Source organism: Amia ocellicauda, chromosome 4 (genome assembly GCF_036373705.1).
Source record: "Amia ocellicauda isolate fAmiCal2 chromosome 4, fAmiCal2.hap1, whole genome shotgun sequence".
Lineage (NCBI taxonomy): Eukaryota > Metazoa > Chordata > Actinopteri > Amiiformes > Amiidae > Amia > Amia ocellicauda.
This window is the reverse complement of record NC_089853.1, coordinates 10,015,798-10,124,924: the sequence shown is the minus strand read 5'-3', so window position 1 is coordinate 10,124,924 and position 109,127 is coordinate 10,015,798. Positions and strand designations below refer to the sequence as shown.

The 109,127-nt window shown below is 38.5% G+C and overlaps 2 protein-coding genes across 3 annotated transcripts; both read left to right on the top strand.

Moving 5' to 3' along the window:
* Positions 1-6,378: 6,378 nt before the first annotated feature.
* On the top strand, positions 6,379-42,903 carry ush1c (Usher syndrome 1C). 2 transcript variants are annotated; one of them, XM_066700955.1, is made up of 21 exons: positions 6,379-6,462; positions 10,023-10,090; positions 11,471-11,614; positions 12,259-12,397; positions 19,957-20,065; positions 20,747-20,771; positions 21,136-21,193; positions 21,642-21,745; positions 22,409-22,493; positions 22,581-22,640; positions 22,767-22,823; positions 23,329-23,471; positions 24,296-24,361; positions 25,339-25,469; positions 26,025-26,107; positions 37,028-37,069; positions 37,540-37,593; positions 38,518-38,617; positions 39,614-39,723; positions 40,179-40,234; positions 41,832-42,903. In XM_066700955.1, the coding sequence occupies exons 1-21, from the start codon at positions 6,427-6,429 to the stop codon at positions 41,842-41,844; spliced, it is 1,683 nt and encodes a 560-aa protein (XP_066557052.1). In that variant the 5' UTR covers positions 6,379-6,426; the 3' UTR covers positions 41,845-42,903. The 2 variants fall into 2 exon arrangements, with proteins under 2 accessions (XP_066557052.1, XP_066557050.1); XM_066700953.1 differs by having other exon boundaries at positions 26,022-26,107.
* A 1,311-nt stretch (positions 42,904-44,214) lies between these two features.
* abcc8 (ATP-binding cassette, sub-family C (CFTR/MRP), member 8) lies at positions 44,215-107,223 on the top strand. Its single transcript, XM_066700952.1, has 40 exons — positions 44,215-44,588; positions 47,717-47,879; positions 48,750-48,891; positions 50,867-50,988; positions 53,406-53,572; positions 57,672-57,914; positions 60,080-60,268; positions 64,273-64,437; positions 64,798-64,953; positions 72,587-72,721; positions 73,590-73,752; positions 74,056-74,096; positions 74,419-74,564; positions 78,551-78,659; positions 79,646-79,756; positions 81,042-81,117; positions 81,198-81,303; positions 84,555-84,587; positions 86,605-86,643; positions 87,119-87,217; positions 89,219-89,303; positions 90,954-91,034; positions 91,897-92,034; positions 92,285-92,410; positions 92,688-92,787; positions 95,196-95,443; positions 97,690-97,856; positions 98,673-98,742; positions 99,004-99,161; positions 99,278-99,370; positions 99,990-100,092; positions 101,115-101,228; positions 101,876-101,996; positions 102,173-102,303; positions 102,740-102,818; positions 103,232-103,340; positions 104,023-104,126; positions 104,484-104,617; positions 105,658-105,720; positions 106,962-107,223. The coding sequence occupies exons 1-40, from the start codon at positions 44,565-44,567 to the stop codon at positions 107,097-107,099; spliced, it is 4,791 nt and encodes a 1,596-aa protein (XP_066557049.1). The 5' UTR covers positions 44,215-44,564; the 3' UTR covers positions 107,100-107,223.
* Positions 107,224-109,127: the final 1,904 nt, after the last annotated feature.

Below are 109,127 nucleotides of genomic sequence, written 5' to 3'. Positions count from 1 at the left end.
AAAGACTGTCGGAGACATTAAAACCAAGCAAAAGCACAGAAACAAACGTTAATTTGTCACCATAGGTAGTATCTTATAGATTTAGCATTTCCTTTGCAATTATACTGGTACAATGCATTCTGGGTATGGACCTCTGTGGTTAACAGTAAAGCGAATTGAAGATACGCATGTTATGTATGTGCCCATGGCCCAGATTAAATCATTAATTTTACCCACCTTCTAACTACAAACTAACAAACATGTACATCATAGTGGTTACATTTATGATTAGGAGAGAGTAGCATTGTGCCACAGCTGAGTACAGTTTTGTAGTTTTCTTTGAGTGGGTGGGTCAAATGTTTCATTTAAAAAACATTTTGTACACTGATTACTGGGCCTCAGTTCAAATATTCAGCTTTTGCTTACAAATAAGGGCGCAGTAATCAGAGGTTATTCAATTTGACCAGTCAAATAAATGGATCTAAATGGATCTCAGCTGTAGAATACAGAAACAAAGACACAAATACCTGTATCATAAAATTGGGCTGAATTGTATCGTCACACTCTTGGACCAGAGTATAGGTGCACTTTCCCGGAAAAAAATAGTACAGGCCGTCAAATGTCTCATAATTATATTGCCCCCATGTCCGGCAGATCATTTCCCGTTCGTAACCTGTGTTTGGAACTGAAACAGTAGAGTAACAGCATTAAAATTCAAGACAAATATGAAACCCCCCTCCCAAAAAAATCAGTTCTTCTTGAACTTTAATGTCCATGTCTTGTAACCTGTTTGACACCGGACCCCGGCTGCTTTGTACTGGCTGCAGTTGCATGAGTCTGGATGCACACATTCACCTCCATTGAGACAAGGGACTGTGCAGGGTTCTGTAAGGAATGTGCAGAATGTGAGTCATTATAGGCATTGTAATCAATCCATCAATTGCATGGATTGCCAGGGAATCCATTTTATATGCCTATAATACACAGCAGATGATTTACAATCATCCTGTCATATAAGAGATTGCAAAAAGACAATTGCATAATAATTAGTTTTCCTGTGCGTGTGACCAAAATAGAGGCCCCTCTTTGATATCCCCCCTCACTACTCTTACTCCCATTTACTGATATTCTTTAAGTCATAGATACCCATGGGTGCAGTAAGGCTTGAGTAGTTACAGCCATCCCCCAGGCTGACAGTAGGCCCTTATCAGAAGACTGCAGCATATGGTGAGTGGTGAACAAACTGAATCATCTCACAGTCTTTCACTCCCCTATAGAGAGGCAGCTCTTTACATCAGACCCCTTGACCAGCTGTTTGTGTCTTTGAATATCTTAGATCACCATTCTCACATCATACTTCCAGCCTATGCTGTATCAGTAAGACAGCCTAAGAAAATATTTTGGTATCAAAATAATTAAATAAATTAAAAGTAAACTTTGTAAATAATTTAGAGATGACTGTATAAGACCAGGCTATACTATAGCAATGTTCGGCAAATTAATTACAAAAATAGTGATTAATATTAGTGTCACCAGTAGCATTGCTGCTGCATATGAACCCCGTTTCCCAGATTGTAATCCACGTGAATTTCAATAATTTATTTGACCAAACCTACTGCAGCCCGGCGAGAGGTGAATGTTCCTTGATGGATGAATGACTAGGTTTTCTCACTGCTTACAATTCGTTGTATTCATTATAACCCCAAATCTCCCCCCAAACATACCTAATGCTCTGTGCATTAACAGCTTCGATGCTTCGTCTAAATGTGCAGGTGTTGCAGCAGATAATGGGGCAGCAGTTACAAGTGATTCCTGCAGCAAATTGTGTATACAAAGATAATTTTTACTGCAATTCCAGTTGAAATATTAATTTATAATAAAATCAAAAATGCATTATTTTTGATTTTTGATTCCATCGACAACCTGAATTCAGACTAATAACATATACTTGATCTTGGTTCAAATGGGTTAACCGCTGCAGTTTTAAAATTGGTTTCTTATCCAATTAAATCCTGTTGAAGTGAATTATACCCAGTTTTCAAAATAACATGAAAAAATCAGGATTTGAAGCAGAAAGCATTTTTCACATTTAGTTGCATTATATTGAATTGACCATAGTTATGATGAATGCAAGGATACAATCTGAAAAAATGCATCCTTTTAAGAAACCAAAGATAAGCTCTTGTAACTGAACCTGATAACATTTAATTAATTATGTTAAAGCATCTGCTACTTAATCAAACCTTCAGCAGCTAGAAAATCAAGCTGTGCTCTCAAGTAACAGATTAATAAAGAAGCTGATTAAAAATGAGGAATTGAAACGCTTCTCTATCTAGGCTTTACTTTATCAGAAATGTCTGTCTTGGTTTTTTTTTTTGCTTCTGTAATGAAGGGTCAATCCTTGCTTTACCCAGCTTCTACGGCATGCAGATCTTTTTTTACTTAAGAAATGCATATATTTCTGAAGAAAATCTGTTTTAATAGTAAGGAAATAGCACATTGTTCAATAGGTCTGTATAAATCAAGTACCTGTATATGCAACTCACACTGTAATACAAAAAAGTCTGAATGTTCATCTTTGTCAGCTTGTAAAAAAATATACTCTATTATTGTTTTTGTGTCTTATTTGTTTTTATGGAAATTTGTTAACGGAAAAATCAAATGGTACTGTTTTTGCATTGAAGAAAAAGCATTTTAAGTCTGGCTCAGAGTCTTTGCTACAGCTTTAAAATTGAACACAGTAACAAGGTATAAAACAATTTCTGATGTACTCACTACCAAGGAGCCCTTATTTCCCATTCTAAACTCATTTCTACCTGGGAAGTGTACGGGCAGCATAGCAATCCCTGTTCTCAACTTCATTACTTGAACCGCAATAGAGTTGCTTTCAACCATAAAAAAGCTATCAACAAAACTAAGTGTGAGGAGATATCTTAAAGCAAATGCAGATTGGACATTAATTTACAATGATACATGCTAGTAAGGAATTGATTTTGTTACATTTAACTTGTAGCAGCTTTGTGGTTCATCTCATAAGATGAGGATTTGCATTTTAGCTCACCTTGGCAATATACATATTGCTTATACAACAGTGTTTTCAATCTCAAATTATGACAGTGGGATACTACATATAAACCTCATATTCATCCACAAAGTCCTTTGCTTACTGGGGTTTTACAAAGCTAAGCATTTCTTCATTACCCTACCAATCGTGGGGATGGATCGAGGGTTTATATCTCTGAGTGCAGGAGAGATTTATTTTTATAGCAGCAGTGTTAATATAGTAATGTGTATGTAGTATAAGTATACACGTAAGTAAAGTATATATCAGTATAATAAAGTTAGTACTTTTAGTCCAAACACAGAACAATTAAATCCATAAAAGTCGTGTGTAAATTGTACAGTACAGCATGTGATTAGGGTAGAACTATAGAATTGACTATTAGAGTAAACTATAGAATGTATTAGATTTCTGTGTTCTAGAAATGTGTGTTTTTGGTTTTGATTCTTGGCTTTTTTACTTTTTTTTTACATCGTACCCCAATTAAATTCTGACACCTTCACAATGGAGGTGCATAGGTATTAAGCAAAGCCCTTAATTATAAGAATCAAAAAGGACCAAAAGATGTCCAGGGGAAGAGATGACCAACATAGGTTTAGACGACTGATTTCAAGTAGATACTTGATCAAAATAAATCTGTTCAACCCATTTACATTCAGAGCCATAAACCATTTTGAATTTGTTTCTCTTAAAATGTTAAATGTTCCACTAGATGAGTTTATTGTAAATTAAAATGAAACAAATCTGGATAAAGAAAAAATAACAGTGGTTTAAAATATTCATGATATTTGTTCAAATGATTTCGCATGTACATTTCAGACGTTTTCCTTTTAAGTGTATAATTTTAAATATGACAGACACTGGAGTGTGTGTTGATATGGGTTATTTTAATTGTTTCTCTTTCATACATTAACCCCAGTTAACGTGATTCCCTGTACTTGTACTTAATGCATTTAACATAGTCTTTTAAGGAAGGTTACAAATCAGTAGTTCTGCGCTCCTACCTGTTCTCCTTGGGAACTAGTATCCCGTTTCTGCAGTATTATACTGCCGCTTTTGCTATCAGGGGAGAAAAGAGAGAGAACAAGGCAAGGTTTGTTCTTTACAGGGAATCTGTACTTTCATTGGTCAGGCGTAGCACATACTACACTAGAAACAAAGAAATGCACCTGAAATAATATGGGAATAAAAGCATAATCCACACCGATATAGTGCACGTTTTTCTATGTTTTAAGGTTGCTTATTTTTTCAAAATCGAAACCTAAGTGACAAAAGTAATTTTAGCGTGTGTAGAAAGCACAACAAACTCAATTCCAAATTTGGAGTGTGATGTATTAACTTTTAAATCCTTACATAATTAAACACGTTTATATACCCTGTAGACTTAAATATATATGTGTTTAAATAAATATTTAACATCAAATCACATAAAATACAATATCATATATAGAAAATCATATAGGTTATACTGACAATTCCAACAACCATAATTATAAATTATAAAAGGTTGCGTAGAGGATTTTAGTACACAAACTATACGTAATATAGTTGATAGTGCGTTTTTTCTTTATATTTTTTTATGCAGTAATTTCTTAATTAGCCTACTGAAATATTGTATATTTACTTACTTCCCAAGATCATCCCTGTCTGTTAAGATCACACTATCTACACTCCACGAAATAAGTGCTGGAAGAAAAAAATAATAATAATAAAAAAAAAATAAGTTAGTTGTAATATTATTATTATTATTATTATTATTATTATTATTATTATTATTATTATTATTTAAACATCACAAATAATATTTTCACACTTTATTAGACATTTATCAATGGAAATATTATATATACATATACATATTAATTAAATTAACCATTTTACACCAATAATGAAAGGAAAAATAAAGAGTAGTGTAAATCAGCTTACCTTGAAATATTAGAAAACAATAAAATAATAAAAAATACACATTTCGTTTAATGGTGAAACCTAATTTAGAATCCATCCGTGATTCATATGTCCAAGGTGTTAATGGAATCAAATTCTCCTGAAAGCCCGAAAAAAATGTTTAGCTACAACAAAGACACATTCTTCTGTAATTGTGTCCAAGTCCGTTTTTACAGATGAACTCGCACTTCTGCTCCAGACCTGAGCGCATCCCTGCTCCTGCTTAAAGAATGACGACTGGGGCTCATTAGCATAATATATTCACACAGGTAGCAGTGGCGCATGTAAATGAGTTCACTGCTTTTATGTACACACCTCTGCAACTGTGTGTGTGTGTGTGTGTGTGTGTGTGTGTGTGTGTGTGTGTGTGTGTGTGTGTGTGTGTGCAGTGCACAGATTGAAAGACAAACTACGCAATTACTTTAACATTTTGTAAATATAATATATATATATGGAAAAACTAGTAAACTTTAAGGAGATTATCTTAAAAGTTATTCCAGCTCCACTGTCTCTAGATGAATTGTAGTCTCTTCCCTGTTATACAGCAGTGGGACACTCACTATGATTATATTTGAGGGATTTGCCAGTTCTAAACAGAATTCACATTTTCTCATTGTCAGATGTAAAATTAATAATAAGAAGAATATATAGATTAAAAACAAGCAAAAACGCAATCTGGTATTTTTCAGTAAAGCTTTTTGGAAAGATCTCTCTGTTAAAACTGAAGGCCTGTACCTTGTATAATTTCCATACATAGCATTACATTTCCAGACATTGTAACGGTACCTGTAGAATGACACACACCTGCCGGCCAGGTGATCCTCTCGCCCTCTAGTGGAGATGGTATCTTCCCTGTATCAAAGAGGAGGTTTTTATGGTTTACAAGATTCATTTATTTAATTCTTCATCAACTGAGCTGAAACCTATCAGAATACTTCTAGTAGCAATGTTTAAATATTCTGCTTGATATAATAGCATTTTCAAATAATAATAATAATAATAATATACACATTTTTTCACCCTCCTGTATCTATGAAGTTTATTGGCCTACTTAAATTATTATTATTATTATTATTATTATTATTATTATTATTAAAAATATATAGTCTTATTAAATAGTATATTATTGTATTTTGTATAGTAATACACATACTACTGTTGGTAGTAGTAGTGATGGCGGTAGTGTTACTGGTACAGTAGGGGTAGGGATAATAGTAGTGCTGTTTATATAAGCAAACATTGAGTTTTAGTATTCAAATCGCATGTAGTTCGTTACATGTGCACCGATAATTGAATGGAAGCAGGACAGGGGCACTATGGCAGTCCGAGGTGCGCAGGTGCACACGGCCGCTGAGCCCCTTCACTCCCGCGTCACAGCGCCGCGTCACCGCGCCGCGTCACAGCGCCGCACACAGCGGGACGGGCCCCGGTACTGCGCCGCCATGGAGAGGAAAGTCGCTCGGGAATTTAGGCACAAGGTAAGAAAGTCAGGACAAAGATTAAAGTAATGTCAGATACTTAAAACAAGCCTTAGAAACAGCATGATGTACTCTGAACCCTATTCATTATGCAGTGTATTGGGGGGGGGGGGGGGGTGATTTATTTTCAGAATTAGCATCACAAACTGAGTTGCGGCTCCGTTGTAATAACACATTAACAACAGGCTACACAGCTGCATGCGTGTATTTGCCTGTATCTTCTGTTCGTTTATCGCTAACATGCTTTTCAGTATTTCTCTGAAATGGTAGTGGTGTTATTACAGGTTGAGCTTGTTGAGAAATAAACATGTAGGGAGCATTTTTGTATGGATAAGTGTAACCTCCTGTATTTGTAAAGCCACACCTGACACGCTGTCAGAGTAACTGAAGAGGCGCAGATGTTCCCATGTCAGTGGTGTCTGCACACACTCAGTCTGTTCCAGCTGGTTCCTATTATAAATGAAAATTAATCTAGAAAACACTAATTATGATGATACACCTACATTGAAGTAAATATAGTAAACTTTAGTCAAAAGGAGCAGTACGAAGACGGATTATGTCCATGTCCATAACCTGTATAATGGGTCGTTATTCTGTACCACTACCACGCTACCAAGCTGAATAATTATTTCATGAATACGTATGAATAATAACTTTCTATCCTCATGCAAAACTTCCAAAACTTTTTCTAAAATGTCTATACTTGCCAGACTAAGCTGCTGTTCATTCATTTTATGTATGTCACATAATGTTAAAATGTCATACAGTGGATATGGCTCCACCAAGACCAAGCCTGACGCGCTTTATCCTCAACCTCCAATTTGGATCTCATAAAACAGTGTCCGCCAGCAGGCAATTGAAAGCCCCATGGAGGAGCTTCAGTGAACCAGAAACAATGTTGGCTGATTTACTGTTGATTTAAATGAGAGTGGCACAAGTAGGGGGGACACTGCATAATGAGGAGCACTAGCTCCGAACAACAACGCTCTGTTGGCCATCCTTTGTGTCTTGTTTCATTATATTTGAACTACTGGTTCACAAGCAAACATATATCTGTGAATTTTATTTATATTTATAGTCACAAAATGCTTCAAACAGAATCCTAAAATAACTAAAACAAAAAACACTTAGAGAGACATTGAAATATTTTTCTCACGTTTGTGCCCAGTTGAAGCTGCTACATACCAAAACATGGAGCTGAATTAATTAAGAAATGTAATACAGTTGTACTTTAACGTCAGTCAGAGCTCTTACATGACCGTATTTGAATTGAATACATTTTGTTTGATCCCTATTTGCATGGGTGTATTTTTCTTAACGCTTCTATATAACCAATTTAATCGGTTTAAAGTATCAAAGTCTATCTTTCAGGTGCTATAAATTATGCAATATTGGTAGTTGGGAGGTATTTATGAGTTGCTAACCTGTTAAAACCTTTGCTCTTATATTACAGAGCTGGGGGAAGGTATGTTTGTTAATCTTCAATATAGAGGTCTCAGTCTTTGCAAATTGACTGTTGATTTATTATGACCTTTTGCAGCTCTTCTGGCAAGAGGAACAACTGTGCGGTCATAAACTTGTCAGTGGCAGTGTTATATTTATTGACTTTATCTTTTGTAAAATGTGTTCAGTGAAGCCTGAGCCACTGTGATCTGTATGTTTCTCATCTAATAGCAATCTTTTGTTAAGATCGTTTAAATGATTTAAATTACATTTTCGACACGTTAATCCCCCTGCAATATACCGTTGCTTACTTATGATGCCACTGAAATTGGTCTGAGGTATAAAGTATTCATTACAAAAAGAAAATTATCGGGAACATGCAACCGGACCATTTCAATCATTTAAATTATTTAACAGTTTAAAATATCAGAAAATATCAGAAAATAAAACTTTAAAATAAATCTAAAATGTTATCACACTTTCACACATCTCAGATACACATTTCATAATAATTGCTGTGATCCATATGCTAGAATGACTCCTTCCCAAAGACCATGTGTTAAATCTTGTATGTGCTATACATGGCTGTACAGCATGATGTATCACCACTAATGTTGCCGGGACTTCTCAGCCAGCATCTGAGTCATTTTTATTGTCACACCCTGACAGTTTTTCACATTGTGAGGTGAAAGTCCAAGGTCCTCTCTCTCAAGATGGCACATATCGTTGGTTCAGGGGTGTGTTGTTAGGATTGATGTATGTTTCAGTTGGAATTTCTCCACCAACACCGCGTGACATGAGACAGACACTGCTGCCTCAAAGCCTCCCTGAGTGCAAGATAACAGCATTGGACTTTTTAACTTCCGTGTTTTAATCCCGTCAGGGTGTGTTGACAGGATGGTGATGTAGTAGTATATAGTCATGATACTTGGTTTCAGTAACACATTGTTAGAACCCTGTAGTTTTCACTTCCCTGTTACTTGCTTTGTAAATCCAATGCAGTTTTTCTTTAAAACTGTTAGAAAAGACTACCTAGAATACATAATAAGATTCCTCAAAGCCATGTTTATGATTCGGATTACTCATGCAGACAATATTGAGATGAGTTGCTGATGTGAAATATTATTCTTCTGCAAAAATAGTCTATACATGTTAGTTATCAATATATGAGTGGAAATTGTAGTTTTTCTTCTGCAAGGAAATAATAAACCAACTGTATTTAAGACATTTAATAGTGACAGAGGTCATACTAGGAACTATTTAGGTCTTCTAGAACAATCAATGCACACATATAAGAATGCTTTAGATGCTGTAGCCTATTGACATGGCAGCATTTAAACATTAATGATTTAACGAGGAAGCTATACAACTTTTAATAGTGAAGTTTTATGACCAAGGAAAATGAACATCTTACATTACATAACATATCAGCTTACATTTCCCGATCGCCTTGAATTCATTTAGTTTAATTTTATTTTGTGTATAAAGAACAAAAGCCACTGCAGTAATACTAGAGAGCAATGTTTACTCTCTCTCACACATAATGACATTTACATATGTTTTATTGAAATAGTTTTTATTTTTGCGTTTATCTAAAAAGGTAGTGTTCCTTGCAGGAGGACTGGGTTCTTCATGCTTACCGTCCAAGGGAGGCTGTTGTCAAAGTGTTGTAAAGTGACACTGCTCTAATTGAACCTCCCATCATCGGGGACGGAAGTGACTATTAGTACTGTGTGTGATGAAGGTCGCAGGCTGAGCAGAGAAAGCGATCTGCCCCAGGAACCAGCCATAGACAATAATACCCTCTGGAAAAATAGCACTGCTCCTGAACCACTGATCACTTTACACAAGCAATTACACTGATTCTGGATGGGAGGAATGTGCTACATTAATGATTGGCCAAAAAGGTTTCTTAAAACATTTGTGCAGCAGTTCAGTCATTACCAGGTAAGGTAATATGCATAGAGGATCATATTTATGGTTATATAAATCCCTTCATTGGGTGTATGAACCTTGTTTTGTTTTAAAATCAATGTGTATGCCTTCTGTAGAGTTTATGTAATTGTCATTTTTGCATTGAGAGGGAAATATCATGTAAAGGTGGCTTTGTTTTGTAGGTGGAATTGCTGATTGAGAATGAAGCTGAGAAGGATTACCTCTACGATGTGTTGCGAATGTACCACGAGTAAGTTCTTCTTCCTGATATTTTACCAAAGTGTTTTTGAATATAAATTACTGTATATACTTTATTGCTCTTAGGCATCTTTACATTTAATCTAATGTTTTGGGTATTTTTGTTATTTATATGCTCTCTCACGTGATGTAATCGCTGCTATATATATTATGTGTCCCTCTGTAGATCTGTAACTTTGATCGTGTTTATACTGATAGCATTTAAGAATTGAAGAATAGTGTTACCAGTGTGGAAAATGTACTGTTACTGTTACCCATGTGAAAATGCCTTTAAGTTCTGCTATAAATTAGTACACTGATATTACTGGTTAATGTAGTGTTTAAAATAAAAATAAATTTTCCACAAATTATAATTTTAGAAATGTAAAAAATAAAATAGAAATAAAGGTGGTTTAACTTTGTTTATAATGAAGATGCAGTTGAATTGGCAGAACTAATAACATTTCAGGTTTGACAAAGCACAAATTAACTGTATACAGTTTCTTCTCCATGAAGAAGTGACAGCAAATACGCTGTGTCATTGATAACACAATGTTTGACTGTGAGAAACTGATGTAAAATAGGATTTCTATTCCAGAAGGAGATGGAAAAATCATCAGTGAGAGATATTGTTTCCATTGAGTTGCATAATAATAGACAGTGAACGCAGTGAAATGTAGATGTTGCTGAAGTTTCCATGTAATCTTTGTGTGGAGGAACAGTTTTGTTTCCCCACTGGCTATGTATCCAGTTCTCTTTCACTCTACTCTGCCCAATTGAAACCTCTATTCAAAAGAGCGCTTGCTTTTGCTTGCGAGTCAGGAATGAAATAGCTATTGTTAATAATTTAAAGACTTCGCCGGGTTACTAAATTCATAAACAGCTGTCATACAATGCCCAGACAGTTTTTTTTAATTTCTTTTTTATAAAGTATACTTTACTAGAATGCTCAAGGAAATTGCTGGTACTTTTCTGATCAGCGGCTGTGGAGAACTATTAAGTGAACCATAACATGCTTCATAGAGTTCAAACTGAATAAAAAAGAGCAGCTCTACATCTTGATTAATGTATTGCATTGACTTCTAACCTGATTCAAGCTCAGATGTCATGTTTTAGTCCTCTCCCAAAAAATATCAAATGTAATAGTGTTCCCAATAATTTAGTACTTAAATCTACCATTTTAAATGCAAACAATCACACAAATTTGTTATTTCACTTGTTGTTAAAGTGCTTTGGACACATAATAAGAAGTTGAATTTGTAAAAAAAAAAAAAAATATATATATATATATATATATATATATATATATATATATATATATATATTGGAAATTGAAGGCTGCATTCACATTAGGCTCAGGCTGTTCCCCATCCTTTTATCTTCTCTTTCCCAGGTCCATGGACCTTCCTGTCCTGGTCGGTGACCTAAAGCTGGTTGTCAATGAGCCGAATCGCCTGCCTCTCTTTGACTCCATTCGGCCGCTCATCCCCCTCAAACACCAGGTGGAGTATGATCAGCTCACCCCTAAGCGGTCGAGGTGAGTCCTCCACAGGCCCTGTACAAGGCACTGCTGTAAAAGGAATAGGCCAAGTGAGGCAAGAATGCAAAAAAGAGTTCGATACATAATCCCCTTTTAGTTTACTTGCTGTTTTTCACGTTCATTGAGCCATGTATAAAGATGATGGCGCATGTATGGCGCAGTCTCTGTGGCTTCGTGTTGGAGGCTCAGAGAGACACTGGCATGCCTGGCCCGTGGGAATCTTTGTGTGGGGAGAGATACTGAATGTAGGTGACTTGAAAAAGATGAGATGATCTCTGTTTTGTGCATTTTTACTAAATGTACTTCACTGCCATGGAATTCAGAGTCATGGCCGATAGCATGCCCAACTGAAAGGCAGCTCACTGTGGGCAGTAATAGGGAAGGTCAAAAGCCAAATCAAATAATGCACCATGGTAATAGAGAGATTCATCGTGAAATATTACAAATAAAATGAGTTCAAAGAGTACAGTCTTAAACACTGTGAAATGCAAAATTCTTTATGCTTTTTTATTAAATTATTATTATGGTTCTTGGTTTTGAAGGTACTTGGTTCTTGTTTCATTACATACAAGGATGTAAGGCTATATTTTAACAAAATGGACAACATTTTCATATTGTTCTGTTCCCTTTTGGATTCCTAGGAAGCTGAAAGAAGTCCGTTTAGACAGAAACCATCCAGAAGGCCTGGGACTAAGTGTGCGCGGTGGGCTGGAATTTGGCTGTGGGCTCTTCATCTCTCAGATAGTAAAGGATGGACAAGCGGACAATGTGGGACTGCAGGTAAGAATGCCAGCTTGGACTGCAGTGATGTAAGTGACCAATACGTGCTCCCTTACAGAGCTTCCAAAACATTGGTTCATACAGGGTTCATTTGCTTGACTTGTGATTTGGATTGTGGGAAAAACCTAGTTTTTTTCCAGGTGTATTTAAAAGGCCATGTTTTCCTTCCATTTGCTTCATGGTTTCTATCTAGACTACAGACTCCACATACCATGCATTTTTCTTGCTATTATTTTTGTACTTCAGCTGGGCAAACGCCAACCAAAAATTAAAAAAAGGGAGTTAGCATTGTACAGAGGATTATCTTGTATTTGCTGACTGTGAGTGCTGGTGATAAAATGCATGCTTTCTTACACTAGAACCACCGAGATTTCACAACCACCGCACCCGCATAATGTGTGGCTCCTTTATAGAACAGCTGTGTGACGAAAATGAAAAACAAAGAGTTGGATAAAACTTAATAGTTTTACATACAAACATCACACACAGCAATTTCAGCACAGAAACACTGCATTTATATTGTTTTGCTTATTTGTTCAAAACAAGCACATATACATAAACAAAAAATAAAAAAAACTTTAAACTGTAAACTGGTGTAGAAACTCAATTATAAATACAATTATAAAACAGTTATAAAAATAACATAAAACTAAAATGAAACATTTTATGCTATGTGAAAGCACTTGGCTCTGTCTAGTACAGCTGTGCACATCAATGTAGAAAATTATGAATGCAACCCCGGTTATTTGAAAAAGGAAGCACTGCCCAAGGGGGAGGGGGTTTCTGCACACTGCCGTAGGAACCTGATTGAAAATGTCACTCTATCAAAGCTGCCATTGGGCCCTGCACACGTCACTCAGAACAGGTCCCTTCCCACTTCCTGTTCTATAAAACGTGACGTCAGCGCAGGTTCGTCCTCTTTTGCTGGGAGCCAGGACTTCCGCGCGACCTTGCAACCCTTGGGCAGTGCTTCCTTTTTCAGATAACCGGGGTTGCATACACAACCTATCGTTATCTTTCAAGTCGGAAGCACTGCCCAAGGGGGAGGGGTTACTGTATAACAAAACCTTTGCAAGGGAGGAGGCAGTGAGCTGATAAGGGAGCCTGCCCCGAGGTGTACCGCTAGGGGACATCGTCAACACAACTCCAGACAGTAACCTCAGGGGCCCCGTGCGGGCGCACCTGGGCCACCCAGGAGCTAGAATAAGCATATACAAAGCGGGGCTACAGAGGTTAACTCTGCTTACAGTAGCAAGGCTGGCTGCTCTACTAGTGCAGGTAGAAGCGAGGCCGTAATCTACTTGCACAATATTTGGTGTCGGCAATCAAGCAACTTACCCGCTGAAACACAGCATAATACACAGTTGGTTAGTCAACAGACTAGCCGAGCTGAAAACAACACTATGTATAGTGTGGCAGCAGGAACATTCATGCTGCCTCCACGCAGCACAATCCCGAATCCGGGATCTGATCTTGATCTTGATCTCAATTGTGTTGTACTAAACGGATCAGGGTTCAATCTGAGCTCAGATCCGAGCTCAAAAATGATCCCGCTGTTGAGGTGTAGTTTGTGTGCGATTAGGTTTTTATTTATTTACATTATTGTAAAACATAATGTAAAAGCTCGTATTTCTCCAGCACCCCATTGCAAACTGAAGACGAAAGGTGACCGAGCCTACATAGCAGCTTTGGCTGTGCAGCACTTTGATGTTTTAGATGTTCAAATAGCCGCACCAGAGACTGACGAGCCGGTTTATGTCAATAGGAAACTCCTTAGTTACCGCCCGCACTGCTTAATAATCAGATCAAGATATCAGCAGAGCCGGATCTTGATCTGCTTCGTACAATGCTTTTTCATGATCCTGTTTCTGATCCTGTTAGTACAACCAGCCCCTGGAGGCCCAATTCAGAGAGAGACGGCCTAGAATCAGTTTTGTGTGCCTCTGAACCTGCTCCCTCGAGTGAGAACAACCCAGCCAGTCATCTAGGTAGTTGAGGATGCGGACACCCTGGCAATGCAAGGGGGCTAACACAACGTCCATGCAATTGGAAAAAGTGCATGGGGCTAGCGACAGGCCGAAGGGGAGAACGGCAAACTCGAACGCTCAGCCCTCGAAGTCGAAGCGGAGAAACTTCCTGTGCGCCTGCGCAACGGGGATGTGAAAGTATGCATCTTTCAGATCCACCGTGGTGAACCAGTGGCTGGGCTTGATGGCATGGGACATGGTGTGCAGGTTGAGCATCTTGAAGAGCAACACCTTGAGGTGGCGGTTCAGATGCCTCAGATCCAAGATGGGGTGGAAAACGCCATCTTCCTTGGGTACTAGGAAGTATGGTGAATATAAGAGTCTTGGGTGCGGAGTTGCCAATTTGAGAGTTGCTGGGGAGTGTAAGGGTGGGCCAGAGGTTGCTGGAACGCCTCAGGGAAAGGGCTCGGTTGGTGGGGGAGGTGGGGTCGGGCCATAAGCTGCCGGGGGCCAGGGCGGCGAGTCTGAGGGGGCCTGGGGTGCAATGGGGTAAACCCGGGCCACCTGCAGGGACTGCTCTCTCTCTTGGAGGGTGCGTGAGAGCATCTCCTTCACAGAGGGGCTGAAAGTGAAGCCCGGTGGAAATGGGGGCGTCCAACTACAAGAAACGTCTGACCTCTGTGATTGCCAACAAGGGTTTTGCCACCAAGTACTAAGTCGAAGGGGTCAAATACTTATTTCCCTCATTAACATGCAAATCAATTTATAACTTTTTTGAAATGCGTTTTTCTGGATTTTGTTGTTATTCTGTCTCTCACTGTTAAAATACACCTACCATTAAAATTATAGACTGATCATTTCTTTGTCAGCGGGCAAACGTACAAAATCAGCAGGGGATCAAATACTTTTTTCCCTCACTGTAAAGCAATACGCAAACATGTATCTGCAATTAATCCAATTTTTATTTTAGTTTTAAATCATTTTATCGTGTGGAATTGACGTTGTTTTGGCTTAATCTGAATAAATTTTCGTTGTTTCTTCTCAGATCGGAATAAATATTTTTTGATTATTATTGTGTGTTTTGAATAAAAGCAGTATATTAAACTCTCTACATGTACAGTACTCTGAATTCAAACTAGTTTTGACACTTCTGACCCACAGCAGTGCTGTGTGGGGAATGGGTTCAGCCGTGTGGTGCAGCATCTCTGCACTGGAATCCCTGTGTAAACAGACTGACTCGGGCAAAAATAATCAAAAATTGTCCGGCGCGCCTCTTATTTTCACGCTCATAACTGCCAAGTCCCAACCGATTTGCTTTAAAGAACTACAGATATGTAATATAGACAAGCACTTGAATATATAATGTAAGTGTCGGCTATGTGCGGATTAATTTACCTTTTTAAACATGATGTAAATTGAATAAATGTGTTTTTTATTTATTTATATTGGGCCGTTTCAATAGCACATTCAGACCCATATTGGTGAAACCCTCTACTTTAAATTGATATGCAAATTTTATTTGTTAAATCATACTTCTAGTAAAATTGGAGACCTGAAATGCTCGATTCTGAGTCATTTCGAAGTCGAAAAACTTTGATCAAATTCTCCATGAAATCAGGCAGATTTTGACTCAAACATATCTTTGCTTCACAACCACATATCACCAGTGAAAAATCACATATCAACCGACATTGCTTGTCAGTCACAGATGTATTTTGGTGGAGCTCTGTAATTGAAACGGGTGAGGATTCACAACTTTTGATTTGTGCGCCTGCTAGAAATATGCGTCTTCATTTAAAATCAACTGTTTCCACCACTGATGTAGGAGTTTCTACGTGAATACAAGCTATGGCATTATGAGCTCCCCCCTCCCCGGACGTGTGTATGCACTTTTATATTTTGGAGGTGAGGTTGAAATATGTCCACATGACAAACGATAAGCAGTTTAGCTGTTTAGCAGGAAAACAAACTGAATACCTGTGATTTTGATGAGTACAAAGTGACGCTCTTGCCTCAGTCCAGAACGTGTACAGAGACGCAGAACCGGGAATCTGCAAGCAATCAACTCACTGACTAATGGGAACACGGGCTCTATATAGGACATCCTATATTAATACGTAACATCCTATTGGCTAATAACCTGGAAGGCCTGATACTAGGTTCCACACAATAACAAGCACTGGGTGCAATAAACATCCATAATATTACATACAATAAAATTAGATCATGATAATATGTTTAATTACAGTTATTCTTGCAGTCCGTTCAAAAGCGTCTGGTGGTCCGGATTTGGCCCACGGTCTGCCTATTGACTACCTCTGGCCTGCTGCATAAACTGCGGGTCCAGCGGTTAAAGAAAATGTAAGAAGTATTTATAATGTATACATTTTGATGAGTTTACAGCTGAAATACCATATAGGTTTTTAATTCAAATATTTAGTAACATATAACAGATATGTGGGAGAAAATCACATTTACAGAGATATTTACTTTTGAATTGCAAAAGACTATGGCAGTTCTAGTGTTAAGGACTGCTGTGAAATGTAATGATGTAGTTTCATGCTAGACAGGGTAATCTTTCATCCATTTTGCTGTTTAAACAGCATGATCATTACACAGGTGCACCTTGTGCTGGGGTCAATAAAAGGCCACCGTAAAATATACAGTTTTTTCACGTAACACAATGCCACAGGTGTCTATAGTTTTGGGGGAGTGTGCGATTTGCATGCTCACTGAAGGATTGTCCACCAGAGCTGTTGCCAAAATTGAATTTTAATTTCACCACCATAATTTGGCAGTACGTCCAACTGGCCTCACAACCGCAGTCCACATGTAACCATGCCAACCCAAGATCTCCACATCTGGCTTCTTCACCTGCAGGATCATCTGAGACCAGACAACGGACACCTGGTGAAACTGTGGGTTTGCACAACTGAAAAGTTTCGGCACAAACATCTCTGGTGGACATTCCTGTAATCAGCACGCCAATTGTATGCTCCCTCAAACCTTGAAACTTGAAATCCATAGATAAGGGCCAATTATTTAAATTATATGAACTGTAACTCAGTCAAATCTTTGAAATTGTATGTTGCGTTTGTATTGTTGTTCAGTGTATTTACCACAGGGATTGTGATTTGCTGCCCCCTGTAGGCTATATCAATCCAACAGTCCCATTGCTCTCTGATCACTTCCAGAAGTTAAAGAAAGTATTTTGACATTCAAAACTCATCATTAAATCCTTTTGAAATAGTTCCTATTAAATAAATGGACAAGATTTACCAGACCACCTCATACCACCTCATACTCCCTGTATTTCAGCATATTTTTCCAGAAACTGATTTCCCCCTTTAAGGTCAATTTGCATTTGTCTGGCGATGTAAGCTACTCTGAAAAAGTCTCACCTGACTAAAAGCCACGGGTGAAATGAGGGAATAAATCTCCAGTATTACAGCACGCCAGACTCCTCGCAGTTAGAAAATATGACACTGCAGGTAGACGTCTTGTGAAAGAGAAGCCAATATGAATCGAGGCATGTCTGTTTTTCATAGGAGATGGAAACTGATAAAATAAATCAGTGGCCCCATGTGGCAGTTGCAGGAGAAAGAGGAGTGCTGTATTATTGGGTCTGTCTGGTATGTGGAGACAGGGATTACCTCTGATCGTCGTCTAAGCAGTCGGCCTGCCCAGCTCTGAATTCAGCTCAGTACCCTGGGTGGATAGGCTGCCCATTGTCTTGGAAAATGCTGTCTCATGTCAGAGCCGAACTGTTGCTGAAATTTCATCCATGGGGATATTTCAGGAGTATTAGTTCGCCGAATCTCTTAAGTTTCGTAATCTTTTAAAACTCCAGTTAATTAGGGGGCAAGGTTGTGCAATGCTGCCTGTTTTCTAAGAATATACATTTTTGTTGATATTTGCTGACATTTTTCTCTATTTCACAGAAGAAATTTGGTTTATGTAACAAGCAGAATTTATGTTGATGTAAATAGATTTTAATCTGTTAATCTTTGTATTGTGACTGATACTGCAAACTGTACAGGAATAGTAAAGACTGACATTGTTATAAGAATGCACCTGCTGATCTGAATAGAGATGGTGAAAGAATTTCAAAGCATATCCAGTAGGTGGAGTAAAACCCCACGAGTTGCTGGATCTGATCTGACTAACAGTATCACTTTAAGGAATTTTGTAATCTCCTACAAAAACTGGTATTTTGCCTTCATGATGCCATTGCTTATTGGTATTGCTTCTGTACCAATAACTCACTGTGCAAAACTGTGTTCATATGATTTATTATTTGCTTTGCCCCATTCTGTTTAAGAAATGTAGAGATTAAAAAATACCAACAAGACTCAAAGCATAATACAGAATTTATATCTTAACATTAAATGCATTTTGAGAGTATTGAGAGCATTTTCATTGGAAGACACATTTACCATGGTCTGGTCTTCTTCCTAGTAGTCATTTTATATATATATATTCAGTATCAAAGAAATCAGCTGAATTTGTATTATTATTGATTTATTAAGGATTACTAGCATTTTAATATTTGATCTGAGGAAACAGAGTAATGGTAAAGTTGTCAAAATATGCCCTCTCTTCTTGAGTGAAAGACTGTGGATATATTTTACATAAATTGTAATGCAGCATTAGGAGTAATCATTCATACTACAGTAACATTCTGTAGATTACTTCCTGACAAATAGATTTTTATATAGTGTGAGAATTATATTATTGAACAGAAATACATATATATATATATATAACATGGAAAAGAGAAGCTGTAGATTGAAGCAAGTGGAAACATCTTGGCGAGGTCTTCATCCAGTAGTGGATTGATTTAGGCTCATGGTGATGATACATATACACACACCTACTGTGTATATAGTCTTAAAAAAATAAACAAAAGTATGTTTTTATCATCATCAGTTTAAATTGTTGCCACAAACTGGCATGCCATGTTTTCATTCTCTACAGATTTCTGAAGAATAAGTGAATCACTGCACTTTTCTAATTAAAACTGAAGCCCCAAATAATAGGAAGCTTACAATGTGCAATCAAAGTCTGTGGGTGATGGAAAGGTAAGAGGCAGAGAATAATTGGGTTGCAGGGCTGAATCTTAAACACCTTTGCACTCTTTATTCTGTATTCCGCCCAGACTCCAGACTCTGTAACCCCAGACTCTAGAACATTTTACCTCGAGGTATCAGAGAGGCACCTTCCCTAGAGATGTTTAAAAACAGACTGAAAACATATTTATTCATGATTTATTTTTAAGGTTGTTTATGGTTGATCTGACATTATTTATATATTTATTTACTTAATCTTATCTATAACTGATAGTTTTTTTTATTTTATTTATTTTACATGTCTTCCATTTTTTTCCCGATGTATTTATGTATTTAAATTTGTAATTATTTGTTATTATTTACCTTTGTTGTTGTTATTTTATTTGTAAAGTGCTTTGGGCTGCACACTTTCTATGAATAGTACTCATTTATTTATTCACTTATTTTTATTATTGGTCTCTACAATATGCTATATTGAAAAAAAATATTGATTTAACAAATGAGTTCTGTGTGCTAATTTCAGGTTGGAGATGAGATAGTGAGGATTAATGGCTACTCCATCTCTTCATGCATTCACGAGGAAGTGATCAACCTCATTCGAACTAAGAAGACCGTCTCCCTGAAAGTGAGGCGTAAGTTAAACACCACATTCATCTTTTTCATCCTTAATGCACTTTGAATACACCAATGTAACTAGTCTCACACACTTTGAAATTACAATATCCTTGTGTTTGACTACTGAGAATCTGGTGAAGGTTCATGGGCCAGACACTCATCTACTTAAGTGGATGTTTATCTGTCATTTTATATAACTTGTGACTTTTATATATATTATATAACTTTCTTGGTTGAGTTATTCTGATAATTGTCACATTGTATTTTATATATTTAATTTACAATGCATTACATAGCATCACTCATTTTAATATTAATCAGTTGATTGTTATATTAACAGTAAGAGATAATTCATGATCAATATACTATTATTATTATAAATATAAATTATACTCTATTAGCATTTGCCTATTTGTCATTATACTTGCTCGATACTGTAATTATCACTGCAGGGTACATCATTAATCAAATACATTTAGAACTGAAACAACTGCATACGGCTGTACTGCATGAAACACAAAACTAAATTAAATAACTGGCTTTGCAACACATCTTTATTATACTGACAATTATAAGCTTATATATTTTTCATCTCATCAGTTTTAATTATCCCTTCTGTGTGATTAAATGCATTCAGTATATTGTCTGAACATTTTTAGATAATTTTTTTAACTTGTATTATTATGTTTTCTATGCAGATGTTGGCATGATTCCAGTCAAAAGGTATATATTATATAGTACTTTTAATAACTGAAAGCCATGTTTTTAAAATTCCTTTTATAATATTGACTTAAATGACTAAAAAACATTCAGATATTTTGATGGGTAACATTTGTGTTACATAAATATTATATGTGTAAAATATATTATTGTGATTTTAATGCCAAAATGTTTTCCTATTACTTGATTATTACAGCTTCTAATGTAATAATTTCTGAGAAACAAGAGGTCAGGCAATGAGCAGATGATCATTAGATATTGATAATAGCAATTGGAGTCAAATCATCTGGTTGCAGTAGTTATTACAACTAGGACTTTCTGTGCTCAAATAATAAAGTTGACCAAATGCTTTTTTCCCCCTAAACAGCTCATCTGATGAACCTCTGAAATGGCAGTTTGTTGACCAGTTTGTTTCTGAGTCTGGGGTAAGACCTTTGACACACAAAGCCTTAAGACATATAGAACAACTATATTTTTCTGTATTAAATTAAAAAAGCTTAACTCAAATAGTATTTATTAAATTGTTATTAATTTAAATAATGTAGCCAAAGAAAAATATACCATTGTATTCTGTATTCTAAATTGTCATACAAAAACTAGAACTGCTGTAGATTACAAAAGTAAATAATGAATCTATCACATGTCACTTGGGGCTTTGATCAGCATTAGTGGTAAATAGGTTTCAGATTTTAGACTGACAACAGTTGTCAACTTGACAGTTTGTGATTACATTGCTATTGATCAGAAGAAACTAAGTCCCCCGCTTCCAATCTTTTCATTTGAAAATGTTTTTCTTATAACAATTACACCCAGCAAACTGATATGGCATGCTTATAGTTGGTATTTGAGGTTTCATTTAAATGCACATCACAGGAAAAGAAAAGCAGTGTGGCTGGATTAGCATCAATCGGAGGGAAGGAAGTCAAAGAGAAGAAAGTGTTTCTCAGTCTGGTTGGCACAAAGGGAATGGGTATCAGGTATGTGACTTAGACAAGTGAACGGTAAGATACAAAGTTATGACTGATTGGAATTTCAGCTTTCTCTGAATGGTCTGAGCCCCTATATCACTATCACTCCCATTACCACTGTTGTTGGGGCACTGTCATTGATAAACAATCAAGCAGTTGTCTCCAACGCTGACGATGGTCTGTCTCTGCGAAGTCCATTCCTGTCCACTCTTTTAAGTCATCAGTCCATGTGGGTTGATCATGTTTAGTCTGGCCATAATGTATAGCAATAGGGAGTGTCCCTGCAGCCCAGTTACCACCCATAATTTAGTGGGATACAAGGATTGTGAAGCAGTGAGTTTGTGAGTTCATTCAACCATTTAATTTCTTAAAATTATTTGACAGGCAGTTAGGACAGCCTTACTGATATTTTGTCATCTATTTCCTTCACTTTCACAGTGCATGATTTTAATGCACAATGTATGTTGTTTTCATGAGCATAATCATGTTTGTGAATGTAAAATAAATTTTTAAAACACATTTTTAAGATAGGTTGTTGATGCACTATTTGTGGTTTAATGATTTTGTTTTGATCATAGATACCAGGGGGTTAATTAAAAAATAAAATTCTTGAGGGTGTGTTTGCATCAGTTGTAGAAGCACTCCTGTTGATTTTTGATTCTTCTACATTAGCATTTCAAGCGGCCCAACACAGAAGCCGGGGATATACATCAGCAATGTGAAGCCAGGGTCGGTGTCTGCAGAAGTGGGGCTGCAGGTAATTATTATACGTTGATGTTACAAGATAGTCTTTCATGTTTTCTTAGTGTGCAATATAAGTTGAAATGTTTTGCATGTGTTGTAGGTGGGCGATCAGATCATCGAAGTGAATGGTGTAGACTTTGGAAATCTGGATCACAAAGAGGTGAGCTATTTTAGACTGAGAGATTTTTACAATGACAGAATGCATTGACAGAGTTTATTAAAATATTTACCTAAAAGTGCAATGTATATATTTATACATACATATGTATACATATATTTTTTTTAGGCAGTGAGAGTCCTCAAAAGCAGCCGGAGCTTGACCATTACAATTCTTACTGGCGCAGTGAGTACATTCTTATAACTGTTATCTTTAAAACAGTCTCATGATTCGCATCTCCGTCTATAGCATGTATAGCAGGCATTCGCTCTTCTTGCATCCCTCATTTTCTCTTCAGTCTTTTGTTACAACTACCTACATCTCCCAAGAAGGATTCTGTCACCTGTGTAAAGAATTGTTTTAGAGGAAAAAAAAGTTCCTGAAGGAGCGGTCAGAATGAAAATATATACATTTTTTAAAATGACCTCACTGAAGCGTTTACAGGGACACAAGACAACACCACAATATGATTAAGACATGTGCTCTAGTACATCCTAGTGTGGCTCTGTTCCATTGCCATCATCTGTCTCTCCCATCCCAATCCTGCCTGGCCACCCCCTCAGTATCTCATCTCACCCTCACCAGGAGGCAGGTTTCTCCCACAGAATGTTCTTCAATTGAAGCAATGCAAAATCTGCCCAAGGACAGAAACATGCCTCTGAGGTGTGGGGTATTGTGTCAATGTCCCCAGGGCAGGGAGCTGTTCATGACGGATGAGGAGCGGCTGGCCGTGGCTTCACGCAGGGAGCTGGATCGCCAGGAGCTGATGCACCAGAAGAGAGTGGCGCTGGAGACCAATAAGATCCTCAAGGAGCAGCAGGAGAAGGAAAGGCTGTAAGTCTCCTACTTGGAAAAACTGTGAAAAAAAAAGGTCTCAAGACTTTCATTAGTATATAATCTGTATATCACATTGTGTCCTTTTGACTAGTATCAGTTCAAAGTCTAGACAGCATTTTTTCTTTTTCCTGCTGCTTGATAAAAATACATTTTTCTGCAAGTCCACCTTCCCCCCCCCTCCAAAAAAAACATAAAGAAAAAGAAAGACCCTGGTAACTAATGTGGCTCTGTTACTTACATATTGGATACATGAACAAACATTATAAAAGCTTTCTTGTGACATTAATCAAACGAAGGCCATTAAGGGGAGTTATTTTGGGTTAATGGTCTTCAATGAAGAACAGCAGCATATGTTGTTTGGTACTGTCCCAGCTTGTGGATGATGGAACAATTTAAAATGATTCATCTCTAAGGCGATGGCAATGCTTTTGTATGTACATTCACGAATCATTTCATCAACCATCTGTGCAAGACTTCAGAGATTACAGTACGAGTGAAAGTGTTGTCTGTATACAGTGTTGCTTTTGAGTGATGAAAATGATTGCCAGTCTTACACAGTGTTCTTAAAAGCTTTTGCCAGCCTTGTCTTTCATTAAACAGCTGATGACTTGTCATTGTTTAGTAGGACAGGTTCAATTGCTTGGAATAGATTAAAGATCATTATGAACCCTGTTTTTAAATGAATGAATTTAAGGTGTGTTGGTTTAAACAAACACAGAAAACGTCTGTTGTTCGTATTCAGATTAAGAAAATAACGAAAAAACATATTTTTCTGTTATTCTATATTAGTTAAAGTGCATTTTCAATTATTGTTTCTCCAGGAGAAAGATGGAGATCTCACAGAAGACAGTGGAGGAGGAGGAACGCTATCGGAAGGAAATGGAAAAGTCAGTCTCCACTAATGAACTTATCCATACTGATCCCCTAACATAAGAAAAGCTACTGTTTGTTGTTTGTTTTAAATGTATATTGATATCCCAGCTGTAGAGTACCAGTAAACACTGCTTCTATATGTAAACATTTTCAGAAAAGGGTAAGGAACGCGTTGAATTGTCTTGCTTTGATTTATTTATATCAATGACGCAAAGGCCTGGTTTAATAACCGAGATTCAGATGCTGAAATGTTTTTTGTGTTTGTTTGTTTTTTCTCCACCGTATTATTGTAAGGGCCCGTCATTTGTGATTGACATATTCTGATGTCATTTGCACAAAGGTTCTGGTTTTTCTAGGTTCTCGGATTTGGTAATGTGGGGAACCTGACACATATGTCTAGTCCCTGTCAGAACAGAAAATCCCAGACCTCTCTTACTCCAAACATAAAAACATCTCCGTCTCGGAAAGGCTCCCCATGCGACAGGAATTGAACCGAGACTGACACCTCATCATGAAATCGTAGAGGTGTCATGGCCATGGCATGATACTACCGGAGAGGGAGAGGAGAAAATAAAACAATGATGATGCAGCAGCCAAAACGGCAGGTGGAGACTCGAGATGATCCTACAGCAGGATGCAGGATTTAGCTCATAGGGACCTAGGCTTATGACCAGCTTTCTGTTTAATCATATATATTGAAGGACAACCTTTAGGTGCAAAGGGGTGGATGTGAAAGTGGCATTAATCCTCTCCCTAAGAATACCACTTTCTTTTTCCAGCAGAAGAATTAAGCACCTAATGACTTTTTTTCTCTTGTTTGCTTCTAACTTATTAACACCTGGCTTCACTGTGAGCATGCAAACCCAACCGTGTTTTTTTTTTTTTCCTGTGGGAGAGACTATTGGCTCACAGTAGTAATTTCAGATCAGAGGAAAATAGAATTGAATGCACATGAGATTAAATAGGCATGGTTTTGTACTTGCTTCGGCAGGATAGAAGAAGCAGAGAGGAAACACCACAAGGAATGGCAAGAGGACTGGGCACCCCGGGAGCAGCCTAAGACCCCGGTGTCTGCCCCTCCAGAGATGAACACCCCTCCTCTGCCCAAACCCAAGAGCTCAGGTGAGGCCCAGCTGTAAATGGACAGAGAAAAAAGAGATTAAACAAAAACATGAATAACCCAGCAGTGTATCACCATATTACTGGTGTTGCAAATGGTGCTTTCCCCACTCATTCACTGCCTGCAGTATTTCCTGTTGAGCGAATGAAGATGTGACGATCCCTAGAGGAACAGTCTGCCTGCTGCAAGACTATCAATTTGCAGTGTCGACTTCTTGAGTAGACACACAATGCCTATGGATTAGATGCTGTTCCCAATTCCAATAACAAGTGTATTTTGGCCCAGCGTCCTACTGCAGGTTATTTCTAACCATCTAGAGACTGGGAAAGTATTCTGTTTCAATAAGCCTGTTACTTTCCTATTAGTTTTTTTTTTATCCCCCATTATAAAGTATTATATGTGAAAGCATTTCCTTGAGGATTAATCATAAATTATTTGTGTTCACCGGTGTTGTCTCTGGTGGTTCCCTCATCCCCTTTTCAGTGTCTATCTGATCGCTGATTTCCTTTTCTTATTTCATCACCTCCTTTCCTCCTAACTTTTCTCCTCTTTAGCAGATAGTGATGCTCCTGTTTGGCAGCATGACATGGCGGAGGATGACGAGGGGCAGGCAGGGAATGACTCTGAGAGCGAGCAGCAGGTTTGCACTTGGTCAGCCTGAAACAATCATTGTGCTGGCACTGGATTTATTTTGACAACCAAATCTCAATTTAGTAGCTGGGAGAACAGTACATCACTTCCTTTTAGTAAACTCTTTTCCTTTCCATTTTGGGTTTTGGGTTGGGACCTTATGTTTTGCTTTTTGTTCTGTCTAAAGAAGGTAAAAAATGAATCAGTTGGTTCCACGCAAAACGTAGTTTGATGTATGGGCACTGAGATGTTATTTTCTCATGCAGTTTTGGCCAGTAAGCAATGTGTATCTTTTAGATCTTGTTTTCTTTTTAATTAATCAATCTTTAACGTTAAACACTGCCTTCATCACAATTGGGCAGTGTTTCCCAGCAATTTCAAGCCTAACACACACTGACCTAACAGTAACTATTTTGCGGTACGCCAAACCATCCCACTTGCCAAGCTTACATTCAGTGAGAACCCCAAACTTGTCCTAATACAGGTGAGGTGTGTAATTCTAGTAAATATGATTTATTTATTTAGTTTCATTGTTTTTCTCTTGTGTGGCTTTTCCAAAATTCCATGACACACCCATGATGATATTTGACATTGGTGAGTTGTAATTAGGGGCAAACTTTAAACACCAACGTTGGTTTAATTCAGGAACTTTTTAATTTAAATAAATTATGTTTATTCTTTCATTCTAAGTAATTCTAAATAATTGTCTTCATATGTGTCTTTTCAATTGACTTTTTTGTAGGCATTTTGTATTGAAAAATCTGCAATGAAGCAAATCCTATTGATTTTAAATTGAATTCCCACAGGAATGGAGTCGCGGACATTTGTTTGAGGACAACTTCAGTATTCTGTTATTTAACCTTTTCTACTGGGAGCTCATTCTTGTGGCTCGTCTTTGGACTGGCAGGCTGGTGCCGTTTTTATTAAGCCTCCGTGCTTCATGTAGCACAATGCATTTGAGTTAAAACACATTCATTTTATGTTCCTATAGCTTTCGGCTGGTTTTATCGCTATGAAGGGAAATTGCCTACTCTTCGCAAGGTACATTGTGTGTAATCTTTTTGCTGTGCAATTGTTTTGTTTTTCTTGTGTGATCTAATATACCATATATCAAGACTCAAGACAATTAGACTCCGTTTACATCTCTGCACACTTATGTCATGTTTATATATTTCAAATAGAGATGGAACAAATTCTTGGGCAATTCTTAAGTGATGTACGTTAAATTAGCCAAAAGAAAAGCAGGGAAATGGTAGATGTTGATTGTGGCATCTATTTAATTTAAAAGCTATTGTTGGATAACTGTCGTTTAAAGTGCATTTTTAATGGTGTGAAGTTGTTTGCTACTTTGAGCTGCATGGCATTAGAAGTAAAAGGTCTAGTTAGTGGTTTTGCTAGGTGCTGTAATTATACCATGTTGACATCTCAGAAAGGAAAGAAAGAAAAGGCGAAAAAGAAGTCCTCTAAGATTGACAGCCCTCAGGAACAAAGGAAGAATAAGAAGGAACTCGAGTTTGAACTGAAATTAGCCAAGGAAAAAGAAGAGATGCTAGAACGAGAAAAGCAACTGAAAATCAGTAGGCTTGTACAAGAGGTATGATTTTTCCCTGTGTGTCATATTATTTGTAAATGCTATGGCATAGGTTTTATAATATTCTTATACAATACCTTATCAGAAAAGTATATTTAAAGAAACTTAGGTATCAGTTATACATAGGCCAGATATTTCTGTTGATATATACTTGATTTATTGTTATTGTCCTGAGACAAAATACATTTCTACTAGCACAGGAAGTAGCTTCTAACAGTTTCTACCAACTGCGCACATGAGATATATTTCAATTAAACAAATCAATCCACACACTGTACTTTGCAAATCTCATTACTCTTTATTGTCACAGATACCGATCTGATATTTCCAAAATACAGAGAACAGAATTATTTATTTTCTAAACGCACAGTATAAATTCACAGAATCCACAATTTAGATATGACGTGACATACACGTACAGTATCACGGAAACAAAACAGGGTAGACCCACTTTTGCCTGCAGTAACAGGTCTTTGGTTTAAAAGCCAAAGAGTCCTAGAGTGTCTTGTTGCCTTTGTGGAGGTCTGTATTGTGCCCTTGGTTTTATAAGCAGTAATGTGATTCAGGTGTCGGAGACGGAGAGGGAGGACCTGGAGGAGTCGGAAAAGGTTCAGCACTGGGTAGAAAGGCTTTGTCAGACTCGATTAGAGCAGATATCCTCAGCAGAGAATGAATCCCCAGAGGTAATTTTGCCCTGTTCTCATGAAGGGGCTGTGTGTGCTCTGACGTTTTGTGTGCGGTGTATAGAAACTGTGCTCTTTCTAAACTCTGGCGCCTGCATTGTATTGCATGTGGTCTGATTTTAGAGCAGCAGACAGCTATAGGAAACAAATACTGCTCAGCATTGCATTTTTATTCTGTTCCCCCCATCAGCCAAAGTACTTTTGCAATCTTTTTTCTATTCCTTTTTCCTTTCTCAGAGGACTGATGGAAATCCACAGTTGTTGTCACCGGTGCGATGGGGTTCACTGCTCTGTGTGGACTGTTACTTTGCATGGTTGGTTGTGCGACTGACTCAGTGTGTGGAGGCGGTGCAGGGGGCTAACTCACTGTCCTTATAGGTGTCGTCAGGCAGAGCCCCCTCCACAGGGCCGTCTGTGCGTCGCTTCCCCGGAGGCCTGCAGCTGACCACCACCGACCTGGATGACATTAATCTAGATGACGTGGATCAGAGTCTAAAGCAGACCATAAAAAGAATGGCGCCGCCCCCCCCCTCTCCACAACCCAACCACCCCCCCTCCCCTCGGCCCCCCCCACCCCCTTCCCCCCGGGTGCCTCCACCCTCGCCATCCCCCCGACCGTCCCACTCCCTCGTCCACCTGCCACCCTCCCCTCCACTCCCCAGATTGCAGCATCCCTTGGCCCCACGCGGGCGGGGCCCCCCGCCCCCTCTTCCTCAGGCCCCCTCCAGACCCCTTCCTGCCCAATCCTCCTGGCCCCCCTCCACTCCCCAGCCTCACCCACATCCTCCCACCCAACCGCCACCGCCTCCACCACCCCCCCCTCCGCCCCCTCCCATGCAACACATTGGCGCCACTCGCCCGGATGACAGGTTCGGGGGACACAACTATCGGCCCTCGAGCCCAGTAGATTCAGGTAACGACTGGGAGGTGAATAACTACAGAGCGAGAGCTGCTTACAATACGGTCAACCCTACAAACAGCGAGCCGTCCTACCCTCCCAGCCCCAAGGTAGCTCAGCATGACACACAAATGACATTTGTAGCTTTTACTTCTAATTAACAACCTTGTTGCTTTACGTAAAGCGAAATTAAAACCCTAACTGTTTTTCCTCATTTATTAACCAATCATATTCATTTCAAGTTGGTACAGTGTGACAGTATGTTCCATTTAATTAAAAGTGCACTGTGCACAGAACCTAAAGTTTTTGAATATTATGTTTTTCAAAAGGGCTTTTTAAAAACACTTTTGATAAGAATTATTGACCTCTAAATATTTTCTGTATTGTTATTATTCCTGCTTCTTTTTTGTGTATTTTGTTTAGCAGTATTTTTATAGCTTGAGTGGGTTGAATAATTTAATATGAGGATTTCATAGTTTAATCCAATTATATAAACCTATGGAGGGTTGCATGGGTATGGTTTGAGTGTGCACTATAGTGTGGTTCAATTAGAAAGCCCCTTCAAACTCTGCCTGCTTAGTACTTTTGCCTGACACATGTATTGTTTAATAATCAAATCATGCTTCTACATTACGACACTGTAGCTGAATTCGTGAGATGCTTTCTCTTGTTCACATTCACAGTTTGTTTTCTGTGCAGTAGTCTGAATTGCAGTTTTGTCTTTACTGTGGTTCAGGTGATGAGAAATACATCTCATGCCAGCAGAATCTCATCATCAATGAATCCATTGGTATGTTAGTATATTTTATCTGACTGCATACTCATATTGCTTTTGTAGTAATATATTGACAGAATCTGTTAATTGTCACAATATGTCACATCATTAATACAAGACGTCTGCAGTTGGTAATGAGGTGACTTAGTATAGGATATGTAATTTTTACTGCATCTGCATTTTTCTGAATAGAAAGTACTGAAATTGCAAAATCCTTCCATACGTAGGCCCTGATTTCAGCTCCTTTAAAGCTGTCATCAAGGTGTGTTTGTTTGTTTTTGGTTCTGGTTCTGATGTATTCTGTCATTGTTTTAATGCTGGTTCGCTCCATAGCAATTAGCACCCAGCCCGCCCAGTCAGCGCCGCCCAGTTGGGCCACTGACCTCCAAACCAGTCATGCTTCCTCCCTCCCAGGCCGCTCACAGACCCACCCTCCGCTCCGAGGCCCTGGTAAGACATCGGCCTCCCTCGCTTTCACCTCCGTCTGTCTCCCTGTGCCTGCCGTGCACTTTCCACTTGCACTCACTCTCCGAAGCGAAGGGTATTAATTTCACTGCTGCGAGAGTGAATCTCTAAAGGTTTGTCCCAGAACTGACTCCAGAGCCAAGCCAGTTCTCTGCGATGTGAACATGTATTAAGTGAAGTTCCAAGAATTATGTTTGTAAATGCCTTCTTTTAATTAAAAAAGCGGTAGCGACAGAAACATTTCAGCAGACATTTTAACCATAGTGGTTTCTTGTGTTATTCCTGATACTCTTCCATTGTGGTCAGTTGAATAAGAGGAAGATCTTTGGTTTTTAGGTTTGTTACCTGTTTGTTTTTCTTTGTTTGGTTCCATGCAATGTTTCAATAAGTGGTTTAGTCTATGTAGTTGTCTTTCCAAAGAAGCATCAGATACTGTTGTTTAAATGGAAGAACTTTACCAGTGAGCCCCCAATACATTTAGATCTCCTATTGGTTATTATATCTAATCTCAGAGTTATTTGATTATAAGCAAATAATATTTTTCTTGTCATTGTATTATCTAATATAATTAAATCAGTGCTTTTTACTCTGTCTGATATATTGCAAAACTAAATAATAATGGGAAACCTGAAGGTAAACAGAGACATTACAGACAATTTGCATAATTAAAAACCCCCCAATGGACATTTGTTTCAATGTTCTGTAACGTGTTGGTCATCAGCAGGTCAATTCATATTTGTTTTTTAAACTTTACCATCCTAAAACTCTTGCAAAAGCACAAGGCTATGAATCACTGTTATTTGTTTTATTTAAAACTGGTACCAAAAATAAACCACTTTGACATTTTTAGGATCTGTACAGTGGACAAATCTTGATCTTTTGGGACTTTCTCTCCAGGTTTGAGTGGCAGTGAAGGAATCTTGTAGCTCTGGTGTTTGTTTGGATTCCTACCTCTGTTTACCAGCTGAAAAATGTATAGAGCAAATCATTTTTCCTGTCCTTGCGTTTTTGTGAATTTGTGGCAAGAAATATGCTTTCAGGCGGTTTTGTGGATAGTGTGCTGTAATACTTTACATTACTTGGCATCTCTCCTTCTTCCTTGAAGTGTCTGACTCAAATTCCAATACCTTATAAATTCTAGCAAACATTTGCACATGATTTCTATGTGGCTTAATGATATATTATAAGTAAATGCATTTCCAACTGGGTAAAATTAGTGGTTATTAACTTAATTCAGCTTCAAAAGCCCTATACTGTGCTGAATTGGAGTGGGACAAAAAAGCACATAACAGCTGCCATTTGATGCAGTTGACAGTTTTCCAAATAGCATCAGAATCCCATGTGGCTTTTTTTTTTTTAACTCTACTCCAGTTACCGCATTTAAAATATTAAATTCTTGCCTGAAACTGACAAGATCAAATGTACAGTTGCTGAAACCTTATCTGTCAGAGTGCCACATATTTTTAGATCATATCAGAATTTGTGTTACATTTCGGTTGGTTCTGAGTAATGTAGTCAGTAGATAAGCTATATTTCTCACTGGGATTAAGTTTAGGGTTGGGCTTTGCCAATTTTAGGCTTCTCTTTAGGTTTGTGTTTCTACTTTGTTAAATAAGACGCACAGAGTTGTGGGTTGACTGTATCTTCAGATAGTTGTGTTGTCTAGGGTTGGGGTTTGGGGTAATGTTTGAGCTAATATTGGCTCCTGTTGGTGTGATACAGTGGTCTGTAGTGTCAATATTTCTGTTTGGCTTTGCAAAGCAGTATCATTGTTCAGATTAATTATTCAGTTGTTAGGCAAAATTATTCTTGTCCTTTTTTATGTTTGTTTATATTTTATATAAAAAGGAAATTCATAAATCATGTACATAATCAATTTTACTAAACTATTTTACTATATGATCTCCAAAAAGACATGCATCATGCTGGGTTTTCTATGCTCCAAAGTTTTACCCTGTATTACAGCCCTACAACAAGAGAACAAACCCACACATTTGATTAAGGCTGGTTTCTTGTAATCCTGAGTAAAATGCAGTGGATAAACACTGATAGGAAATTAAAAGGCTGCCTGGCACATTTTCAGTAATTGTATTAAAGTCTTGCCTGTCACTCGAAACCTTTAAATCTAAAAGAGGGAACGGACAAGCTGCAATTGTTTTGTATAGCAGTAAAGGTGAGGTAATTGAGTTCACGGATGAACAAATAGTTTGAATTTGTGTAGCTACTGAAATAAATGGCAGCCCACAGCACATTAAGCTATGCAATCATAAATCATCTGAAACACAATTACAGAGAAGCTCAGCTATATGAATACATTGTATCAAACACCTATATTTTGTATTCATTGCTCACTATATAAACAACAGAGTTTAATTAGTGCTGAAAGCCAGAAGAAAAACAAACATTTGGCCTGCGTAAAATAGTCAATGCATTTCTGACAGTTCAGTCAGAATTGTAAATGTTTCTACCATATATATGCAAAATCACTACAGATTCATTATGATGAGAAACACGTGTTACCTAATTGGAGCACACATTTGGCACAACAGTGGCTATTCAAGTCATTAAACTGGAGTGCATTTCTCAATACATTACTTTCATTGCATTTTTCATAATTAACAGAGGATGGATTGCTCACTAAGGACAAAGACAATATTGAATCAGGCTGAAACAGTTAGTGTATGTATACATCTCCATATTTAATGTCACCAAAGGCTTTAAAACATTAATTTATTACCAATGAGATGCATATTTATACTAATATATTAGGGAATGCCATCTTCTTTTAGCTTTTAATGTAACAAGGTTGTTTTTTTGGTTGCTTTTCTCAGATGATCTTTTCAGTGAGAATTTGTTTTATTTCTGTAGAGGGGTAAGGGGCAGTAGAGCAAAAGGGTCTGTAGTCACAGTTTTGTAAAATGTTTGAAGGGAATCCTATGAGCTGATGCACAATGCCAATCTCACCGCAAGGCACCCTGAGTCATTACTGATGTAGTCTAGGGCAAGCTATAATAATTACATCATAAAGATTTGGTTATGTAGGAAATAGTTTGCAATGCAATGGCAATGATAAGTTGAAATGATGGATACACTTGGAAATAGGTCTTATAGATACATTTAGGTTTATTATTTCGAGTCATTTAGCTAAATAATCCTAACATTGTCAAGTTCTTTTAAGAAAAAGGTTGCAATTATTAGTGGGTGTTTTTCTTATCATCCATAATGCAATGAAATCAAATCATACTGGAAGACCACTACACACCATCCTGTTTACACAACATAATTACAGCCAAAAGATGTGTGTCTGGCAAAGGGTTGTGGTGCCTAGCAACATACTTTGTGGTATTTTTATGTGTTGAACTGTTTAAGATCTTTATGTAATATATAAAATTATATGTTGCCAATGAAGGCTTCTTGGATAGCGCAGAAGCTGTTTAGATAAATGCAAATGATTAAGCAGAGGAGCACTAAATGCTGTCTATGCTGACTTGTCGGCATAATAAACTAGTGCAAATAGTACAGTTAATTTTCTTGCTTCATTGATGCCTTTAGAAAATGGATAGCGGAATGTCTACAGTAGTGCCTTTCAGTGTTTCAGTATGTTTTTGCTACAGTGCAGGATACCACATATTGTGTTAATGAAGAAGCAATCTGCTTTTGTGCAGAGTCCATTAGAGAAAAAAAAACATTTAGTTTTCTGAAAGGGGAGATCATGGTACAATTTAAAATGATAGTCCAGCTTATCTGAAGAATCTCTGTGACCCTGCTGTTGAGAAAAGCCTGTGTTGGAAATGAGCCCAGGCTAGAGTGCAGAATAAGCCCCTTAATTCAGCTATTGGAGTGTGACGAACAATAATTGAAAATCTTTTAAATTGAACTAGCAGGCAAGGATTTGTTACATAACAGATCAGGGGTGGCCAACCCTGGTCCTGGAGAGACACAGGGTCTACAGGTTTTTGGTTTATACAGATCATTAACTGCTTAATTGAGCCAATCCTGGGACTTTAATGCAAAATGTCCCTGTGTTCAATGTGTCTTGTGATTTAGAGAGACCTGTAGAATTGTGGCTCTCCAGGAACAGGGTTTGCCACCCTGTAATATAGGGTTGTAGTTTCAGCTGCAGAAGAATATTATAGAATATTAAGACTTGAATCGTAGAGTGTCCCCAATTTGAGGGACATCATTTGTTACTTTCACCTCAGCTTTTGACCTCAGCACATGCAGAATACTAATTTTAGAAAAGTTTAGAAACATTTAGCACACGTTTAGAAAACACGTTTAGACTTACTATTTAATTTTTAAATAATTCAGAATTTAATTAAACTTTAAAAGGGCAGTGTCTTATAGTCAAAGCCAGGAGAGTCATTTTCAAATTTACTTTTGTGGAGAAAGGGATTTTACTCTTTCATGATACATTATAAAAACCTTATTGGCTTTAACTAAACAGTCTAAGCACTGAATGGCTGATTATCACAGTATGTAGTATAGCAATTGGACAATTAGCGCTTGTTGTTGTTTTATCCAAGTAATGATTGCACATTAGATATGGCTGATAAGCTTCCATAAAGTCTGTAAAGGTTAATTTGCTCAAGGTAAACAATCAAGTGTCCTCCTGTGTTCTCCATCAGATCTCCAACCTGCTACATTAACATCAACAGAGACTTGATTCAAACCCAGAATGGGACAAAGTTTAAACAGCTATATTTGTAGATGTGGTTCTGCTTGGTTTAAGATGTCTCTTTTGAGAAAAACATTGGAAATGTAATTTACAAACAAGCTGAACCAGGTGCAATAACATCAGAATGTATGCATTCGGTTATGAAAAATTGATTCATTTTATCTGCCATCCACATAAGTGATATGAAGTCAATAATAATCCTTTATGAAAAGACAAATATTTCTTCTCAAAAGCCATCTGCAGATGCATGGGATTTGAGCTGAAACCTGTTTGTCTGAAAATGTTGTTTTTTGCAGTAATAATATGAAAATGATATTGTTGATTTTCTATCACTATTGTAAATGGATTGTGTGTATTGCCTTCATTTGGGATGCTGTTGTGACTTCATTTAGAGTGTGAGAGCTTCTGATTGAATTGTTCAAAATACATTTGTGTTAGTAAGAGTTAGTAAAGTCCATATTGACCCAAAATCCCTCAAGACCACCTAATTTGTTTGATAGTTATTGATATTATTGAAGTCCTTGTGATGAAGATAGATTTTGATGCACTGTAATATTATTTTTATGTCGTTTTATTGGAAGGTGATCTAACAATAAATGCAGTTTTCAGCACAATATCTCGTTTAACCTCTTTCTGTATCTGGCATATGTAATATAATTTATGCAAGCCTAATATTTCAAATCTGATCTTATTTTTCAGCCCCAAGAGATGTTAAAAAGGATGGTGGTATATAACACCTCTTTCAGATCCAACAGAAAACAAGTAATTAATCACACCCATATCCCCAAACTGGCATGTCTTCACTCTTAATTTACACCTGGTGTTATCTCCTTTTTTCTGTTCTTTAGCATCATCACATATTTTACTTCATATGTGTTGTTGCCATATGGTCTGTTTTCTTTTTGCTAGCATGGCTTGCAGTTTGCTTTAACAATGTTGCTGCAGAAAGCTGGTGTGATGTATTTTTTCCCCCTCATCTTGATCTTGACCTTTCTTCCATTGACCTTGGTTCAGAGTGACGTTGGTCTGTTTATTGAATTATTTATTTATCTGCGTGATTCCTCCATGCCCGAATCTAGAGACTATAAATAAAACACATTTGCTGCGGCTATAGCTGGGTTTAATATCTTTGTATTCAGGTCGTAATTTAGTAGACCTTCTTACCTTTTTAAAATTATGTATTATGTTAATAAATAATACATTCTGTATTAGTAAGTAACACATTTTGTATTGCACACAATAAATCATCATGGTACAATTACATTTGAAGTCACCTTAAATTAGTAATTTTTTTTGGCCATTCAACTTTTATTACATTCTCATAAAGCAAGAATTGAATGCTATGAATTATTTTACAGTAGAGGCTCTAGGTGGAATATTTAATGTACTGAATCTTCCTTAAAATGTTCGTCAAGGTTTTACAGAATTGGTTGTCAAAATAAATTTGTGCCAGTGTTACGTCCCAATTGATTCGCTACTTTTTTTGTTGCTGCTTGTTTTCCTGTCTTTAACGGCAGTTTATGAATATACACTCCAAAGTGTTTATATTCCTGAGGGAAATACCTGGCCATTCATCTCCAGCAGGATTCAAAGGATTCTTCCATCGACCTGTGTGGACCAAGCCAGGTTAACATACTGAATAAAAAGACTAACAGTAATTGGTGAAATGTTCTGACTCCATCCGAACTCCTGATCACACTGTTCTATTATATACGTAAACTAATAAGAATGTGTTAGTGTTAAATCCAGGTTCTTCAGGCTTATATAACTACTGACTTATTGCTACCTCGTATGAAGTGTGTTTTTTTTTTTCTTGTTTTATTAATCTTTGTTTTTTCAGGTCTTTCAAAAATATGTAGAAGACTTTGACCCATATTCCATGGTATGCAAATAAATATTTTCACTCCTACTGTTTTTCTTTTTCTTGTTTTATGTATATAAACCACTAGGCATCTTACATATGCTCATATATCTATAAAGTGTTAAAACAATAAGGAATACAGGATGAGTAAGACTCATCACGTGTATCAGTTTCAAATTTGACATTATTTCTGTAAATAAATCCATTGGTAGCACCCTGTCTCTGCCATGTCCAGCGTTTCTAATTCCCTGCCGTTGTAATATGAATTATGTCAAATCTGACCTTTAGAATCGCATGCAAGGGATTCTATTAATCAATAGCTACACTCTCCCCACTGTTTCCTCTGAGGACCACATGCTGCACATTAGCACCCAGCATTATTTATTGAAACTCTCAGCATACCTTGTCCATCTATCTTCTCAGTGTTTAAGATGCATCTAACTTTCTCTCAGTCTTAATTTCATTCTTGCCCTTCTGCACTTGTTTTTCAGTTTACTGCTGACCAGATAGCTGGAAGGGATGTGAGGCTTCTGAGAATTAAAAAGGTAAATTATTTGGTTTATTTATGTTTTCTTTTATATATTATCTTTGCCAAAAAAAAAAAACTAAGAGTATATATACTCCTCTATATAACAGATGTGCATGTTACACAGAGAACGTCCTTCCTGTTTTTGCTAGAATAGGCACTTTTGCTTATATGAGTGTTCAACAATATACACCATATAACCAACATAATTGTAACAACTTTAAATAAAAAAAAGACATGATAATGTTGTATTAAATATGATAAATGCCTCTTCATCTCCCAGTCTGTTTAATTGTGTGACCCAGTGTGTTATTGTTGTTAAAAATATTGGATTTGACATGCAATCTTGTTATTGCTCTCAGGGCTAGGATTAAGGGGAAACTTTGTTTGTGAGGGGCCTAGGTAATTTAATTCTGCATCCACAATGACGTAGATAACTCTGTGCTTATTAGAATTTAGTGGAGATTGGCGACATGTTCAGTACTGAGGTGAGAAGAGAGTCAAATGTCAAAGTGTTTGATAGGAGCTGTGAATGGGTCAGAGTATAGTAAAGTTGTGTCTTGGTCCCCGTTTGACAGTAGCTGTAACTTCCAATTCAAGGTAATAGACAATAATTTAGGTAATAACGAAAATGACATGTAAACTAATCAATACAAATAGGAAACCAAATTGGAAGCGTATATGATAAAGTATTGTAATGCTGGGATGCATCCTTCTGGTCCTTGGAAAAACAGTTAATCACTTCCAGTCATAATCCAGACCCATCTGTAATCACACGCACATGCGCAGGGAAATAATTCAGGCCAGGGGATGTACAGTGGCAGGAAGTGCGTGAGACTCATGGTGGGAAGAGAAGGATGAAGGCTGAAAGGTCGGAGTTGAGGTCTGTTTTGAGATTTATGTCCGTTCTGTGTACAAAACGTCCACTTTGATGTGTCCTCAGGAGGGCCCCCTGGATCTGGCTGTGGAGGGGGGGATAGACTCTCCTCTGGGGAAGATCGTCGTCTCGGCCATTTATGAAGGCGGCTCTGCAGATAAGCATGGTGAGAGAGCCTGCTCTCAGCCACGGCTGCACTGTTATGTCATGTTCCACTGTGATAACAGTTGAAACAAATGATGGAAAACTAACATACATGTCCCCCCCCCCCCGCCCCCCCTCCGACCCTTAAAGCAATGAAGAAGCCTCACTATGTTCAATGTGCTATAAGTGATGTAAAGTATTTGAACTGAGACCTCTTTGGTCTACAATTGAATGAGATACCTCAACGTTAACTAAGATGGCATTAATATTGTGAACTCAAGCAACATTTTGACAGTATAAGACCACCAGAGTTATGAGGTCTTTCATATTCCATGTCATTTATTAAAGGTACAGATACAAGGGAGTGTTTCTTTAGCAGCATGATTCTTTAAATTGAATCTTTTGGCCGGCCCTTTGAATATATTACACTCGGCACTGAATGAATTAAAACACCTGTCTACACTGCCACCTGTTTCTTCAGATTTTCATTACGTTAATCTGGACTTCAATCCATCATAAACATCATTCACTTTCACAGATTGTGTTTTCAACAAATTATTTTTATTTTATTTTCTATGTAAATAATGTTTATTCAGATGTCTTTAAAGTTTATACATTCATAGTATCACTGTGAAACAACAATGTACTCTGGTGTAATTTGAGTTGTTGCTGCAGAAGCAATTTGTAATACAATATAAAGTTCATGAGACTTTAAAGATAGATATTATAGTCTCTACCAAGGAGGTTTCTATGACTGCTCATTTAAAATAATATGTCTCTGTCCTTTGATATTTGATATTCATATACTCTATATTACTTCATGGTTTGCCACTGGTATGTTTGCCCTGCCCCCCCCCACTTGACAACTCCCTCTCTTTCATATTTATCGACCCCCCCAGCTTTTTTCACAAATCGCACTCTGTTTATAGGTGAGAGAATTTGTATGGTGTACTGTTTTATTACGGTTTTGTTTGATTTTGCCTCCCACTTAATGTGTTAGTGTGTCTTTTAATACCAGGTGGAATAGTAAGGGGAGATGAAATAATGGCTGTAAATGGAAAAATCCTCACTGATTCCTCCTTAACTGAAGCCCAAAATTCATTAGCAAGAGCCTGGAACAGCGGTGGGGTAAGATTTTGGCATTTACACAAAATTGTAAGTTTTCTGTCGCTTGGAGAAAAGTCTGAATAGAAATAGCTGTGATTACGCTTATAGAATTTCAGTGTGGTTTCAGGGTGTCAATCTTCTTACCAAAAAAAAATATATACCCTTCCTTCCAAAGAAGGATTAAATGAATAAGTAATAAAAAAGGAACTTTTCACTTCACAGATGGTCAACATGGATTTAAAAGCCTGTTGCAATTTGGATTTATCTGCTTGTTCGAGACACTAGTAAAAGAGATAATCCTTTATGAAGATTGATCAGTCTGGGGGTAGAAGTGGGGAAGCCACAATACTGTACATCTAATAAGACTGATTTGTGGGAGATGACTTGGATGCAGCTTGGATCGGTTTCGGGCTCCTTAGAGAGTTATCCAGTCATGATGTCGTCTTAATGTCTGTCTGTGCCTCTCTAATTTCCAGGATTGGATTGATCTGGTGATTGCTGTATCTCCTCCTAAGGAGTACGAGGATGAAGTGTATGTATACTCTTTCTAATCAGTCGTTAGTGTCCTTTGATCTATAAAGGAATAAAGAACAAGGGCTTTCTTTGCATTCTGAATATATATGTATAACACATTTGTAAACAGGCCCTAATTTATTAGCAATTTAAATAACACTATGGCTCTACTTCAAAGCACAAGAAGACAGTAACTTCCCTAATTGTCCATTCATACACCATTTATGAAGTCTGGGCTAAATTGAAATGAAAATTGCTAGTACCATGTGTGGTTGAATTCACTCACATAATGGGATTGCTTAGATCCACTTTCTTTCTTATTGATTAGGATCAAATAAAATGTTGTTTACTTCCTAACCATGAATAGTGTCAACAAATCCCAATAGATTATAATTATGTCTATGGATGACCTCATTAGTTTAGTTTAATAGCTTACGCAATTGTCTTATTCATGTGAGGCTACAGTCTAACTGGAGTGTATGCAAGCACTTGGAGGCAAATGCAAAAAGACTCAAATTTGTCATCTCTACACAGCTCGGCTTAATACCTAGCACAGTGCACAAGACGATGATGTTTTCTGATTGATTCATGTTATCTGTGTATACAGCCCTAAGGCAGCATCAGTCAGTCCCACTGCAAACAGAAAGGTTTTCGATGGCAGTGCCTCTGTCTACAGACAAGGCTACCTGCTGCAGTTGTAGCACCTTCAGTTTCCGAAGGGTAACTATGAACTGGCCTGGGGGTTTGGCATGAGACTTGGAAAGGCATGTGTCAGTGTATGCGTTCATCTGCATGTTACAGTCTCTGTCTGTAAACCAAGACTGCTCCTGCATCAGCTTCATCAGTGTGCTTGAGAAAGAGAACAAAAGTAATCGTCTTTCCTCTGGACCTCTTTTTCAATACTATTTTGTATATATAGCATACATTTTTGTAAGCAACACTTGTTATGGGAAGAGAGACCTAATTAACCAGTCGTCTGAAACTAAGGAAGTGTTAAAAGCTTTGGAGGAAAACTAATTCAAACCCCATGTTTAATGTCTCATGATAAACTATTATATATTGACACAAAACAATTACAATAAATTTTCCCCTGAAAACATGATAATAAAAAAGCATTTTGGGGCATATGCTGACCTTTAGCGGTAGTGCTGATTGATGTTGTGAAAAGGGGACTGTTACATGTAATGACACATACAACTGATTATCAATGTTAACACGTGTACTTTACTTAATTTCTGAGTTTACAAAATACTGTTTTGGGAGCATGTTATTGCATGAAGCCCACAGCTGCTTGTTTTCATTTTATTACATCGCTAATATTTTCTGTAATACAATTTAACTAAAGGCATTGTTTAAAGTAAGTAATTGAAAGCTGAAATATGAATAATTGGTGATCCCTGAATATGTATTGAATACTAACAAATAACTTTTGCATCCTGTACTCAGTATCAGTGCCTAATATTACAAGAAATCAAGCTCTACTCAAATAACTTGCTGTTTATGTCATATTTAGTTTAGAAGAGAAAAGTTTGCTTCATTTTGCTGACCTTAGTGTTTGAAAAATGATGGATTAAACCTTGCTTTACAATAAATAAAACCCTTGTATTTTTCTGCAGGACCTTCTTTTAGGAAACGGGACCAATTGACTCTACTGGCCATATAGATCCTTTGCACCAGGGTGAATCAGTTTGTACTTGATCATGTTTTTGTTTGTTTTTTGGCATCAAATAATCGTAACTAGAACAATGATTTAAATCTTACAATTTAACAGAAGACTGTATGTGCCTGTCTCTTACAAAACAACGTATTTTGCCACATTTTGATGCCACCTTCATTCACAAGTTAGGCTGGCTTAGCTGACTTTTAATGTACTTCACGGAAATACAAAGTTCTGCTGATATTTGAACTACCTAATGGAGTTCTCCATCCGAACTGTGAATATCGCTTCAGTGAAAGTCCTTGAACAAAGGCAGAGCCATCATGTTATCCTTGTAGTTCATATCCTATAATCTCTATAATCACATCCTGACAGGATAGCCAACAGTCTCAGCTGCAGCATTCCTGAGGCCAGTGAGGTCATGAGAAGAGGCCATGGCAAAGCCTGTGTATTTTGTCTACAGTGTGTGGTGTAAGGATTGGATAGTACACTGTATGCTAACCATGCCTGGATTCCCTTACTGAAATAGGTTTCGGAACCAAATTGTTTTTTTGATGATTTTGTTTTTTTGTTTTTGTTTTGCCAAAAGTTATCTCTGGAACATCATGATTATCATGAAACTGCTCTAATACGTGGGAAATATGATCGCCAGAAGCTACATTTTACATTTAACTATTTATGATTTTCCGCCTCTAAAGACTAATCCAGGAGCATTTTCTTTATTTGACCTAATTAAAGTAAAATGTCTAAAGTCTTAATGACTCATTTAATGTGTCACATAAGCCTTGTCAATTTGTTGGTATTATTCTATTGAATTAGTAAAATCACAACTGCCTTTTTCATAGTAGTTTTTGTTTTATTATTTTCATGTACATATAAAAACAAATCTGAGTTCTGATTTAAGTCCTATTTTCTTTATCCACCGTGGCTTTTATTTTTTATGTTTTATAATGTGCCTTTAACCTATGTACTATGTATGCATTCATATCAATGCATTCAGAGAATCAATAAAGACATAAATCCAGATCCAATGGAAATTGTTCTGTTCTTTTCCTCTGAGCATAAAGTTGTTGTTTTTTCACTTCACCTGTTGTTAATGGACTTTTCCCCAAGATAAATAACATAGAGAACATTTTAGTCTAAGGACCGGATTAAGACAAAACTTTGACCCACCCGCTAATAGCAAACTACAAACCTGTACATCATAGCAATTACATTTATGATTAGAAGAAAGTGGCACGTTACTAAAAATGAACCCGCAACTGAATACAGTTGTGTAGTTTTCTATTAGTGGGTGGGTCAAATTTTTTATTTAATCCGGCCCTAAATGTGATAATAATATCACAGTAGTTTCCAGGACATCTTCTCTCTGAAAAGGTGTGTGTGTGTTGGGGGGTTACTTAGCCAGTTAAACTGCATTGAAACCTTTGTCTTTGTCTTTATTATCAAGCAAACCTACATGGTATGTTCTCAGTTGATTGTAATTGTCCTTGTACTTACTTAATCAGCAGTAATATATTAATGAATGAATATATTATAAGTATAATTTCAATTTGTGACGTTCACTGTATCTGTAATAAGTTAAACAATAACCAAAGGAAGACTGTAGAGGGCAGTGTTCGTCTTGACACGGTTTTCTATTTCTACACGACTGAATCGTTATATGTTATATACAAAGCGTATACATGTGAAATGTGTATTTATTTAAAACATTAATTTATGTATACTATTCATGTGATCATAATTTACAGTCCCTTCACAATTATATTTTACATTGAAATGTTACAAGAAAAAATAAAATGTGGACATTATTCTGTAATTTCTATAATAGACTGTAGTTGTTACTTTTCGTCTACGTAGTGTAAAGTAACTTTTTCTCACTGACGTTCTGCAAAAGGAACATGTGCGGAAACAAAGTGTTCACCTGTTTTTGTTTTGTTTTTTTCTTACGGAACATTACACTTTACAGCTGTCAGTGTTAACCAGGCTTTCAATGAAATGTTTAAATTAAATTAACCTGAAAGCACTACAGGTAACCCAAGAAAAGCAGTTGAACACCTACAATTGAAAGCTGTTAATGGAGACTTTAAAGGAAGACATCTGGGTTTAAAAAAATGAGAATATTGTACAGAGGCCCGTGGTGCTGACAGGGACAGTATTATAGTCCCAGATCATGTTCGGTAAAGCGTCTGGGCCCTGGGCTGAGTCTCTGCTCTGACTGCCCCGTTGACCCTGCTGTTCTGCGCGCTTGTTTCAGCACCTCGGCCAGCTCCGCTCGGAGGATCACATGGCACTAGGACCCATCCATTTTCCTGCTGTCAGCCCATTGCATGTGTGCGTGACTTCAACAACATACATACATACATACATATAAAAAAGATATCTCACCAATTGGTTGTAGGCTGTAATTAACATCGTGCTAATCGCTTTCTGCGGTGATGCATCGATTCGATTGGCTGCAGACGGATTGCACGGAGTTTTGACGGGGATCCCAAACAAACACAAACTGCAAACACAAATACCAATCGATAGCCCAGTACTACGAGAAACACAATGCCTTCCTGCTACTGTTCACCAAGGGGGGTTGCATTTGTACTCGAAACAAATCTGCCCTGAGTTTTCTTTACACGTTGGAATAACCATACTTTGATCTGTGTTTGACTGGAGGGCTGCAAATTCATATTTTGGGATCATGATGCCGACCCGATATAAACCGGTAGGTGATTTTTGCTCTTTTCTGTCAGTGTGTTGGTTTGTTCGCTCTGGTTGTTTTTGTGACATTTTATGTATAGTTAGTTCATATAAATGTAGGTCAGTTTACAACCCTGGGCTGCCCAGTGAAACTATGTAAAACGTTTCAAACCTCAACATGTTGGTTTAAAAAGAGAGCGATTTGGGAAAATAATGAATTGAAAAATGATTCACCCAGTTAACACGATTCTCTCAAGATTTAGATGTTGATGTCCTTCATATTCATTATTATTATTAGCCTATTATCTATGATTTATTCATTTGAAAGTTCATTGGGTGTCAAGACATCCGATATCCAATGAACAATGGTTTAAACATAATAATAACCAAGTGTTCTTATTGCTACAAATTATTTCATTTACAAATATGTTGTGGTCAAATATGTATTTTTTTCAAAGCTTTAATCGGCGGGATGCTCTGTCTCTCTCTCTGGCCATTGTACGCCTCGATGTGCGGTATTGTGTAGGAAGACACCCAACCCCCACCTTTAAAGAAAGGAAACGGAGCGCCTTTCCCTCGGCTCCGTTGCGCTTTTATTTATTGTCCTCTCTTATTTACGTGCATTGCCGGTGTTTGCGTTCATTGAGGCGTTTTGTCCCAGGAAATGACCTCCAGCTGACGTGTATTATTTTAAGAATCCTTCGGAGTCAAGGGATGGAGTAGTAGTGGCTTATTGTATGAAGAACTGGCCAATATCATGAACAGTTTCTTCACACAGCTGCAACCTTCAAAATCGGAAAATACAGCTTGGTGAATAATTTGAAATTAACGTAAAACCCAGTGTGTTAAACAGGTCGAACCCGAGTCTTTTATTGATTTGAATAATCCTACCCGACAAGTCAGTAGACACCAGGCCTCAAAAGGTCTAGTATGTTAGAGCTTCCCCCAGACTTATTGTGTGTAAAATGCATTTGGACAACCGCCTTTTTATTAATTCAGTTATAATACCGCGTGGATTTAGCACTATTGATCCACACTAAGGAGGGATTGTTTTCAAATAATTAAATGCGGTCTGCAAGGCATCAGACAATGAAGGCGGTGGTGCAGTATAAATTGCTGTACCACAGGACCATCCAGTCACTAACGTCATTAACCCGCCCAGTGCTTTACTCTTTTTTATGATTGTGGTGCAGTGGTGGTATGCATTGATAGAGAGTGACATTAAAACATGAATGTCATATTAAAATATGACATTAAAACACTTGTTTCTGTTTTTTTATTGTTTTTCTTCAATTCTACATTTTTCTGGCCTGGCTGCACAGAATGGCCAGGCGAGTGTGGATATCTGATCCTTCATATTAAAACCATTATTAAATGAAGTTATAGCATTATTCCCAAATGGGATCCAGGGCTCTTTGTGCCAGGGAGATTGATGGCCTGCCCCTATTGCTTTGTTGCAGATGCAATCCCTATAGGAAGTGACGGTACAAATGTCAATCCGTTTTGCTTTTGATATTCAGAATTGTGAATTGTGAAGACAATGAGAATGGGAAAATACTTGACTCCACCCATAATTAATTATTTAATCATCCCATATAAAACCTCTAGGAAGAACTGGTAGGGTAAATTAGAGAGAGATTGCATCTTCCATCTATTGTACACCGCATGTAGGAACAGCACAGTTATCCTCTGACCATTTCTCAAAATGACTTCTGCACTCTGCAAGGCTGAGAGTGGGCCTACACCTACTGCATATATAATGAACATGGATGTGGTTCGTGATCTAATGGTATTTTACTATTACAGTTTTATGTGATTCTAGTGCTTCATCTCAGGCTCACTACTCTACACATCATTGACCTAGTTTCTTCTTATATGCTACATGCATGCATGATTTTTGAATACCAACATAAATGTATTGATGTTACTCTGCACAGACTTGAATGCATATCACTTGATCACTCTCTTACCTTGGTATAATGACTTTTCAATTTAATGTAAAGATCAGTGATGTGCTATTTGAGTGTTGACTATTGGTCAGAAACAACCCTGGCAATGCTGCAGGCCACACAGGTCCTCACTGTGTATCTGTTATCATAGGTGATTGCCTGTCTCTTTAAGGGGAGTGACAACAAATGTATGTAGTCCTTTCAGTATCTCTCATGCTCTCTGTTTAGCCCCATCCTTATCTACCTCCTCTTATCATGTAACATTAATAACACCTATTATTTTTTGTATATATTTATTATTGCATATTCACATAAACATGTTTTTTTCTGTCTGCATTAATACATATATCCATGTTGAATGGTATTTGGCATGCTGTCTCAGTGTTGATTAGCTACCTGTACTGTAAGTGATGCACATTATTTCACAGCACTATACAACTTCAGTGGCTTAACCCTGAAGCAAAAGCCAAAGATAATGCCTAGTGGTTACAAATCACACTAGTGTTCCGTGCAGTGTAGTGATTATTTATTTAAACCAATACAAATTATTAATTTAGGGAAGAGAGACATTATGTTTGCAGAATATATATATATTTTTAACAGCAACAAATTATTATCATATCTGTGTGTGTACATGTATATCCCTCCCCACCCCACAGTATTTTTCTCCATACTTACACAGATAGGATGCATGTCATTCCTGGCCACCTGCGGTAGGTTCCCCAGTCTGCTCCGCCACAAAGCCATGTTGCAAGCCATGCTTCTCAGTGCTCCTGCTAACACTCAAGGTTAATGTTAAAATCTAAATGCTGGGTTCATGACAATAAGCAGATAGGTATTGTGTGTGTGTGAGGGAAGGAGAGAGAGAGTGCATGGCTGTGTGTGTTCCTCACATAGAGGTGATTTGCATGAAGCTGAAGGATGCCTGAGAGCCGGCACAATGAAACGCGATGCAGGCATTTCTCACTGCTCAAAAAGCTGCTTAGGCTGCAGAGGAAGTGGGGAGGCAGCTGTTTGGATTTTTCTGTGAGCGTCCTGAAGCCCTCTCCATAGGCGTCTCAGAGCCAGAATGTAACGGAGAAATAAATCTTGGGAGAGTGATCCCAGGGCTGTTTGGAATGCCGAAGCCGTGTCTCATTGTGGGGTGAAATGCTCTGAAGTTTCTCTCCCCTTCTCCTCTTCTCTCCTCTGCTCCTCTCCTCAGAGCCCCAGCTCCACCATGTCCTTGGCTTTCTGTGGCAATGACAACAATTCTGCCGCTTACAATGTGGACAAGGGGGTGCTTAACAACGGCTGCTTTCTGGATGCCCTCAGCGTGGTGCCTCATGTGTTTCTTCTATTTATAACTTTCCCTATATTATTCATCGGTAAGTGTGTGTAAGGTAAGGGGGAAGCATATGCCCTTTGTTTGTGAAAAGCTCATTTCAGATAGTGTCTGTGGGGGAGGTTTGCATGCAGTATTGGTGTTGCAGTCCTGTATACTATTTTACCTGTTTCTGTACTTTGAACAGAAGCTTTAAAATGTGGTTGTGTTTCTGTTTTACTGTTCCCTTATGGTTTTTACAAGGCTTTCTTATACATCATTGCAGTGTTTTCAGTAAGTGCTATATAGAGTGTATGAGTCATTGTAGAGGCATCCTCTCAGCAAGTCCATTGTCCATCTGGGGCAGTTGTATTGTATTGAAGTGATGCCAGAATGACCGCTCCACTCTAGACCAATTATTTTGAAGAAATTGTTGATTTATATGACTTGATGCCATACATATATTGGTGCTTCTTAGGTTTTAATTTAAGATTTGTAGGTCTGACAGGATATGCATATTGATGGTTGCATACCTGCATATGTCTTAGGTGCCGTATGTTACCAAAACATTAAAAAAGTTAATTTAGCAGCAGTGTCATGTTGGGTCAATACGAAAGCAGTGAGATCAGAAGGCAGATTAATTAAATCAATCTAAGTGGGGAAAATGCTGAGAACTATGTAATTGAATTCAAGACATTTAAAATGTGTCTTTGGTGCCTTTTTATTTGCTAGCAGTGGATATTATTGATCATCTTTAAAAGTGTCCTCAAATCATCATGCCTCATCCCGTGCTATGTGTCTGGTTGTGCTAGTATTATACAGGTATAAGGATCTGTAGCATCGTCTGCGTGGAAGAGCTTCCTCCCACTGCCCGTGCTCCTCCGTTGTGTTTATGTAAGACCAAGCGAGTGACGTGCTCTGTCATTCCATGCAGGCTGGGGGAGTCAGAGTTCAAAGGTGCACATCCATCACAGCACGTGGCTGCACTTCCCAGGGCATAACCTGCGCTGGATCCTGACCTTCATCCTCCTGTTTGTGTTGGTATGCGAGATTGCTGAGGGCATTGTGTCAGATGGGTAAGTGAGTGTCTATCTTGTTTCTCACACCAGCATCTATTTATATGAGAGCAAGGTGTTAACCACTCCTGAGCTGCCAGACATCAGCAGTGAGCAGAGATACAGCATCTGGCCTCTGGCTTTCCATCAGCAACACTGTCTGGTCCTAATACCTAATGCCTTATACTTCTGTCTTCTGTATGGTTCATATAAGCAACATTTAAAACTGACCACCTAATGGTGACTGTCAGTAGTCAGCATGTCTGCTCTTTCAGCGTTTCAGGATGTGTTGTACTGTAACTTCCTGGAGAGCAGAGATGCATGAGTTTGACATGTCATTATTTGGTCAGGTTTAAATTGTAATGTTTTATAAGTTGCTTATATGATACAATTGAATTGGAGAAGTGCTACATTTTACTTATACACAATAGCATCCCGTAAAGACTTTAGGAATCGGGCATGTTCCCCATTAAATGTGGCATATGTATAAGGTTATTTGTTTAATGGATTGGCTCTACTTTCTTACTTAAATGTTTTGCATATATCAGTCAATAGAAATCCTTATGAATGCAGTATGGCAGGTCTGTACTTCTCCCACTAATGAAAGGACAGATTCCTGTGTAAACTGACAGTTACAGAAACAACTTCAGCATGGGCACATGCCTAACCACGAAAGGGTTAATTATAGCTTTTTATGCATGTTTTGTCATCTGCTCTTCCAGAACCAGGCTCTGCAAGGTTACTCCTCAAGATAGATTTAGATTTTTTTTTTTATCTGTTATTCCAGCCGTCCTGATTTTTTAAGGCTTTATTGTTCAGATATCATGAAGGTGACAATGCTGTCTTATCTTTCAGAAGCTGTCAGTAAGGAGAACAAAATATTCGTGACAATTTAATTCAAGCAGCAGCCTGTTCTTGGCAGAGCTGGAAGTATGTGTGGAAGTAGAGCCATGATGATATTATTTGAGCTGCTTTGTAGGGTGTTCTTCATCAGCACAAAACAGATGCACTTGGAAACTGAATCTGCAGCAGGATTATGTGAAATTTAATTGATTGTAGTATTTTGGAACATAATGAGAAGTGTATAATGCAGTGCTGGTGTTGATACCCAATGGGCCGAGCAATAGAAGTACTTGGTGCTTCATATCACTGATAATGCCTTTCCTTCTTAGTCCTCCACTGTGTGACACCATTCACATTTTAAGCACTGCTATTTTATTGCTTCTCCCTAACCTGAAGCTATTTTTTAATCTCTTATCTCTTCACAGATGGTTTCTGTGGCTATAGCGTCTCAGATTCTGCTTTATTTCATTCCCCATGATCTGTTTGTGTGCATTAATTATTGCATTTGGTTGGTAGTCACATCTTATATCCTGACAGATATGATTGATTTATGAGGACATGAATATGACTTAAAAGACAAAGATTAATCTATCCTTGCAGTAGTAATTGCATAGTAGATTATATTATAGAATTTACAAAAAATAGATTGTAATACATATACAATTATGTGTATAGACTATAAAATGACAGGCTTTCTTACCGTTTATGATTTCATACTGAAAATTAATGGATGAATGTGAAGGGAAATGTCAAAGCACTAAGCATATATCTGTTGAAAATAGGAGGAAATCTATAGAGATTCATATTCATCCTGCCTGTAAAATCATCAGTCACCTCCCATAAACATATTGCCTCTGGGATAGAAAACCAAGCAAGCATGTGTGAGGGCTCTTAAATGATTATGGCCCTGAGATTACTTTACTGTTTACGGATTTGCATTTTACCGATTCTTCTGCAAAATATTCCCCAAGTGATTGTGTCCTCTGGAAAAAGCGGGGGTTATGCATAATGGATGTTACCTTGTCACAGCATATGAAAAATAATTGCATGTTTCCTTATCCTTTGATGCATCTGTGTTGCCCTACAGTGCAAGGTCCTGATTTTGCTTATTATTTGCTTATTTGCTTATTTTTAATGTTCATCTCTCTTCCAGCTGCACAGAGTCTCACCACCTGCACCTCTATATGCCGGCAGGCCTGGCATTCGTGGCTGCAGTCACCTCCATCATCTACTACCACAATATCGAGACCTCAAACTTCCCCAAGTTACTGCTCGGTACGTCAGATCCTCAGCATACCACACCCCGAAAGGGAATGTTCTCTGTCTGTTTCTGTCCTTGTACAGGATGATCTTGGGTTCTATCTTCATTTTTTTTAAAACACATTTGTTCTTTAAATAAATTAAGTGCGTATTTTTAAAACACTGTATAGAATTTAAAATGTTATCTAATAAACTTGTGTATGTGTAAAGAGACGTACAGTTAGGTCCATAAATATTTGGACAGTGAGGCAATTGTCATCATTTTAACTCTGTGCACCACCACAATGGATTTGAAAGGAAACAATTACTTTAGCAATTTAGTGTAGCCTTTCCTCTTTAATTTGAGGGTAGTTACATCCAAATTGGTTGAACAGTGTAGGAATTACACACATTTTTATATGTGGTCCCCCCAATTTTAAGGGCTCAAAAGTATTTGGACAAACTAAGATAATCATGAATTAAATTGTGAGTTTCAATACTTGCAGCCAATGACTGCCTGAAGTCCATAGACATCACCAGATGCTGGGTTTCTTCCCTGGTGATGCTCTGTCAGGCCTGTACTGGAGCTGTCTTTACCTCCTGCTTGTTCTTGGGGTGTTTTGCCTTCAGTTTTGCCTTAGAAATCAAAACAAACAAATCAGAGAATTAGCAAAAACATTAGGTGTGGCCAAATCAACTTTTTGGTACAGTCTTAAAAAGAAAAAACGCACTGGTGAGCTCAGGAACACCAAAAGGCCCGAAAGACCATGGAAAACAACTGTGGTGGATGACAGAAGAATTCTTTCCCTGGTGAAGAAAAACCCCTTCAGAACATTTGGCCAGATCAAGAACACCGTCCAGGAGGTAGGCGTATCTGTGAGTAAGTCAACAATGAAGAAAAGACTTCACCAGAGTAAATACAGAGGGTTTACCACAAGATGGAAACAGGAAACAGGAAGACCAAAAACACATCTAAAGAACCCTGTACAGGTCTGGAACAACATCCTATGGACAGATGAGACAAAGATCAACTTATACCAGAATGATGGGAAGAGAAGAGTATGGAGAAGGGAAGGAACTGCTCATGACCCAAAGCATACCACCTCACCTGTGAAGCATGGTGGAGGTAGTGGTATGGGATGGGTATGTATGGCTGGCAAGGGAACTGGTTCTCTTGTATTTATTGATGCTGACAAAAGCAGCAGGATGAATTCTGAAGTGTTTACGGCTATATTATCTGCTCAGATTCAGCCAAATGCTTCAAAACTCATTGGACGGCGCTTCACAGTGCAGATGGACAATGACACGAAGCATACTGCAAAAGCAACCCAAGACTTTTTTAAGACGAAGAAGTGAAATGTTCTGCAATGGCCAAGTCAATCACCTGACCTGAATCCAATTGAGCAGCATTTCACTTGCTGAAGGCAAAACTGAAGGCAAAACGCCCCAAGAACACGCAGGAACTAAAGACAGCTGCAGTACAGGCCTGGCAGAGCATCACCAGGGAAGAAACCCAGTATCTGGTGATGTCTATGGGTTCCAGACTTCAGGCAGTCATTGACTGCAAAGGATTTGCAACCAAGTATTGAAACTCACAATTTAATTCATGATTATGTTAGTTTGTCCAAATACTTTTGAGCCCTTAAAATTGTGGGACCACATATAAAAATGGGTGTAATTCCTACACCGTTCACCCAATGTGGATGTAACTACCCTCAAATTAAAGATGAAAGTCTACACTTAAAGCACATCTTGATTATTTCCTTTCAAATCCATTGTGATGGTGTACAGAGCCAAAATGATGACAATTGTGCCACTGTCCAAATATTATGGACCTAACTGTATATTTAACATTGCTGTATGAAGACAAAACCTCAACTTCTACAGATGTTGAAACATATGAAACAGCATAAAAAACACATTTCTTGTTGAAATTGGAATTTGATGCATTTCAGAGTTATCTTGTGTTATTTCTGACTCACAAAAGGTGCAACATTGATCAAAAGGCAAGATGTCAGACATCCCAGGCTAGTTCTGGCACATATATCATTTTAATTGTCCAGTTTCATAGGTGACTTCAGTGCACTGTTGCCATAGGGAAACAGGACAATTGACAAGCTTCTTACCCCCTGTTCTGTATCCCATACTATCCATTTCACATGTACCTGTTCTCCAGGTTTGTAATCATTATTCCAAGTATATCCAGTAAGTACAGAAATTAAATTGAATGAACAGCCCTGTACAATACACATCAGTACTGTCTTTTAATCATCTGAGTACATCATGGAATAATGTCAGCTGGCACATCTATATTAACTTTTATATTAATAAAAGGTATGGTGTGTCTGTTGCAAATCTGTGCCAATCTGTTCTTTGCAAGATGCTGCCATCATTGTTGTGTGCCATAGAAAATATGCTGTTCAAGTCTGTACATTTGTGCTTGTTTCTCTCAGCTCTGCTGGTCTACTGGATTTTGGCTTTTGTCACCAAAACCATCAAGTTCTCCAAATACTGTGAGCACGGGATTGGTTTGACCCAGCTGCGCTTCTGCATCACGGGGCTGCTGGTGGCGCTGTATGGCATGCTGCTGGCCGTGGAGATCAATGTCATTCTAGCCAGGGTGAGTACCGTAGGACCACGCCACATCTGTCTCTCCCATAATTTCCTCTGTATTGCTCTGAGGAAACAACAGTCAAAACAAAGGCACAGGGCTGCTGGGAAAAGGCCCTCAGTGGGGAATGATCCACAGCCAGAAGGGAAAGTCAGAACTCAAAGGTAGAGGTTAAATGTACTGATGGGCAATCATTCTGCATCATCCATTTATCTAGTGTTATTGCGTAACAAATCAGTTAAACTCCAGCCATGTGATTTCATACAGCATAGTGGAGTCATAGCGAAGAAGCTGATTGTAACAAAGTTAGAGCATGAGGTTTATTTCACAGATTTGCTGTTTTACAGTACTATCTATACTTATGGCTAATATGTTGAATATATTTGCAGATTCAGGTGTGTGGCATTGAGAAGGTTTTTTAAATGTTTTTCATTAGCAAATCCAACACACAAAGGCATTTAGTAAACATTCAGTAAATTAGCAGGATTAAATAGTCCAGAATGTTGTTCATGTATTTCTAAATTGCAAAATTTTATTCTAGGGAGATTTTATCGAGGGCATTTTGAGTGTACTTTACTTTGTCAGAGATTGCATGGTTAAACAGGAATTGCATTTCCTCCCTCCGGATGTTATTCAAAATTTCAAATGCAGACTGTAGCCAAGTCATATTTATTACTATCATGCAGTTGGAATAGTTCATTGGAAAACCAGAGGCCCCACAGCACACAGGCCTTTGAAATGCATGTGCAATTGATAGACATTTATTGAATTCTATACATCCAATTAGTCAAGCTGATACATTGTTGCAAAGAATTTCCTGACATGACTCCATTGTTTGCATTCGTCTTACAAATGTTTTTGCTAGTGCAAGAGCCCAGCAATACTGATGTCCCCCAGAGGTTAGATGGCAGGAGCAGGTTCTGTGTGGTAGTGATGACCTAGTGCTCTAAATCATGTGTTTAAAGAGACCTCCATCTCCCAGCTGAGGGGGCTGGCTAAGGACGCTGTGCTTTAAAGCTTTCTGTAAAACCCAGCTTAGATCAGAAATTGTAACCAGAAAGAACAGGTCAAGACACCACATACTGACACACTGGAAAATGTATCACATTCTTGAACCTTTATTATTATATAAGTAGCTGCAGAGTGCGATTTGCTGAGAGGGATATGGAGGATTTCCCTGCTTCTGCTTTTTTCATCCCCACACTGTTCTTAAAATGTTATTCCCGGACACGGTATTCTTTAACATAGTATAAAATAATGGCCTGTTGCTAAAAAAAAATAATGTGTTCAATAAGTAAGCAGCAGAGGGCTTGTCTTGGGACTGAGTGTATACGCCACTATATAATGAGCTGTTTAGAGGGCAGATGCCTCTGAATACTGTCTGCCTGGATTTAGGATGTGATGGGCTTAGGTCAAGACATCCAGATCACTGCTATCAATTTTCACCCTTGGAGGAGACGTGAAACACGAAACCAAAACCATCTTCTATAGCAGTGTTTCCCTGCCTGAATCACACTTTGGGTTTGCAGAAGCCCAAGCTTCTCCTGATTGACATTGTTGTGTATTTCTGGCAGGACTGATTTAATTAATAGTGTGTGTCTTTTCCAAAATTCACACAATTGAGAAAATGTGATGGTCTCGCCTTCGATTACAGTTCAGAATAAAGATTATGAATGCTTTTTCAAGTTTTAATCTAATTAAGTTTCTGTATCTGTGTGAAATGAAGATAGATATTTAAGAAAAATATCTTAGGCTGTACTTGAGTACAGATGAAGGTAGGAGTGATTTAAAGCTTACATTTAGGTTGATTATAAGCTATTTTGAGAAATGGAGCTTTGTTATGCACTGAAATTAAAATTCGCAATCAAATTAGTGTGGTCTAGGGTCCTCAGTAATCTTAGGCTTTTGTTAAGCTTATGTTTGTTTACTACTGATTTATCTCAATCAAATGTTGAATTTTAGGGGTTCTACATTTTGTTGTTGGCTAAGGTTGGGTGTTCAGGCTGTTGTTTGGCCTTATAATGGGGCAGGGAATACAGTGGGTTATAAGGTCAGGTCTCTCCTTCTGGGACTGCAATTCAGCATCACAGTTCAGGATAAAGATTTTGAATATTAATAAAGATTATGAAGATTAATTGCAATAGCTGTATTAAATTACAATTTGGATGTTCAAGAAAAGTTTCAATATATAAAATAAATTTATTTATTTAGATATTGGTCAAGAAAGGATCAATGAAAATAAATTTAAAAAACAAGCACGTTATTTAAAACTGCTGAAGAAACACCTAAGGTGATACATAACACTATATTCTCAGATCCCCTTTATTTGCTCTTTAAAAGATACCCCTACAGTTTAATATCATATACCTGTCTCAAAGCAAAAGACGTCATATTAAATCATAGTAATGACTTTGTTATCGCTTGATATGTTGTTATAACCTGAAGTGATATGTTTAATACTAAACATATTTTTATCAGTTTCTTTGGGAAGTTGCCTAGAATCCCAAAGTAGTTTATATTTTCACTCTATATAAATAGTAAAAAAGGTTACTTACAAATACAGTGACTCTGCTGTGCTGCCTTCATCAGAAAACAGACTGCTAACCTAGTTTTTCCCTTTTTAAAGTCTTCAGCTGGGAATAAATACACCATTAGATCCCACACAGCTTGGTAGATAAAAATAGTCCGGGCTGCTCCAAAAGCAGCAGGTTTCTGCCTGTTTAATGATGAAGTGACCCAGAGAAAATATCAGTGCAATGATAGCAGAGTTGACAAACGTAAAGCCATGCAGCAGAACAAAATGCACCACATGGTCTCTTACCTCTATTGGAAAATACACTTACACATGAGATCAATACATATACAACCCAAGCGACCATACGTTTTTTGTTTTTGTTTTTAATGCACAAATTCACTTTCACATGGAATTTAAATGTTGAATTTAGCATACCTCCCTATGTGCATGCCTGCTGTATCCATCTTTTGTTTAAGGACACTGTTGTCATATTGATCTTTCCTTTTTTTTGTTTTTGCATTTCATTCTTTGTAAGCCAGTGTTACTCATTGTATCCATCCGAACACACTCTTATAATATAGTGTAATGTTCTAAGTATAGTATTACTGATTGATTAAATTAAACTTTTATAAACCTATTTGTAAAGGAACCTTGGGTAAAGACATCTGCCAAGTTGAGTACATAAATACTTCAGGAATTTCATGACCTTTGAAAATACTATTACTGCTACTTCCTTTACAACTGCTAATATTACATCAGTTGCACTGCAGATGATAATAATGTTTGAACAGTTGAAAAACTGTACCTTGCCTCGGCTGTTTGGAATTACTGTTCTTGCTGAGCATCACGTCTTCAGTAGAGGAAGATAAATGGCACAGTGGTGTCCAAAAAACTGACGTCAGACATTAAATATGAATGTAACCTCACACGCGCTGGTGATAGATGTTAGATGGTTACAATTGGCGAAGAGCCTGAATGCATGCAGTCACTATCTCTCTCACTAAATAAACCAGTCTGATATATAAATAACAATAATTAAGTGAACACTGTCCTGTTGAAAGATGGGGTTGTTGAGGAGAATGTCAGCACTGCTGTTCAACACATAGATACATTATTATGCCCATCTCTTACATATTTACACTAAGATAGAAGGAATATGTGAGAAGTTAAGGCTGCCAAAGAAGGCTGATATTTACTGTTTCATGGGTGGCTGACCCGCTGAGCTCAGAGAGACACAGGGAGGCTGTATATAATTACAGCAGCCTGTCCTGTTACTGGAGCTCCTCCAGTGTAGTTTTTAACTGTTTGCCATTCATTCAGCCACGTATGAATTTTGATTTGGTATTAATCGAATTTACGTGCCTCCCACGTTTCTGTAGCTACTTTTAATCATAGATATTCTCTAAGACCTGCCTATCTTTTGTATATCGAACAGATCCTCTCTCCTCTCCCCTCATCTCCTCACAAGATAAACTTGACTGATTTCTGAATGCCATCTCCCTTGGTGTCTGCAGTGCTCTGTCTTGTGTTGGGTTTGACTGGGTGTTTCCACAGTGTGCGGTGTCTGGTATGATGAGTGGCCTTTTCTTGCAGCGCTATGTGTGTTTCAAACACCCCACAGAGGTCAAGCCTCCAGAAGACCTGCAGGACCTGGGCGTGCGCTTCCTGCAGCCCTTCGTCAACCTGCTATCTAAGGGCACCTACTGGTGGATGAATACTTTCATCACCTCTGCCCACAGGCGGCCCATCGACCTAAAGGGGATCGGCAGGCTGCCCATCACAATGAGGGCCCTCACTAACTACCTGCGCCTCCGGAAGGCCTTTGAAGCACAAAAGGTAATACCCCCCACAGTGGGTTCCTCTCCCACTAAGATATTTAATTGTCTTGCTGCTTGCTATTCGGCAAAGGCTTCATTTGTTTAAAATGAAGAGAATATACATTCAGTACTGTGCAGAAAGATTTATGAGCTTGATTTTGCTTGGTTTTGAGATAATGTTGTTAAACTGACCTGACTGTCAATCTATTTAATAGTTTATAACCTATTTAAAGCATTCCAGATTTGGCCGTGTCTGCACCCTCCTCTAAGCATTCTTCTTGTGTGCTGTAATTCAGTTGTTAACAGGCTCTTAGTTAAGCCTTAGAATAAATCTAGCAGCTCTCTCTAGAGACATAAATAAAACTACAACTATAAAATTAGATAAAGGATTTGCTTAATAACTGGTAAAGGTTTCTAATATTCTCAATTTAGTCATAGTTCCCTGTTCAAATTGAAAGTCAGATGTTCTCTATTCATTTTCTGTTCTAAAAACATGCATGCAACAACCCCTTAGAGGATCTTCTGCAGATCTGTTTTGATCGTTTTTATCCAAATTAAATCCAACAGTCTTGTTTCTTGCCCTGGATACTGAAGTCCCTCTGATTTGTGTTTCTGTGTATAGGTGTATGAGGAATGTGTATGTTCCCCAAATACATCAAACTAATTTGTATTAAATCATTATATTATGTCAGTTGGGATTATGTATCTTGGGATCTATGCCATTCTCTACCTTTTAAATTCCAGTCATGCTAACGCTAAATGTAATTAATCTACTCTGTTATGGTACTATAGTGAGTCATTGTCCACCCCCTACTTTTGGCTTAACACCAGTCTCTCATCCCCTGGGCATTGACTCATACGAACACTGTATATCCATAATATCCTTGCTTTGTTTAGTGTGTGAACATCATACACAGGCTTGATTTACAGTTTGTCTTTTCCCACCCTACCAGAAAGGTCAATGCACTTCAGACACTGGATCATTTTAATAAAGTTAAGGAAACCTAATTGATGCACTGGAAGATGTAAGCATTGCACTGGGTTCAACAGTTGAACATTTTCCACTGTGCAGTGAGCTCTGAATACGTGCGCAGTTTCCTTCATTTCGACAAATGTCAATTTCCATTTCACTGTGAACAAAGTGACATTTTAACCTCGGTAGGAGTTAAACTCCTCTTTCATGGGAACATCACTGGACATGCCAGTAGATACATTTCAGTGGAAAGATTATTCCTAAATGCTCTAATCTTCAGGTAAATGTGTTATGTTTGTTTCTTTTATGCAATGTGACCTTTATTTTCAGCCTTTGACTGGTTTCTAATGCAGAAAAAGTCACTTCTTCAGATAGTATACAACAGTACATCAGCAAATGTGCAATGATAATAACAATGATGATAAAGAAAGCATATTCGTGAAGAAAACAATAACAAAGTCCTTGGATAGAAATTAATTGTAGATGTAGGTGCTAAATGTGTGAAATAAATCTGGTTAGTATTCACAGTGGTCCATTTCGTTTATAAAACAAAATATACAGCTCTGGAAAAAATTAAGAGACCACTTAACACTGATTTCTGAACTTGGAGTGGTCTCTTAATTGTTTCCAGAGCTGTATATATATATGTGTGTGTGTGTGTGTGTCTGGAGATTTAATGTGAATGCAATTGTCTCCAATAATGAATTTTAGTTTTACGTTTGTCATTACCAGAGGTACGCTGGTGTACTGAGTTGAGAAAAAATGAAAGCTGACTTCAGCCTGGAAGACAGTGATTCCGTATTTCAGCTGCAGGACTGGAGGGTATGGTTGTGGTGTCACTAAGAGAGAAGAAAAACTCTCTCAATTTTCAGGGAGAACTCTAAATAAACACAAGGGCACCTCGGATTCGATTACTGCACAGTGCATTAGGCAATTTGTCTTTCTTACACAGCACAGATCTGGCCTCTCCAGCATCCGACAGATGTCAGTGATAGCTTGTATGTGTGTGTGTGTGTGTGTGTGTGTGTGTGTGTGTGTGTGTGTGTGTGTGTGTGTGTGTGTGTGTGTGTGTGTGTGTGTGTGTGTGTGAAAGAAATTCTCTGGCTGGTAATACTGCGAGTGACTGATTAACTCTTGGATGGAAGCTGATAAAGTGGATTGTGATTTCCAATACAAAACCTCCTCTCTTGTGTTTCCCTTTATGTTGGCAGAAAAAGGGCTCTTCTTACCCACAGGGACCAAAGTCAATCTGGGGAGCTCTGCGGCACGCGTTCGGACGGCCACTCATTCTCAGCATCACCTTCCGCTTCCTGGCAGATCTGCTGGGCTTTGCAGGGCCGTTGTGCATCTCAGGCATCGTCCATCACATCAGTAAGGAGAACAAGACCATTATCCCTCCAGTACGTCTGCCGTTTCTTATCTCTAGAACCTCTTTTCAGAATGGAAATACAATAGCAGGACCTGTTACCACCATTTCATATTATATCAGACTCGCCTTCACAGAGAATTTACCATTTTTTTTTTTTTTCCTGGATTGAAAAATTGTTTCTTCTTCACTGCATTTTCAAAGAAAAACAGCGACATTGCACAAACTATTTTCAGTTTGACCTCACGTCCTCCCCGCAGTCAAACTCTTCTTTTAGCTGCAATTAAAATCTAAACCTTGAGGCTAATTCACACTGAAACGGTCATGCCTATGGCGTACAAGAATGCCTTCCCTCAGCATAAATATGACACTCTGCTTTTTTGCAACAGCTGGAAATGTCTATAGCAAAACCATTCACATCTATTTTCCCTCAGCATTTGGACTGACATGTTTCAGTGCCAGAAATATGCACTGCATGTGCAATTTGGGGCTAAATGTATAGAATGTATTTCTTTTTAAATTACTCTCATTTATTTAGCTGAAGTTAATTCCCTTTACAGCACAGGGGATTTTGTTTGCTGTGGCGGTGAAATTGCTCCGTTTGGTTAGAGGGTTCCTCTGTCATTTCAGATGAGGCTTTGAAGGGATTACATTAGTCACTGCATGCTGAAATAGAATGCAGGTCAGACACAAAATAACTTGTTGCCTTTACTATAAAACCAGAATCCCCAGCGTAGTTGGATGCCAGGATCAGGTGTACTGCCTTAGCTGATGATTTCCATGATGCAGCAAGCTTTACATACATGCAGGGGAAGGGCAGCCAGTCAGAAAATGTATTTGCTGTGCTGACTTACTGTACAGAGGCTTGTGAGGATTTGAAATACATGTATATTCTGGCTCTGTATGCACTGGTATTTACCCACATTGACAGTATAATAATTGTGCATTTCACTTTGCACCACCTATTTCACAAGCTCCAATCAAAAATGTCCCACTGTTAACAGCAGGCGTGTTCACACTTGAACTTGCTGTGCTTTTAAATTATATTCTAAATTGTTTTTTAACACTGCATATGGTTATGTCTGAAATTCAGATGAAGAGGTTGTTTATATACCTACCAGATTTATCTCCTCTTAGGGTATGAATAAACATGTCCAGAAGAATAGACATGTTTTAGGTTTTATTAGAGGTATAGGTTTTGAAAATATCTTTCAATCATCAATATATATTTGTAGTTTTTTGTTTTTTTACATGGATTTCAGAACACAATTTAGACACAGCTTGTGGCAGTTAAAAATAATCCCTATTCTATCTATAACATGGGCCACAATGATAATGCATAATTGATTATTGTGTTATGCATACAGTATAACCTTACATGGAGAATTCAGCTCAAGGAATCATTAATTAATTAATGAGTGTTTAGGTCTGAGCAGCTTCATACAGTCCAAGAGATGGAAATGTACTCAGAAAGGTCTGTTTGACAGCAATTGTTTGTCGTGAGAAAATGCTATTCTTTTGCATCTGTTGTTGCTCTCAGTACTGCTGTGCATGTGTGTACAGCCTCACCTCTCTCTGTATTGCTGACTATTGACACCATTATGGAATTGCCGAGTAAAGGCTTCAGCTTATCTGAAAATGTTTCATATCTTTATTTCTAACCTGTTGCTGTGGAAATTGAGGATGGTTAGTTCTCTAGCCATGGACAACCAAAACTGTAATAGCTTGCACTCAAATTCCTAACCACCTCAATCACACTCCACACATCCACATTCACTTCAGGGGTGAAATATCCTTTCATCTCTGATTAAAAATTAATAGAAACGGTATCTGCTGGTCTGGTATCAAATTCTGAAGTTACATCTATTTTTATCCAACATTATTTTTGCAGGGAGGATCGCCTAGACAGTCATTGTGTCTGAACTAAGCTGCTTTTTAGTCTCAATACAGCAGAGACTAAGCCAAATAAACGAAATTACAGGAGCAAGTGGCCTAAGAAATTATATTTAACTATAGAAAAAGGATATAATTATTCAACAATGTAGATATTGTGAGTGGTGTAGTGTCATGCTGCAAGTAGGGTTGTTCTTAAAAAGGAAACAATAATCTTTTCAAAGCAACTAGCCCTGGAGTGACATTGCAATTTTATAGAAGTGAAACAAGACAACAAGCCAAAAACATGCTGGCAGGGGAAGCTGGCTGGACTGTTCTGATGGGGGAAATGATAGGGCAATTGATTAATTTTTAATAGCTGTGGAGTATATTACAATCTGAAAGCTCCTGGCAACAGCTAGTTCTTCACAATAAATTTGGCCAGTTATTTCTCCGCCACTGAACCCTGTTGTGCACCTTCCTTTTCCAGAAAACTGAGTTCTTACAGTTCTTTCTTCGTGATTACTTTCAACCAAGGCCGGACTTTTGTTTCAAAAGTGGCACTATCCCCGTTGATGTACGATATTTTAAGTCAGACTCAGGAATAGAAACGTTAGTGCAGGGATAAGTTCTTTGTTCAATGTGCACAAGGGAAGCCCCCACCTCAGTTATACAGCAGTCACTGTACACCAGCCAATAAAAGAACATCAGGCAAGTTTCACACTGGATATTTAATATTGTATTATTTCATTCACCGTCATCACCCGTCTTTCAGAAAGTGGGGGGATGAATTACCGCACTTCAAAAAGTTTGGGGGATATGTACCCCTCGTAAATTACGCCCATGCTTTCAATGTCCGTGATCAAACATCAGAATTTAAACAACTAGCCAGCTGTTTCACCATGTTCACTAGAATATGGGACCAATTTTAGTGTGATTGAAACAATACCTCAATGTCCCAAGTTTTAGAAAAGAATGTGATGAGAGGGCAGAACAGAAACTCGAGCGAATTCCGAGATCATCGAGCTACTGATGGAATCTCTGTTACATTCTTCCAAGGATGATGGCATATCAATCCTCTTAAGAAAGAATTAGATAATGCTCTTCAGTAAGATTGCTTAATGAGCTCCAAATGGTCAAATCACCTCATATTCACCTGAGGCACTTTTGTTTTCTGGTCAATTAATTAGTTGACTCACAATCTGCACAATGAACAAACCGTAAAGATTTTCCGGCCACCAAATATAATCCCTCTGAGATCTCATCAAGACTGGTTAATTAACAGCATGTATGCTTCTGGTTGTAAGACTTGCTGGGACTCTAGTATCTCTGCAGTAATGACCACCCCAGGCTGATGCAGTGTCCTGTCAATCGGTGGTCTGCAGTGGGATATTGAATTACTCCACTCCTGAGGATTCCTGCGGTATTCGCACTTCTCTGGGTTAGCTCCTTCTAATTCCCTAATACCAAACTCACACAAGATGAAAATTGCTTTTCAGACCAACGTTACGAGCTCTGACATGTAATTAACACCTCTTTTCCTCTCACTCTGGAATCTGGCTAGGCACAGCAGTGTATTCGGCAACTGTTTACTTGGCTATGGCAATAGATAGGGCACCAAATGCATCTCCTGGGCCAAAGGGTCATGGGCCATGCTCAAACAACTGAGCTACCACTGCAACTGGCACATAAGCAAAGTTTTTCTTCTCCGTTTCAATTTTGTATTCAGTCTCATAAAGATCTAATCTGTTAACATGCATTTTCTTTTTCAATTCTTGTTGAATCTCATCCTGGTAAATGTGGAATTTATGTTAAAGTATGAAGAAGTGGTATTAGAGAGAGCATTTTTTCTCTTGCTTCTTAGGTTATATTCCAATGCATATATCAATTTGCCAGGCCACAAAATCCATTACAGTGGGATCCTTAAAGAAAACAACATGGATTTTGTGAATCACTCTTCTGAGAAAACATGGATAGATAACCGATCCTGTGCTCATTCTGAACTTTCACATTCTCATGATTGTGGTTTAAAATGATTATGCTGAGTGAGGCCATTTTTAGACTCCATTCAGGACCCCGAACACCCATTGTCATTTTCAAATTACAAACCTCCTAAGTGTCCTGGAGTTTTGTGAATTAATCTTTTGCATTCTGGCTGTGTTACAGATGAAACTGCTGGGGGTCTATTTCATTTCTTCCCAAGAGTTCCTGGCCAATGCATATGTCTTGGCTGTTCTTCTGTTTTTTGCCCTTCTGCTGCAAAGGACATTCCTTCAGGCTTCTTATTACGTGGCGATCGAAACAGGGATTAATCTGAGAGGGGCAATACAAGTAAGTGTGGGTTTCAAAATTCCTCGGCCTTGTGGCTCTCTCACAACCTACCAAAGAGAATATTTCCACAGTAATGTGTTCTGCATGCATGAACAGTATGCACAAGCCTCTCAGTGGATGTGATTCCAAAGACAAATGTTTGCCAGAAGTTGAAGGAATGTAAGCAAAATGATCCTAACAATCAAGAGAAGCAAACAGTGATTCTGTGGCAGGAACGCTTTGTGAGCAAATTTCTTTACAATTATTTTAGAAATAGAAAAATCACACAGGTTATATAAATATACAGATAAATAAACTGAAATGAGGTTTTCTTGACCTAACGTGTGTCTGCTTTCTCCTTTCTATCTTCCCTCCTTATAGACAAAAATCTATAACAAAATCATGCGTCTGTGCACGTCAAACATGTCAATGGGGGAAATGACAGTGGGACAGATTTGTAATCTGGTTGCCATAGATACCAATCAGCTGATGTGGTTTTTCTTCCTCTGCCCTAACCTCTGGGCCATGCCAGTTCAAGTAAGAGAAAATCTTCATTTATTGGGTGTGTTGTTGTATGTCACATGGCCTTTTTGCTTGGAATGTCTATTTGATTTTGTGTTCTGTCAGTGGAATTTCTAATCCTTTTCTATAGCCAAACCAAACTAATTGCAATCTGGAACCGATTCCTAATGCCAAATGCCAATTAATTTTCAGCATCCTCAAAGACTGATATGTATGAAGTGTGTTTGTGATTTCTGTGGGACATCACATTGCTTATTCAATTTACAGAATTATTATTATTTTTTTTTAAATAATGACTATCGCAAAGGAAATTAATCTTAATTTAATTACAAAAACACAGCCATACCTCTGCCTTGGTATTATATTTATAATACACTGCTCAAAAAAATTAAGGGAACACTTAAATCACACATCGGATCTCGATGAACGAAATATATTAAAGATCTTTACTGTACATTGTGTAATTCGTTGAGAACAAAATGACCTAACAACGGTCAATGGAAACCAAAATCACCAACCGATTGAGGGCTGGATTCAAACTCACACCGAAAATCAATGTAAACAATTGAAATCACAGGGTGTTCCAACTTGCGTGAATTTCATCACGGCAACTCATAATGTGACTCAGTAGTGTGTATGTCCCCCACATGCCTGTATGCACTCCCGACCAAAATTTGGGCATGCTCCTGATGGACGGCGGATGGTGTCCTGGGGGATCTCCTCCCAGACCTGGATCAGGGCATCAGTGAGCTCCTGGACAGTCTGTGGCGCTACTTGGCGGCGTCAGATGCACTGATACGTAACGTCCCAAAGGTTCTCAGTTGGATTCAGGTCTGGGGAACGTGAGGGCCAGTCAATGGCATCAATGTCTTCGTCATCCAGGAACTGCCTACACACTCTGGCCACATGAGGCCAGGCATTGTCCTGCACCAGGAGGAACCCAGGGCCCACTGTACCAGCGTAAGGTCTGACGATGGGTCTGAGGATTTCATCCCAGTACCTAACAGCAGTCAGGGTACCATTGGATAGCACGTGGAGGTCTGTGCGACCCTCCAAGGATATGCCTCCCCAGACCATCACTGACCTACCGCCAAAACAGTCATGCTGGATGATGTTGCAGGCAGCATAACGTTCACCACGGCGTCCCCAGACTCTTTCACGTCTGTCACATGTGCTCAGTGTGAACCTGCTCTCATGTGTGAAGAGAACGCGGTGCCAATGGCAGACCTGCCAATTCTGGTGTTCTCTGGCGAATACCAATCGAGCTGCACGGTGCTGGGCTGTGAGCACAGGTCCCACTAGAGGACGGCGGGCCCTCATGCCACCATCATGGAGAAACATGGTTAGAAACATGCACACCAGTAGCCCACTGGAGGTCATTTTGTAGGGCTCTGGCAGTGCTCCTCCTGTTCCTCCTCTCACAAAGGAGCAGATACTGATGGTAGTTCAGTACGGTAGTTCTCATGCTACCAGTACTGATATGGACACTAGCAAAATGCAGAACTAGAGAAGAATCAGTCAGGAAAAATAAGGAGAGAGCAATTGTCTGTGGCCACCACCTGCAAAACCATTCCCTTTTTGGGTGTTGTCTTGCTGTTGCCTCTCCAGTGCACCTGTCACTTTCATTTACACCAAAACAGGTGACATTGATTCACAATCGCTTAGGCCTCCTAACTGGATGGATTGATATCGCTGAAGGTTAATTGACTTGGTATTATACTGTGATGATTATGTGTTCCCTTAATTTTGAGCAGTGTATGTATGGTATACTGTACCATTGAACTATATTTATGTTTTTGCACTAGGTGATGCATGATGAATCTAAATACATTATTTAAATGCCTCCCTCAATAATTTGACAATAATTTCAACTCTTTTATTGATTGTATATCAACTATAACTATCATCTTAATGAGGGCCAGTAGACCCCTTGCATAAAAGTTCAAATCACATGCAGGGTTATCAGACCTGGGCTGGGATTAAATCAAAACTTTGACACACCCGCTAATAGAAAACTATAGAACTATACTCAGCTGCGGTATCATTTTTAGTAAGATGACACTTTCTTTTAACCGTAATGTAACCAATATGATATACAGCTTTGTAGTTTGCTATTAGAGGGTGGGTTTTGATTTAATCTGGCCCCTAGTCTGGTTTATGGCTGCTTGTTTTGCTCCTTTTCACAACATGATAAAAACCTCCCCATGTTTTTTATATGTGCAATATTTCAGCATGACAGAAAATGGATGATTTATATTTAAAGTTTTTCACAGTGAATGTGCTGCTTTTGCTGTAAGTGGCTCTGATAATTGAAACTCATTTAATCATTTCAGTGTAACAAGCACTCACTCAAAACAGGCCTGTTTATTTTCAACAGTGTTTGAAGGCTAATGAAGGCTGAAATCCGCTTTGTGCATATGTTTGTGTATGTATGTGTAGGTGTGTGTAAATACAAATTGGATAATGTGGAAAATATTATACTGTAATCATATTAGAATTGCAGAGCTTCCACTATTCCACAACTATTTATTTAATTAAAATTAAGTAAAATGAACAATTCTACAACAACATTCTGCTCTTTGGAAGTGGAAGCTTCTGGAACTATATAGAGGCTTGCCAAGGTTTCCTGTTTCCCAGGGGTATTAAAGGAGGTTACGCTTACGCATTGATGACATGTACTGTGAGGGAAAAAAGTATTTGATCCCCTGCTGATTTTGTATGTTTGCCCACTGACAAAGAAATGATCAGTCTATAATTTTAATGGTAGGTATATTTTAACAGTGAGAGACAGAATAACAACAAAAAAATCCAGAACAATGCATTTCAAAAAAGTTATAAATTGATTTGCATGTTAATGAGGAAAATAAGTATTTGATCCCCTATCAATCAGCAAGATTTCTGGCTCCCAGGTGTCTTTTATACAGGTAACGAGCTGAGATTAGGAGCACTTTCTTAAAGGGCGTGCTCCTAATCTCAGCTCGTTACCTGTATAAAAGACACCTGTCCACAGAAGCAATCAATCAATCAGATTCCAAACTCTCCACCATGGCCAAGACCAAAGAGCTGTCCAAGGATGTCAGGGACAAGATTGTAGACCTACACAAGGCTGGAATGGGCTACAAGACCATCGCCAAGCAGCTTGGTGAGAAGGTGACAACAGTTGGTGCGATTATTCGCAAATGGAAGAAACACAAAATAACTGTCAGTCTCCCTCGGTCTGGGGCTCCATGCAAGATCTCACCTCGTGGAGTTTCAATGATCATGAGAACGGTGAGGAATCAGCCCAGAACTACACGGGAGGATCTTGTTAATGATCTCAAGGCAGCTGGGACCATAGTCACCAAGAAAACAATTGGTAACACACTACGCCGTGAAGGACTGAAATCCTGCAGCGCCCGCAAGGTCCCCCTGCTCAAGAAAGCACATGTACAGGCCCATCTGAAGTTTGCCAATGAACATCTGAATGATTCAGAGGAGAACTGGGTGAAAGTGTTGTGGTCAGATGAGACCAAAATCGAACTCTTTGGCATCAACTCAACTCGCCGTGTTTGGAGGAGGAGGAATGCTGCCTATGACCCCAAGAACACCATCCCCACTGTCAAACATGGAGGTGGAAACATTATGCTTTGGGGGTGTTTATCTGCTAATGGGACAGGACAACTGCACCGCATCAAAGGGACGATGGACAGGGCCATGTACCATCAAATCTTGTGTGAGAACCTCCTTCCCTCAGTCAGGGCATTGAAAATGGGTCGTGGATGGGTATTCCAGCATGACAATGACCCAAAACACACAGCCAAGGCAACAAAGGAGTGGCTCAAGAAGAAGCACATTAAGGTCCTGGAGTGGCCTAGCCAGTCTCCAGACCTTAATCCCATAGAAAATCTGTGGAGGGAGATGAAGGTTCGAGTTGCCAAACGTCAGCCTCGAAACCTTAATGACTTGGAGAGGATCTGCAAAGAGGAGTGGGACAAAATCCCTCCTGATGTGTGCAAACCTGGTGGCCAACTACAAGAAACGTCTGACCTCTGTGATTGCCAACGAGGGCTTTGCCACCAAATACTAAGTCGAAGGGGTCAAATACTTATTTCCCTCATTAACATGCAAATCAATTTATAACTTTTTTGAAATGCGTTTTTCTGTATTTTTTTGTTGTTATTCTGTCTCTCACTGTTAAAATACACCTACCATTAAAATTATAGACTGATCATTTCTTTGTTAGTGGGCAAACATACAAAATCAGCAGGGGATCAAATACTTTTTTCCCTCACTGTAGTAGTAGCATGCATCATCATGGTTACGGTCAGAGCTCACCAAAGACTGCAGGCTAATGGTCACTGACCAGCACAAGTTGATGGCTAAATAACAAATCACAAAAAGCTGAATCTACCACTATGTTGTACACTATTAGGAAATCTAAGGGTAAAGTGGCAGCCCTGGCAGGAAGAGGATGCATGTGTGTCTTGGCAGCACGGACTGTGAGACAAGTGATTCGGGAGGCAAGCGAAAATCCATAGGCAACAGCTGGAGATCTCCAAGTCAAAATGGCATCTTCAGAATACAACATTTTGAAAACTACGATTCGACGTCACCTGCATGAATGTGGCATTCGTGGCCAAGCTTCAAGGAAGGAGCTTCTTCTGACCACAAAAAGAGGTGACCAAACATCATTTGAATGACAATTGGAACCATGTATTATGGTTTTTGGACATGCTTGTGAGCATTATAAAAAGGTGAATCTCATATAGAGAAACAAAAACACCAATACATATCAGGACATTTTGGCCAAACACCTGGTTCCCCCTGCCAACAATCTCAAGCTTGGCTGAAAATAGACATTATAGCATGGCAATGACCCAAAGCACACATCTAGATCTATAAAGACATGATTAACTCCACACAAAATAAATGTTCCCAACTGTCCGTCTCAATCTCCAGACCTCAATCCAATAAAACATCTGTGGTCCGAACTCAAGAAGGCAGTTCACATATGGAGATCAAAGGATCTGAAACACCAAGAACAACCAAACACCAGGAGGAGTGATCACAAATCCCTCCTCAGAAGTGCCAGAACCTCATAGGACACTACAGGAGGTGTCCTGTCATTGTAATCCATGCCAGTGGAGGATTTACAAAATACTAACTACAAGTGTGTGAATAAAAGTGACCCTCCTGTTGTATACAAATATGAACTTGCTCTGTGCAAAGCTAATAAGATTACAGTATAACATTTTTAGACTTTTTTTTTACTATCCAAACTCTAAATATATAATACTAAGACCTACTTATTAGTTATTTTAAGATCTTAAATAACAGGTCAATCTGGGAATGGCTGTCTTTTGTGACCACACTCAAATCGTCTGTCGTTTCCTGTGTCAGAAATAGTTAAGAGCTACATCAGTGAACATTTTGAGACTGGCTCTAAAACAGCATATACACAAGCATGTACCATTTTATATCAGGCTGGAAGGGTTTTCTAAGCCTATTACTAAGGTGGCCTATGAGATTCATCTCTTCCTCAGATGCCTCTCGGCACTGCTGGGATATTGAAAAACAGCCGGTGAGTTAGCGGAAAACTGTTGAAGTCTGGGTGGTTGTTGATGAGTCAGCATATGGAGGTTGCAATTATATATTCTTATAGGCAGGCAATTCTATAGTGATTTTTCATTCTCTATAATGAATCATGGCTTTTATAGTAAATATACATTTCTGCATCTGCTTCATATCTGCTTGGTCTGGCATCTTTGTTTATAAGCATAGTTATTTGCACATTCGAGCCCCTTAGCCATTATATCCTACTGTATATCATAGGTATACTATGACATAAAGCAGATAACAAATGTCTCTGTTGCTTGTGTGGATGCCAGTAGATTATTGATCCCAGGACCTCGTTGAATAGGATTCCAGTGAATCTGCTTGAACAGCATGATCAGGGAGTTTGATTCACACACTGCAATGCATAACACTCCCCCTTCTCTCCTCAACATGACCCTGTTTGTCACCGTGTGTAATTATGTGGTATAGAAACATTTAGTCGGAGTTCATTAGAGTGCTTTATTCAATTTGATTGAGGTTGGAAGCCAGCGAGAGATTTATTCAATGTGGTGACAGCGTTGATTGCGAATCAGTTTGTGTGCTCTGAAATGTCCTTCTTGTTAAAGTATCCTTTGGTTAGCTTGAGGCAGAATTGGACAGCATGTAAGTTTATCCAAGATGATGGAATTATATGCCTTTTCAGGTTTTGGCTACAGAGGTGTGTACTAAATAATGAAATCAAAAAAACACATGCTTACAGTCCGTAATCAATGTATTGGACTTTCTGAATACAATCCAGTTTTTTCCTTCACAAGTTGATGGATAACAAGAATGTTTCAGTATTGATTAATGTATTTATAAATTCATTGTTTTTCAATATACTTCTGTTAAAGATTCTGGTTTGGATTTTACTATAAATAATGTCCTCTAAAGCTTGAATCTAAGATGCAGTTACAGTTTCATCACTCCAACACATCTTCCCCAGCTCCCCCAGTACACATTTTCACTGTTACAAAATACTCACAGATCCACACCTTATGTGTTGAGATGATATCTTGAGAGAGACGCATACAAATAGTTTTCTCACCTAGCAAGCTAAGACACACCGTGATAAATGCAGTTTGTGTGAAAATGTATTTAAACAAAACCGTTGCAAATGCTACATATGAATATAAGAAATGTTAAAAAAAACAATGAGTCCTTTCAGTTTATTTGGTTGTGTGTAGCTGTGTCTTCGGGGGCTCGGCTGAGTAGGGCACTGTTTCCCACACCTGGGTGACAAATATAAACAATAACGTGTCTTGGGCTCAGGGTCCGTACCAGGTTGAGTTTTCCAAGACAAGCACGGGTCGATATCAGGTTTTTCCTCAAATAGCCTGGGCTCGAAACTGGTGAGACAGTAATTCAGTTGTCTGTGAATCAGTTTGTAATAAACACTCGAGGTCAAAAACACTCTCTCCGTACGCCCTCCACACTTTTCCCTTCAGGTACTTTGTGGGGTGCCATTGTTGCCTCGGCTTTAAACTGCTATGTCGGAGATGTGGCTCAGCTGTGTCCACTGGTGTCAGCTGATCCTGAGCTGAGCGTTGTGGCGTTTTCCACGTCATGCAGTTGGAAGCAGAGCATCAAGGGGATGCCCTGACCTGATATATTTGCCATCGTGCAATGCTCTATGCACTGTCAAAGTAGCTGATAGAGAGTCTGCTTCCACTGTTTATCTGGGGAGTTTGATCCAGATCTCTTTCCTATTACTGTACTACACTAATGTTTAAACAATATTTTTCTTAATATAAAAGTACAATTATTGCCTGGGAACCAAGTAAATATTAATACATAACCATTAAAAAAGGAAAAATTAATTAACCAAACCCCATTCACTGTCATTTTTCCTCTTCACTGCTGGCAGGATAGATCTGTCAGTTCATTGTGTATTTTTAAATGAAACCAGAGCTAAAGCATTAGTCATACTGAATATACAAATAGCCAGCTGCTCTCTCCGATTCTGTATCTCTCCAACTGATAGTTCACTGACATGCAGTATTTAAATCTGGACTTTGGACTGAATTCTTTGCTTGATTTACTTTAAAGCATATGTAATGTGTTATCTTTCCAGATCGTTGTGGGAGTCATCCTCCTGTACTATCTCCTGGGAATAAGTGCCTTGATTGGTGCCACTGTCATTGCAGTCCTGGCACCAGTGCAGTATTTTGTGGCTACCAAACTGTCCCAAGCACAGAAAAGCACTTTAGTGAGTATACATATATTTCTCATGGTTTTGTTTTTTACTTTTCTGACATCTATAGAGTTAGCATTCGACCCACACTTCCTCATGTCTAGGCAAGGGGCTTGCAACGTAAAGGAATTAAAAATCTCTTCTGATTTAATGTGAATATAATTTTGACTGCAGGTGAAAGAAAAGGCAAACAATACAACTACGATAATTAGAATTAATTGTATTTTGTATACTATTCAAACACCCTTCTACTTCTTAGCCTGCTTATATGTTTTTATTATTTACCCCTATCTACCAATAAAATCAAATCAATATAAAGTATGGAGGTTGCTGATCCATTATATGGTCAATCAATGCAGTAAATGGGATGATCCTGCCTTCTGAACTGCAGTATATATACTAACTGTCTTTATTGAACCATAGAAAATGACCATCATAATAATAAACACGTTCAATGTAAAGGTAGTGCATTTTTTCAATGGTATTTGTGAGCTGTGTAAACTGATGTGCGTTGAATGCGTAGGAATAGTTATGGGAGGGTCAAGTTTTAAATTATACAAAAAGAACAGTTTATTTTCTGTGGCATATGAAAAACAGTCCTCTCAGAATGCCAGCTGTCACTGTCACAGTCTCCCAGCCATTATTGTACAGTTGTACTCTAGAGCAGAGAGGCTTCTCACTTTTCCATGGTAACCCTGAGTAAAATCCTTTGGTGGGTTGATTCTGTGGTAATTGACACAAGTGTTGATTTATCTCTTTTCTATGTAAACAAAGTAATGGTAACACTGCCACACAAAACTTATACAGATTAATTTGGCTATTATCATCATTTTAAATCTGTACCCATATTAACCTGGCATTTTCCTCTCTGTGCTCTTGACAGGAGTATTCCAATGAACGCCTGAAGAAAACCAATGAGCTTCTGAGGGGGATCAAGCTGCTAAAGCTGTATGCCTGGGAACACATTTTCCATGACAGTGTGGAGGAGACGCGGCAGAAGGAGCTAACCAGTCTCAAATCCTTTGCTCTTTACACCTCCATTTCCAGTGAGTACCAAGTTTGACATTTTCAAAAGCCCACTCGCATGTGGTGCTGCCCATTTGCAAATTGAGGCTGTTTATTTAGTAGTTCATCCGCAGCAAAGATGAACCATAGATTTGGCATTCTCTAGCGATAAAGTATCTAACATTCCCACAAGGAGAACATTACAAATTTAATCTCTTATACTTTCCTGTTTTTTTAAAGATGCTTCTTATTGTCAGAATGGTAATACCAGTTAATTGATGGAAAGTGGAATATGCGGAAATATAAATTGACTGTTATTGATACACTTTTAATGTTTTCTTTAGTTTTCATGAATGCAGCTATTCCAATCGCGGCAGTTCTCACTGTAAGTACTTGTTAAATATTCATGATATATATGACAGTAATGGCATGTATTATCACAGTACTTTATATTGTTCCAGACTGTTCTCCCACAGTGCATTGTGATGAGGTATCTCCTATGCCCAACCCTGAACACACTCTGAAAAATAAACCACTCTTTGACAAAGTTTAATTTAAAAGACGTGTCCCATAGACAGATAACCAGGCAAATCTTGCATAACTTTAAAAACACCTCAGTGGGGAGAGGTGTGTGGCTGTCTTTAGTCTCTGGGGATCTCGATATAGCAGGGGAGTGGCAAATAATGTTTGTGTTGCTGTTTTGGAAGACGTTTGTGGTCCATGCCCATCTCTCCGAGGATGCTGACCTCTCCCCTGCTGTGGCCTTCGCTTCTCTCTCCCTCTTCCACATCCTGGTCACCCCACTCTTCCTCCTGTCCAGCGTGGTGCGCTCCACTGTCAAAGCCCTCGTCAGGTGAGTGGGAATATATTCCAGACAGCTGTACGACAGACCCAGGTGTGAAGCATTTAAAAAAAAAAAAAACATTTAAGAAAAAATCTTGGATGTGGAGAAAGAAAGCTGCAAAATCTCATTGACTTGATCACTGTCACTGGAAAAGAGATTTTATAATAGTTTTGCAGGATAAAACAAACCTCTGTTTTCAAAATACAAACTAGAAAGCAACAGCTACAGTGAATATAATAAATAAATATAATAAACTCAGGCTTTACCAAAATAAAACTTTCCACAATCCCACAATTACAAGTTCCAGTGTGCTCCTACAATAATAATCACAGTATATTAACACTGGAAAAAAGTTTCAGGTATCTTTCTTATTAATTATAATAATAATAATATGTTTTGTGTATTAGCAGTGGAACAAAACGTTTCTTAAACAGCTATTGTAAAACATCTCTTTAAAGCTAATACACAAATAAATAAATAAATACATACAACATTTTCAACCTAATCCCACATTAGGTCTGTGTTGATGTACAGAAAATCCAGTGACCTATAACCCCAGAATCCACTTTGGAATGTGGGCCACTTCACCGCAGCTGAGTGAAAAATAGACGTGTCAACAACTTCAAATGATATTCAATCTGCGCTGTGTGGGGTCAGGTTTTATGATCTCGTATGGGCCTCACCAGGCATATCGCTGTCACGTCCTGTTTTTATCTTGCAGGAAAAAATGTGCCTTTGATGTGTGCTTGTTAAATAAGGAATTCAGAACCTCAGTACTGTAGGAGATCTGTTACAGGCACCTTACAATCCACGCACTAGCTGGTAAATGTGTCAAGCAACCACAGATTCTACAAGGCAATTCTCAAAAAGCAGTTGTTGCCATCCATTTAAATGTTGCCTCCATTTATTTCAATGCAGACACACATACTGAGATGGGAGAGTGATTTGGATTAAATGTCGCAAGGAAATTGGATGTTTGTCTAACAAGCAGACAAGGACATGTCAAATGGTTAATAAAACGCAAGGCGGTTGCCATCTGTGAGCCTGATTCTACAATTTGTCACCAGCTGATGAAAAACACAGATTGTAATCATGGTCCAAGGCAGTCAGTTTTTAGTTTTATTTTCCAAAACATGCACACTGATTCAATAAAAGGTCAGCTTCGGCTTGTTAAGTGATATCAGCATTAATGGTATTGTACTGTATGGAATTGTTCAAGTCAATTGAGCCTGACACTTTAGAAAAGCCTTAATGACCTCATTGTTAACTAATCAGTTTTTTGAGAGAAGATTGTGTCACATCTTGTCTGCTGCTTCCTCTAGCTAATTTGTAAACTTTTCCAAATGTTATTATGAATCTGTTTGTTTTTTTACTACTATATTAATTTAGATTCAGTAGAAGGGGTTTTGTATTATGTTTTTACTTGGCTGCATCTCTTGTTTTAAAGTGATTACAAGTCTAGATTGTCAATACAGGGAAAACACCAGAGTTCATACCAGAACAATAATATTTTTTAAGACTTTTTTTGTCCTGAGGAAATTATTATTATTACTATAATAGTCTTTTATATAAAGCAATGAAACACTAATACATGACTTTCCCTTAGACATAAATGCATATCTGCTGCAGTAGAGAAGTGTGCTTCTGCTGATCCCTGAGTTCACATGAGCAAGTGGTCAGCAGACAGCTTGCATGCCTCCCCTCTGAACAGGGGCTGTGCAAGACACCCAGATACACTGTGCATATGCTGCAGATATTACAGCAGCTGCCATCATTGGCTGGATGACTAATGGGTGTCATATTCCTCAGCCACATTGCTCAGTAAACAGTTCAAAGGCATTCAGCTGTCTGGTCTTTGGCTCAAGTTAAATCGTGTTATTTATGGGACCAGCATACAAAATTCAGCGTTTCATCAGTGTCGTTCACGTGCCGTTCGTGACGAATGTTATGTCACACTGCAAATAATATGCTGTTTATAGCAGGGGTACCCAATTCTGGTCCTGGAGAGCCCCAATCCATTTAATATTATAGGTCATCGTAAATCACCAATTTCTAAATACTGGGAAAACATTCCAGTTATTTAACAATTAGGCAAGTCAACCAAGGGAATTCATCCCTCAGGAGGCTGCAGGTATTCAGATAATTGCTCCAATAGTTTCTAAAGGACTGAATGTACCACAACACCTGCTTCATTGATCAGAATGAAATACTTCCAGGTTAATAAATTGGTGATACAAGGGTGACCTCTAAAACCTGATGGATAGGTGCTCTCCAGGACCAGGGTTGGACACCCCTGGTTTATAGAGTGTCTGTGTTTATATTGGAAAAGTGGAAAGATAGTGTAAACCCTCTTCACTAAAAGCAGTTCAGTTTAAATCATCACAGTTCATTCCATTGGTAATTGTAACCAAAACTGGATGGTCACATCTGCCATATGCTTTTAACTGACCTTGATTGGATAAGATGAAATGGCATACATGCATTTTAACCCAATGCATGTTTTAGATTTTGTTTTAATACATTTAATGCAGCCACGCACTGGGCATCCTAAAGCTCTTCAACAGCTCTGATGATCGGGAGATTGTTTTCTGAATGTGTTTGTTGCAGATTATGCCATTTACATTTCAGGCTGTGTTAAAAGATAAAACTGCAAAGGAATACATAGAGGACCCTCTACCCTGCTGGTTTTTGTTCCAACCGAGCTCTCAGTTACTTAATTGAACCCTTAATTTCCTAAATCAGAGCATTTTAATTATTTTAAACAGTAGGGGTGTTAAGTATAGAATTGTATAAATAACTTATTAAAGAGCAAACTCTCTTATTATACAATTTTAGAAAGTCAAATCTAAGCAGATTGTTACTTCAATTAAGGATTCAATTAAGTAATTGAGAGCTCAGTTGGAACAAAAACCAGTAGGGTAGGGGGTCTTCCAGGACCAGGGTTGAGATCCATTGTTCTAAGACATGGCTAACCCTGGTCCTGGAGAGCATTAAGCCTAACTGCTTAATTGAACCAGTTGTGTATCTTAATTAGACAAAATGTCCCTGTGTTCAAGGTATCCATTGATTGGTCATTAGAGACCTGGAAAACATGCAGGATTGCGGCTCTCCCAGGAACATGGTTGGCCACCCCTGTTCTAATTTCAGTGCTTCATCTGCCAAACAAAAGTGGAAAAATATATCTAAAATTTCCAGAAAGTCAAGCGGAGTGAAATAATGCAGGATGATGAATGCAAGTAAGAGTAATGGGATTTGGAGGATAGATGAATTGAAAAGGACAGCATTATTAAGTACAGAATTCAGTTAGGGGAATAGCCTTGTTGTGCTTTACAAGCTACTGCACTCCTAAATCACAGTGAGATGGAGCACTTTCTCACTCTGATATAACTCCCAGTGGTGCCCGCTGCTGTTAGCCTGCGTATTGTTTTACATTTTATTGAGTAACAGAATTAAAAGTTTGACAATCCAAATGTAAAACCACTTAACTCTACAAATGCCCTTTTTTCCCTTTTTTTTATGCCTGCCACGTATATTAGAAAAGCCTGTGTATGAGAAGACATGAACAGACATGAATGCCTCCCCATACACAGTCCTCCCCATTCTCATTTTTGACATATCATTGTTTTTACTTACTATAATTTTTATGATTTATGTATTTATTTATTTATTTATTTATGTATTTATTTATTGAGGTATTTCTTAGCAGATGCCCTTACCCAGGGTAACCTGCAGATTTTACAAGAAACATTTTCAAAGCATTACAAAGTATAGTAAAATACAATCTGCACAAAATACAATACTAAAAACAATAAGTGTATATTGTAGCACAAATGAGCTAACAAGTGCAGCAAAATACAGTTTGATCCCAGGTATGTACTAATGGGTGGGGTAGACATAATAAAAATGAAAATAAATGATATTCCTAATTTAGCTGCTTGAGTCATTGTGCATCAGGTTGGGCCATTTGAGGACGATATATTTTGTCTTCCCCTCAGCGTACAGAAACTGAGTGAGTTCTTCTCCAGTGAGGAGATTGGGGAGGAGCATGACACCAAGACTGCTGCTCCCCCGAGCTCTGGGAACCACACCAAATACCAGGCCCTTGTGAGTAACAGATGCCCCTGGACAGCCCGCTGTCACTTCGGGGCTGTTTTAAATCGCCCGTGCATTCCTCTTGAGGCGATACAATCATCTGCCAACCACGCTGTCTTCACTGAAATATATTCCCTTCATCTTAATGCTCCTTTGTCCTTCTCCATCTTACTATGCCGTTTTAAATAGTTTGTGGTTGCTTTAAAGAAGATGGACTGTAAACAAAAATGAAAAGAAAAAACTTGAATCTCACAGGAACTACGGTAATTTGAGATTATTCCCGGATCAGAGCAACTGAGATGCAATGCAGGAGAAAAATCTTTCAGAGGTGTCTGTTGAACAATTCTGTTGTTAGCTTGTTGGTAATAATATGTGGGTGTTTGAAGTATGTAGTAAACGTGCTTCTATTCTGTGTCTCTCTTGGTATTCTGTAGGGTTCAGTCTAGGCTTAGTCTTTGGGTTTGGCTAAGGTCTACAGTAAATTTCGCAGTTACTTCACTTCTGTTAAGGTTAACAAAGACCAATTATACTGGAATACCTTAATTTCCTGTTAGCTTGGATTGGGGTACAGGCTATTTTCTGGGCTTTAATTGGTTGGATGCCTTAACCCTCATCCCAACTCTCACACCAAAGACAGACTGAAGGAAGCATATTCACTTTATCCAACCTTTATCTCAGAAAATAATTTTAATTGTAACTAGCCTGTATTGAATCCATTATCCACCAAACCTTCCACAGGTATAACACCTAACCATTAGACTCCTACAAGTCATTAAGTCTGTGATTAAACCTCCTGGAGCATATCTGTGCCAAACTGGCAGCTCTTTAACAACGGGGTATATCAAACAAACACATATACTGCGGAGAGTTCAGAACAGTGGAGGATTTGTGGAGTCCTTAATGATCGCCTTGTGTTTGCAGCAACATTTGTTTGTTTGCTTTTCCCCCCACTGTCAGGCTTGTGTTTGTATTCAGTTGTCTCTCGTGTCCCCCAAAAGCCTTTGAAGGTGGTGAACCGCAAGCGCCCGGCCAGGGACGAATGGAACAACTACAGCTCCCAGAGAGACAGAGAGACGCCAGACCAGGAGGGAGAGGATATCTGTATCAAGGTACCTGATGTGAAGTGCACAGAAGGAACGCATGACGGGGACTTAAAGGACAGAAGCTTGTACCATGAAGCTACCTTCTTCTAATTTGCTGTTCTTTATTGCTACTGTAAAAGAACAGCCTTTTTTCTGCTGTTCCTCTCTCTAGCTGTATCGTGTGGATTTTGTCCACTATAGGGGAGTTTTTTTTTTTTTTTTCAGTGATATTTTACAGTGCAGAATAGGATCATCCAGATGCATATCAGTCATGTTAATATATGAGGTCAAGGGCCATTGGTCTCTATTTATAGAAAGTGTCATCAGCAACTAATCATTCCTCATCATTCTTTTTGTATCCAGTTACCACTATAAAAAATTTTACAAACTACATGGGTTACAAAATACATACACATGGCTATATGTTACTATAACTTTAAAGGTAACACACCTGTTTACATATTTTTAAATCTTTATGATATTATTAGTTTTTATACTGTAGTTAAACAATAATATATTACTGTATTCAGTATTAATAAACTATATAATAAATGTGTAAATGTTAAGTTACGGTAACAATTCAATAATAGAGATCTAATCATAGTCAGTCACATGACACAGTGCAGACTCTGACCGTGTCTGGGATTATACATGCCGCTGCAGGGGGGACAAGGGGAATACTAGAAGTATAATTTCAAATGGGTGCTATTTATAAACAAGGAAAATCGGTGTCACATATCAGATTTACTGTCTATAAGCTACACTGGAGAGTTAATATTTCTAACTGAAGTGAAGAACACCATATCAATATATTCTATTTCAATGTATTTATGACCTCGTTTAGCACAAATTTTGTTTAGGATGAATTGTTCTGAAACGTATTTATTGTGAAAAGTGAGGTTTAAATGTAATTATTAAATTGTAAAATGTATTAAATTATTATTATTATTATTACAGTTGCCTCTGAAACAGAGTATTGTCTGAAAATGCTAACAAACATTTCTGTCTATTTGATAGGAACAGATAGGAACACATTGTTCTACAAAACCCAGAAAAAATAAGTCCAGGAGACAGAATTATTAGCTGGTGTCACTATACAGTAGGCAGTAGGCAGTAGTCACACATCACACAGGGGTAAAGCAAACTCTAACCTGCCTAATAAATAACCTCCAGGCCTGTTTCTTAACACTGTCACTTTTTACTTGCATTCAGCCAATTGGACTACTGAATTAAAATGATTTTGATCTCCTTTTCAATCAATGTGACACACTTTCTCTATTCTAATGTATGTAATCTTTTGGTATTTCAACAGATAATGAATGGATACTTTACCTGGATGCCAGACGGGTCCCCTACATTGTCTGATGTAGATATAAAGATTCCCTCTGGTAAGCATTTGAAAATCTATAATAATTACTATGATCTTGAATCAGGGCAAAGCTGACAATTGTGTCTGTATGTTTTGCAGGTCAGTTGACTATGATTGTAGGACAAGTGGGCTGTGGCAAGTCCTCTTTGCTTCTTGCCGCACTAGGAGAAATGCAGAAGATATCAGGGACCATTTACTGGAACAGGTAACGCAAATGATTGTATCTGAATTTAGCATCTAATTTCCAGCATTCCAAAGCCAGTACAGAGACTAGTGAACAGACATCCAGGTTTACACTTGTTTATTCTACAGCCATACACCGCACTAGCAAACATGAAGGTTTAAATTGGCCATTCTGGTCTATTGAATTGCAGCCAATTCCGAGAGCAAAATGAATTAATATTACTACTGTAAGTGCACCATTCAACAGCTATTCAATAACGCTTAACAATAATTTAGGTCATAGCGGCAAAGTTGAGGGTTAGATATATAGCTTTCTCTCCTGTTTTCTTTTTAAATCATGATACATTTTGATGTTCATTTTCTAAAAAATAAATGTACTTGTAATCACAATGGTCTGATCTGGAGTTGTGATCGAGTCTTTGAGAAAGGAAATACTTTATCCAAATTTGTAGCCAGTCTAGCCCTCCTAATATTGAATGACATTTATGGGACCTGTTAAGAATCTACAGAGTACAGAAGGCTTCAAATAAGTTATTTATTCTTATCACATTCAGCCTAGCCCTCAGGGTCATCTAATTTAATTATATGTAATGCTTCAAATGAAATATAGCACTTTTTCCCAAAGGCAGACTGTTTATCTTAATAATTAAAGGATATAATTTGTGAGTAAAGCCAGTGGAAACGTGCACCTTCTTGAATGTTAGAAGGACGGATTGTGATGTAGATGTGGAATGTTTCTGTGGTTTTCCTCACAACTCCCCAGACACAGGCATTTGTTGTGGTGGGTTAAAGGGAGCTGAAATGACAGCAGCTCGTCTCTCCAGCGGGACAATATATAAGCTTTTGTTCTTAGGCCAAGAGCAGTAGCTTGACTTTCCCAGAAAGAGAGGACAGGACTCACCTCTGAGAATCGGCATAGATCCAATATCATGGACGAAGCAGATGTTTAGCACGCACCTCTCATGCAGCCGCACTGTATCTAAGTTCCTTTTGCTTCTCAGGAAACGTTCTGCCAATTAAAATGGACCGCAAGCGCACTCTGCTAATCACCTAATTGTATAGGCCCCAATCCAAACTGCCACCATCTTAAATAAATTAACGTTAGGCAATACTATACTAGCCAAGCCTGTAAAGCCAAATTTTAATTGTTACATATGGCTTACCTACAATGTTTTATGGGGTTTGGGCCAGAATAGTTTTAATAATGTTTTTTGTTTGTGTTTGATTGTGTTTTGCTGTAAGAGGGAGAAGCGATCGGTTTGCGTCTGTTCTGTGTACTCTTGATGACTTAACGGCAGTGTCTTCAGTTGTCATCAACCTTTTCAACCACTGTCCTCCATCCCACCCAAAATACACAGTGATGTGATATGTCAGGTGTGATGCTAACCATTATCCAGTGCTTAGGGTGGAAGGTAGCCTGTCATAAGTCAGAAATAAACAGCAGCTATACTGCTTTTTGTCATGCAGATGTCTCCGTATAACATTTCATATCTCCAGTGCATTTTCTGTCCTGTTTTTGTTTTGTACGCCAGCCACACATTATTCAGGCAGCCAGGCAGAATTAATTATAAGCTCCAAGCACTTGTTTTTTTTTCTGTTTAAATTGAAAGGCTTTTGAATAGGAAGACTCTGTAGATTAAAATACAAGATAGGGCATCATAATGATAAACCCCTCTTCTGTAATTAAATGAACAATCACTAATGACATGCAATTTTCATGGGCTGAACAGCAAGTGAAAAAAAAAAAGATTTTCCCACTTTCAAGGACATCACACTATTAGTTGTCTCATGCTTGTAAACATGTTTTGGACTGTTTTTCTTAGAAATCACAGCTAATTTCTTGTAATTGCATTAAAGACTGCTATTTAAGCCACCATAAATGTCTTTAAAAAACAAAAGATTAAAGCTGACTGTTTTTATCCCCTAAGTATTTAATTACTCTTAACTAGGGAATATTGAAATGATGACTGCAAGCTTAGCCTTGTGCTGAAGGACACAATTCACTTCCGGTGATATATAAATCACAACCAACCTGAGAGCCTTGGCTTGAAATACCTTGAAAACCAGTTCTGTATCAGTATCTCGTGATTTCAGGTTGTATGCCTTGTGTTTTATTATATTTATCATATGATAAATATTACAAATACACTCTCTGAATACCATAGTGAAACCTACTGTGAAAAGATCTTCTTTGTTAGCTCTCACTGTGTCCATTACTCTCTGTTGATGGTTTGCAGTTTATGTGAAACAAATAAATGTGCAGTTTGTACCCAGATTACGTCACCTCTTCAGCAAAATTGCAAACCATTTAGTCAGGTTGCCCTTAATTTGACCTATAGTATAAGCTTGCCAGACAGTGTCAGAAATAAACATGCCAGGGCCTAAGAGATTTGAAATGCCACCTTTCTGGTGTGTTCCCTTGCAGCTGCACAAGGGGAGATAAATGAGTCTTTGCTGTTTAATATCCCATCTGTGGTTGCCATTTTAAAACTTCTGGTCTTCGGCTACTAGTACCTTTGGGTTCCTCACAATATAACAGTCAAATATGTTGACAAACATCTCCTGAGATGCTGTCAACACCTTCTTGCCTTCAGAGCCCTGTGGGTCTTGAGTTTTAAGGCAGTGTAGGGGTGTTTGATCTGGGGTATTCAAATTGATGATATGTACATTTATTTTCAGATGTCTGAAAGATGGACATTGCCCTTTGGTGTCATGTTGATAAAGCTGTGCATTCAGTTTTTGCTTGTGGAATTTGTCTCATTCCCAACTTCCTTGAATCAGTCGTCTTCAGTCATCAAATGGCTTTGTGTTTACAGGACTCGACGCTCTCTGCTGAAGAATGTGTACATTTGTAATCATAGCTGTGCTATTTTTTTACTTTGTCTAGAATTATGAAAGATTTTTTTTTTCTTTTCAGTCTCCTCATCCTCTTGTTTTCTTTCCTGTAAATGCTGACATGCCACTGGAGTGAAAGCTCCATTAAAGCAGACAAAAAAAAATTAAACGATATAGTTTAATTTGAAAATTGAATTCTGTGATTTTGAAAAGCAATAATATCAAATATGTATGAGATTTTTGCTCGTAAATGTTTTTTGAAACAATTTTTCCCATCTGAAGCAATACAAATACAAAGATATTGCAATACATTTTTAGAATAATATAATGTCATATATATTGTGTAGATAGCTTAAAATATGGTTTCTGCATTGGGTGTAATTCTGTGATGAACAGTGCTGCCAGTAGTTTACCTGACTGGGTCTCTTATTTTCACAGTTTACCCAACCAAGATTCAGAAGGAGATGAAAGGTAAGGGGCTGTTTGGTTGCATTTCAAGTCACAGTTTTCACTCTTACTCTAGTTCAGGCCTGATTTGTTTATGGTGTTTTACACAGATGTGAATTAGCCATTTAGTGTGAACTCCAAACTTGGAGGGCTGAAGTCTGTGCGGTTAGTTGTGGTCCCTAAGTTAGGCATCAACTCCATAGAGAAAAACGGTGGGCTCTGTGTGCTTTGAGGAGCATGGTAATTTCCATAATCCATCGCGTTACACTCCTAGTTAAGCTCTCCCATGGAGCAGGCTGGGAGCTTCCCTCCATCCATCTAGGAAATGCCTATTCACATTCTGAAAATCTATCAGATTTTTAATCCACTGAGCTGGATTCACCCTGCATCTGTCATCTGCCAAAATGCATGTTTTTCTACACATAAAAATAAGTCAAGCAGCAATCATGTTGGGGGTTTTGGTGCTTAATTCTGTTTCAGGCCTTATCATTCAGTCCCTCACATAAAAATATTATAGACTTTATCGACTGTGATTATGCTGTTTTTATTGTAGTCATATTTTCCTTTGAACTTCAAATTGGCTGTTATTCTGAAAAGCATATCGTCATCTTCTGTATCTCCATATGAATGGCATTATCCAATTTGTTAATCTATTGGAGAAATGCATCTGGCCTAGAGTAGCCAAAACATGAATAGCTAAATATTTCCTATTGCAAAAGACCCATATAACGTGTTATGGTGCACATGTGAAATAAATACATGTCAATGACTTCTGGTTCATTTTATGATGTCTGTCAACTGTATAGAAATTCCTTTACAGATGTGCTTGTGATTGTACTGAAACGCTCTGAGAAAGCCTGCTATGAGAGTGGGAACAGCAGGAGGGTCTGCTGTTTGCGTCACAATAACACAAGTGCCTTGAAATGTCACGTAACTTATCTTCACTCACAGAGGGGGAAGGAGAGCCAAGGACAGAGCTTGTTTTACATCTGGCAGTTCAGCAACTTTCAGATAACAGAGGAAGAGTAACCTTGCCCTCAATCAGAAGGGAACATCTCATTTCAAACATTTAGGTTTTCCCCTAGTCAAGGTCCATTTCATTTGCACGATTATGCACAATAATTGGTGGGGTTTCAAATGGGCGATGTAAGGAAACATTCTATTTCAAAACTGCACCTCCTTGGGCAGGGGGTTTGTTTTACAGTACAGACTCTAAACAATATGCTGGAATTGTTAGTTGTATTGGGACAGTATGCACGTAAACATAAGAACATAAGAAGTAGAACATAAGAATGTTTACAAATGAGAGGAGGCCATTCGACCCATCGTGCTCGTTTGGTGTCCATTAATAACTAAGTGATCCAAGGATCCTATCCAGTCTGACTTTAAATGTTCCCAAATTTTCATCTTCAACCACATCGCTGGGGAGTTTGTTCCAGATGGTGACAACTCTCTGTGTGAAAGAAACAAGCTAGAACAGTGATCAGTTTTCAGATTATTATATGTGGTGTTTGCTATTGTTGTATTTTAGAAAATAGTAGTGTTTACCAAAGTATTGTAATGAGATGCTGAGGAAAACCACTACCACCACTTTTTTGGCACAGCGGAGGACTGAGGACTAGGGTTAGAATCCCAATTTTAACACCAATCAGCAACACCCGTCGCAGAATTAACAGGTTACAGGTCATTCTTAATGCCAAACATTTTGGACAAACATTCAGATTCTACAGCTCCACACCACATTTCAGACAGAATAAACCATGCTTCAAGAGTTACCTAAATGATATATATTCATGTCTTCAGAAAATAATTTCACTGAAGTGCACAGATACCTCCCAGCTCTGCTCATATTGGATTTTTACGATTAATACATTTACTGCAATGTAGCAGATATCACAAGACACATTTTCAGATCAGACTTGTGCGTGTTATTGTGTGGGTCTCTTAAACTTTGCTTTGCTGTAACCTTTTGCCACTCAGTCACACCCAACCTGGTGTCTCCTTCGTGTTCTCCTAATTACTTTGTTTTTTGACTTTGCAGTAACAATGAGAAAGACGCCGCCGGAGAGGCAGACATCAGGTGTGCCAGACATGCGGCCCCAGTTTTCACTGCCAAGACAGTGGGAACAGTTTAGTAATTTAAGTCACGGAGAAAATGATTGATTCTCCTTGAGAGTCAGTTCCATTTAACTCCTCAAAAGATTCAGATGTCAAATTCCATTTTAAATTTGATAAACTGATAGTTAGGATTATGTTTTGATTATTCTTTAGTTAGATATTCCAGTGTTGTATGCAGTGTAATAATATTGACATTTAATATATATACAGTATATATTAAACGTAGCTTTCATGCTTAAATGTATTATGGACGCTAGACTTTAAAGACTTTAAACCATTAAATTAAAAGATCCAACCTTATCTACAGGTTACCTGCATATACCTCTTTAAAAGAAGTGCATGAGTTGAACTAAGAGCACTTAGATAATTCCACTTTTCCATTTTAGTTGGAGAAATTACATGAAGGTCATATTCGATGTCATATTTGTCTATGGCAGGAAAAGAGGGTCGGTGGCATACGCTTCCCAGAAGGCTTGGCTCTTGAATGCCACAGTGGTGGAGAACATCATCTTCGAGATGCCCTTCAATAAACAGAGGTAACTCGTTGACCTTTGTCTTTATATACAGACCAGCTCGCATTTTACTTTTGAACACAGAATATGTTAAAAAGCTTTAGGATGCTTTTGCTGCCATGGTTACCAGGAAGCACTTTAATCAAGGAGGATTGAGATCAGTTCACATCAGTCAGAACAAATAAAGTCCACTGAGAATGACATTATTATTGTTATTAATACTAACACTTATATAAATTATATTTAATTTATATAGTATTCGTATTTCATGTCAAGGAAGTTCATAACTGAGTATATTTTCTGGAACTGGAAGAACAAAGTGATCTTTTCAATCTGGAAGGCTGGATCAGGATGATAATTATGTTTGAAAGTTTTGACTGAGATTTGTTTTCATCTTTAAAATGGCTTTATGGTGAGGAAGAGATAGCTCATACATATAAATTAATGGAAGGCGCTGACATCCGTATTTTTATATGCGAACAAACTGGGCAGACTGCCTGCATCAGCATAAACGAATAGCACCGGGAGAGTGACAGCTGTGAGAATGGGGCTCTAAAAGTACACTAAGTACAGAGACTGCAACACTGTTCAGAGCTGTCAGTGGAATAGAGTTCTTGTCACCAAGTTCGTTCAACTTTAAATTCAGTGAGGGATATTTTGAATATGTAAATTAACCCCAACCCCCCCAAATCACAAATACATACTGAACCCAGACTCGAGTAGGCAGTGATGCATCTCTCCGTGTCCCTTTCCAGGTGGAGAACTTTTGTAATGACTTTGTGATGCATCATCGTCACCACATTCTGAACTCGCCATGCCAGAAAATGGTTCACTCTGTGTGTTTATCAGCAGTTGGCAGTAGAGGGGACAGAGGGAAACAGAACCAACCAATTGTTTCCCAGAATACAGACATCATCTACCTTTATTGTCTCATGGTCTCTTTGCTTAATGGACCATCTTGGAAATAAGAATGTACTTTGAAATTACATAATGGATATTTACTGAAGCTCAGAGCACTTGCTTGATTACAGTACTGCTCCATGAAAGCCCTGTGACAGCACCTCGGCCAGATCAGCCCTTATTTGTTCTGCTTTTATATGGATGATTAGCTAATAGTCCTTCCAAGCAGACTTATTTTGTAGCTGAGAGATCTCTCCTACTGGTATCTTCACACATTCTGTCCAGGTGTGAGAGGCCTTGTTGTTTCCCCACTATGAAGGTGTGTGTGTTTCACTGTAATGAGTGTGAAGATGATACAGTGTCTGTACTTCTTTCTTATTGCCAGACTGCTGAATTCAAATACCAAATCTGCCCCTTCTGATTGTGCACTGAGCAAATGATTAACAATTACACGTGAATCTTTTGGAAGGGGGTGTTTTTCATGATGATCACACTCATTCCCCAGTCATGTTATTTTGGGAATCAAAATACACTAGGGAGGTGGAGAGGGGGAGGGGTTAGTCTTCAAAGACTTAGGTTAAGCAAGTTTAACCTTGATGTTTTTGACACTGGTGGTTTCCACAGAAGCAGACGTGGAGATTGGAACCAATATTATCTGGGAGAACTGTGCAGGAGAGATATTCTTCCAGCCCCAGGTTATCAGGATAACCTGAAACAATTAACACGGCATCTATAATGTTATAATAAGACATGAATAATACTAATAATAATGATTGGTTCTAGTTAAATGTATAGAGTCTGCCATTGTCCATATGTCCACAGCAATAATATATATGCAGCCCATTAGATAGTGTGGACAAAGTGAAATCTTCAAACAACAGGTCGTATGGCCACCCCGTCTGTGATCTGCTGTCTCTCAATGCCTTCCTCTTTAACATGGTGTGATCTATGGGTCCATGTCCAATGGAGAAGATGGTTTAGATAGCAAATCCAGGGAGCTCACATATTAAAACCATTCTAGACAGTACTGCTGTACTTCAGGTTCAGTTGGAGCAAAACTGCCAGGTGGAAAAACTGCAGTGTTTTGTATTTTAAATGCTATGCCTTTCCTTTTACATTCCCCAGGTACAAAGCTGTCATTGAGGCTTGTTCACTTCAGCCAGACATTGACATCCTGCCACTTGGGGACCAGACACTGATAGGAGAGCGGGTCAGTTTCATGTCATTCAATCACAGCGGACTGCTTCGCGTGTCTCGCAGAATCTGGGTTTGTCAGCTTAGTAGTTCGAAGCCTGAACATAATGTAATTCAATCAATATATATATATATATAGTCTTAAGGTTATAGTGCCAGTGGTGTACAGTACATTATTATATTATTAGTGATACTGAAATATTTGGGTTTTTAGAGATTTAAAAAACTCAGATAAAGAGAATTTTGGATAAGTCAAGTACTGGAGCTATTTAACTGGAGTTTTTAAATGATGTACCTGAACTCATTATGAAATAATCAAGCTATAATAAACATTGTAAATTGGATGTATGGTATTAAAGCAATTATCTTATAGACTTGTGCATAGTTGAGTTTTTAGATCAAGGAGACTTTCTTAGTTTAATTTTCAGTTTTTCAGTATTATCCTTGAAGCCTTCATAGTACAGTGCTCTAGTTTATTCTGACGTGAATTAATCTGCACATTTGATGTGATTAACCTCTTTGGGACCTAATTTAAGAGGTCACTGACTATGGATGGGTGAAAAAATAAAGCACACTTTGCACATGCAGGTGCTGATGATTGCTGATTTCTTCCTGTATTGTACCTATATTATTTTAGGGGTGTTACATGTATCACTGGCACATTGTATACTCAATGTAAACATTTACATTTTCAATATTGTAAATAAGGTCAGGGTGAGATTTACATTCAAAAAGTCACTTGTTTCTACAAGTCTTATTAAACTAAACAAACATCTGTAAGTTATAGATTTGGTTAAGTTTATCTATAAAATGAAGCATACCTATAGAGTTTTTCACAGATGAGGTACTTTGTTGTTTTGGTATTCATTAAATATAGCCTACTGGTGGCTTCTGAATGCAGCCAAATCATTCTGTCTGAGTGGTTCTGTTAAAGGAGTGTTACTCACAGTTCATTCCCCCGCGGGGGTCTCCTGCCCCTTATAAGTGTCCCATAGGCCAGAGGTCACAGATATTAGGTGCCTCAATTATGTACTATAGAGTCACCTTGGGTTAGAATTACTAAGCACTTTCTGTTTTTGGATATTCAAGCCATTTTACAAACAAACAACAAGCAAAAAATGAATAATAAACTTAAATGTTTTAATTCACTTGTCCAGAAATCTATGATGAGACTTGTGCACTTGCCTTGTGAATGCCAAGCTTAGTACTAATGGAAAAGCCTACACCTGCTAAGCCTTGTAAGTGCTTTTTAAATGTGGTCATTACTTAACAGGCAGAACGTGTATTGTGGAAGCAAAAAGGACTGGAAAGTGTCTCAGCTGGAATCATTTGGAACTGTTTATTGAACTAGGCTAATGAGCACCCACAGATATAGTACTGTTGATCAGATTTTTCACTGCTGTGTTTGTGTCAGGTCCATTGTTAAGTCACAAACCTATTTCTGTGTCAGGGCTTTGGTTTTTGACCAGGCTCTGTATGCCTGGACATACATAAACTCACATGCATGTCACTCACATGTCCTTCACCTCCTGGTAACTTTACATGTACACTTAAACTGAAATTAATCAAAATGTCTGGTTGAGCAGGTGGTAAATGAACATTCTTTGTTAAGCCCCTTGGCATTTTCTTGATGAAGTGGTGGGACTGTGTTTGTTTCTCTCTCCAGGGGATCATTCTCTCTGGGGGGCAGCGTCAGCGCATTAGCGTGGCCAGATCACTTTACCAACAGACCAATGTGGTTTTCCTGGTGAGTTTTACTGTGTTTGTTATCACAAGTCTTTAGCTGTTACCTCACCTCTCACTGTACGGTCGAAACAGGATTGAATGAGAGATGGCTGTGGCAGGATATTAATGACTCTGACTCATTGTTTACCTCCAGTTTCCCCTCCATTTTCCCATAATGCCACTGTAGGCAAACTTTGTAAACGGTTTAACCCCGCTACCCCTACAAATCTGAAAACCTGCTCCTTGGCAGCTGAGTCACTGTCCTTTGGCTTTCATGGAAACATCACATATAAGATATGTGACATCATTTCTTGGCTATTGCAATATTACAAGCATATATAGAGCTCAGTCCTATAGCAAATGAGGGCCTTCAAGACATGGGATTATCTGGCTTGGGGGCAATACATCTGTACATTTTGGGAGAAGTATCAGCCTTCTTCCAAAGCATCCCACAAGATACACAAGACTGAGCTACTAGATACTACTGCATTTGTGCCCATTTTATTCATTACTTTTTGTCCTGTAGATTGATATAAGTCATGCTATGAAAATACATCAACACTAATGTTTTCAGTTCTGTGCTCAGGCATTTTGGGATTTTGGCAAACGCCGTTAACAGAAAAAGAACGAGAGGATCTTTCAACACTGTGTGATGGTGTAACTCAAACACAATATTAATGCACACAAAGGATGATAATATAGAATAACTTTTGTTATTATTCAGATAAGTCTTTCAGATTTGTATTGTCTGAGTTGTATGAGTTCTGATGGGACATACCATGAATATTCAATTAAAGTTTCCTACAGCTTTGCCATGCATTTGGCCATGTCTCTTTCTTTATAGTTGAAAACAAGGGATTAACCCCTCCTTCCCCCCCATTTAGGATGACCCTTTCTCAGCCCTGGACATTCATCTGAGTGATCATCTGATGCAGGAAGGAATCTTGAAGCTGCTGAGGGAAGAAAAGAGAACAGTGGTCCTGGTCACCCACAAGTTACAGTACCTCCCCCATGCGGACTGGGTGAGCCAGATCTCTCCTGTTTGTCTTGTATTCCCTAAAGCTCAGTGGAATGATCTCATTACTTTTGGCTGTAACATTACTGTGGAGCATAAACCTCAACCTGCCTTGCTCCATATGCCAACGAAGTGCAATAGATCTGCTGGATATTCAAAATGTGTTTTTCATGTTTTTCCAAAAATGTACTACTTACACGTTTATGCGAGTTGCGCATCAGAATGACTGATTGGGTCTTCCTCTTGCTATTCTTCAGATCATTGCGATGAAAGATGGTACTATTCAGAAAGAAGGCACGCTGAAAGATATCCAGAACTCGGAGCCAGAGCTTTTTGAACATTGGAAATCCCTGATGAACCGTCAGGATCAGGAGCTGGAAAAGGTTAATTGATCATTTCTGTTTCTCTAGGTAAATCAGATACCTTCCAAGGTAAAAGTAGTTGACATGACATGATGTTATTTCTAGTAGGCATTGGTGTGCTGAAATAAAATGAACAGTAGTTTTCATGAAATGTTAAATTCTATCTCTATATATAAAAAATATATATGTAATTCCAGCACTAACTCAAATTAGAATGGGGTCTGTTACTGTTTGATACTACCTGAATCTAGGTCTTTAAATAATTAAGAAGAGCAGCACAACTGGTCTTGTCTTGTAGGAGACGGTGGCAGAGAGTACAACAGTTTTGGAGAGGAAGAACCTGAGGAGAGCCATGTACTCGAGAGAGGTTGTCCTGAAGACTGAAGATGAAGATGAAGGTAAGACATGGGGACTTGTGAAAGCAGCGAAGATCAAGGACTGTGCACACCGAGTCTACTAAACATGACAGCTCTGATTTCCTTGTTCTTCTTTTGGCCTCCCATTTCACCCAGTCTCTTGCTCTTCTTGTTTCCAGGTTGTATTTGTTTGCTCTCCTGTAACTCCACTGGTCTTTCTACACTGTTTTGGTGTTGTTGTTATTATTGTTCTGATCATTTGGAATTGACTGATGGGTATCCTGTGCAGTAGATCTGTCCTTTAGCTTCTGATTATATAATATTGCCATGCTTGTAACCGTGCTATTGGGAAATGTTGATTTGTGTTGTTTTTTTTATCTCTGTGGCCATCCTCTGTGGACTTTTTGGAATTGCTTCAGCACCTGGTGTTGGTATTATTGCTGATACGGGTGTGGATGAAACGCATGATTTGTGAATTGCTTTTGTTTTGAAGTACTCTGCTCCACATTCTTGTCCACACGCTTCATGCCTCATGCTTGAACTGATCCTGCAACACTGACCTTAATTCAACTATCCTATCTTTCCAGCTTAATCCCCATACAGAACAGATATATATGTTCAATATATGATAGAGCTGTTTGATGCTTATGTTTTGCCTATGCCACCATTTATATATTTTGGGGGTATTTAAAACATACAAGGTCTATTTATAAATGTATTTTACTCTGTAATCTGTATGTTTATTGTAAACATTTTCAAATGATAAAATAAATATTTGGATTTCAAACTAAAATATATTTAAAATACATTCCATATATTTTAAATGTACACAGAAGGTGCATTTTCTTGAGTATGAACAAAATAAGGATCACACATTTCTACCTTTCTACATAAAGAAAATATGTTTGTTCTGTATGGGTCGACATGGTGCCGATGTTGCTTATGTGGGCTTTACGTAGCAGCTGGTGTGGCCCTCCCCCATTCATATATATATTAGGTCATTGCATGATGTCATTACATATACGTCAAATACACAGGGAAAACATCAGCTGCCAGGCCACGGCACTGTGATGAGAGTATCTCACCATTACAATCCAGAAAGTATGTGTTGTCTTGGGCTCCTTTGTAGCGACTGCTCTCTGTTTCTTACCTTCATGGCCGTATTTTCAGTGCCTGGAAATTCAGTGAATGACAGCGCCTACCAGCCGTTCAGAAATGGTCTTATGAGCCCCATTCTTCCATCTTTCTTTCCCTCCCCTCCCTGCAAAAGACTGGAATGAGATTAATTTGGTCTTTGTTCCCTTAGGCATTCACTCTCCTAAGTGAGTTCAGTTACTCGGTGCTCCCTCCAAACACCCCGTAATGCAATTGCTGGAAAACCTGTCTGTGTAGCTCTTGAGATCAGACCTTTTGTTATCAGCTCCTATTAGTATCTGCTGGGCAACACTGTACAATGTACCAGTGTTTCCAAAGTACTTCTGCATGGCTTAACACTCCTACTAAATTCAAATTAATATCCAGAATGTAAGCATGCATTTGTGGCGTCTTCCAAAGATAAATGTATCCTTTCCCTTTCTCAATATCAATGTCTAATTATACAAAAGGTACCATCTAACAGAACCTCCTGTTTGAACATCGACAATTAAACAGTTCACATAATGGAAACTGAATCCTGCTTGTACCAGTCATTCCAATATTGTTCAAAGACAACAACAAAAAATACAAGATGAAATTCAAATAGAAAGCCATGGTGAACCAAAATTAAACCAGAGGGCCCAGAACTAGATTCAATGCTAAACTATGTGGTTGACCTTTAACTGCAGTTCAACTTAGCAGGACCTCTGTAGCCACTAAACTGAACTGAACTGAATTTGCCCAGTGATTGACAAAGCAATCCTGCAAGTGCACTGAGCCCTGTCGGACACCTGTCATTCAGGGAGATCAGCAGCCAGCCCCTTAACAGTGTCTGTTCGGCTTCAGTGCACTCACCGAGACTCACACTGTCCATCCTTTGCGTTACATTGAACAGCACAGCAGATAGGGTTACCAGTCCCAGTCTCTGAGAAACTCAGTACGTTTTCCCCTTCTTGACATCGTTCCAAAACAAAAAATGAAAGAATTTCAATTTTGTCTGTACCAGTTTGTACCCAGAAGAGAAAAACTCTCCAAATAGTGGTGATCACAGTTATGAGAGATTTCTCTGTGAGGCCAGTGGGAAGAAACCTCAACATCAGCAGCATTTGTGACACGTGAGAACAGTGTGAACAATTATACATGAATAATTATTTATTTTTTTATCTGCGTTTACTTTGACAAATTGTGCTCACCAAATGGCCTAGTACTGCTTCTCATACACATCTACTGCTTGCAATAATTGTCTGTACTGAGAGAAGCAATTGCCCTTCTGTCACACCCACCTGCTCACTTGCTCATGCCTTGCCTCACTGTAGAGGAATCCACAGAGAGCGACGATGAGGATGACTTGTCGTCCGTGCTGCGCCACCGAGCTACCATCCCCTGGAGGTCCTGTGGGACCTACCTCAGCTCAGCCGGCCTGCTACTCCTCCCGCTCCTGCTGCTCTCCCAGCTCTTCAAGCACTCCCTAATGCTGGCCATCGACTACTGGCTGGCCAAATGGACCTCCGACGTCATCACTGCCAAGAATGAGGCAACAGGCAAGAACTGCACCAGTGCCCAGGTAGGTAAGGGAAGGAAGTCCAGCATGTGGGCCATCTGTAACAGCACCAGCAGCTCTGCAGGACACCAAAAAGGAAATTAAAACAAGTACCACATGTATGCATGTTTATCTAAGAAAACAACACAACAAAGAGGTGAAAAGGTCACTTGAATATTATTTAGACAGTTCCCCACTGACACATTTAATGAAATATATATGAAGCACAATATTCACTGTGAAAGACAGGCGAGGCTCTTCTGTGAAAAGGGGAACATCAGCTCAGCATTTGAAAACAAACTGGTGTAATTTAATTGAATGACATGAATAGGCACTCACATTATTATCAACCAAGAAAGCTGTCTCCAAGTAAAGCAAATCAAAAAGTAAAGGTTTCCACTTCAATTTCAATCCCAAACACAGCCCTTTTTTATGTATTATTATGGTTAAGAAAGCCTTTTGCAAAGGACACCATTCTACAGACTGGCATAGTGCCACAAACTACAATTGATCATATAAAATGGGTTCTTAAATGCTGAGCATCATTTTTTATATATATGAATAAACATATGTGGCCTCTACATTTCCCAGTGTATTTCTCCCTCAGTTCTAAAAACTGACCGATTTCATCTCAGGGGAACTGAATGACAAATTAATCTTCCCTGGCTGTTCCTCTAAGTGTACTGCCTGGCATGTGCTGATTGGCTGCTGACTCCAGAAAGATGGAATTGAGTCTGGATGGCTTCAACTGTCTGATCTGCTCAGGCCCCTGTGTGGAATAGAATCCAATCACTGCTCTCTCCCTGTACCCCATGGGTCCTCAGCTAACATCTGCAAGTCAACCCAAGTGGGATTTGTTCCAGAAATGTGCCAGATACAGGGCTCACCTTCTACTTAACAGTATTATCTGTGCTGACATAGTGGGGAAGCTACTAGGGACACATCTGCAATGGGTGCCCGACACAGATGTGCTCCAGATGTAGGAGAGAGTTGGCCTCATTGCTGTTATTTTTCCCCTTCATTTCAAGTAATGTTTGAACCAATAAACAAATAGATTGCTGGTTGCAGTCTCAGTCTGAGAAAGTTAGATCTGCTTTAGTGTCCAAAATGCACAGTACAATCTTTGCTCAGGGATGTGCTACAAAGACAGGACTCCACTGTTGCAGTCACTTTCCTTCTTGATATCTTCAGCTCTAACACTTTCAGATTTGAGTTATACTAGCCGCTCTTACTATATATACATGCATCTTCCATCTGCAAAAATCAAATATAGTGTCCAAGAAGGAGAAAGAAAAGAATGTCTTCCCTACACTATGATAATTTGCATTCAATTAATTTCCTGGACTGCAAATTGGGATTGTTGCCAATTAAAGTGTATAATCAGAAAACAATTGATTATAATCCTTTACTGGGCTGATTAATGAAAATGCTTTGCTTTTACTCTTATCATTGTTTTCTATTTCACTTGCCCGCGTTGTTTTAACACTATTAATGCTATTGATCAGCACTGGGAATCCTTCAGCTGGAGTGTCTCTGCTGATTGACTTTACTGTGGTGGCCGTGCATTCACAATGTCAGCAGGGAATTGTGCCTCAACATCAGAATTTGCATTGTTTTTCTGCATCAGATAAAGAACTAATGCAGAAAAAAGCATTTTGGCATGTATGCAAAGGTTTTTCAATTCTGCGTAAATTAGTTATATATCATCAGTCAAGAGGTCATCTCTCTACACATCGACAAACGTGACAGGAATGTAGCAGGCCTTTACCATCTTTTAGCTGACACTGTAATTACAATATAGTGGTGCTGATAGCTAAATGTGTTGTCATCGGTGTGATACCTTTCACAAACCCTGCTCATGAACAACAGAGTGCCTGATTGCTTGGATCTGTAACACTGAGTGATAGGAAACCGATGTTCATAAATAACTATGATCTATTGAAGAGTAAAATCTTCCTGGCTGTTTTACATTCCCTTTGAATTTAGACATTGACATTGAATTGCTTGAATTGTAAACTGTAATTTAGTGGCTTCTCTTCACAGTTAGGAGTTGAAACTCAGGGGAAAATGGCCGGGCATGAAATCACTGTGGCCTGGATCACTGACCAAATAATATTTTTTAAGTATATATTAAAACACAGTAACCTGGAAAATGTATGTGAATGTAATAAGACGGGCAACACCCTTCAACTGGAGAAACACTTAAAGTCAAGTAAAGTTTTTTTTGTTTTTTTTCGTAGTAGTTCGTAATTTCTTCCATCTCTTCTCAGGAGTGCAGCTTCAGCCACTCATCGTACTCCCTGGTGTTCAGTGTGCTGTGCTGCCTGGGCATCGCACTGTGCCTCGTCACCTCTGTGGCGGTGGAGTGCACTGGGCTCCGTGTTGCCAAGGAGCTGCACCACAGTCTGCTAAACAAGATTATCCTGGCACCCATGAGGTACAGTGTGACCAGCTCCCAGCCTCTGCCTGGGTCTGGGTCTGTGTCTGTGCGTATGTGCAGGGACCCGGACAGGCGACCCTGGCAGAGTCTGACTTTAAATTGAGTGGGTTATTGACTGGCATGGAGATAAGTAAATATTTCTAACATTTGGAGTCAGATAAAGTATCCTAGGATACTGCCAAAGCCCGTCAAAACAAACAAATGTTGAGGATCTTATTTCTTGGGCCAGTCTCTCCCTGCTTCTCTTCAGAGACGTTGTTGCTATGGAGTTTCATTGTGTGAGTGTTTTTCCTTGGCTTTTGAGATACATGCTTTATTTTGTTTGCACTTTCTTTGCACTCTCCTGGTGAAAGTGCCCAAAGCCTCTCGGTTGTGGACTCCACAGTTTGCACAGGTTTTAGTTTTACTGTTTCTGTTTCTGTCCAAAACTGTTCTCCACCATCTCTGGGATGCAGTTTGTGAGTAACATCTGCTCATTAGGCTAATGGGGCGAACAATGATACCTTAACATGCCAAGATTGCTGGATCGGGTGATGACAGTTGATCCTGACTAGTAGCTTGTGAGGTATCACGTAACTGAAGGCTTCTGACAAGCCCAGTCCCCTTTGGAGACATAAGAATATGGGGACAAGGTACAATCAAAATGCATTTATCAGCACAATTGGAATAAGGAGAATTCGAGGTGCTTTAAAATCACAGTACTCCTGAAAGGCAGAGTAAGTTCTCAGCCAAGTACAAGCCATCAGTGAGAAAGCATGAAAATAGCTTGACTCTGTTTACTTATATCTTGGTGCTCTTTCTTTTGTTCCCCAGGCTTTTTGAAACCACGCCTCTTGGAAATATTCTGAACAGGTTCTCTGCTGACATCAATACTATTGACCAGGTATGGAGGAGAGGGCAGAACTAACCCAGCTCTAGCATGAGAGAGCAACCTATTTAGTAGTAGATAAAGATGGGACCAACAAAACAAGGCATGATTAGATGTCAGAAAATGTAAGTCTTACATGTACAGTATTACATTTTTTTAAATGGAAAAAACAAAACTATACGCTGTTAGATACTTCCTGTACAGAATGTCTTTGAAGGCTCATGATTTCGGAGGTCTGTGACCCATGGCTGAGCAGCTCCCCTCCCCCTGTTCCAGCACATCCCAGCCACACTGGAGTGTCTCAGCCGCTCCACTCTGTTGTGTGTCTCGGCTCTCGGGGTCATCTCCTACGTCACGCCTGTGTTCCTCATTGCGCTTGTTCCCCTCGCCATCGCCTGCTATTTCATCCAGAAATACTTCAGAGTGGCATCCAGGTCAGTCTTTGAGAGCCTGTAAATGCTGTGTTGGTACATTTTGACCTGTGTGATTTTTACCCTTATAAACATAAAAATTGATGCTTCCTTAAAGATAGCCTGCTGTGTCTCTACAGGGACCTGCAGCAGCTAGATGACAGCACCCAGCTTCCCCTGCTCTCTCATTTCTCTGAAACTGTGGAGGGACTGACAACCATCCGGGCTTTCAGGTAATGGGTTAATATCTGTCTTTTATTGATCTCATCAAACCAGGGTCAAGAAAAACACAGACACACCTCTGGCAGAGAGGAGAAAGCTGACCTTTCTCTTAAATGATTCCTGTAGAAAGAGAAATGTTTATTGTCATCACCTTACTTACAGATGCTGACATACATGGCAAGAAGCCTGCCATTTGAAAGCCCCCTTTCATGTTTTGAATGCACATATAATTTATATTTGGAAGGTACCTAGGCTAATTTCTGTTTATAGCTGCAGATTCCTTCACAACCTTTCTTTATAGATTACATAGTTAGAAAATAATAATTAAAATATGTATACGTTTGTATGTGTTTTACTAATCCGAACACTATTTTGTATTTGGCAGTTTTTTGGGGGGACCTCAAGAATGCTAACAGTGCAATGGGGCTCTTGGTTTAAAAGGCCAGTAGCAGGGTTCTGAAAATTGCAGCTTCATACATTGCCATAATATATTGAGTCCATGCAGCTGCAGTCACACTACTATGTGGTGTTGTCCACAGCTGTATTTTCCAGAACCTTGCCACTTCCCTTTTTAATAAGGAAAGGAGCAGAGTGATGTTGCTGCAGCTTTGTGCCTTTCTTATCCTGCAGGTATGAGGCCAAATTCCGACAGAAGCTTCTAGAATACACTGATGCCAATAACATTGCCTCCCTGTTTCTTACTGCCGCCAATCGCTGGCTGGAGGTTCGTATGGTGAGTAGTGCATTTAAAAAAATGTATAAAACCTTATAGCAAACTGTGAATGGTACTTATTCCCTTACTTAAACAATCTGAATTAATAAGAGTAGTTTTTTAGCCGGAGCTTCCATTGTTTATTAAAGCAAGGTAGAGGAACCAAAGGATACATTAGCACTTTCCCCTTAGTGCTAAAACTACAATACAATAGTGGTTTTCTTTTAGGAGATACCCTGAAGGTTTTTTTAGGGAAAAATTGTTATTGGGGTTATATGCAATGGCATCTGTAGCAGTTTCTTCACGGTTAGAAATGTAAAATCATTATCAGTGTAGTCTTCATAAACAACAAATGTAGTTCCTGACAGATATTTTATGCAGTGGGTCCTAATCTAAACCATCAATAAGCCGTGCAATCGTAAACCTTAATCACAGCCTGAATCATATGCCAGCGAGATGTCAGAGAAAATATTTTATAAGTAATTTTATTGGTTCACTGCTCCCTCTGTAGGAAATTACTGTAGGTAATGTGGATTTTCTTAAAAACCACTCACATTATGTCAACACGAATCACAAAGTAAGCATCAGCTGTAATGGGCTATTTGGTTATTGATTATTTTTTATGACAAGTGTAACTATGTGACATTAAAATCTAATGGCCTGTATAATCAGCACCAGGCCTCAAATTGGCTTCTTAATGGGACTGGGTCAGCTTGACGAAACATACTTTGAGAAACTTAAATGACAGAATTTGCAAAACTACAAACCTTGGAAATAAAACTGTCTGCAGATTCTTGGCTGCAGATCATTGGGAATGCTTTTTCATCAGCTTGTTAATTATGCAATGGTTTGTTTGCCTGACAGAGATGTCAAGAGGGCCATGCCGATCTTTCTCTTTTGTTGATGCCAGTCACAAGTCTTGGGGACCTACTACAATGACAATACATTTTGCTTCACTGTGACATAACCTTGTGTCCCATTTGACAGAAGAAATGCAGGTCTTAGGCAGCCTTAGTGTATTGGTCTCGTCTGTCTCTCCACAGGAGTATATCGGGGCCTGTGTGGTCCTCATTGCAGCAGTCGCCTCCATCACCAACTCGCTGTACTACCAGCTGTCGTCCGGCCTTGTGGGGCTGGGCCTAACATATGCACTCATGGTAAAGGCTTGTATTTTAACACAAGGCAGTTTTGAAATGTGCCTGAGTTTACTGTACAGTGTAGGCGGGCAAGAGAGGCCATGATTGGAGACTCAAGGGGGAATTGGCAAGCTGTTAGAGAAGCGATCCACCCTCTGTGTTAGATATTAAGATTCTCATAGGCCTTCGATGCAACACTCCATATTCAGAAGAACAGGGAAGGCGTGTGTTCCATATCAAGCAGGAACTGGTCATTACAATTACGATCACTGAAAAGCATCTGCTTACACAATTCTAAATAATTCCTTTTTTATCTAATGTCCTTTTCTCCCCCCTTCCTAAGAAATGATTTAAAAATAAACCAGCTGTCATGAGGTAATGCTAAATCTTCTCTACAAATAATGAATGAATGACTTTCAGTTAGCATGCAATTTTATCATTATCACTCTCCATAAACATGTCTGTGGTTAGATAATATATGTCATTAGATGTTTGATATAAACAGAACCTAAGATAAACCACCCATATAAACATGGAAGTGGCCATTAAGGGCAGATAGGAGTGCTTTCTCAGTATGTGTGTGTCCTCTGAGCTGGCAGATTTATTTCCTCAACTGAGCTTATATTGGTCTACGGCTTCATTAATCTCTCTGCATTTTCCTTACACAGGTGTCTAATTATCTCAACTGGATGGTGCGCAACCTGGCAGACATGGAGGTGCAACTGGGAGCCGTGAAAAGAATCAATGGGCTTTTGCAGGTCGAGCCCGAGAATTATGACGGCCTCCTTTGTGAGTGAATTATTACACAGCATAACCCTTCCTTTCCCTGCCGAGAGTGTTAGGAGCTCAAAAAAGAATTGCATTAATAAATCACTCAAGTCATGCGAGAACTGTCTTTTTCTTTCTTTTCTTTCTCCCCCCCACCATCTCTCTGTCCTCCCTTGTTCCTGTTCTTACTGGTGCAGCCGTGTCACAAATTCCCGCCAGCTGGCCCCAGCAAGGGGAGATTCAGATCCAGAACTTGAGTGTGCGCTATGACACCACTCTGAAGCCGGTCCTGAAGCACGTCAACGCCCACATCACACCTGGCCAAAAGGTATGAGGACCCCATGTCACCCAGCTTCCCCATCACATACCCCTTGGCTCTGTATATGTACTTTAATGGGTAACAATTACTGGGTGCAGCCTAGTATTACATATGATGTGTTTCTGAGTATGAGATTACAAGCTACTTGAAACAGATATGTCCTTAACTGCGCATAAGCAGGCCAGTGATTTATTTAAGTTTTGAAGGTGTTTTTACCAAATAACATGCTTCATTTGATATGAACTTCTGTTATGGGTGTATAAGACAACTATTACAATGAAAGAAATAAGGACGAGAATAGGCACAACCTGCAATATGTATTCAGCGGTACAATACTTCATAAATTAGGCAGACTTTTTTCCACCAATTTTGACTTTGTTGACAGTGTTATATACTCGATCGAGCGTTTTTTTTATCATACCTTTGTGTTTACCTTTGTCCCCAGGTTGGCATATGTGGGCGTACTGGAAGTGGAAAGTCATCTTTCTCTTTGGCCTTTTTCAGAATGGTTGATACGTTTGAAGGTAAATATTCTCAACGTGTAGGTACATTGATGGTTCTTGTCCTTATTGAAATGTATTTTTTATTACATTTACAGACTAATTATTAACAGAATTAGGACATTAATCAGGACAGGACATGTTTATTGTAGGTTTAAATCGATACCCTGACATTTTCCTGTGATTTAAGTTTTTCTTTTTTCTCTTCACATATAACATTGATGCTGGTACTTTGACAGTTAAGACCATTAATTCTAATGATATATGGTCCCTTTTGTTTTCTGTTTTAATTGTTTTCCCCTGCTTTACTTTATATAAATATAGCAATAAACTATATCTAATGTGAAAAAATGAATTAACTAATTACTGGTAAATGTTTCTCGAATGCTCTTCACATCAAGAATATTGTATGAACAATTGTTTTGCTTTCTCAACAGGAAGAATCATCATAGATGGGATAGATATTGCAAAGCTGCCTTTACAGACTCTCAGATCCCGATTCTCAATCATTCTCCAAGATCCCATTTTATTCAGCGGCACAATCCGGTGAGCCAGTCTGCATTGCCTGGGTGCTGCTTGAGTGGCCTGGGCAACGAAAGTGTTGACGTCACCTAACTCAATGTTTTGACATAATCAGTTGTATTTGTGAGCTCTGAAGATGCTTCTTCCATACTTGGTTTTGCTGTACGGAGTTCCATGCCACATCAGAAACCTACATCTGACATTAATGCTTCGGACAGGAGATGAGGAAATGAAAACATCAAAAGCAATTCTGAAAAAGCTCATTTACAACATGCATCATCTTCTGGGTTTGTTGGTGTAACCTAACACCATCACTCATATGAAACACACAAAAATTTAATATTGGGACTGTGACAAGATTTATGCTCATCCAGCAGAAACATCCAATAACAGCCAGTAAAGACTATGACTTTCTAGAGCTCTTTAAACCATGTTATTTACAGCAATTCACTGAATCAGCATTATCCTATTTAAGATCCTATTTAACATTACAGCAATCCTATATGATCTCCAACATTGTGATCTTATGGGAGTTGTTTCTTTAATCTTAAAGAGCACCATTTTAATTTAACAGAATTGTTACAAACAGGAATGGAGGGTGTTATTAATCTCACAGCTATAGCACCTGACTGCAGCTCTCCCTCGTGTGTCGTTAAACACTTCATAAGGAAGGAGTCCATAATAACACCATTTCTTTTTTGGCAAGGTTTAATTTGGACCCAGAAGGGAAGTGTACAGACAGCATGCTTTGGGAAGCCTTGGAAATAGCCCAGCTCAAGCCTGTCGTCAAAGCTCTTCCTGGAGGTTTAGGTAAGTAAGAGGTCAATGCACAGCAGCCCACACCTAAGCTAGGGTATGATTTAATAAGGAATTTAAAGTAGATACATCAATACTTCTACTACTAATAATAATAATAGAAATAAAAATGTGCGAAGTTTTATATTTCTTAGCTTTGAATTGTGAGTGCTAACCATTGTCATTTACTGTTATTTTTAAAAGGTTGGTGGGCAAGCAGATATTATACTGCTATTATAAATAATCCTATGTTCCACCATACAAAAACAAACACATAATCTGCAAGGGGAGTCAATGCTTCACCAGTTGCCGCAAAGTCCTCCCCAGAGCTTTCGTGTGCTTGTTCATGGTAACTGCTGTGCTGTTCTGCAGATGCAATGGTTACTGAAGGAGGGGAGAACTTCAGCCTGGGGCAACGTCAGCTGTTCTGCCTGGCGAGGGCATTTGTGCGGAAGAGCAGCATTTTGATCATGGATGAAGCCACTGCTTCAATAGACATGGCCACGGTAAGCTGAGAGAGGGCCTGCAGGCTTCACGGCCATGTCCAGCACTCACACTAACAAGGCCTTTAATGCCGCAGCTCGCCTTGGGAAATTCCTCTTTGTTCGAATTATGTCAAAGGCTTTTAGAGCTCCACCTGGGAAGAAGAGAGGTGCATCTTAGCCACGAATAGGACATCCAAACTCGAGACTTCCGTCACAGGACGATGTCTAATGCGCTTTGACAACATCACTGAATGGCAAATAACATTGATGTACTTGGCAAAAAAGGAATAGCATAGTATTTTAGAGCTTATATTATGCTTTCTGGGAGCTACTGTCTGGATAGACGATTTTATGGGCTAATTAATTAATTTGCTTCTTACAATACCAGATTAGTTACCGGTTTGTTTCGCTTTTGTGGTATTAAGCACTACTTGATGTATTTACCACTAGTGTTAGTGGGTACAAATAAAATGGAGAATAGTTCAGAAACTCTAGTGAGATCACAAACACTGCTTCATGTGTTTCTTGGATTTCAAATTCTGACCTTATTATTGTTATATTGATTAATTGTTTTTTAGTACAAACATGAAAAAAAACGAAAATGTCAATAATATGCATGTCAAATGAATTACTACATCTATTTCTTACTTAACTCAATTAATATTGTCTTGGTTCAGTAGACAGATTCAAAAACAGTGCATAACTTTAAATAAAGCAAAATCCAACAGGAGACTGTAGCCAAAGTTCAGCACCATGGACAGTTCTCAATAGAAAGGTACCGAATCTGTTATTTTGAAACACTACCTTAATAGCAAGTCCTTCCTAGAATGAAAAAGTGGCAGAAAATGTAGCCGAAGTGTACTTAGTTCTGCAATCACAAATGCTGAAGTCATTATAGATACCGCTGTTGTTTTCAGCAAAAAACATGCAAAATACTTGTCACTGCATCAAATGCCTATTGGCAGACATTAGTGCAGAGAAACTGTAAACTCTGGACCATGTTAAAAACAGTTCTTTGTGACCTGACCTCTGTATCTGTTATTATTCTTCTCTTCTCCCAGGAAAGTATTTTACAGAAGGTTGTGATGACAGCATTTGCTGATCGAACTGTGGTTACAATAGCAGTAAGTACTATGAAGAACATTCTACTTTTAATATATATATATATATATATATATATATATATATATATATATATATATATATATATCACATGACCTTTCCTTACCTTCCACATTTGGGTTTAATAACTTTTTGTAGGACAGTTAATCAGATAGTAGGGAGTCGATTAATCTGAAGGCTGCCCATTTTGTAATTTTTTTGTAATTTTCTTAACAAAGGCATTTAAGGAAAACTGCATACAGTTAAATGCTGGTCTTGCATTTACAATTGTCTACTGCATGTTGAAACATGTGCTACAGACTTGAATTGTGTAGACACTCAAAAAGTGCTCTTACCAGGCCAATAATCTACAATTATCTGTTAGACTTGCCACAGCCAGTTTATACTGAACTGATTTTGCATAACTAACTAAGTGTAGTCTACTGCAAATAACAAAAATATGAGTACTTCTGTATGGAAACAGAGTACATGGCATAAAGTAACATAGCTAAACATGTGTATGTGGCATTCCATGTGGTGCTCACATTCACATTTGTTAGGTGACTTGTCCTTGTGCTGTATTATACAGTGCACTGAAGTCTCTGACTGACCACAGTTAAAGCAGGTTCAGAAATGTGTTCTACTGCTCATTAGTGTGTCTTACTAGTCACATAACTGTCTTTGTTAGGAGTCCCTCATAAATACATTACTGATTAAATAAGTATGTATTTATTGATTTACACCGTTTACAATGTTCTTTCTGGCAATTTAGATCTTAACTATTCCTGAAGTTGTAATTAACTTTGCCTTTGCCTTTAATGCTGTTTCCATTACAACTGTTTAATTCAAATTTAAATACTGAACAGTGATAGTGAACAGGGCTGGCAACAGACACCACTCCTCTCCTCTCTGAAGCTGCTTGCAGCCAAAACCTGACAGTAATGTAGCTGACTGCTAAATACGTAGGTGATGTCTTTGTCACATGCACACACACACACACACACACACACAAACAAATCTGAATAAAACATGCTGAGTTATGCAGTGATCCTTAAAGAATGCTTTGGTATTTAAAAGAAAATACTGCATCAGCACTGCAGTGTCTTGATTGTCTGTAATCTTAACAAGACAGGCCTGGGGTTTAAAATGTTTGGGCTGTATATCATATTTATAATTGCATTAGAGAAACTACAGTACCAAAGGCTAATCAAATTTCAAACTAAATACATTTCCTTTTCAATTTTTTATTTTTGTTTACTTGCAGCACCGTGTCCATACAATATTGAATGCTGATTTGGTTATAGTTATGAAGCGAGGGATCATTTTGGAATATGACAAGCCGGAGGCTCTGCTGGAACGGGAGGACAGCATCTTTGCCTCTTTTGTCCAAGCAGACAAATAAAAGCGAAGGGGAAGTGGAACTCTGAAGTGCAATTTTACTATTCATTAGTTGTTTTTATTTTTTAAACATGTATGATACTTGTAAATATGCTAATTATTTATAAATAAAGATAAATTATCACTAATAGCTGCTATTTTGTCATTTTTAAATGTTGTTTTCTGATCATGGTCTTTAAATTTAGAATGCAAAAAGATAAATGTTAATAAAGGCTTTTTTGCGTATTTTGGAATACAGAATGGTAATACATCCTGCTGCACCACACACTAATAATGAAAAAGAGTCCTGTTATCACACTGTGCATCTAGATCCAATTTCTGTTTGATTTCTCTACCAGCTACCAAACCCAAGAGAAAAGTATCCAGGTAATTTTCAATTACCTCAAGGGACAGGGGTTGTCATGACAATCTGTTTAACCTGAACCCAATCACAGACCAATTTAGATCTTGATGAAAACATACTCTAAAATACTCCAATTGTTTCTCAACCCTGGTCCTGCTAGTTTTTGTTCCAGCAAAGCTCTCAATTACTCAATAATGTGGCTAAATTGAGCTTTTTAATTATTTTGCAGGAGAGGAGTTGAAATATTAAATGACATATATGGCACTTGATTTCTAAAAACATTTTGTAAATGAAACCATTTAAAAAATCAAATTCAGCAAATGATTAGTTCAATTACAGTTTCAATTAATTAACTCAGATCTCTTCTGAAACAGAACCCAGCAGCACAGTGAGTCCCCAAGACCAGGGCTGGACACCACAGCTCTAAGATTTTGCCTGACTGCACCTCAATAAAAGGAACTCCGTAAAGAGTAGCATTAGGAAAATATAATGCAATACTGGTAAAATATTACGTACAGATACAATCTGCAGGGAACAAGTTTTAAAAGCTCACACCACAGACACACATGAATTGCCTTATTCAGAGACTGGCAGCAGTAGCATGGTTTTCATTGAGTCTAAAATTGTTTGCAAGCTTGTCACAGTGGGGGAAGGAAGTAACACGAACCTGCTGACAAAGGGGAGGTCCTGCTTTTGAAACTGAGGTATGTATAAGTGTGTATGTATGCATTTCTTTTCCAATAGTTTATTTTGCTTGTTTGCAGAAGAGTGAAATATTATCTGTCCAATTTGTTTGAGTCCTGTAGTTTTACCCAGACAATGAATCTTTAGCAACAAAATAAACTACATAGTCTCTCGCTTTTTCTTTATTCTTCAAATAATCTAATAGATAACTTTATGAGCACTTATGCCACTTGTTAAAGGGCACAGATATATTTACAGTAACAAGCATGGAAGTTTCAAGTACTGATTGTGTTATTAATGTTCTAGACACTGTCTACACCAGGGATATAATGCATAATAATGCAGGGTGGTTGTCACTGAAGTAGAAAAATTAGCATGCTCAGAATCATCCTCTATTAATTACATTGCCACTTCTTACATTATCATACTAAAGAAACCCTGTCACAATCTCTGCCAAGGTAGATTTTTCCCCACTCTGGATTAATAAAACTTAATTACCTGACTTTACCTGACTTTGTTGTAGGTGGGAAGTTGTATGAAAAGCTTGCCTTCATCTTTGGAGAAATAAAAGTATATATATATATATATATATATATATTAGACAAATACCTGCATTAGAACAGAAAATACCACGACATCGACAGAACAGAGGACCGGCGACCAGCAGACCATAGTGCTGTCCTGGCCGAACTGCCCGAGTCTCCTGTTCTGCACCTCTTACGTCACACAACAGCAGGCTGATAGGGCATACTTTTCATATGTAGATCCTTTTATAGGTTATTAGGGAGTAGTGTATTACACTTTTCTAGCAATATGGAAAATGTCAATTTAACAATTGGAATGATTTACTGATACAGTAGATACGTGAGTGTATAAAAGTGAGTATTAAGGGAGCGTGATTATTATATTTTTGTATAATCATATTGATCGTATTTGTTTGAACGTTTGATCTTTAGGATGTATTGGGTTGTGTTTGATTTATCTTTCACTGTGATACCTCATTGT

Bases quoted from the DNA above. Each gene is read 5' to 3' on its own strand.
- ush1c (XM_066700953.1), top strand. From the start codon at position 6,427: ATGGAGAGGAAAGTCGCTCGGGAATTTAGGCACAAG. The intron at 21,194-21,641 runs GTAAGACCTTTG...TGCACATCACAG, and splicing joins AGTTTGTTTCTGAGTCTGGG to GAAAAGAAAAGCAGTGTGGC. The intron at 39,724-40,178 runs GTAAGATTTTGG...TCTAATTTCCAG, and splicing joins GAGCCTGGAACAGCGGTGGG to GATTGGATTGATCTGGTGAT.
- abcc8 (XM_066700952.1), top strand. From the start codon at position 44,565: ATGATGCCGACCCGATATAAACCG. The intron at 64,954-72,586 runs GTAAGAGAAAAT...TTATCTTTCCAG, and splicing joins TCTGGGCCATGCCAGTTCAA to ATCGTTGTGGGAGTCATCCT. The intron at 100,093-101,114 runs GTGAGTAGTGCA...GTCTCTCCACAG, and splicing joins GCTGGCTGGAGGTTCGTATG to GAGTATATCGGGGCCTGTGT.